The following is a 139,810-nucleotide window of genomic DNA, read 5'->3' on the forward strand; positions in this document are numbered from 1 at the left end:
TTGAGTCATGCTAAGGCTTGGACTGTGCTGGGGGCAGGAATGGGGAGGGTTTTCTGCCTACGAAAGACAGACTTTATTTCTCTCAGGTCCCAGTCCAAGATCAGCATTCAGGTTGGCGTGTGGCTCTGCTCCTCAGTCAGCGACCTGAGTTCCTAGGTGGCGCTGCCATTCCTTACAGCCTTGTCCTCTGCTTGATGAGGTGGCGTTGCCAGAGGTCCCAGAGTTCCAGAGGCTGGGAAGCCCCAGATCAGGGTGCTGGGAGAGCCGGCGTCTGGGGAGGGCCCCTTCGTGGCTTGTCCATGGCTGTCTTCCCGTTGTGTCCTCACTTGGCAGAGAGTAGCTTGGGAGGTTTTCAAGCAGTTCAGAGTTAATAACATCTTTTCTTTCATTTCTACAGCCTGGTGCAAGGCACACAGGGTGGGGGGCAAGGAATGAGAGAGGGGAGTGGATGGAGGGAGTGAGGGAGGAAAAGAGAGAGAGACAGCCGTCTCTGTTGGGAAACACTTGGGTAAAAGTTTGGGGTGGGCGGCTGTGACTCCCACCTCATTCTGGGCCTTCCGGGGGGGCGGGGGGGGGCGCAGTTCTGTACAACAGAGGGAGAGGAGCTCGGACCCTGGAAGGAGGGCAGTGGGAGCGGGCCTTGTGGGGGCCAGCCCTGCCCACAGGTGGCCTTCCTACCCGCCTGCACTTCCCAGGAAGGTCAGGCTCCTGAATAACAGGTGTTGTAGATAGCGAGCCTACCCGGGCAGGGGTCCAGCCTAGGTGGAGAGAGCCAGCCCGGAGCAGGGGCCCTGGGTGGCTGGAGAACTGGTGGAAATCTGGGGAGAGGCTTGGACGAATGAGGGCCAGAGAATCTGACCAGCCAAGAGCCGACTGGAGCCACGTCTTGAGGGATGAGAGGCCCCGTGGACATCTGGCCACATCTGCTTGGCCTCCACTCGGTGCCTCTTCCTGGAGGACTGGAGGCCAGTGTGTGGCATCTGTGACAGCCCCCTGTCCCCACCTATCTATCAGGGAGAGTCCTCTGTAAGAATCGTTCACGGGAGAGAGCCCAACGGGATTCAGAAAGCCTGGTTTCCTTTTTCAGACTGTGCTGGCTGCCCAATTTCTGTCAGATCCCTGCTCTGCCCTTCTGTGCCCGGCTCCATGCCTGGCAGACTGACCAGGGCATCACCCAAGGTTTTTGCCCTCTGGCTTTTGACTTGGTCCGGCCAGTGGGAGGCACTGGTGGGAAGGACGAGAGAGAGGTCGGGGTATTTGTTTCTCCAGCTCCTCCTCCACTTTGGGCCCCGCTTCTGACAGCGACTCCATCCTCCTGTCGGGCCCGCTTCTCACCATCATTTCCTCCCCTTCCCCGCTCAGCCCTGGGTGGTAACAGCTTCTTGTTGCTGCCGGACTCTGGCTGCCTTGCTCTGTCTTGGTGCCCTTGACCCTGCCCACACTTCTGTGCCTTCATCGACTTCTCTTTACCCTTTCACACACACCTTCTGTGTCTTGCTAGGGTCATCAGATAAAACACAGGATGCCCAGTTAAATTTGAGTTTCAGGTAAACAACAAATGCCCCTTTAGTATAAGTATGTCCCAAATATTGCAGGGGACATACTTACACTAAACAACTACTTGCTGTTTATCTCAAATTCAAATTTAGCTGGGCATCCTGTGTTTTTCCTTCTAAGTCTGGCAGTCCCACTTGCAGTGCCCTGACGTGTCCCTCAGGTCATGGAGCACTTCCAGCCACCTGACTGGAGGAACAGGTGGGTGTGACAACCCGACGCGGCAGCAGCGATGGAGCTGGAGCGAGGGGCAGCTGCCTTCTGCTGTGGCAGCGGGAGGCTTCCCTGGGGACAGGAGCCATAGCCTAAAGATGAGGAGATGAGGGGATTGACCCAGAGGTTTCCCCAGATGCCTGACATCAGCCCATAAAATGCCCCCAGGACCATGGGCAGAGACATTCTTTGTCCCTGCTCCCATAAGCAGGTCCTGACCATTAACTGTGATGTGCCGAATTCTCAGCATCAATTGTGAGGTCACAGCAGAGCCCTGAGGGGGTTGGCTACCAGGACAAGGACATTTGGAGAAAGGGTTGTTAGAAGGATCTGGAGCCCTTCTGTGGACTGTAAACTGGGTTTGGAGTCAGATTGAATTCACCTTCTGTCACCTCCTAGTTGTGTGACTCTGGGCCTCAGTTTGCTCATCCATACAATGGGGACAGTGGTTCCTATAGGGCAGTCTGCTGTGAGGTTAATTAATGATGCACTCATGGCACTCAGACAAGAAGGAACAGGGTCAGGACTGAACTGAGGTCTGCCCACCTGCAAGGCCCGGTCTCTTGTCCTTTGAACTAGTAAGGATTGGCTGCTGTAACAAACCTCAAAGCATACAATGGCTCAAGGACAATAGTATTGTTTCTCTCTAGAGAATCTACACACAGCTGGTATTCTTTTTGGGCAGCCAGTACCCTAGCCCTGACAGGCTTCCTGGTACCAGGTGTCGTGCGTCACCCAGCACAGCCTGTGCCTCCAATCCTGGGTCCTGAGGCTGCCAGTCCCTCTGACCTGGGAGCAGGGTGTCTGGGTCTTTTCTGAGGACAGTCTGTCTGACTCAGTGCCTCTGGCCAGAGGATGGGCCTGGCCTTACCCAGGATGGGTGCCATTTACCCATGTGCTCATGCGGACTCTCACAGCCCTTGGCTAATTGCCATCTCTGCCCTGAGCTAACAGCTGTGCCAGTCTGCCTCTATTTTTTATATGTGGGATGCCACCACAGCATGGCTTGATGAGTAATGTGTAGGTTTGCACCTGGGATCCAAATCTGTGAACGCCAGGCCACTGTGAACTTAACCACTATGCCGCCAGGCCGGCCCCAGACATAGCCAGTATTCTTAATCAAGAAATGGCCTTCCTTCCACTGGTCACTCAGGGACCCAGGCTGCTTCTATGGGTGGCTCCACCATCTTATAAATGTGCGACTTCCCAGGTCTCCATGTTCATCCGCGTTCAGTGGAAGAGGAAGGAACAGGGAAATTCCACAGGGAACTTTCTATCAGCTGGGCCTGGAAGTGGCAGACATCACTGATCACATATCATACTGGCTGGCACTCAGTCACCTGGCTACTTCCAACTTCAGACAGGCTCAGAAACGTCTTCTAGCTCTGTTCTCAGAAGCAGGGGAAGCCAGCAGCCTCATCTGCACTTCCTGCCCCAGGAGATGATGCCACTGACAACACTCAGGAGAGTTTTCGAGAGCGTCCCAGGAGAAGGGAGCACTTGGATGCCCTGAAGAAATAAGCCATGATTCTTGGTTTGGGCCCCCTGGAGAGGACCCTGAGGCCAGGACTGAAGCTCAAACTGTGTATTTGGGAGATGATCCCGCCACACATGGTAGAGGGGTAGGGAGGTGAGGCAGAAGAGAAGTTAGTTAATAAAGATGTGTTCTCAGGCCAGTTACCACGGTGGGGAGCTGAAGCTTAAACCTGCAGGGAACTCTGGGAGCCAGTGTGGAGCCGGGCCCTTGGATTTGTTCTATTAAAGGAGTGGGGGAGCTGGGGTATTTATACACCCCCATCAGTCAGTGGTGGAGGGCTGCCCCTGGGAGGGTGTTAATTCCCTGGCATTATGGCCTCCAGTGTGGCAAAGGGGGTTTGGGCAAGACATGCAGGTGGTGGCAGGTGGAAGCCTGGAGGTGTGCACGGAGTGGTCAGGGTGGGGGACCCGAGCAGGGCCTCATAGCGTCTGCTATACTCAGTGAATCCACAAGGGACACTCAATTCCCCTTGATTGGCTCCCTGAAGGGACAGGGCAGGGGTCAGCTCCCAATCTGCAGCTGTGTCGGTCACCTGTGCCCCTGCCCCGATGGCTCCCAGAAACAGAGTCACAGAGACTGGAGGCAGCTGCATGGCCAAGGGGTGAGCACTTGACTCGGAGTCCACTGATCTGAGTTGGAGCCCAGGTCTGCCACTCATTGTCTTGAGACCTTGGGCAGGTTGGCCATCTTCTCTTCCAACCTCAGTCCCTTCTCTGTTCACTTAACAACACTCACTGGGTACCCACTGAACACGTAGCCTTGCACGATGCTGGGCCCGAGGATACAGCTGAGGATGCAGTCACCGCCCAGCCCTCCAGGGCTCACAGACAGTTCTGGCTCTGCACTGTGGCTGCTTTGTGGGGAAAACAGGTCGGGTGGGGGTCTGAAAAGCAGAGAGGACTCCCAAGCCAGTCTTGGGAGGTAAATTCAGTTCCTTTGCAGCAGTATTTACTGAGCATCTGACCAGCCCATGTGCCTGGAGCAGGGGTCCCTACACTGGAGGTGCCCACAGGTTCCTCTCTGTAAAATGGATGCGCTCACTGCTCCCTGATGAGAATGTGGTGAGGGGAGATGAGATTGGACTGCCCACGTGTACTGCAGGGCCCCGGACAAAACGAAAATGGAAAGCCCTGTTCAAAAGTTATGAAGAGCAACCTCAGAGCACGAGAACAAGTGTTTCCAAGCACAGACGCCATGTGCCTGCGCCTCCAGAAGATCCTGCTGCAGAAAAGACTTTGTAAACTGAGAAATGTGGGGTCCCCACGCCAGAGGTGGCGATTAGCCGAGGGCCGCGGGAGTCTGCATGAGCACATGGGTAAATGGCACCCATCCTGGGTAAGGCCAGGCCCATCCTCTGGCCAGAGACACTGAGTCACACAGACTGTCCTCAGAAAAGGTCCAAACACCCTATGCCCAGGTCAGAGGGACCGGCAGCCTTCAGGACCCAGGATTGGAGGCACAGACTGTACCAGAACTGCAGGATGTGCTGGGTGATGCACAATGACACCTGGTACCAGGAAGCCTGTCAGGGCCAGGGTACTGGCTGCCAGGTCCCATGCGTCCCTCACCCAGGGCAAATGCTGCTCAGAGCGTGGTGACCCCAGCAGGCTCAGCTGAGATCCCGGGGGGCCCTCCCAGGAAGCCCTCAGGATTTCACCTGGATGCAAACACTCCCCTGGCATTGGGATACCTGGAAGTGGGACAGACCAAATGATGGCCTTGCAAAGCACATTGGCCTTGCTCCTCACATCCAACCGGGGCCCTGGAGCCCTCACAATCTAGCCCCAAATTCTCAGCCTGACTCATAAGGTCTCTCCTGGCCCAGCCCAGATGTTCTGGAGGTCAGTCTGGGAGGGTTCTCTTCCCGGGGTCTCCTGAGGCTGCAACCAAGGCCTGGGCTCTCATCTGGAGCCCCTGGGGAAGCATCTGCCTCCAGACTTGCTCAGCTTGTTGGTGGAGTTCAGGTCCTTGCAGCCTCAGGACTGAGGCCCCGGTGTTCTTGCTGTTGGCCAGGGACTGATCTCAGCTCCCAGGGGCCTCTCAGGTCCTTGCCCCACGACCCTGCCATCTCAGCCGGTGAGAACCGCCCTTGCCTTGAATCCGTCTCACACTGCGAGGCTCTCAGACTTGTTCTTCCGCTACCAGCCGGAGAAGACGCTCTGCCCTTTCCGGGCCTGTGTGATCAGATCAGACCCGCTGGGCGATCTCCATCTCATGGTCCACTGATCCGTAACCTTCAGTACAGCTGCAAAATCCCCTTTGCCGTGAGAGGTAACATACCATGTGTGTGGTTGCTGCTCATATCCACAGTCCTGGGGCCCATGGGCAGGTTAGGATCGGGTCCCTCTCCTGACCCCTTCTCCTTGGCTCTCAGGACACCACACTCTCCCGGTTTCCCTCCTTCCTCATTGCCCCTCCTACTTGGTCTCCTCTGCTGCATTTGCCCACCACTGCCAGCATTTTTAAGAACATCAGGGACTCCCCGAAAAAATCATAATAAAAAAGGGCTGGATCCAGGTCAGCCAGGGACCTGGCAGAAGCCATCCCAGCTGGGGACTCTCAGGGCCCCGCTTCGGCAGCTTGTGTCCCAGGGGCTGGGGCCTCGCCCTCCAAACTCAGTGTGTAGAGTGACGGCCCAGGGTCAGGTAACCGCCCAGGAGATTTCAGAAAGTGCTGAGTTGCCCTCTTGTCTGCCGTGAGGGGGCCCGGCTGACATCTGGGGGTGAAGGGGACGGTGACCCAGATAGAACCGGCCTATTTTCCAGCTTGGCTGGAGAGTGTTCAAGAGGAAGCCTGGCCTTAACTAGAAATGTCTGTGGACCTGAAAACGGCACAAATGCTGGATCTGGGAGCGGACTCGCACCAGGCAGGGTAATAGTAATAACTGCAGTTTTGGTTTTTTTTTTTAACACTATGTGCCAGGTGCTAACTTTGTGCATCAGCTAAGAGAATCGCCACAACTTCTTACGAGGTTGCTAACCCCATTTCACAGAGGAGGAAACTGAGGCTCAGACAGATTAAGGGACTCGCCCAAGGCCAGGGAGCTCACGACTAGAGAGGAGCCACAGAGGGACGTCATATCTGCCTTTAGTGTCCCTGCCGTGCTGAAATACGGCTTATCCGTCTATGCTCCAGCATTAATACGGTGGTTATAACAGCAAGAGACTCTGCGGGGAAGCAGTTGAACTACGGCTAAAGGAGGGACACTAGGCGAGGCTATTTGGACTCGACGTGAGGAAGAGCAGATGTTCTAGGGTCAGAGCGGTCCACAGGTGCACACGGCTGCCTTGGGAGGGAATGAGCTGCCTGTCACTGATTATATGCAAGTGAAGAGGCCGTTCTCACTTTCTGAGGCCCTGGTAATCACAGACCCTGTACCGAGCACCTTACCTAGGTCATCTTTAGGTACTCACAGCTCTGTCACATAGGCACTGTTGTACCCAATTTACAGGTAAGGAAACTGAGACTCAGAGAGATTAAGTGACTCATGATGGTGAGCCAGCGATCAGTGGGGAGCGGTGACTAACGCCCAAAGCTGTGTGTCTGGACTCTGAGACTTTAGCAGGGACAATTGGGTCCCAGTCCCTGCCCTCATGGAGATCACATTCCAGGTGGGAGGAAGACGATCCAGAACAGTGAGTCCTAAGAGTGAGGGCCCGAACGGGGGCTTTGTCCCCGGGCAGCAGGTGGGCGAACCCCTACCCAAGTAGCACAGGTTTTAGGCAGGGAAATGGGGAGACTGGGTTCGCACTCTAAGGGGAGCTCTCTCTCTCCGGCGGCTGGGTGGAGATGGCCTGCGGGGGATGGAGAGGCAGGATGGCCAGCAGGGAAGACTGTAGCGTTGCTCCCTGCTGGAGAGATGGGGCTTGGACCAGGGTGGGCTAGCGGGTGGATTCGAGAGGTTTGGAGCCAGAACCAGTGGGCCTTGCTGAGACGCCCCCTGTTACTGAAGCTCAGAGCTGGGAGGTGACATGACCAGTGCCACAGGGCTGGGACATGGAGGACGTGCGATTTGAGCCTAAGTCTGCCAGGCCTCTAACCCCGTTCTGTTCCCTCCACCTCAATGCTTCCCCACGTTGCCGTGAAGTTTCTTCCTGGGGATCGAGAGGGAACAGTTAATGGCGGCCCCTTAGCCCCAGCTCCCTGTGGTCAGAGCAGCCCCGTCCCACCTCTTCTCAGAGGGCAGTTCCTCCAAGATACTGCGCGGTGGGAGTTAGGGGGAGCGGAGACATCGCCATCATAGACACTGGAAGGCCCAGCCTCCATGGGGTGGACCCTGGAGCCATGGCCAATGCCTCTGTCCTCCTTCCTGGGAGGACTCTGCCCCAGAGATGCCCTCAGAGGGTTCCAGGACCAGCTTGGGTGTTCCCCCAGCTCTGGGCCCCAGTTCTCCGGTGCAGGGCGAGTGAAAGTAAGAATGGGGTGGCTGGTATGGGGGCCTCAGGGGAGCAGCGGCCACAGCACAGCCTCCTGGGCCCCGGGCTGCTCTGGATTCTGCCTCCTCTGCTCCCGGGGCAGGAAGGAGGGGAGAGCAATAGATCTCTGAGGTTCTAGCCCAGTGGGGGAGGGGGTAAGCAGTGCCAGGTCTCAGCACAATTCCAGCAGAATCAACAGGCCTTGCTTGTCTTCCTTGCACCCACTCAGCCCCCACCCCACCTCCGGGCTTCACACAGTCCCCACCCTCCCCGGAAGCCACCTTTGCCAGCCAACCCAGCTCCAGGGCTCTTCTGCTTCAGCCCCTCCCTCTGTCAAAACTTGCTCTCAGAAAAGGGTCCATTGCGATCTTCTGGAAGAAGACAGAAGGGAGGAGCAGGAAATAAAAGTAAGGCTGATGAATACCTACTGTGTGTCCGGCACCGTGCTGCCTGCTCTTCTCAAAAATTTCTCAAAAAGTTACAATCATGTGCAAGTTTCCTGCATCCTCTGCCGCTAGGATAAGGCCCACGAAATTCTTCCTTACCCTTCTAGACTTTCTTCTATGCACGCACAGACAGGGGTTAGTTTTTAAAATGAGGTGATGCTACGTGTTCTACATGGATTATCTCATTTCATCCTAGGTGCTATTATCTCTACTTTGCATTTCAGGAAACCGAGGCTCAGAGAGGTTATGTACTTTTCCTAAGGGCACACAGCTGGTAGCTCAGCCTGGCTCCCCAGCTTCACCCTGCATCCTGAGCATCACCTATGGCTGGGGAAGGCTGGCCTTGTCCCTGGTGGGGGCATTTGGGGCTGCAGGGCAGGCAGGGTTGGAATTCTGGGCAGGAGGCCTTATCTGGCTCTCCTTTCTGCTGTGCATGGACTTTAGCCCGGGGTCAAATTCCAGCCCCATGAGCCCTTGTTAAGGCTTTTAAAAAGGGACACTCTATTGCCATTTAATTGTGGCTCTGCCCTTGAAGCAGGCTCCCAGCTCCCAAGGTTCCCAGCTGTCGGTAACAGCCTTGCCTTGGAGTTCTGGCTCCCAAAGCCCAAGGGAGAGAGGCCGCCGGCGGGAAGGTTTGAGACCCGGGCCCCTCACCAGCCGTGTGACCTAGGCAGTCCCCGCCTCTCTCGGCCCTGGTCTTCTCTCTTCTGAGGTCCCTTTCAGCCCCACTGGAAGCCCACGATTCTTCCCCTAATCAGGGAAGGGGGGCCTGCAGCTTGCTGGGGGAGGGTGGGGTGGGGGAGGGGGAGGAGAAGAACCAGAGCGTGAAGAGGGCTCTGAGGCAGGTTGATGGGTTTGGAAGGTGGCCGGGTGGTTAAATGACATGGTGCGGAGTCCCTGGATGGGCGTTCACGGCCCAGCTCAGGCCTATGCCGTTGCGTGGGGTCCGTGCTCTGGAGAGCCCATATTTTATGAGCCCACGAATTACGTCACCAGCCCTGCTGCCGATCATTAGCCGTGTGCCCAGGCAAGTCACTCTACCTCCTAGACCCTCAGGTTTCTCATCTGCAAAGTGGGGCGATGCCTCCACCAGATTGGAGGGTTGTTTTGAGAATTAAACAAGAGACCTCAGGCCAAGAGCCAGGCAGTGGGAAGTCCGGGGTGTCTGGTGGTGTCTGGCGGTCCCTGGTAACTATGGTAACTAGGGCGGTGGCTCTTCAGGGCCTGACGGGGGAACTATCTCCAGAGCAGCCGGGGTCTCCCCCAGCTCTGTCCCAGGGCTCTCTGGGCACTTCACAGGACACTTCAGGCCAAAAATAAAATCCTGACTGGGAAGCAAATCATCCCACCAACCCAGAGCCCCCCTGCCTGTGGCTACATTGGGCCGAGTGGTTTGGGGTCCTAAGCTACTGGGAGATTAGTTACAGAGCCCCAAAGGACTGGTGACCCGCAAGTGAGTCCTCTTGCCCGGAGGCGCCCGCGTGGATAGAACGAGACTGGGTTCAGAATAGCAGAGCAGAAGCGTTATTCACCCATCAGTGGATGGAGGAGGCCGGGGTCAGCTCTAAAGCACCTTCTCCCAGAAGGGCAGGTGAGCCAGGCTCTTACGGGATGTGCAGGGGGAGGGGTCTCCACGTCGTCGCTGGGGCAGGAGCACTTGGGGCATGCGCTGACCTTCCTTTCCTGCACATGGCACCTTTGGCACACGTTTCGTTTTGCGCAGGGCACCCCATCGCCATCTTGGACCTTTCTGGTTGGGACCGGTTCTGCCGTTGGCCACCTGGCATTGTTCTACCTTGGTTCCTACAAGCAAGCACAACTTAAAAACAAAAATTAGATGTGGGAAATGTTTTAGGGACTTCCCGGGTGACAACTAGGTTCTGAGGTTTTTGACCCTGGGAAGAGAAGAGGGTCTGGTGAGGCTGCTGCAGCATCTGCTTTCAGCCAGGGGAGGGTGAGCCGTCTGTCCTTCACGAATGAAGTCCCAGAGGTGCCCGGAGGTGCTAACCGAGTGTCGCCAAGAGCAGCCGCCCTGTTCTGTGTTACGTATTGCAAGACCCCCGTCGACCCTGCTTCCAAGTTCTGGCAACTCAACCTCCTGGACGTTTCTGGAGTCCCGACTTCCTGGATTAATCTCTCAGCTCAGTAATATCCCAACAGAGAGATATTTTTTTTAGCCCCCCCCAGTACATAGTTGTATATTCTAGTTGTGGGTCCTTCTAGCTCTGCTGTGTGGGACGCGGCCTCAGCATGTCCTGATGCACGGTGCTAGATCTGCTCCCAGGATCGGAACTGGCGAAACCCTGGGCCACTGAAGCTGCACACGCAAACTTAACCACTTGGCCACTTAACAGTGAGATCCTGGGCAAGTTACTAAACCTCTCCGGGCCTCAGTTTCCCCCTCTGTGAAATAACAGCTTTGACCAGGTGGGTGTGTCATATTAAATTAATCCCTGCGTGGAAAGTGCCTAGAACTGTGCTGACAAATGTCAGACACTACAGCTGCTGGCCTCCCTGCAGCACCTCCACTGTGAGCCCCAGCGCGCCCTCCAAAACGCCAGTGTGACCATGCCACTCCTTCAGCCGAAACTCTTCAGCCGCTGCTTGCCCTCAGAATAAAGCCCAGACTCTGGCCTGCCTTACCTGAGCCACCGTAAGGTGAGCCCCTGCTCAGCATCCATTTCCCCTTCTCCAGCCAAGGCCCCGGATTTGCTCTGGGACACCACCAGGCCCCACGGCAGTTCCTATGATGTGACTGTCAGTCAAGCCAAGGGGCGGGGACATGACCCAGGCTCAGCCAATTGGACATGCTCTCTAAGGACCTTGCTTCTTGAGGATGGAGAGGCGGATGAGAAGGGGTTGGGCAGGGTTTGTTTTGGGGGTATCCCCCTGAGTCCCTGCTTCCTGGATCTCCTGGGCTGCCCGGGGCCCCTGTCCTCTCTGAGCATGGGTCTTCAGTTTTTCTTCTGATTCTGTCCCTCCCTCGTAGCCTTCCGCGATGCCCTCTTTGCCCAGAGTGGCCTGGTCAGTTTCTGTTGCGGGCAACCAGAGAGCCCGGCCCATGCACTCCGGCTCCTGCTGACAGCTGCTCCAGCCGCACCCGAACCGCTCCCTCTCCCACCTTCACCTTCTGCTTCCAAGGATCTGCCTACAGTTCTCACAGCCCGTGCAGGCTCTTTTGTGTCTCTGAGCTTTTGTCCCCACTGTTCCTTCTGCCAGGAGTGCTTTTCCCACCTTCCTTCTCTCTCACTCTTATCCTCAAGAATCACCTCAGACATTGTTAACTAGGGGGACTTCCTGCAATGCTCCTGCCCACCCCCACCCCAGGCTGGCTCTGACCCTCTGGGTAACCCTAGACCCTGGGCTTCTCTCCCCCTGCACCAGCCCTCCCTGCACACGTGTCCTCCCTCCCTCACCTGGACCCAAGGTCAGGGCCAGGCCCACTACTCACTTTCATGTCTCAGCTGCTACTCTGGAACCATGGAGGGTCAAGCAGAGACAGCTCCCTTGGGACCTGCTCACGCACTCCCGGGCCGGCACAGACTGAATCCATTGCCCACTGATGAGGGGTGGTGAGGGGGTTGCTGAGGAGTGGGAGATGGGGGAGTTGTCCCAGAGTCACAGTGAGCCCACCCCCTCGCCTGCCCTTGCCTGAGCCTTTGATCCAGCCCCTGCCCCTGCCCCAGCCTTTGATCTGGACCCTGTCCCAGCCTCCTTCATAGCCCCTGCCCCAGCCACGGACCCAAGCTTTGCTTCTGCCCCTGGAGAGGCCCTGGCCCAGCCCCTCCCTCATCCCTGGCCTTGGTCCCTATTGCAGCCCCTGCCCCAGGCTCCTCCCTCTACCTTTGTCCCTACTTCGGCCCCTCCTTACCCCCAGCACGCTTCTGAGTGAACCCTATCCCAAGGCTGTGATGCCCAGGCTGCCCTCTGAGGAGGCCCTGGCTCTGACTGAATGGGGGCCTTCACTGGGGAAGGCCTGGCCAGCTAGTCGGGCAGTGCATAGGGCAAGAGTGTCAGCGGTGGGCACAGGCCCCCAGCTCCAAGAGCAGGTAACAGGGCCAAGCCATAAGGCAGGAGCAGGTCCCAGATTTAGGTCCTGGGGGGTCCTTCAGCTTGGCGCCTCCCCTGCCCTGGGCCAGCTGTGGTCCCGAGCCATGGGAAGGTTGCTGAGTGCCCCAGCTGGGAAAGTGCCCGAGCTGCAGCCCCCCAAAATCAGTTGGAAGGAGGTAAAAGGGGGAGTCCCAGGACAGGCCAGTGGGATTTGGGCAGCCCACAAAGTGGGGGCATCAAGAACGACCTCCACTTCGACTACAGATGACCAGCCTTGAAAGAAAGGACACAAATAGCCCAAGTCTCCCCTGGGGTCACCAACACCTCTACCCCCATCTCCTTGGGAACTGAACAAAGGAGGCGGGGGTGAGGAGGGCCACAGGACCACGGATAATCTGGCCCTCCACCCACAGGTGGCTCCTGCAATGGAAACATCATGAGGACAGAAGCCAGCATTGTGATGTCACAGCCTGGCTGTGGTTTTGTACTCCTGGAGCTGTGAGTGAGTCAGCTGGGCCTCTACCTCCTCCCCAGGCTCATGGACCCATGTCCGATGCTCGGGTCTGCAAAGGCTGACCATGTAACCCCTCACCTTCTCGCCCTGCTCCTCCCACTTGCTGGGGCTGGTCCAGAAGATGGCCAATGAATGGTGTGCTTAGGGAGACTTTCTTCTCTTGGCCATAACTGGGAACCAGACTTAGGCGAGTGGCCTGGGAACTCTTTGCAAGGCTGTGTTAAAACTGCCTGTTAACTAGGGCACCTTCCCAGCTTGACCACAAGCTTATTCGAAGTGTCTGTCTCAGTCTCCACTCTAGCTCCATAAGCTCTGTATACACTCAGAGCACGTGATGTCGTTAAATGCATAAAAGGGTGGAGGGTTGGGTGGTAGAGAGAGATGACAAAGGTGCCCCCTCCCCATGCCGGCTGCTTTCTGAACCAGCCCCCAGCTCTGACCCTAGGACTCCTTTCTGAGTGCTGTTGGAAGCCAGCACCTGTTGGAAGTCCCAGGTGTCTTGATGCCCTTGGGACTTGGCAGTGATGGGGCCCTCCCAGCTATGGGGTGGCGAGGGCTATAGTGCAGCTACAAAACATCACATTTGTTCCCTCCAGAGCTGGGGGCACAGCTCAAAGGCCCAAGACTTTGGATTTAATGAGCCCCAAGTCCACATCCAGTCCTACTTTATGTCCTTGAGCTGGTCAGAGGCCCCCTCTGAGCCTCTGTTTCCTTTTCCACAAAGTGGGAATGTAATCCGGCTTCTGAGGACTGTCGGGGGCATCAGAAGAGACAGCTGCAGCCCTGATTGTGGCGGTTACCACCCATCTTCCTGCCTAGCCTACGTGGCTGGTGTCATGGACACAGACCAGGGGGCTGGCTTGAGCAATACTGGAGACAAGGACGGGGACCTCCAGGTGCTGTTACAGGACTCTGTCAGCTCCAGGCCAAGTACCAGATGTCCCAGGCCCCACCGTGCCCTCTGCCCCAGCCCAGGGCCACGCGCAGTGGGCTAAGTGGCTGGGACTCAGCAAAAATGCCAGAGGAGGCCAGACCAGGGAGTGGACCAGAAGTAGAGTGATGCCTGGAAGTAGTTGGGAGGGGCAGCTGTGGTGAGGGGGCTGGGGGCTGGGCCCCTACCCTTTGACCTCAGCCCTTGGGCCCGTCCTGGCCCTCTGCAGGCTTAGTCTCCCATTACGAAGGCGGGACTGTAGGTGGCCGTCCCTCTGCACCTGTCAGCTCGGCCCCTCTAAAATCAGCCTGCGAGGTGGCCACCCTGGCTCTGAGTGGAGACCCTGGGTCCTCGCCCTCCAGCAGCCCTTCAATTTCCAGCTGCCCACAGAAGCCTGAATTAGATGCAAAAGGATGTGTCTGTGAGCACGTTTATGGAGAAAAGTTCCAATTCCTGTTAGATTCTGTAAGGGTTTCCAACCCCAATAAGGTTTAGCACAGCCACGGTTCAAAGGGCCCTGCGTGGTATTTGTGGAGAAAGACAATTTTTCTTGTATTTTTCAGGACAGTATGGATGAGAAAATGGGGCCCGAGAGGCAGAGTGGCTTGCCCTAGGTCACTCAGTGGTCACTTGGAGATACCCAGCAGCTGGCCAGGGCAGACCCACTCTGCCCCCTGCGTCTGACCACAGGCCTTGACTGGGCCCGGAGCAGGTGCCCTCCTGGACACTCGGCCTGCTGAGGGGTTCCCGCATGGGTCACGCACGGCTGGGCAGCATTACGCGGCCGCATCCCCTCTGGGGACTGCTGGGGCCCTGACCTCAGACTGAGTGCTCAGTATGTGCTGGGCGCCCCAGGTGTGGTCCAGCCAGCCTGTAAGGGAGGGTCTCTCATTACCCCTATTACAGATGGGCTGCCCAGGCACAGAGAGGTGAAGCACCTGGCCAGGTCCCCAGCTAGCAAGGGCTCACGCCACCCCCTACCTGCTCAGCCTCCAGGAGAGGCTCCGCAGCCCCCGTGCCAGAAAGACCATGCTCCACTCTGCCCCATGTCCCTTCCTCGCAGCCTGACCACTGGCATCTCTTTAACCTGTTTTTGGCTCAGTTTGCTCAGCAGTAGAATGGGGGCGGAGAGACTGAAGTCAGTGGCCCACTGATGGGGGGAGTGGCCGGCCTGGCGCAGGTCTGAGCCCAAGATCCACAGAGAGTGGCCTCACAAGGGGTCCAGACCTGGGAACCTCCAGACCAGTGCTCATGGCCAGCTCTTGCCACCCCTGGAATGTCTCTACAGGCAGAGGAAGCTGCAGAGAGAGGTGGAGAAGCACAAGCTTTTTGAAGACTACCGTTTATGGTCCTTGAGAAAATCCCCAAGGGTATGTAAGTAGCTTCCTCAGAAAGCTCTCTGTAGCCACCTCCCAGCCATGGGCCCAGGGCATGGCCTGCGACCTCTCTGAGCCTCCAGCTTGAATGCAGAATGGGGATGCACGCAGGCCACCACCGAGGTTGAGAGGGGCACAGGTGCCAGCCAGCCTGCCTGGGGAGCCAGCGCTCACCGTGGGGCCTGTGACACGTTCTCAAGGTCTTTGTGTCCTCATCAGCACAATGGGAACCACACCAGTTGCATGGCTCAAATGAACTCATCCTTTGTGAGCAGGGAGCGCAGGGCCTGGTGTCCAGCTGGCACCTGGTAAATGTCAGCTGATACCATGATTATTTTGTCTTTGGCGTTGGTTTTTGTTTTGCTATTTTTTCCAGTTTTATTGAGATATGATTGACATACAGCACTGTGTAAGTTTAAGGTGTACAGCACGATGACTTGACTTTCATATATTGTGAAATGATATAATGTTTAGTTAACATCCGTCATCACATATAGATACAGAAAAAAAGAAAGAAGTTTTTTTCCTTGTGATGAGAACTCTTAGGATCTACTCTCTTAACAACTTTCGAATATACCACACGGCAGTGTTAGCTGTAATCCTAGTGTTGCACGTTACATCCCCAATACTTTATCTTATAACCGGAAATTTGTACCTTTTGGCCGCCTTCCTCGAGTTCCCCCTCTCCCAGCCGCTCACATCTGGAAACCACAAATCTGATCCCTTTTTCTGTGAGTTTGATTGTTTGTTTTTTAGATTCCGCGTAAAAGTGAGTCACACAGTGTTTGTCTTTCTCCATCTGACATTTCACTTAGCATAATGCCCTCAAGGTCACCCATGTTGTCTCAAATGGCAGGGCTTCCTTCCTTTTTTATAACAGAATAATATTCCATTGTACGTATATACACCCCAACTTCTTTATCCATTCATCCATCATGGACGCTTAGGTTGTTTCCACGTCTTGGTGTTTTGCTATTATTACCTGAAATTACACCGATATCTGAAATGGGTCTTCATGTTTTGTTTTATCATGATTTGTACCAGAGTTCACTGTTACAAGTACTGGAAGGAAACCCCTTAGGAAAGGGAGGGGAGACAGACATATGCATTTTTATTATCATCGTCACTATTATTATCTCAACATCATCAATAAAAAAATAACTATTACCATTTACTGAGTATTTACTCTGTGCTAAGCTCTTTAGTAAATCCCTTTTACCCCTCCGTATGAACTTCTAAGAAATATTTTACCCAGGCTCAGAGAGGTTAAGAAAGTTGCCCAAGGTCGCCCAGCCAGGAAGTAGTGGGGCTGGGTCTCAGACTCTGGTCTGACTGCATTGCCTCTGCTCTAAGTGCTTTGGAGCTGTGGGAGCCCCAAAAACTCTGCCCTGGAGGTCAGGGAAGGCTTCACGGAAGAGGTGGTCTCTCATGGGGCTCAAATGAGTTCAGCAGAGGGGAATGGCATTGCAGGCAGAGGGAACAGGCTGGAGCATAGGCCCTGCGTGGTGGGGTTGGGGACGGTGCACTCGAGCACCAGAACCTGGCAGGGGGCTGCTGGGAGATGTGGCTGGAAGGTCGAGCAGCACCAAGGAACCTTGAGCACCGAGCCAAGGAGGGGTGCAGGGCTCCAGGCCCAGCATGGGGCTCAAAGCAGACCCAGTGCCCAGTGCTGCTTGTGGCAGCTTCCTGGCTGGGGGCCTTCCTAGGTCAGGGACTCAACCCTGTTCACCCATCCAGACTGAGCAACCTGCAGGTCTGGGACCCTGTCCCTCAGGACAGCAGAAATTGCTGTCGCCTTCTTGCAGGCTCTGCCTATCAGCCGTTTCACCTCACTGGACCGTCTCAATCCAGAGTCCGTGTCCTCAGGCAATAGGCAGCCTGTGACATGTTGAGGCTTCTCCTGAGGAGGCTGGAGGTGGGTCCTGGGGCCGGACCCTGCGGGACCAGTACTGCTGTCTGGGAGCAAGCCCTGCACGGATGGTCTGGCTCCTCTCAGCTTTGGGGCTCCTGCCAGAATTCTGGGGAAGGGTACAAGTCCCACCCACCTCATTAGCATCACCCACTGCAGGGGGCAGGGCAGGGCCGGTCTGTCTGTGCCCACCCTCTGCCATGGCTCTGTCTCTGTAGGCTACAATGAAGAGGAGGAGCCGGAGGAGGCCCTGGTGGAGGCCCTGGTGGAGCACTGCAGGCTGCTCTTCACACTCAGCCGGGACATCCAGGAGCATCTGGAGGCCTTCTCCAGGATGAACCAGGCTGTCCACCAGAGCCTGGAGTCTCTAGAGGAGGGCCACAGGGCTCTTATTCCAGTAACAGCTGCCTGAAGCCTGACTCCTTCCCCTCGGCCCAGAGAATCGGGGGCATAGGGGCCCCCTCACCTCATCACCCCCAGGGAGGGCTGGAGCAGTGATGGGCTCCTGAGAGAATCTGGGTGGGCTGTCACTCCAGAGCCTCATGCTGTATCCCTTTCTGTCCCTTCTGCCGGCTGACTCAGGGTTTCTCCTGAGGGAGGTGCAGCTTATGCTTTAAAGGTGTTCGTGCGTGGTAGGAGAGCCGTGAGCTCTGGATTCAGACAGACTGGGTTCAAATTCCAGCTCAGCATCTGCGTAGCTGCATGACCCTGGGTGAGTTTGTACCCTCTCTGAGCCTCAGTTTCTTCATCTGTCAAATGGGTGCAACGCAACCTTGCTGGTAGGTTGTTGTGAGACACCGAATACAGACGGTCTCGAAGTACGTGTCCCCAAGGAGTCATCTCTCTCTTTCCTTTATGGTTAGTCTCATAATAAATAGAACTTTCGCCAGCAGGAGTGGGCATCCCGTGCAGAAGAAACTGCCCCGCACAGGCATGGCATGATGAATTTGCAGGTTGCAGCCGGGGCCTGGGGACACAGAGGGGAAGGGGACGGAGAAGAAGGCTGACCGGTGGGCTGATTCTTGCAACGGACCTTTGTGTGGCGTTTGCGGCCAGTCTCTGCCCCCCAGTGGCAGCACTGAAAACCTACACATTTTGTACCTTTTTTTCCCTTGGGGAACAGGGACCCTTTATGGTTGGGGAACCGCGAGCAGTGTTTCACATGCTTCATCTCATGTAAATCTCACCCCAGCACTTCAATGTAGGTGTTTTTATTCCGGGGACTGAAACCAGGGAGGTGAGTGACGGGAGCATGTAAGCACAAGGTTGGATCCCATCTTTATTTAAAATTTTAATACTTTGTTCATCATGGATTTTTTTGTATTAACTTTGATTTTTAAAACACATTGCATTAAAATATTTTCTTAATTACTGAGTTTTTGACACCCCCTTAAATTTTGCACCTTAGTTCAGTCCTGACATTCTTCTCATCTTCTGGTGAGGAAACTAAGGCTCAGAGAAGCAAGGACACTTGCGTATGTGCTGTGTCTCCAAACACAGCCCCAGATCCTGGCGGAGAGCGTGTCCAGTGCAGCCCTGTGCCCCACCCGCCTGGGCCATAGAAGGCCTTTTGTAGCCTCGCTCCCTGGCATCCTCCCAGCAGCACCCGAGGCCGGAAGGGCACAGACTTGTGGCTCTGGTTATGGCGAGGAAGACGGGGCTCGGGGAGCTGAGTCAGGATTCAAACCCCGGCAGCCTGGACACACCCTTTCCTGCATCTCCTGGTGCTTTGAATGGCCCTGACCACCTAGAACTTTCCCCTCCTCTCACCCCCATTACCGCTCAGACCACCCTGAGCAGTGAGCTCCTCAGGACCAGACCCAGAGCAGGTGCTGGGAGGGCTTGCTCACCAAGGTGACCTAGCCCCTGTCACCACAGAGCCTCCAGACCCGGCTGTGTCAGCTGCCGAAGAGGTGTCACCACAAGCAGGAGCAGCAGTGGCAGTTGGAACATGGTGTCACCTGCCAGGAAGACATGGGCAGCTATAATGTGAGTCCAGTCAGCTGGCTAGGGGGTATGGGTGGGGGCAGGGGCTGGGGGCTACTGTCTCCTCGATAATCATCAGCCACCAACACGCCCACACACACACAAACACACACCCCGCTTACCCACGTACCTCTCCTTGGGGATGGCTGGCTGTCAAGGAGTTTCTCTACGATGGGGCAGATGTTCCTTTACAGATGGGGAAACTGAGGCCACAGATAGTTGAGGACCGAGCTCTACCAAGAATCTGAGCTGGGAGCCCCGGGCCTAGTCCCATGGCCCAGCATGGGCACTCTTGAATATTGGTTTACTTTTTATCCCTGTCTATTTCACAGATGAGAAGAGTGATGCTCAGAAAGACAAGTCATGGCTGAAGTCCGTGACCCAGGACCAGGGTTTCTGGGCTTAATCGCTTGAGCTGTTCCTTACTAGCCTTGAGAATGTGGACTACTTACCCTTCGGACCCCTGGATCCTCACCGTACCCAGAGTCTGTGCCCTTCCGGCCTCAGGGGCTGCTGAGAGGACACCGGGAGCAAGGCCCGGGGCCCAGGGCTGTGCTGGGCACGCTCCACCTGGACAGGGTGCGGCCAGCAAATGTAGGACCTTCTCAGGCCCTGTGGGATCCCCGATTGGAAGACATGAGGGTTGTGGGGTCAGTAGGCTGCTGACCTCCAGCCGAGGGACTTAGAGGAGGAGCTGGACTGGCAGCATCTACAGAGCCCTTCTGGGCCTTTCTCTTTAAGGTGGGAAGTAAGGTTGCTGAAGGTGAACGTGGCCCCGGGGGCCCGAAATCCAGGACTCCGACTCTGCCGGAAGTGAGGAGTTCCTCCCTGCCCCTTCCCAGCCCCACCTCAGTGTGGACCACAGATGTCTCCAGCCAGGGGGACCCTCTGGGAAGTTAGTCTGTCCAGTGTCCCTCTTTGCCCAGAGGACGCTCAGGCCCTGAGGTGGGGAGGGACTCCCCCAAGCCCCTTTGGGAGCAGAGCACAGGGCAGGATGAGAAGGTGGCTCCTGGCTCCAGGATGCTTCTCTGGCCTGAGTGAGCTGGAGACGGGGTCAGTGGATGCTGGGAGAGGGCCTGAGCCTTCCCATCCTCCTCTGCCTCGCCCCCCTCCTCCTCCCCCACCTCCTCCCCTGCCTCCTCTTGCAGACCAGCAGCTCAGCTACGTGCAAGTAGCCATCGACAGCATGGCCCAGCAGTGCTGCTGCTCCGCCCATGGCGTTCCCGAGAGCATGGGCTTCTTCTCCAAGCTCGACCTGATTCAGATGAAGACGCCCCGCTGCCCAGCCTGGCCTCCAACCCAAGCCCGCCCTGGGTCTCAGCTTATGGTGCCTTCGTGGTTAGCGGCCCTCTTAGCCTCTCCCTCCATGGCTGCATGGGCTCCTGGTACAGTCGGTCTCAGGGTCTTTATTAGTCTCTCAGCAAACATAACGAGCACCCATTAGGGGCAGGGTCCGAGGGGGTTGTAAAGGCATTCTTGCCCTGCCTGCTCTTCATGTGTAGCCCCACCCTGGCACATCACACACACACTCACACACACAGTGTACACACTCATACAGACATTTACACGTGCTCTCTGCACACTTAGCAATACACACAAAACATACACGACACACTTGCAAACACACCAGGACGCACACAGGTGTGGTCACACATTTACACACACGTGCACGCTGGGAGGGGACATTTCAGTGACAGATGGAGCCTCTACACAGGGTCCTCAGTTTATACTTCAGACTCTCCGTCGGGTCCACTGAGCTTCCCCTTCTCACCGCCTGCACCAGGACCAACAGAGAACACGGGATCAGACAGGCTTCCACTGACAGCAGATCATGTCTTTTTTATTTTCAATAATAGCTTTATTGGGCTATAATTCACATACCATAACATTCACCCTTTTAAAGCAGACACTGCAGTGTTTGCATTACAGTCAGAATTGCACAACCATCATTAGTATTTAATTCCTGCACATTTTCATCACCCCCAAAAATACAATTTGTATCTGGCTTCTTTCACTTAGCCTGTCTCCCAGGTTCATCCATATGGTAGCAGGAATCAATACTTCATCCTTTTTATGACTGAATAATATTCCTTTGTATGGATAGACCACATTTTGTTCATCCATTCACCGGTGGATGGACATTTGGGTTGTTTCCATTTTTTGGCTATTATGAATGCTGCTTCAATTTATGCAGATGTTTTTGTGTGGACATATCTTTTCAGTCATCTTGGGCATGTACTTAGGAGTGGAATTTCTGAGTCATGTGATAACTCAATGTTTGACATTTTGAGCAAATGCCAAACTGTTTTCCAAAGTGGCTGCATAATTTTTCAATCCCGTGATCAACATATGAGGGTTCCAACTTCTCCCTATCTTTGTCAACACTTGATATTGTCTGTCTTTTGTAAGTTAGCCATCCCATGGGTGTGAAGTGTTGTCTCGCTGTGGTTTTGATTTGCATTTCCCTGATGATTAGTGATGCTGAGCGCCTTTTCATGTGCTTCCTCTTTGGAGAAATGTCTATTCAGTTCCTTTGCCCATATTTTAATTGCATTGCTTGTCTTTTTATTTTTGAGTTGTAAGCTTTCTTTATATATTCTGAATTCAAGTCTCCTATCAAATATGTGATTTGAAAATATTTTCTCCCATTCTGTGGGTTGTCTTCACTTTTTCAATGGTGTCCTTTGACATACAAAAGTTTTAATTTTGGTGAAATCCAATTTAGCTGTTTTTTCTTTGGTTACTTGTGCTTTAGGGGTCATATCTAAGATACCATTGCCTAATCCAAGGTCGTGAAGATTTGCACCAGACTTTCTTGTAAGAAGTTTATAGTTTTTGATTCATTTTTGCCGAATTTTTGTATATAGTATGAGACAGGGGTCCAATTTCACTCTTTTGCATAAGGATCTTCAGTTGTCCCAATATTTGTTGAAAAAACGTTCTTTCCCCATTGAATTGTCTCCTCACCCTTGTCAACTATCAATTGACTGTAAATGCGAAGGTTTCTTTCTGGACTCTCGGTTCTATTCCATCGATCTATATGTCTGTCCTTATGCCTGGACCACGCTGCCTTGATTACTGCAGCTTTGTAGCAAATTCTGAAATTGGGGACCGTGAGGGCTCTGACCTTGTCTTCTATTCTGAAGTTGTCTGACTCTCCTAACGGGCATGTCTTGTATCATTCATGGAAGTTCGGTGGCTGGGTGGGTTTCAGGCATGGTGTGACCCGAGGCTCAGTGGCACCATCAAGGACCTGCCCTTTCCACCCTCTCCTGTCTGCCATCCTCAATACTGGTTTCCTCCTAGGTTGTAATTTGCTTCCTCACTTGAGGCAGGTCCAGGGGAGATGGTCAAACACAGGATTCGGGGTCCCTCTGGAGTACTAGAGGTGGGGCGAATCCCTTCTCCAGTGTTGTCCAGTAGCAACAGTCAACAGTGAGCAAGCCTGGGTCTTAGTTGAGTGAATTCTCACATGAATTTCACAGGCTGTATCAGGGCTGCTCCGTGGCACAGCTCCGGGGTCACCGGCCATGTGAAAGGCCACATAATTGACATTCCCCGGGGCATATCCTTTGCGTTGTGATATGAATGATGTAACTTTGAATAAGGGCACATTTGTCTAAATAGTTACAGTGTATTAATTTCATCTTCTTCCCAAGAGAAAGGAAAAAATTACACAGTGACGTCAGGGCGTCCCAAGGGTCTCCCACAACAATCACTCACTCAAGACTCACTGAGTCACCTGTGTGTGCTCAGCCTTGTGCTAGGTAAAGAGTCGGAGGTGGGAGGAGGTCACCTGGTCCTTAAGAAATGAATGCCTCTCAGAGAGGGAGGCTTGGGGCAGTCAGGGTGGGCTTCCTGGAGGAAGCAGTGAGAGGAGGCAGGCACCCACATTCAAGAAGTCACACAAGGACCTGAACTCTGAGTCATCCAGCTCTGCCACTGCTGGGCTGTGTAGCTTCAGGCAAGTCACTTAACCTCTCTGAGCCTCAGTTTGATCGGTTTGATCATTGGCATTGATACCATGTCCTTCACAGGGCTCTTGTAAGAGGAGATGTAAGTCACCTTTGATTGTGCTTCGGTCCCTGGGAAGTGGTGTCCAGGGCCCAAAGCCCTGTCGGGTGAGAGAGCTTTCTTTTTCTCCCAGGACTTTATGTTGGACAAAATGGAGACTGTGAGATCTGTCTCACTGCTCGTGGAACCCAGAGTGTGCTGGTCAGGGGACAGCCGTGAAGACCAGGGACTCAGAAGATACTCCAGACCCTTCAGGAAATGTCCAAGGAGCCCAGATTCGATCCCCAGGACCCCCTTTCCCAGCACCCAGACCTCAGAGTGCTCCAGCCTGTGCTGACCCCACTGCGGCCACGCCGGCAACACGACCACCTCCTTACCTGCTTGGCCTCGTTTTCTTACCACCACCCCTAAGTGGGTGGGAGCAGGCCCGGGGGAGTGAGAGGGCCAGCTGGGGTGGGGAGCTGCTGTTCCCCATGTCGGAACATGTCAGGGGATTGGCAGGCATCACGGGGGCGCTGCCTTGGACCGTGGGTGAGAGAGACAGAGGTTCGCGAGGTGGAGGCAGCAGCCGGGTGGGAAGTCCAGGTTGGAGACTTGTGCCCAGGAGCTGGGGCTGCATTTCTGCTGTCGCTGATGGGTTCATCTGAGACCGGGGAGCACTGGATAGATGCCTGGCTGCTGGGAATGTCCGAGTCACAGACAAAGAGCTACCCAGAGCCACAGCATGCGTGAGAGCTAGCCTGGCCCACAGCAGACTGGGGTCACAGCAGACCGGGGGGCACTGGATTTGGAGGGGGCATCTCATCTCCTCACGGTGCCCAGAAGCTCAATGCCAGCTCAGTGCCTTCTGCCCACCCCAAGCGTCCCCGGAGTTACCGGGAATGAATGCTACTGTCAGGGAGAACTCGGCAAGGCAAAGCCCCTCTCTGGGCTGGTTTCCCCCCTGTAAAGTTGGGTGAGAGGGTGTCTAAGGGAGTCCCGTCTCAGTTGGACATTCTTAGGTTCAGGTTGGAAAACCTCAGTCTGCGTGGAAGGCACTGGCTTGGTTTTATTGTGCCACTCGGGTAAAATCATCCTAGCAACCCCTGAAAAGAATTCCCCTCTGGGGGTTACTGACGTTAATTGATTTAGGGAAAAGTTGAAAGTCAAGAGCAACTGAGGAGCTGCGAATAGTGGTGAGCCAGCAAGTTAACTTTCAAAACGATGCTGCTATTCAGTCAACGAACACCACGGGTCTGCTGTATTCTAGATGCTGTTGGGAGATGGCGGCGAGAGGCTCAGAGGGAGGGAGGGTGGGGTGCTGAGCGGGACTTGGCCACTGAATTAATTAGGGAAGCTAAATATAATGAAGAAGGCTGAGTGTGGCCAGGTCTTAAGAGCAGTGTGAGCAAAGGAGAGCTGTGGAGGGAGCGCTGTTTCGAGTTTCTGATCTCACGGGCCTTTGGAGCAAAGAGGGCATCTTGGAGAAGGCTCGAGTCAGATTTCAGAAGGGAGAGGTTGGAGGAGGCCGAAGAAAGGGAAGGAAATACAAGGGTGGGGACTTCCAGTTTGGCTGGAGCATGAAGAACCTGGTGGGCAGTCTGAGAAGTGGGGCTGGGGAGCCATGGGCGGGGGTCCCAAAGGCCAGCCAGAGGCCACACACAGGGGTGTCTTAGACCATTCAGGCTGCTGTGACAAAACTACGATAGACCGGGGGGCTTAAACAGCACACGTTTATTTCTCCCAGGTCTGGAGGCTGGAAGTCCAAGATCCTGGCACCGGCACATTCTGCGTCTGGTGTGGGCTCACTTCCTGGTTCATAGATGGCTATCTTCACAGGGTAGAAGGGGCGGGAGCTCTCCCTGGTCTCTTTCATAAGGACACTAATCCCATTCGTCAGGATCCACCCTCCTGACCTAATCACCTCCCAGAGGCCCACCTCCTAACACCAGCACATCAGGGGATAGGTTTCAACACAGGAATTTTGGGGGGACACAGGCCTTCCATGGCAGACAGCCTCTCACATTCACACATCTCAGTTCTCTTTCTCTCCCCGCAACATCCGCTTTGCAGAGAGATCTAAAGCATCCTGTCATTCTCCCCGTAATGCGGGCAGCCGTTAGGCCGATGGTCCTTAGATCTGAACACTCTTCAAAAGGTTTGTTACAGCACAGAGTGTGGGCCCAACCCCAGAGCAGTGGATCCATCAGGTCTGGGGTGGAGAGACCTTAGAATCTGCATCTCTAACAAGTTCCCAGGAGACGCTGATGCTACTGGTCCATGGACCACAGTTCGAGAACCTCTGCTTTCGAGTAATGTCAGATCCTCAGTGCCTAAGCTGGCTCTGCTCCACCTGGAGCACCAGCTCCCCCTGCCTGGAGTCCAGTTTCCTGTCTGCATGATGGAGCAGGCATGATGGGGACCTGGCATCCTAGGAGGGCCACCGCAACCCCGTCTAATCTCCTGGGAGGGACTGGATGTAACACCCTCCTATGGACCCAGGGCACAATTCTCTGGCTTTGTGGCTTTGCCTGCTGGGGCTCAGTGGAGAGCTGCTGTCCTCTGTGTCCTGCCATCTGCCTGCTGTGCACCTGTTGTGCATCTGCAGGTCTAGTTCAGAAGTTTCGTCACACTCCTTTGGGAGGAGGATGATAGAGCAGATGCCTGGTGTAGCAGTGGCCTGGCCATCAGTCTAAGTTTACAGCTGGCATCCGAGTCTTTTAGGAGCTCCCAGCCTGCCCCGGGCAGGGCTTGGGTCATGAAATTGACTGAGAGGCACTGTGTAAATGAGTGCTGCCAGGCTGCTGGCATCACTACAACATTGGGGTTTATCCCTCCTGGGTTTTTTTTGGGTTTTTTTTTGCCAAACAGAAAGCTCTCTTAGCCCTGAGCCTGCACTTTTAAAGCACTTTCCTCCTGGGTTCCATATGAGCTGGAGAAACGTCTTTGAGTGCATTTGGAGAAAAAAGCAGTGGTTCAAGTACCCTATGGAATGTCATTTCATCTGACCACCCGCCCAGACCCTGAGACCCCAAGACACCCGGCAGCCCAGGGCCAGGACATTTTCTGAAACCGAGAGCTCATTACCTTCCAACGAATTCCAGCCCTAAGCAACTTCAAGTGTGAGAAAATTCTTCGTATAGATCATCCTAGAAGAACTGGGTTACTAGCGAACGGCTGATGCTGAGAAAATTGGCTATTTGGTGGGAAAATCAAATGATGTCCTTTTTTCACACCATACGCCGCAGTATATTCTAATTCCTTTGAGTGGTGATTTTCCAGCTTTATTGTTCATGAAGACCACCTGCGACACTTGCTAAACAGGGAGCTAGCTAGGGCTTGTTCTCAGAGGTTCCGATTTGGGGTGGGGGGGGTCCCCAAATCTGGGTTTTTAACGAGCTCCCGGGCAGTTCTGATGCAGATGGCTCTCCAATCACAGGCTGAGAAAAACGGGTATCCAAATGACAAAAAGAAAAAACTCTGGTCCACCTTTCCCTGCTCGTCAATTCAGAAGGACTTCGGAAGAATGAAAGCAACGGAAGTGACACTGAAAATAATTTGATCACATAAAAGTTAAAAATACATCTAGCTTAGGACACGTCAAAATATTTGAGTACAATAAACTGGAGGAAAATGTTGAGAAATTTGAAAACAGATCAATGTTTTTGACATTTAAGGAATGCTTACAAAGTAAAAAATAATTGATACGAATTGTTCATATTCAGAAAATCACAAAATAAATAAAAATGGCCTATAAACATGAGAAATATTTCAACTCACTAAAATAAAAATAAACCATATAATTTCTGACCATCAAAAAATTTTAAGCTGGGCCAGCCTGGTGGCGCAGCGGTTAAGTTCCCACGTTCCGCTTTTCGGCGGCCCGGGGTTCGCTGGTTCGGATCACCAGTGTGGACATGGCACCACCTGGCAAAAGCCATGCTGTGGTAGGCGTCCCACATATAAAGTAGAGGAGGATGGGCATGGATGTGAGCTCAGGGCCAATCTTCCTCAGCAAAAAGAGGAGGATTGGCAGTAGTTAGCTCAGGGCTAATCTTCCTCAAAAAAAAAAAAAACACTTAAGCTAATACACTAATGGTTGTAAGCCAGGCTCTCCAACACTGCCATACTGTCTGCATGAACTCTCTGGAAAGCAATTTGATAAGAGGTCTCAAGAGACTTAAAAAACGTTTATGTCCTTCGGCTCAGTAATTCTAGGCCAATAAAGTTAAGTTAATAAAATCAGAGCTATTTGGCTTAAAGTGACAGGATGCCCAATTCAACTTGGCTGAAGCCAAAAAGAGAATGCATTGGCTCATACGGCTAAAAGACCAAGGATTCTAGCTTCAGGCACACCTTACTCAACGTCAACAGTCTCCCTCTGTCTCTGGGCTCCACTCTCCTACCATTGGCTTTATCCTCAGGCTCAGCGTAAAAAAGATGGCAGCCAACAACCTCGGCCCAGCATCCTCTAAAGTTAAAGTTGGAGGAAAAGAAAGAACATCTCTTGCCAGTAAGTCCTGGGAAAGTGCCAGCATTCACTCTGATTGGATCACCTTGGGTCACGTGCCTCTCTTTAAACAAATCCCTGATTGGCCAGGCCCAGGTCACGTGTTCATCCCAAACTCATCTCTGTGATCCCATACTCTGATTGGCCAGATCTGGGTCAAATCTTTGTTTGAGTTTCCATGAGGTGGAATATTTTTCGTGGCTAGAGGCCATTCCCCTGGACTCAGCCACATGAATTAAAGAAGGGGACAGGTGGTTCCCCCAAAGGGAAATGAGGCTACTGTCATCACAGGGAGGTGGGACCTGGCACTGGGCAAGCAAAGGCCAGAAATGCCCGTTACAGATGCCAACCAAGCGTCTGTACAAAGATGTTCACCACAGTGTTATTTATAGTAGCCAAATTGGAAACAATGCAAATATCTCAGAGGAAGACGTCACTAAAGGATGCCAAAACTTTATGCTTTTATAATTCTGCAGCTATTACATTACATGGTTTCAAAAATATCTAATGTAAGGAAAAATATCTATAGGGTGTAAAGTGAAAAAAGCAGGGATTAAAAAAAAACAGAATACAAACCCAATTTAGTAGAAATTATTGCTATAAAAGAAGGAAATCGACTAAAGCGGAGCTCCTGACTGAGAGGACCCTGACCCTGGGGAGGAGTGGGACGTATTAGATCCACCTCGTTGGGCAGATTGAATTACTGATCCCAAGTCTCCAGGGCCCTGTGGTGGTGTCTACACTCACACTCTTGTCAGAGGCTCATGGTGGGCAGAGTATTCATATCTACCCCTTGACCTTGGGTTGACCACGTGACTTGCTTTAGCCAATAGGATGTTAGTGGATTATGACACGAGCAAAGGCTTAAAACATGATCATGCAGGGGTGCTCACCACCCCTGAGCTTTGTGGTGAAGAGAACATGTCTTGGGGGCCCCCTGGTTCCAGGGGGATGAGAGCCATGTGGAGCGGACATTGACCCAACCTTCCGTTTGAATCCACTGAAGTCATTCAGTGAAGTGTGAGGTTGTTTGTTACACAGCATTATAGCAATAGCTGTCTGATACACTTACACATGTCAAATTCCATGCTCTCTCCAACCCAAGAAGCACCCCATGTGGGGACCAGGCCACCTGACGGGCATGAACTGTGTCCCTGAGAAATGCTGGGATGTAGAAAAGGGGTTAAGAACTCTGTTCTGCCCTGTTAACAGTAGTTAGCTTTGGATTTTGGGATTCTAACGTTTAATTTTCTTCTTTATACTTTTGTATATTTTCCAAAGTTTCTGCAATGAGCATGGTCAACTTTCATAACCAGAAAAAAAACCTTTTCTCAAAAATTGGGAAATTAATTGGAAACCAACTCTTCTTGGCATCTCACTAATCCTAACCTTTGGTGTCCCCAAGATCAAGGCTAATTGTCAAGTCCTTCACCCACCGGACTGTCTTCAAGGCTCTGAAGATGGGGTTCTTGGCCCCCGGCATATTGTCTTTTCTCCGTTTTGGCAACTGTGTTTTATTGAATGTGGCTCCACTCTCTGAATGTGTCCACCCTGGTCTCCAGCCTTAAAATGTAACATCCCAATCTGAGTTCCATTCTCCGAGTAAGAAAGCTGGCCAGACGGGGATGCCAGGAAACGTCTGGAGGAGGCTGCCTTGCCGGGGCCCCAGCCGTCAAGGGGCTGGGCACTCCAGCCTTCACTCACAGCCCCTCACCCTGGGGGGCCTGCCCTGCCCAGCCCCGCTCTTGGCTCAGGAAAGGCAGGGCTACTTCGAGGCTTGTGCTCCGAGGCTGTAAATGCCAGGCAACTCATGGGAACATCTCGAACATCTTCAAACCCAGCCGCCTGGCCCTGGCATGTCTCTGTTGCTCTTCCTAGAGGTTTCCACAAGACACTGCACTGTTGCTGACCTTTTGGTGCCAAAGCTCACTGTCTCTGGCTGCCAGCTGCTTGGGTTCCCCGTGCGAGTCAGTACCATGTGAGACATTGCACTCAGGGTCCAGAGAGAGGGGGCCCTGGGCCCTCAACTGCTCTCCAGCTCCGTGGAAGAGGCGATAGGGCCGGGGCTGTGTTTCCCTCATCTGTAACACTCCGTGCCTTGCTGGGGTCTGGCGCAGAGCAGGTGTACAGTGTTAGATGTGAGTGAATCAAGAGAGGCCCCTGATGGCTCTCCCCATGGTGAGAATCTCCCGATGTGCACCAGAAGGCTGCTTAGAGGCCACTGCGTCTCACTGCGTCATCCCTGCAACCCATGAGCCGGAAAGCCTCGGTTTCCCAGCTCCATTTGACAGAGGGGGAAGCTGCAGCTGAGTGTGGTTATGTGGCTTGTCCAAGGTCATACAGCTGCTCAGTGGTTGAGCTGGGACATTAACTCAAGTCCGTCAGGTTCCAAGTGGGACAACTGTCACTGTAACCAGAAACAGTTTGGTATTAAAAAGAACTGTAAGAACAAGAACTAGCATGCACAGCTCGTCATCACTCACGCAGCCTTCATACCAACCCTGCGAGAGGGAGTATCCCCATTTTACAGATGAGAAAGAGAGGCTTAGAGAGGTTGAAGAGGCCCAAGCTTGCACAGCCCGGGGGACAGGCCCCACGTCTGCCTCCTTTCAGAGCTGGCGCTGTGGGCAGAAGGGAGCACGGGCGTGATTCATGAACTAGAGGCGGGAGCCGATGACTGGCGTTCAAATGTGGGTATCAGTTTCCAGGGGGCATCCAGGGAGAGTGCACCACAGTAGACCCCTGCTACTCGGAGTGTGGTCCAGGGACCTGCATCGTGGGCGTCACCTGGGAGCTTGTGAGAAAGGCAGAATCTGCACTTTAACAAGACCCCTCGCAAGTTGGCACAGGAAAGCGCTGGTCTAATTTGCTCCGAGGTAAGCCGGGCATCACCCTCAGGCGATGGTGTGACTTCTGAGGACAGCAAGGGCTCTCATCGTCCAGGGATTCTGCTGTGAGGGGCTGTGACCTGGGAGGGGCCATGTCTCCAGCCCATCAGCCTCTGAGCCGCCATGGAGAGCTGCGCCTGGGCCCGCATGTGCCTCCATGGAGGTTCCTTGTGCCCTGGCTGTCCTTTCCTTGCGGCTTGCTTCCCCAGCCACTTCCAGCCTCACCTCCTCACCTCCCCAGCTGCCCCTGCCCCAGGCAGAGTAGAGCCCACCTCGGGGCTCCAGCCCCACTTACAAGGCTCTCGGGAGCTCCTGCCTCCTGATAGGCACCACTCAGCTGTTTACATTTTTATCTCCCCCGCCGGAAGGAGAAGTTCTCAAGGAGAGAGGCTGTGCCTTCACCACCTATCCTAGCACCCAGTGTGGAGCCCAGCACAGAATAGGTCCTCAGTAATTATGTACTGGATGAACACATCCTTATATCCTCAGAGTAAATGAAGAATGAATGAATGAACGAAAGTCTTAGGCAAAGGAGTGGATGTCTAAGTGAAAATTTTCAGGAACATCTAGGAGCCCAAAGTGAGGGATATTTGGGGGACGGAGGGACCTTGGCTACCACTTGGTCCTCGGGGTCATCCATGTCCCATGCACAGGTGCCGATGGATGCCTGGGGCCATGCCACCTCCCAGGATGAGCTGTCTCCCCAGCAGTGACCCAGAGTGAGTCATCCTAAAGCAGACAAGGGTTTATGAGTTCTCCAGGGGAATGATTCGGGGAAGAGCGCCCTCTCTCCTCATCTCCACAACATCATAAATCTCAGGATGCTGTAGCCTGTCCCCCTGGGCTGGTCCAAGGAGCGAGGGAGGAGGGGCCCTCCCTCAGGACAGCCGGCGCCCCACCCCAGCCAGGGACGGTGGCTATCGCTCAGGAGCCAGCAGAGCCCTGGTCTGGGGTGAGTGAAGCCACACAGGCCCCTGGGGCCCTGGCGAGCCTCTCAGTCCTCGCTGGTCTCTAACATGTGAAGTTGGTGGGTGGATGGGAAGGGAATAGAAAAACAGGCCAGGCGCCCTGCACGCCCGTGTGTATGTAAAATTTCTGTCTGTTACTATTTATTCACAAGTGGCTGGATAGATTATCGGCCGCTCTGGAGGACAGATTTGGGAAGATCTGACTGAAAACCACATCTCACGATGTTTATAAAATGGGCTGATGGGAGTCGCGGACTCTCAAATTTTCTTTTCTTCCTTTCATACAGGATAGTGTAGCGCGTGATTTTAAATGGGTTCAAAAAGTTGATCTAAGACCTTTATACAATTCGAATTTTCCTGTGAAGTCCTGCATTGGATATGGTGGGGGGAGTGGGGACCACCCGTGGTTATTTATTCCTGCCATGATTGATTTTCATTTTTCTATTTCCTGTGATGTTGTGTAAGAAAGTGTGCTAGGCAAGATGCTGCCCACCTAGAAAGTGAACAAATTTTAGTGCTCCTTCAGCAAGTGGTAAAAGGTGTGAATTGTGAGTCGGAAAGCCAGTCTGTGAGGATCAACTGCTCGAAGTCCTCCTGGGACAGGCAGGGTCTTTCAAGGGCAACCAAGACTGATACCCCAGCTCAGAGAGGTGCAGTAACTCTCTCAAGGTCACACAGCAAACAGGTGGCAAAGTCCAAGTCTGGCTGACCTCCAAGTGAGGGCAGTTTTCCTAATCAGAGCTTCTGGAACTTTCCTCCAATACCTCTAACGGCAGAGGAGAATGAACTTGGACTTTCAGGGGCCTGGCCTGAAAGGGCTCAGGCCTGAGGGGAACTGAATGTCTTTGCACGTTTGTGTTTCATCTGAAAATTTTATATAAGCAAATTAGCATTCTAGTTCATAATACTTTGTTCTTGTACCAAAAAAATCATGTTTTCTCCCTGTAAAAATCTTTGGGGAAAACAGGATCCGGGAAGCCGCTGTGTTTATGCTGCCCTTCGAGTTCTGCCTGGCAGCTCGGGGCCCCCGAGGCCCAGACGGAGGAGCCGGCACCTACCCCATGGCCCCTCCATTATCTGTGCACACGGGCTAGAGTCTCGAGGAGCTTTCACCAACCTCTCCAGGGCCAGGCTTCTCCGAGCTTTGCTCTCTGGGGGCCCAGAGAGTTTCCGGGGATCACAGCAGCGTCCTGAGCTTCTCCATTTCCGTGTCCTCGGAGATGAGATCCGGAGATTCACTCAGGCCCTGAGTTCTGCTCTGTCCACCGGAGGCCGCGCTGGCCCAGTGCCGGCTCAGCCATCCATCCGGCTGGACAGGCAGGAACCTCGGGGTCCTCCTGGACCCTCCCTCTCCCGCCGCCCCACATCCAGCCCACCGCTAGGTCCTGTGCACGTCACCTTCTGTCTTGGATACAGTCCATGCCACCCGTGTCTGCGCCCCAGCTGCGTCCCTGGCCCCATCCTCTCTGGCCGGCATGACCACAGCAGCCTCCTTCAGGTGTTCTGCTTCCAACTTGCCCTCTCAGACCCGCTCTCCTCGGGGCAGCCACAGTGATCTCAGAAAAAGCACATCTGATGGCATCCACCCTCCCTCCTGCCCCTTCCGAGGCTCCCTATTGCCCTTTAGCGAAGCCTCTTCCCTAGCCTTCGAGGCCTGCCTGACCTGGCCCTGGTGCCCCTCCAGCCTGATCTGAACCCCTCTCCCTTCTTTCCTGCACTCCAGCCAGGCTCGCCCATCCCAGCTCCCAAAACTCACCAGCTCCTCTCCCAGCATCTTCACCAATGCCATCCTTTCTACCTCTAAAGCTTTGTCCCTCAGTCCTACACCTACTCATTCATTCAGTGCATTTTCCTTGAGCACCTACTGTGTGCCAGGCACTGTGCCAGGTACCAGTGTACTGGGGTGACCCAGACCCTGCCCTCTCTGAGCTCACCCAAGGCAGATACACAGAAATGGTCATGAGCTGTGATAAATCCTGAGACCAGAAATCAAAATGCTGAGAAAGAGACTAACAGGGTGGGGACAAGAGGGACAAATGGAACCTCTCCAACTTGTCCTTCAGACCTCAGCTCAAAGTTCACCTCCTCTGGGAAGCCTTCCCCCCAGACAAGGCCAGGGCCCTCGGTTCCCTGCTCCCACGGCACCCTGTTCTCTTCCTTCCAGCACTTGCCATAGTTTGCAGTTAGACATTAATTTGTGTGACTAAAGCAGTGGGGAGGAACAGTGCTGTGGAACAGCCACTCTGCTCCTAGTGGGAGCTTGAGGCAGTGACCCTCAGAGCTGGGTTCACCCAGACAATTACCCAGAGATGAGTATCATTAACCCACTTTACAGAGGAGCAGACTGAGGCTGAGAGGAGAGCCACCAGTCACCTATGCTGTGTGACAAATCACCCAAACCACAGCAGCTTAAAACAATGAGCGTTTATCATCTCCCTATTATTCCCGTGGGTCATGAATCTGGGCCTGGCTTCGCTGGCACGTCTGGCTCGGGGTCTCTCCACAAGGCTTCAATCCAGCTGTCAGCCAGGGCTGTGGCTTCACCTGAAGGCTTGATGGGAGGAGACTCAGCTTCCGAGCTCACTCGCAGGGCCGTGAGCAGATGGAGTTCCTCCCAGGCTGTTAGGCTGAGGGCCTTGGTTCCTCACTGGCTGTTGGCTGAGGGTCTCCCCCAGCTCCTTGACCTACGGAGCTCTCCACAGGGCAGCTCATAATGTGGCGAGTGAGAGAGAGCAGAGAGCAAAGCAAGACAGAAGCCTCGGTCTTTGGGTAAAGTGATCTCAGAAATGACATCCTGTCACTTTTGTACTTTGTCACAAATTTGCCACTAGGTCCAGCCCACACTCAAGGGAAGGGGGTTCCACAAGGACACAAGAAGCCATCAGGCCATCAGAGGCTGCCTATCACAGAGGTCATGTGATGTGGCCCCAGGTCTTCTAGCCGGGACGCCCTCCAGCCTCCTCCAGCCCATGGGCTCTCCGCCCCTCCCAGGGAGGTAAGGCCGGGGCTGGAACAGACAGCCCCCCAACCGCCACTGGCCTCGGCCTTCTGTAAACCACGCCCAGTGCCTTCTCCTCCGTGGAAGCCGGAGCCAGTTCCCTGCCCAGCCTGGGAGGCTGCCTGTAGCACAGCACTTGCTCTCTGAGCTGAAGAAATGTTAGCTTTCAGAATCCAGGCCCGGGGGAGCCCACAGATGGGCACTTGGCTGGAAAATTGGCCCATCTATTACCCTCCTGGGGCTGTGGGTCATGTTTCTGCTGAAAAGTGGTAGAACTGAGCCTCGTAAAATGATTTCTCTTCCAGAGTTTCTGGTCTCACATTTGAAAAGCCAGAGCGGCCTGTCATGCGACTGGCTCTCCGGGGCCCTCTCTGAGGGTCCAAGAAACACCACATTCCTTTTGGCTTTCCCCCACTAAAACGAACTCTCACTGTGTGTCCCCTCTCCCTGGCTGGTGGAAAATTAAATCTCAACCATTTGAGGGTTCCCTTGCCATCCTGCCCACATCCTGTTGGGATTGTGTGGTCCCGGGTGATCGATCCAGCACAGAGAAACTGGGGTTCCTTCCCACCAGCACAGGGACTGAGCGAGGACAGCAGTTTTTGCCAGGCTTGGGCACAGATGTGCAGTCAGCGCCCGTCACACAGTGCACATGCAGGAAATCCTTGTTGAATGTTGCACAGACTGTCTGTTGTCCTGTTGCTACACTCCTCGCCCAAAAATATATGGAGCCTTGAAGGGAGGGACAAAAGGGGTCTTGGCCAGCCAGGCCAGGGTCCTGATTCCCTTGGACAGGACAGGCCCTTCCTCTCATGTCCAAAAGGTGACGTTTGAGTGAGGAGGAATGCTAGGAGTGCCACCTGCTCTGGGACACTTGCTTCCACCCGTTCCCCATTCCAGAAAGTTCTCCCTATTCAGCCAGATTCACCTCCCCGTTCTGCAACCTCCCAAGTTCCATTGTTCTTTCTGGAAAGATCTTTTCTCAAAAATAAAAGCCTCTTTCTGGACTTTGCCCCTAGGGTGGGAGCCAGTGCAGCATTGACTCAAGGGCAGGCCCACAGCTCTGCTCCCTGGGGGTGGGGGGTGGGGGAGGTGCTGGGGGGGAGGTACCGGAGCTCTCACTCTGACTTCTTCTGATCTTCCCTAGCAGTGAAACAACACATGAATTTGTATTTCAACAAGTTTTCCAGCTCAAGGCTGCAGGCTCTGATGCGAGGGGGTGGGGCCAGCCAGGAGGACGGTGTTGACATCCTGCACGGAGGTGCATGGGACAGCCCATGTAAAGAGAGGCAGGAAAAGGGGCGCCATTAAAACTGCTCCTGCCCGCATGGGCATGGCTGCCTGAGATCCTTCCGTCGGAGCTTCTGTTATTGATCTAGGGAGAGGGCAGACGACCCCCTTTCAGGCACGCACACGCAAACCTCCTTGGGGTTCCTCCCTGCCACGTGCAAATCCCTGTCCCCTTTAGGTTCAGTCAGTTGCAGGGAGGAATGGACAACACTCGGGCCCCAGTGACCACCATGCAAAGCACAAGTGTACCGGGCACTTGCAGGATACCAATACAGTGTCAGGTGCCTTTCATCATCATCTCATTTCGTCTTGCAGACCACCCTTTGAAGTGAGTATGAATACCCCCACTTTACAGACGAGGAACCGGAGGCTCAGAGAGGGATGGCTTGCTCAAGGAGCGATGCCGTGGGAATCCTGGCGTGACTATACTCGATGCCATTGGCCACATTTGTAATTACCATGCCCTGCCACCTCCTCCAAATGACAGTCTCAAGGGATCAGCACCATAGAAGGATGAACATAGCATAATGGAAATTCAGAGGCATTCACGACCAGCCCAGCAATCTGGGAAGACTTCACGGAAGGGGAGCCAGAATATGAAGGATGGGTGGGATGTGACAGGTAGAGCCTATGAAACGGGCATTCCAGGGGGAGCAAAGGCTTACAGTGGGAAAGCATGAGAAGGTTCTGGCACTTGAAGCCACCCTCTTAGGCTCCTGTATTGAGTACATGGGGAAGTGAGGGAGGGGGAGGGCAAGAAAGGTGGGCCAGGGCCACATTGTAGAGAGTGGGGTAGGAGTGGTCTGGGTCTGACCAGCCTGAGAAAGGCCAGACCATGAGTCACATGGGCCACCGAGCTGGGGGTGTCCAGCACCCAGGTGCCCAGGTCCTCTGCTGGAGACAAGCCACTCTTCTCCGAACCTGTGAGGCCACAGCAGCCGTGCCCCGGCCCCTCCACTTGGACACCTGGACACCAGGTGGAAGCAGTGCAGGAAGAGGGGAGCCTGTTCATTCTGGACAGAACGTGTGTACCTCCAGCCGGGGTAGGGGTGGCCCCTCAAGGGACTGTTTCCATTTTCAACTGGACCCAGCCTGAATACCAGCTGGACTTTCTGTGAACTTTCCTCTCGTCTAACCAGCATCTGGAGAGCTCGAGAAGAAGCCTGATTAGTTACAGACTACAGAGATTATACTAGATTCTGGGTAAGATTGTGTTTTTCTTTAAAGCCTTCACTACTAAAAATATTTTTAAACTGTCTTTTTTTTAACGTCCAGATTGTCCAACCTTCTCATTGAGTGAGGAATCAGAGACCCAGAGAGGGCCTGGAAATCACCTGAGGCCACACAGCAGTGAGTGGCAGAGTCTAGAGCCAGCCTGGGGCCCAGGGCTCCCTGCGAACTCCAGTCCAGTGCTCCTTCGACATGCCAGTGCTGGCTCAGGTTGGAGCTGCCGTGGCCTGGGGAGGGAAGAAGAGGGGGCCCGGGCTCAGGGGTTATTACAGCCCAGCACGACAGCTGCTAGGAACCTCAGTTTGCTCAGGGTCCTCCTCCTCAAGGCCCCAGATGCTTCGGATGTGGGCTCGCCAGGACTAAGCCTGAGACCGGCAGGCCCTTCCCTCCTCTGCTCGGCAAAGACTCCTCGCCACACCCCATGGAGCGCCCCTGGCTGCGTCGTTCCTCCACTGAGTAAAGCCTCCCATGGCCGGGAATGAGCACTGGATGGGGAGTCAGAGGTCCAGGGACCCTGACCTGCTGGGCTACTTCCTAGCTGAGAAGCCCTGGGCTGCTCCTGTCTGTTCTCTGGCTTCCGCGCCTGTGAAAAAATAAAGAGCAGAAACCCCCCAGAAAGTAAACAGGGCCGTGGGGCTACATGGCCAAGCAATCACGCACATGGTTCCTCAGCAGAGTGAATTCAGAACCAGCTCTGACCCCACCGTGTGCTGTGTGAATTTGGGCAAGTAGCTTAATTTGCCTGTGCCTCAGTTTCTTCATCTGAAAAACAGGGATAATAGGACCTATCCCCATAAACTAGTTGGTAAAATTAGAATTAGGTAAGAAAATTAGGTCAGGTAACATAGGCTGAGAGTTTAGGACAGTGCGCGATAGGTATACAGTAAGTGCTCAGTAAAAATGAGTAATTATTGTTATTACCTCGACTGACCCCACACTCCCCACCTAGAAAAGGATACGCAGTTGGAAGACACAGATGTTGGGCTTCCCAAGAGCCTAGCCTGGCGCTTGGGGCGGGGGAGTGTGAGTCGGGTGGAGAATTGCTTAAAATTGTTAAACGGGCGTGTGCAATGTATGGCAGCCGCTTCCCCACGAACCCTCCCCCACCCGAAGCCCCTTCTCCAGGAGTCAAGGGCTGGTGAATGAATCTTCGAATGATACATGTTCCTCTTTTTGATGCCAGTAATAATGAGCTTGTATGCAGGCTGAGTCACCAGACCTGGTTCACCCTCTGTGCCTCATATATAGGCGTACAATTCCAGAGGCACGGTATCAACGATCCTGGAAATTCATTCATTCAACAAACATTAATTGGGTAGCTGGCAACCTACTGATTCATGAGTCGGATGGGGGTGAAACATTATTTAGAAGCTATACCAGGGCAGGCGGGTAACAATGTTATTGGACACGTGTATCCCTAAGTGCCTGTCCTCTGATCTTGAGCAAGCTACTTATGTGACCTTGTTTAGGAATTAATGAGGGCCAGCTAATCTTTCAGAAGACCTCAATTTGCAGTTTTGGTCAAAAGCCCTTCAGCCTTTACAAATGAAGACCTGTCTTTCTGGGTTGGGCTAACTCCTTTGCTAGTTAAAGGCTTTCTGTGACTTTAAAGGGGGGCGGTACCCTGTCAAATGGACCCTAAAGCATAGGCTGACGGCACGTGAAGTCCCACCCACTTTCTGTGACGTCCTGCGCCCCGGCTTCTGATTGTCCGCTTCAGACGTCAATCGCGGGGCGTGTGTCTTGCTGGGACACAGTGGAGGTCTAGCCTCTGGTTTGCGGAGCGGTCGGGTGTATTCTGCGCTCGCCCCCACGCCCTCGAGGCCCCCGCCGCCCAACTCAACGGCGGCGCCAGCCCGTGGCTCCCGTGGCGCCCTCCCGCACCGGATCGCTCCTCGCTGGGGCGGGACCTGGCCCGACGGTCACTATGGTCAGTGGTCGTGGGGGGAGGAGGAAGGGGGAGAGGGAAGGGGCAGGCGGTGGGCGGGGTCGCCGCCGGGGCGCATGTGCGCTCGCAGGACGGGGGTCCGGCGCGAGGCTCAGCCCCCAGCGAGGGACCCGCGGCGTTCGCACCCCCGCGAGCGCCAAGTCCAGACGGACTGGGGGGGCCTCGGTCTTTCCTCGGAAGGCCCTGCAGGGCCCGGGACGCGCGCCGCCGTCCCCCGAGGACGCCCAGCGCAGAGGACCCAGCCCGGCCCCCCGCCCCCGGCGCGCTCGTCCCAGGTGTCCCCGAGGGTGCCGCCCCGACGGCGCGAGGTAGGCTCGCCGGGAGCGGGGACAGGGAGGCTCCGGGGCTTAGGGTCGCCCCCTCTTTGTTAGTAGCCTCCCAGTCGGCAGCTCACGGCCCCACCTACCCGACGGCTCAGCCGTCAGAGAGACCCAGCCCCCAGTCCCACGAGTGGACCTGGGGGCGCCCGGGTGGCTGGCCATTCTCTCCGTCCCTCGCGTCCACAGAAGGCGTTTGGAGTTAGGTGCCGCTTGGAGAGGCTGTCTCAAGTTGGGAGGCACATGAATGAGGGGTCCAGGCAAAGCAAAGGCTACAACAAGCCCCGATTCGGAGTCCTGTCTGAGCAGAAAGGGCCCCAGAGACCCCCTGAGCCAGGCCAAACCCTGGGCTTGGGCAGGTGGGGAAACTGAGGCCCAGGCAGAGAAGTGACTGGCACTGATTGTGGTGGACTTGTGACTTGAACCCAAGCCTCTGGACTCCTAGTCCAGTGCTCTTTGTGGTCATCAGTCCACCTTCTGGGTTGGGTGTGGGGGGCGTGGGTCAGGCAGTCTGCAGGGAACTGTGCAGTGGTGACCCCCTGAAACCCTGCCCCCCTGAGTCCCCTGCCCTATAGGGTGTAAGGGCTGGTGTCCTGGCTGTGGTCGCACGGCCCCAAGTTCATATCTCCCCCTCACCCCATGGAAAGGCAGGAGGCTTCGGCTGGTCCCTCCCCTCCCAGCACTGTTCTGCACGTCTGCACAGTGGGCTGCTGTGAGGACCACTGGAGGTGATGCGTGTGGAGTGCTGGGCCCAGGTCATCAGCCACAGCTTTTCCTGTGATGAGAGCCCTGCAAATGGATGTGCACAGGTGCCTGGTTCTTCGCCTTTGGCCTCCTCCCTCCATGTCTGGGCAGGGAAATGGGTCACCACGGCAGGGTGCTGCTGGCCTGCGGCGTGGGTCAAAGCTTGGTCATGGCCTGGCCTGTTTTGAGGGCGGCGTGGGCAGCCCGTCATCTGGCTGGACTGTCCTGGACAAACCAGCCTGCTGCTGGGGCGGGGCTGCGGGCCTCCGGGGCATCTGGAAGCTCCAGCTTCCTGCCACGTCCTGGTGCCCGAGGGTTTACCTGGCTCTGCTGCTCCTGGAAGGCGGCCCAGGTGTTCCTGCATCGCCCACTAGGAGTGGCAGGAGCTGGGCTAATAATGGGTGTAGCCACCCTGAGCCGGTGGCTGGCATGCCTCCCGCCACTGCTGGGTAGCTAAGAGCAGGGCAGGGGCGCTGGGGTCTGGGACCTGAACTTCTGGCCTCTGTGCTGCCCAGTGAGGCCTCTGACTCCACCTTCCCGTCTGCCCTGGACTCTACAAGACTGGAAGTTAGAGGGCAGGTGGGGGTCAAAGTGCCAAGCCCTCATCCCGCCACAGGGGGCTTGGGTGCCTTGGAGGGGGATGGGGTGGTTAACCCGCTAAACAGGATGTCTGCCCGGGAATCATGGGGAGGCTGGGGCTGTGTGAGAGAGACAAGGAGCCTGCCCTCTCTTGGGAGCTCACTGCCTGTGGTCAAGACAGAGCTGGACACAAGCAATTCCTGAGCTGCTGCTCATGGCCTAAGAGGTCTGACCAAGGGCTTTGGGGTCACAGCAGAGAGCGGGTGCACTCTGAGGGTGTGCACAGTGTCAGGAAGGCTTCACAAGGGGGCCTTTTAAATGGGGTGTTGAAGGATATATAGGAGTGTTCAGGAAGGATCTGGGGAAGGGTACATTCCAGGCAGGGTGGGACAGCATGCTTAAAGCCCTGGAAACGTGGTTAAGAAGGGGATATTCTGGGAAAGGAGAGCATCTGTGTGGGTGCAGGGAGCTCAGGGGAGGGAGGAGGTGAGTCTAGAAAAGCAGGTGAGGTCAGAATGTGCTGTGAAGTGCTTCACGTGCTGTGCTGTGGGGTTCAGGTTTTATTCTGCCAGTGGGGGAACCATAACACATTTTTGACAAGTAAGACATGGTTGGCTTGGATGATCTCTCTGGTGATGCAGCTGGCACAGGGTGATGGGGCAATGCAGGGTGACGGGGCAGACACAGGGCTGCCGGTGGTGGTCTGGAGTCTGAGCTGGCTCATCCATTTGTCCACTCATCCACTCAGGATGCATTTTTGGAGCATTGCTGTGTGCCAGGCACTGGGGAGCTGGTCGTGACAGGCAGGCAAAGTCCCTGTCCTCATGCAGTTGACATTCTAGCGGAGGGAGACAGAAAGAATTCGAGTCAAGGAGTGAACCTACCTGTCAGAGAATGCACTGGAGAAAGAAAACAAGTCAAGGCAGTGGGGGGAGGGGGGAAGGGGCAGCTTTTGACAGTGTGGTCAGGGAAGGCTTCTCTGAGGAGGTGGCATCACCTGAGTCATGTGAAGAGGCAGAGGAGCATTCCAGGCAGCAGGAATAGCATGTGCAAAGGCCCTGAGGTAGAAAGGGTGTGTTTTGTTGGAGGAACACAGAGAGGGTCGTTGTGGCAGGAGCTCAGGGAGAGTGAGGTGAGCAAGGCTGGATGCCTAGGACCTGGGAGGCTGTCATCAAAAGGTGTAGTCTTTTCTTAAGTGAGGGAAGCCGCTGGAGGGAACTGAGGGAGGGGGTGTCCTGGTCTGGTTTACATGGTACCAGCCTGCGCTGGCTGCTGAGAACGACGGTGGGGATGGGGGGCAGGAGTGGAAGGTAGGAGGTGAATTGGGCAGACACCGTTGCAGCCTCCCCGGGGGCAGATGTGGTGGCTCAGGCCTGGACCCAGGAGCAGAGCTGATGGGGAGGAGGGGAGTGGAAGAGGACTCCAGGGTCTTTGGCGTGAGCTCTGGCTGGATAAAGGGGCATTTTGCAGAGCTTGGGACCCCTGCAAGGGGAGGCAGGTGGAGCACAAGAGCAGCTGGGGCGTAATTCGGGGATGCTGGTCAGACATCCCGGTGGCTGCTGGCTGTTTGCGGCCGAAGCACCAGGGAGAGGTCAGGGCCGGAGACAGATCTCAGGTCCATTAGGAGGACATCATGTGAGTCCAGGCGTCAGATGGGGGGCCGGCGTCTGCGTTCACGGTCTCCGCCAGGCCAGCCAACAACTGTGACCCAAGCGGGCTGGGGGCCCAGATGCAGGGTCGTCCCTGTTTCCTGAGTGAACAGCAGAGAGGGGGCCTGTGGGTGACAGGCTGAGTGATGGCCCCAAAGATGTCCACGTCCTCCTCCCCAGAACCTGTGACTAGGGGACCTCCCTGGGCAGCAGGGACTTCGCAGCTGTGACGAAGTTTGGGATCGTGAGAAGGGAGATTCCCCGGGTGGGCCCACTGATGTGATCGCGAGGGTCCTTGTAAGGGGGAGACGGGAGGGTCAGAGGAGGAGGAGACGTGGCAATGGCAGGAAGGGATCATGAGCCGAGGAAGGCAGGTGGCTTCTAGAAACCGAAAAAGATACAGAGAGGGGTTCTCCCCCGGAGCCTCGAGAAACGCACCATAATGAACCTGTGTTGTTTTAAGCCACTGAGTTTGTTACAGGAACAATAGGGAACGATTCAGGGCACTGGGTCTCCCCTAAGTCTTTAGCCTCCAAACGTTTTCCATCACTCATCAATAGAAGTTTCTGGTCCTTCTCTATGTTCATATATTATACATCAGCCCTAATGCAGACATTGAAGAGGGCGTTTCCTTCCAGCCCCTGCCACAGCCCACTATGGGGACCTCAGCCCCAGGCAGGCAAGGCACGGGCTGGAGCCCCGGGGACCTCTGGAGGTGACGAGGACCTTCTGAGGGGTAGGTTGCCCGGGGTCCGAGCCCTGCCCTGCTGGTGGGTGAGCCTGGGGGCTCTGGCCTCTCCTGCGGAGGAGTCAGGCCACAAGGTGAGTCGTTGGTTCTGCGGGGCCGGGCCTGAGGCGGACTCAGCCGGGTCAGCCCTGCTGGTGGAGCAGCCTCAGAGGGAGGTCAGGCCGGCCGAGGGCAGGATTGCCCGCTGGGGCCCAGGGTGGGCCCATGAGAGGCCGGTAGGCACCTCAAAGCCCAGGTGAGTGGATGTGCACGGATGTACCTAATAGTATGTTGATGTGGGCTTTGCAGGTAGAGGCCTGAGCTGTTGAGGAGTCATCAGGAAGGGACAGTAGGGCACATGCGAGGGCCAGGTGGATTCGCTTCAGGGAGAGTGAGAGGATGCAGAATACCTTTGATGTGCTGGGTGACCCAGGGTCCAAGTCCCCACCTGAGATTGCCTCACCGTGTGACCTCGGGCCAATGGCTTGACCTCTCTGTGCCTGTTTCCATTTGTAAAGCAGTCATATTGCGAGGCTTAAATGAGATAATCCGCAGCCCCTGGCCCACAGTAAATGCCCAGCAAAGACAGCTTCATTCTTTCAACGGGCGATCACTGAGCGCCTGCTGGGCGCCCGCTGCTGTTCCAGGCACTTGGGGTACACCTGTGCACAGAAGTGACAAGGGGCCCTGTCCTTGTGGAGCGTCATTCTTCTATTATTTCCCCTCTCATGAAAGCCCAGAGAGGCTGGATTCAGATGTGAGCTGTCTCTGTTCAGGAGGGGGCCCCCAGGAGCTCACGGAGAGGCAGGGATCTTGCTTGGGGTACCCTGGCGTGAGATGGGGCAGGCTATGAGGGCCTGCGGGACTGAGCCACCAGAACCCACTCCTTCCGGCTTGGCCCCTTGCCATCCTGCAGCCCCTTGTCACCCCCACCCCACTGTCTCCTGGGGGTGCCTGGAGATCCTTGCACGCTGCTGGCACGGGGGGGGGGTCCCCATGGGCGGGGGGCACAGCAGCTGTTGGGTGGGAGCTCCTGCCTTGCCCTGGCGTGGGACCTCTCCCGGCTCTGCTTGGGGACCTCGCTCAGGGCTGCGAACCAGGGTGGCTGGACCTGTCGATTGGGACCCAGTGGAGGGCTGGGCCGACCTGGCTTTCAGCTGGTCCAGGCTCCCAGCGAAGCCTCAGACCTGCTCTGCACCCCAAGCTGGCGTGAGTGCCTCCGGCCAGTTCCAGGGCTGCTGAGGAAGAGCAGTGATGGAAGAAATGTCCTTTTCTCACTTGGAAATACGTTCCTGACCTGACCTGCTGACGCTGTTTGCAAGCAGAGGCGCTACCTGCCTTCTTAATTAATTAGTATCTATTTGCAAACTGGCGATTAGAGGCTAAAGTCCTGTCAGGTGGCCTGATTGGGGCTAACAGGACATTGTCAGATGTGGCCTGTCTGTCCTTTCCCCATAACATCCTGGAAATTTTCAGCCATAATTTAAACAACAAACTGCCAGTTAGTTGGTTTGTTGCCATGGTCAAACCCAGAGCATCGTTCCTGATTTATGGGCCAGTAAACTGAGGCTGAGCCCAGGTTCTCCCTGGAGCTGGGGACTCTGTTTTTTCCCAGGGCTGTGGCCGGGGCCCTGCTGGAAGGGAGGCGCTCGGGGACCACCTGGGCAGCCCAGGGTTATTCTGGAGGCGGGCAGGCAGGGACGTGACGGCGCCAAAGGAGAAACCCACCTGCCTCCCAGGCGCCCCGTAAACACCCCTGGGACCACGAGGGGGCGCTGGAGCCAACCCAAGGCTCCATCACCTGGCGCTGGAGCAAGCCCACCAGGAGCCATTTGTCAGGAGGGGTAGATCTTAAACAGAATTGAGGAAAGTGAAGAAAAAAAGTCTCAATATCTATAGAATGACGTGTGCACATTTAAAACACATGCCACTATAAAACAACTCTGTAGTTTTAGAAAGACAGTTTTCCACTTACGTGCGGTCCCAGGATGGACAGATTCGTAGAGACTGAAAGTGGAAGCGAGGTTGCCCCGGGCGGGGGGAGGGGAAGTGGGGAGTTAGTGTCTGCTGGGTAGAGTTCTGGTTGGGGATGATGAAAAAGTTCTGGGATGGGTGGTGGTGATGGTTGCACAACGATGCGAATGCACTTTGTACCACAAACTGTACACTTCGAACCGTTAAGATGGTATATTTTGATATGTGTATTTTACCACAATTAAAAAAGAAGATGCACGTTGAAAGCCATCCCGTGGGGACTTCCTCTAGGAGGGGTGGGGGGCCGTGGGGGGTGCAGTGCTGGCCCTGGGTCCCGTGAACCACCCTCAGCAGCTCAGGCCCCTGAACTGCTACTGAATATTTGAATATTTATACTGAAGTTTATATTCCTGGGGCACGTGGAGAACCGAGACAGGCTGGCAGGCGGCACATCTCCCTTCCTGATCCGCCTTGAGAATTCTTCCTGTGACCGTCGGTGGTCTTTCTACACTAAAGAACTTTTCTCTACACATTTAGGATGAATTCCTTAGCCTCCTTTCCGCTCCCCCATTGCCATCCTCTCAGAAACTGGCTGATTAAATGTAACTGACTTTCTGCCCTTCTCTTGGCGCCCCCGCCGCCCCATTTTGTTGGTCGGGGCCATCCAAGCCGAAGCAGCAGTAAACACAGTTGTACCACTTTTCAGTCCGTGGCTGAAGAAGCCCCGAGCTGTCGTTTTAAGTCGGCTGTCTGTGAAAACAAGACTTCTGTTAGTGAGGGAGGTGACGGGACTTCAGGAGGCGATGAGACCGTGCGTGGACGCGTGGAAAGATGTTGCAGAGCGGGCACGCCTGCTGTTTTAAATGGTTACCTGTTCGTCATCTTGCCTCCCCCTCAAGGCAGAGAGGGGGTCTTTAATTCTGAAGCGGGTGGGGTCCCGCGGATATTTGCTTTATTAGCACACAGTATGAGTGCAAAATTAACCGTACACCAGCCCTTGTACCTTATTGACATTATTCTGCCAATAATGTCAACCTTCCATGATTTAGAATAGATCAGAATTTGAAGTTAAAAATGCAAATGAAAATGGAAGACTTTGAGGCTCCAAGTCAGGCCCGCTCACTCCTCGAAGTGCAAAGGAGTCAGGTGTGTGAAGCCGGCCCTCTCCTTGGCATGGTTAGAAGGCCTGAGGGCAATGGAACAGACAGTGACTTGCCCTCTGGATGTCACTGATGTCTTCCAACACCATGTCCGGACATGTCCTAGAAACGTCTCTCAGACTGGGGGACGCCACTGTGGGCACTGAGGACCCGAGCCAGGTGGGAGCCGTGCTGTCTGCTGGCTGGGGGAGCCGCAGGGCTGGGAGGTTGGGACCCGGCCTGCTGGTGAGAAGGCCTGAGACTGCCCTGCACACAGCGTTCCTCTGAGGTCCAGCAGCCTTGGGCTCTCGAGAGCTCCTGGCCTCTGGGCCCTGTCTGCCTAGAAGCTTGGCTTGGTAGAATTTCCGGAGGCTTCAGAGTCAGACAGACTAGCATGAAGTCACTTCCTGGCACAAGGGACCTGAGCTTGTCAGTAGAATGAGTATAATTGTTAGTGAAGATTAAGTGAGATAATGGGGCTATGTATGCCTCTGTCCGGAGCTTGGCACGTGGTAGGTGGGCATTAATGACACCTGTTGTTATTTCATACATCTTGGGCTTAGGGTAGCAGCAGATCATCAACTATCTTCATTGTTTTGGCTTTCAACCTCATAGTCACAGGATGGCTGCAGTGATGTAGACATTGCATCTGCATTAAAGGTAGGAAGGGGGGAGAAGGAATAGGACATGCTGTCTCTGTTACTTTTATCCAAAACCAAAAACCTTCTCAGGAGCCCCCAGCGGACTTTTCACGGATCTGGTTGTCCAGTGCCGGTCAGGTGGCTGCCGTAGCTGCAAGGGAGGCTGGAAAAATCATGGACGAAGAGGTTCGGATTGTCGTGACTTAACCCAGGCATTTTACATCGTGTTGCCCAGAGTACAGTAGGGACTCCTTAAGTGGGGAAGACCTGGGTGGTGGCTGAGGGGAAAGCAGCCCACAGCATCTGCCCCAGAATGGTTGTTTGATTCCTCCTGATGGTTTCCCACTGTTCTGCCAGCTGCTGCTGTGGTGTCAGAGCAGAAGTGAGGAAGGAACCTGAGGCTGACTTAATTTTGCAAAGGAAGAAGGGTGGGTACAGGATGAAAGCTTCCAGAAGCAGAACCTGGCATCCCTTCCCCCACCCCCAAGCATTTGCATGCTCTGTTCCCTCTTTTGGAAAGACTTTTCCTTCTATTCTTCTTTGGAACAACAAATTCATCCTTCTCCACTCCTGGGCTTTCCTCTGGGAAGTTGCCCTGAGCCCCCAAATCCAGGAAGGGCATGTTTGTGGCCACCAGACGGGGAGAAAAGGAGTAAAGTGTGAGTTCAAGAGAGAGCCCATGCCTGATTCAGATGGGGTAGGGCAACCAGGGAAGCTTCATGGAGGAGGTGGTTTTTATTCACTCACTTAACAAACATCTCATCTCCTGCTTTGTTGCAGGCCCTGTGATGGGCCCAGGGGAATCAGACAGGTGAACGGAAGGTCTCAAATGGTTATACGAGCTGTCCTGCACCAAGGGAGGCCTGTGTGGCTTTGGAGACTGATGGGTGGGAGCCTCCAGACCCCCCAGAAATGCCCCTTCCCAGTCACAGCATGTCTCCTCTGTCCTGGATGTGGGAATCGGGGCCAGAGAAGCTCGTTGTCAGACAGAAGTTTGGAGCCTGTGCGACGTGGAGTCACTTTCGCCTCATTGGATGACCCCGTGGCCCAGCACTCTGCTTCCGGTGCTGAGCTTTGGACAAATCTAATCATGAAAAATCCAGACACGTTTCTCTGATTGGAAGGAGGCTTGTAACATCAAAGGCTGCTCTGTGAGCACCATGGCACTGGGTCGAGGTCATCATCTTGCCAGTGCAGAGGCTGAGAGGCCACCTGGGAGAGGCCCTGTGGTCAGGGGCATAAAGTGACAGTGGCGAGCTCTGGGGACAACTCTGCCCAATTGATGGCAGGAAACTCGTGGAAAACTAGATTTCCACGTATGAAAACCCCAGTTACCATCGCACACAATCTGTCTCCTTGGGTTGTGTGCAGCTCCCAGGGCCACTTCTTTTCACTGTAAACTACACGGGGCTTTAACACCAATTTCTCTTACGTTATTTTTGTGCTGAAATCAGAGCTGGTTGGAGGCAGGGGTGCATCTCCCGCTTGTCTGAGCCCTGAGTCTGGGCAGGAAGAGCACAGGGCAGAGACAAGGTGGCGGGGAGCTGGCTGTTAGAGCAGAGGTGGGCCCTGGGCCTTCCTCCGCCACCGCCTCCTCCCTGCCAGGTGAACCCCGTTCAGCGCTCCAAGGCCCTGACTCGCGGTTGGGGGGCGGCCCCTCTCTCTGGGCCGGGCTGACCTCCACTCTGGGCTGAGCTGCAGTGTGAACTTCCACCGGTAGGTGGCGCACAGAGGTGTCACCCTCCTCCACCTGCTCCGTGATCTCTGCCCAGGAAGCCTCCCCCTGGCACCCCCCGACCGCTGTAGGGGACCTCCCTCCATGTTCCACACAGTGTGGCCTCTTCTGTGACCCCGTGTCGTTACTGTTTCCCCCCAGACTGTGAGCCTTGCTGGGGGGCAGTTGCCTCTGTATTTCCAGCAAGTACCACAGTGTGTGGCATGGGCTGGATGTTCAGGAATCGTTGGATCGTAAAAGAAGGAATGGTGAGTGAGTCAGGAAGGACGGAAGGAGACAAGGGGACACACTGTGCTCCAGCAGAGGTTCACTCAGGTAGAGAGATGTTCTGTAAAACGAAGCTCTTCGGAAGTTACAAGCTGACACCGCTACATGACGGGCCGGCCCTGCCTGCCTGCATGGGGGGCCTGGCGCCCAGGACGCTGGTGACCTCCTCACACGTGCCTCTCGGGGAGGAAACAGTCCCTGTGTCCCGTAACGAGCAGTTCAGAGGCTTTCTACTTGGTGAAACCCCTCGGTTGCTTTTGAAATTGTCACAGCGTTGCTTTCTCTTGCAGAGTGAAACATCGTTCAACCTAATATCAGAAAAATGTGACATTCTCTCAATTCTCCGGGATCATCCTGAGAACAGGATTTACCAGAGGAAAATCCAGGTGAGGCCGGGCCGGGGGGAGAGGATCCTCGATTAGACGGGCTGGAGCTGGGAGCAGAGAAGGAGGAGCCACTTGGAAAACAAAGAAAGGCTTAGAGCTTGGAGCAGGTTCCTGGGCAAGTGGAAGAGCTCCCTGGATGTTTTGGTGTTGGGCATTTACCTTAGCAAGAAATCCTTTAGTTGCAAAAAGAAAATGGCTATTTTTTTTAATGCTAGGCACTATCTAGAGGGTTTATTTACTCACCGAGACCGCATTGCAGCATTGTGAGGTCGGTACTTTTTTACCCACATTTTGCATCTGAGGAAACCAAGGCCCAGCGATGAAATGGCAGGCCCACAGCCCTGCAGCGCGGGCGGGGACCGGCCGGGAGTTGCAGTGTGCAGCCGGATCTCCTAGACGCATCTGTAACGGCTCTGCTGGGGCATCGCTCTGAGGGAAAGCGACAGGGTGCAGGGGACAGAGGGTGGGCAGCAGCCGGGCACTCCCCATCTCCCGGGCAGCACCCTCTGCCCCTCTCCACACCGTGGCGGGTCTGTCTGTCTCCCCAAGCTGCAGTGAGCACTTCCCAGGTGGGAGCCAGGGCTGGGCAGCACTGGACTCTCGTGTCCCCAGAGCCCTCCTGGGACGAGAACAGGGTTTCTGAGGAGTACGTCCCTTCCTGCCAGCCCGCCTCAGCTGGGCCCCCTCAGCTGTGATCCTTCTCACTGCTGTGGTGGGAGCAGGGCCTCCTGACCCCTTGAAAACCACGCTCTGCTGTCAGAACCCTGGCTGTAACCCCATGAGGCAACAGAGGGGACTCCAGGCCATTTGGGAGGGAAATCGACAGCAGGGAGCCAAGCTGAGGGGCCCGTGAGGGGAGGGCTGCGCCTCTTGAGGAAGATCTGAAGGACTGGCCAGCCTGCCTAGTGATGCGAGAGGAGGCCCTTCTTGCGACTCTGCAGCCTCCTGGCCGTCTACCCAGTACCCCCTGTCACTGCCACACCACCCAGCCATGCACACAGCTTGTCCTCTCAGCACTGTGCCTCCAGGGAGCCTGCCTGGACTTCTGCTCCACGGCACCCAGCTTCCCCGTCCCCCCGTCACCTAATTGTCCATCTTCCCCCTAGACTGTAGGCTGCCTGAGGGCAGGGCCATGGCCCCATTACCACTGATGCCTGACACCCAGGTCACACTCAGCGTAGTTTTATATTCATGGGATGAATGAGAGTCGGGAGCCTGTGAAGGGGCTGCAGTCTGAGAGGAGGGAGCAGGTGTTCCCTGGGGGAGGTGGGCCGGCCCTGACAGGACACAGCGCACGGAGTAGGCGTTGCTGTCACAGACATCCGCGTTTCCTTCTCTCCCCACAGGAACTCAGCAAAAGGTTCGTGGCCATCCGCAAGACCAAGGGGGATGGCAACTGCTTCTACCGGGCCCTGGGCTATTCCTACCTGGAGTCTCTGCTGGGGAAGAGCAGAGAGATCCTGAAGTGAGTGGGGTCAAGGGGACGCGGGGTGCTCCCTGCCTCTGAGGCTGTGTTCTCTGTGTTCCGGGGGCCCTGACTCTCCCTGAGGGTCTTTCCTTGGCACAGCCTCCTTAACCTGGGGTGCGTGGGGGAGCTGCGTGGCAGCATTGTTGCTGTGGGGGGATGCCCGGCTGCCCGCTGTGGTGGAGTTGGGGGCAGCCAAGGGGCTGGGGGTGGAACGGGTGCCCTTGCAGGTGTTGCAGGCCCCTGGTCTGAGTTAGCCTGGGCAGGCCCCACTGGGTGCATTGGTGAAGACCCCCTCCAAAAAAATCAGACAAAGATGCTCTGCCCCAGCGTTCTCAGCTATTTCAGCCCACCTTGGTCTCCAGCGTGAGGAGCCAGGGGTCTGCAGGTCAGGCCTGGGTCTCAAGGTCGGTGCTGGAGAAGGTCTCGTCCAGCAGTAGCAGTCCTCCGTCGGACCTTCATGTTTTGGCTTCGTTCAGGGCTTCTCACACCTCACCAGTTGTACAAACCACCCGGGGTCTTGTGAAGATGGATTCTGACTCAGTAGGGCTAGGCGGGGCCTGAGATTCTGCCTTTCGCACAAGCTCCCAGGACATGCCCCACTGTGCTGGGCCTCAGACCACACTTGGAGTAGCAAGGAGCTAAGAGACCTGCTTCTTAACCTTGGGGGTCTCACAGCCCAGAGAGGATTTGATGAAGGCCACGGGCTTCCTCATCAGAGACACCCCCCGACACACACTCCAAGAATGGTGCAGAGTGGCCATGGGTCACGGAGCACTTGGGGTTGATCCGTGGACCCTGGTGCCAGAAACCCTTTTCTGAGGTGGATTTCTCAACAGCAGCACTGCTGACACTCTGGGCTGCATCACTCTCGCTGGGGCGCTGTCCTGTGCACTGTAGGTGTTTAGCAGCATCCCTGGCCTCCACCCGCTAGATGCCCGTAGCAGCCCCCTCCCCAAGTCATGACAATCAAAAATGTCTCCAGACATTGCTAAGTGTCTCTTTAAACGAAGTCAGCCTTGATTGAGAACCGCTGGACTCAGGCCGTCATCTGCTCAAAGTTAGACTCCCTCAAAGAGGGTGGGAATGAAGCCTGTTCCTTATTGTGAACGAGCCGTTCGTGTCATTTCTTGAATGACAAACTGGCAGAGCCCCTTTTGACAGACAGTCAGCATCTCAAGTCGCTCTCCTCCCCCTCCTCCCTCAGCCCTGTGGGGGTGGAGGCAGTACGGTGTGGGGGGCTTCCCCACCCCCTGGCCCCAGAGTTGTGCTGCACAGAGGCCCTGGGCTTTGAGGTCAGACCTCACTCTCTTGCTTACTTGCTGTGTGACCTTAGGGAAGTGACCGGACCTCTCTGAGCCTGTTTCCACATCTGTGGAAGGTGGATAATTTCACATAGCCGAGAGGGTTGTTGTAAGGACTCAGCAAGGTGATGCTGGCAAAGCGTGGGCCCTGTGTCTCTGTACCAGCCCTGCATGCTCTGTCATCCTTCATCCCTACCCTCCGTCCCTCCCTGCGGTCATCACCCAACCCGGTGCCACACACAGGCCCCATTGTAGGCCCTGGGGATGCAGCAGTGAAGGAGAGAGACGAGACTCCTGCCTGGGGAGCCTGCATCCCGGTGGGAGAAGGTGGACAGTAATATGAACAGCACTTGATGTGTTGTGGGAGAAAACCAGGCTGGCCAGGGGTCGGGGGTGGCAGTTTTAAGTAGGGGTTGGAGAGGTAAGGGGGCAGGTCACGTAGGGCCTCATGGGCCTTTTTAAGGACCTCGAATTTCAGCCTGAATGAGATGGAGCCACAGAGGGTCTGAGTGGAGCGAGGGGCTTGACCTGCTGGCTGCTGCGTGCAGGACAGCCCAGGAGGGAGCAGCGGGGCCGCGCTGTGGGAGAGGCCCAGAGGAGAGATGGCCATGGTGGCGTGAGCAGGTAGAGGGCAGGCTCGTAGTCCAGACACGTGTGGAGGTGGCGTTGACGGGATTGCGCACACTCAGGGGCGGTGCGCGGGCAGGAGCGTGAGTGGAGAGAGGCGTCAGGGACGACGGCCAGGTGTCGGCCTGAGAGGTGTCGGCGTGGAGAAGCCGCTGCCGCAGAGGGAGGTGGGGCAGCCACAGGAGCTCCACTTTGGCCGTGCTAAGTCCGAACTGTCTGTGAGCCGTCCGAGCGGGGGCCCAGTGGGTGCGGGATGGACGAGGCGGAGTAAACTGGGCCTCAGTAACGTCAGATGACTTGCCCAAGGTCCCACTGAAGCTTGTGTGCAGCCGAGAGCCTGCGCTCCACGTCCCGGGCTGTCCACCTTCCCCTCCTCGCCTCATGGGGGTGCGAGTCCCACTCAGACTGGGCCTGTGGGCCACTCTTCCGTGTCCCCAGTGCCTGGCACAGTGGGGTGAGCGCTGGAGAGGAGTGAGGTTCAGGGCGGGTGGCTGGGGAGGAGGGGTCGGGGCAGGAGAGCCGGGGACAGAGCTGTGCACATCGCAGCCTGGCAGGGACAACGTGAGCAGAGGGGACTCTCACAGCATGCCCGTGGAGGCGCGCTACCATCACACATGCACAGAAGGGAGCCTGTGGCCCAAAGCCGGAAAGCAAATTAACAGCGGGGCTGTGACTCCCAGCGCAGTGCTCGTCCCCACACGTGCCCCAGCCAGATCAGACTTAGATGTGGCCAGGCCGAGGGCAGATTGCCTTTCAGCAAAAAACACCCCACCCTCTGGTTTAGGAGATGTTTCCACTCCATACACCCCTGCCCACCCCGTCTCCCACAGCAAGGGCCCTAAGCCGCAGGCCTCTCTTGTGCCTTAGTTAGTCCCTTGTGAGAACCCCGTCCTGTGTCCTTGCGGTCTGCTCTCCCTTTCCAGGGGAGGGGCTGCAGTTCTGCCTGTGCCAGCTGGTCCCCCAGAGCCTGTCCACTTGTGTGGGATGTGTCCCCCTGTCCGTGGACCACAGTCACTTGGTCTGTGTCTCGTCTCTGCTGCTATATTGTATCCTGCGGCCAGGGGCTGGGTGGGGCTCCTCGCCATCCCCCCAAGAGTACCAGGACAGGCCCGAGAACGGGGCCGTGCCATTAGGGGGCCTGCGGTGGGAGCAGAGAGGGACGATCCGGCACTGACCAAGCAAGGGCTGTCCGACCAGGTCTTCAAGGGCGGCCAGCGCCAGCCAAGGTTTGACGGCCGTGGGGCGGGCAGGCCTGGTTTGCGGTGTTAGCGATTCCTGTGGTATAAATACTCCCATCGTGACTGACTTCACGCTGCCACCCTGGGGTCACTGAGCAGGGGGTTGGGAGGAGACACGCAACACACACGTACAGTCCAAGTCGTGTTTCCACCATCCACACGCGCTAGACACAGATAACCTCCCAGCGTGGATCATGTAAAGCAGGTAATGAGGAGGTTTAAATATTAATTTTGTTTGTTTCTTAGTAGAATTTATTTAGTTGTAGAGTCACATAACTTGTTTTTTAAATAATGGCTGTGTTTAACACCTGGCTGGCAAAGTCCTTGAGAATTTGACCGTGGGCTCTCGTGAGCGGTACACACTGGCACCAGCACGCCGCTGAGCAGAGGCTCCCCGGCTGCGGGACTGCAGGTGCCAATGCATGGAGTGGCTGTGGGGTGGGAGGGGCTGTGTGACTGGACCGGGGATAAGCTTGGAGCTCAGCCGGGGCCCTCCCTGGACGTCTGTGCCGAGGAGCTGGTCACTCCAAGGTCCCTGTGGAGAAGGGCCCAGAAACCAGGGAAGGCCAGGCATGGCCCAGGCCAGAGATGGTGATGATACGGCAGGAACCATGGGGACAGGAAGGAGGGTCAGAGTCAAGAGACCTTTGAAAGGCAGGATCCACGTGTCTGGGAGTGGGTGGTGATTACCCCAATTTCCGCATCTGTGAGATGGGTGTAACGCCTGCCTGCCAGAACTGCATACAGTGGGGAGGACAGAACAAGTCATGTGTGGTCCAGGTGGCGGTGCTTTGTAAGGTAGGAAAGTCCGGCACCTGTTAGTGACATCCATCTTCTGAGGTGTGGGTGAGAGCGGGGTGACAGTTGGCGGTCGCTGTGGCACCCCCATGTTTCCCCGTGAGCATCAGTGTCCTCCCTTTAGGTTCAAAGAGCGCGTGCTGCAGACCCCAAATGACCTCCTGGCTGCTGGCTTTGAGGAGCACAAGTTCCGAAACTTCTTCAATGCTGTGAGTTGGCCTGGGCACGATGGCTGAGGGACCAGGTCCTTCCACGCTGGCAGGGCAGACAGGAGGGAGCACTGGCTGGAGCCCCTCACAGCCTCTGGCTCTCATGCCCCTCGTGCTCCTCCCAGTTGCTTCCTGCTTGTGGGGACATGAGGGGGCAGGGAGCGCAGGGCCCTGCCCTCCCTCTGGGAGGAGGCGCCTCGTCTGGGGCAGTAGCTCTCAGGCTGGAAACTTCCACCAGCTTCCTTCACCCCATTCCCTCTGCACCCCACTCCCCTGGCTCCCATTAGCGAAGGGGGTGAGGTTGGAGGACTCTCAGTTCTGAATCTGTAAATAAGAATCCCACCCACGACAGTGATGGAGGGAGAGCCCAACTGCTGTTTCCTAGACAGGCCTCCAGGCTGAGGTGCTCATTGCAGAGTACTTCTGACTCTGTTCCTTAGCTTTGGTGGGATGTCAGACTGATGGATTTTGGTATCTTAATTTGAGGATTTCAAAGTGAAAATGCGCGTGGGGGGAGCCCCGTGGAGGGAGGGGCGGGGCCTGCCCCGGCTGAGCCCACCCGGCGGGGTCCAGTTTTACAGTGTGGTAGAGCTGGTGGAGAAGGACGGCTCGGTGTCCAGCCTGCTGAAGGTGTTCAACGACCAGAGCGCCTCGGACCGGATCGTGCAGTTCTTGCGCCTGCTCACCTCAGCCTTCATCAGGAACCGTGCAGACTTCTTCCGACACTTCATCGACGAGGAGATGGACATCAAAGACTTCTGCACTCATGTAGGTCCTCAGGGTCTTAGGTTTTGGTGACCCGGCTCCCAGTCCGGGGCTCTGCTCTTGTCCCTCTCTCCTTAGGAGACTTTAGCACCAACATCCCTAGCCAGGGGACTTGGGTGTCACCTCTGCACTTGCATTTCAAAGAGCACTAGATTAGCAAGCCAGAAACAGATCCTACTTGAGCTGCCTGAACTGTGTGGCTTTGGGCAAGTCACTTTCCCTCTCTGGGCCTCAGATTTCCCATCTGAGAAATAAGGGCTTTGGACTGGCCTGTTTACAGAATTGTGACTAGCAGCCCGGGAGTGACATCTGCCCTGAGATGTGTTTTGTTTATGATGTATGGTATTTACCTGAAAGAGCTGCCAACTTTTACATATTGGGCAATTTTCATATGAATTTCTGGATTTCTCTGGAAGAATCAGAAGATCCAGCTCCCCAGGCCTTATACGTGCAGGGCAACAATCAGCAGCAGCTAAGTGGCGGCTGCCCTAGTTGTGTGGGACACACTTGCCTGCCTGCCACCCTCTCTGTCTCTTCAGCATCCGACTCCCTCCCTCCCCCTCCCTTGCCTGGCCCTCTGTAAGCACTGAAGCTTCACGTCCCTCGTGACGGAGTCCCTTTCTGTTCGGAGAGTCTTAGATTGTGTGCGTTAGGAAGCCCAAGTCCTGCCCCGCTTCCAGACTCCTCCAAGTAGTGTCCTCTTCTTCCATACGACTAGAGGATCTGAATCAAAAAGATCTCGATTCAAGCCTGGTGGTCCTCGCGATTTCCAGCTGCTCCCTCCTCACCACACCTCCCTCCCTCCTGTGTTGTGGGTTGTTGTGAGGATTATTTCCCAGCGCAGAGACTGTGACTCGGGACCCTGAAAGCCGGGGTTGGCCTTCTCACTTGTCCTCTGCCAGGCCTCCTTCCTAAACTGGGTTTGGGTTTTCACTTTGGCCTTTGCAGGAGGTGGAGCCCATGGCCATGGAGTGTGACCACATCCAGATCACGGCCCTGTCTCAGGCCCTGAACATCGCGCTGCAGGTGGAGTACGTGGACGAGATGGACACGGCCCTGAACCACCACGTGTTCCCTGAGGCTGCCATCCCTTCCGTTTACCTGCTCTATAAAACATCCCACTACAACATCCTTTATGCAGCCGATAAACGTTGATTAATTTTAGGCCATGCAGTGGAACCTGTCACCTAACGGGACTGCATTGTGAATGGAACATTCCGGCTTTTCAATTTTTTAAGCGATTTAGACTGTAGTTGAAAAAATGTACAGCCTTTTGGGCAAAGTCACCGGGAATGAGGCCTACCCATTACGGACTGTGGTATCTTCGTGATATTTTAGTATTTATTTTCCTGGAGGATCAAATGCTTTCTGACTCGGGGCCAGGAAGCCAGGAGCCCTGGTGCTGCTCCCAGTTCTGTGACTTTAGGTCACCTCTCCTGTCTGGCCCTGTTGCTTCATCCGGAGGAGGTTCCTGCCAGTGTTGACACTCTATTGTGTAAAGATGAGGTCCTCTGGTTTCTTTTCACCAGGGCGGTGCCTCTCTCTAGGGGAGGAGAGGCTCAAGGTCAGCTGTCTTAAGTGATGTACCAGTTCTGTAAAAAAGGACCAAGTCCTGGGGCCGGCCCGGTGGCGCAGCGGTTAAGTGCATATGTTCTGCTTCGGCGGCCCAGGGTTCACGGGTTGGGATCCTGGGTGCAGACGCAGCACCGCTTGGCAAACCATGCTGTGGTAGGCGTCCCACATATGAAGTAGAGGAAGATGGGCATGGATGTTAGCTCAGGGCCAGCCTTCCTCAGCAAAAAGAGGAGGATTGGCAGTAGTTAGCTCAGGGCTAATCTTTCTCAAAAAAAAAAGACCAAGTCCAGTCAGCTGGTGGATTGGACATGGGTGCGTGCTGCCTGAAGCCCTGGACAGCTGAGACCTACTGGAATGAGGGCTTCAGTGTGGTTCCCAACATTCATGATGGGAGTGTTTTCTTATCCCTAACTTGAGTAAAAAGAGACTCTTATGCCAAAGTCTAGAAAGGGGCCTTCAGCCTTCGGCGTGAAGCTCAAGTTGTTGGGCCCCTCTACCTCTCTCAGGGCCAGGCCTGTCTCCTTTTGGAGGGCAGGCCTTCAGGGTTCTGCTGCCAGCCCCACCTGAACAGAGGCTCGAGTAGGACTAGAGTCTGGGACCAGGAAGCTGTCTCACCATCCCCAGCGTATCCTGAAAGTAGAATCTAGATACCAGCCAGGTGGAGACAGGGCACATGCAGCCAGACTCCAGCTGAGCAAAGCAGACAGGTTTTGCCTGGCTGTTTTTGGCTTCTTTCCCCTTCTGCTCGGTTTATGGGCTGGCGAGAGGTTAGGTGGGAAAGAACAGAGACAAACCGAGGAAATTGGCAGTGGGGAGAGCTCCCTCGTGGAAATGCCTGGGAGCAAGAGCCCTGGCTGGCAGCTTCCTCGTGCGTCCAGCTGGATGTGCCCCTTAATAACCTCTTCACTCTCAGGACCTCAGAGCCCTGGTTGGGCCAGAGTGCTGCTAGCGAGCTCTCTTCCTCTGCGGGAGGAAAAGGAGAAGGCAGCGGCGAGGAATTGCCCTTTGGGGTACTTCCTTAATTGAAGGCCTTCTTCTCATCACAGGTCCCATTCTGCAGGGACTTCTTAGCATCTGCTGGTGCTGCAATGCGAGTCTGGCGACAGCCAGACTGGCCTGGGGAGGCCGGGGTGCAGACTGCTCCGAGTCCTGGCACACAAACGTCAGATTTCCGTCATTCTCTGCCTTTGTGAAGACAGACATCAGGGTGCTTTAGTTCCAGGCAGGAACCTGGGTTCCCACACTGCCCTCAGCTGGCACTTGGACCCAAGGGCTCAAGCTAAGTGATTATGTCACTTTTCCAGAGGAATGTAAACCTGACCCTGATCTCTGAATTGGTGCAGTGTCCCTGCTCAGGGTAGGAGTGCTAGGGTGGTGACAAATACACTGGAAGTGTGGGGGGAGCGTGTTACATGATTTGTGACTGTCACATCCTCTATTTCCAAACTGAAAGGCATGAACACACGGCGCCGGGCTAAGCCCTTGGGTGCAATGAGGGCTTGTGAGATAGGTCCTGGGCCTCTGGCCCCGCTCTCTAGCACAGCATAAGCAGCACTGGCCGCCACCTGTCTGCATCTGTGGCTTGTGTGGCGTTTACAAAAGCAGCGCTTTCTCTCTGGCAGACTGGCTGGAGAAACCCCTCTCAAAAGTGCCTATGCTGTGCTTCCAGGCCTGAGAGCCTGCTGGGCTCCCAGGGGACCCTTTCCGAGGAGAGGTCCCCTCAGTTTAGCATCAGGATGCCCCACAGAGGCAGGCCAAGTTCCTGTCATGGTCTCACCCTCTGCTTTCCCTTTTCACAAAACCATTGGCCAAATTCTGGTCTCCAAGGAAAAGCACTATGAGAAGAAGGAGTGGCAGGATCAGTGAAACGTGAAGGAATGTGTTAACATCCCGCCGTGTGTGGAAGACACCTGGCTCATCCATTGCAGCTGGTCTTCCTGGAGTCACACCGCCTGGATGATTCTCCGCCCCGCACCCCACGAAGCCATCTTTTTCCAGACCAGAAGCTAGAGGGAAAATTGCTTTGAGAGTTTGTCTTTGTAACTGCACATTTGTTACTTTCTTTCCCAAAGAAACTTGATAAATCAATGGGAATATTTAGCAACAAAAAGAGCAAACTGTCCTTACTTTTGACTAAGCTCTATTTTAAGCACAAAGGGGCTCTGGAGCCAAACTGGGTTCGAATCTCAACTTTGTCACTTAGTAGCTATGTTACCTTGACCAAATCACTTTCTCTCTCTGAGCCCCAATTGCCGTTTAGTGAAATGGAGACAATACCCAGCCATCGTGGGATTATGGGTTAAAGTGGAACGAGACTGTGTGTGTGAAAACAACTGCGAGACCTGACACACAGTGAGTGCTCAGAAATGGGATGCTCCCCACACCCTGCCCAGTGGGGAGCTGCAGAACACTGCAAGATGGGGAACATGCCACCTTGGCAGTGGCGCTGTGGCTTCCCAAACAGAAGTTTGGGAACCATTGGACAAGTCTAAGAACCAAACACATTCCCACACTGAGCAGAAATGGGCGTGGGGTCTATGGCTCAGCGAGTGGTTGCCCAGGGGCCCCAGGTCCTGTGGGAGGTGGGCCAGGCCCTACAGCTTCCCTGGACAGTTGGTGAAAACATTTTCCTAGCATTAAAATTGCTTCCATAGCAACTTCTGTCCTGGCTTCTTAGTATTTGGTATCTTGCATGCACTGAAGATCAACACTACTGTCACATGGGGCTTATGTGTGTGAGTGGGTGGCTTAGTGGGGGAAGTGGGGGGCTCCTTGTTTAGTAGAAGATCCAGACACTCAGGAAGTGCTGCCCTTGGGCTGGAGGTGCCAAAAGAACCAGGCCTCACCAGAGCTTTACCTCATCAGGTCAGAGAGCAGAAGCGCCTGCGAGGCTGGCCTTGTCTTTTAAAACCTACCCTCATAACACATCACCCCACCAAGAAAAGAGGGCAAGGGCAGGGTGTCAGCCGACATCAGGGTTGCCTGTTTGGCTTGTGACATGAGACCTCATGCCTCTTGCGGCTGCTAAGGGATCTTGAGCCTGCTTAAACCTCCACTGCATCATTTGGAAAATGGAGAGTCCCCCTGCCATCCTCTGACAGCTGTCACTCAGGAGCTGACCTCACAGACTAGGGCTGTTTTCTTTTGCATTCTCCTTTCCAGGTCATCAGTGACACTGGGGTGACCTTCCTTGGCAACACTGCTGTCTTTAAGACCAAAGCAGTTTTCTGAACTTACCCTGAGCCCACAAGGAAATACCCAGGATTCTAATGCCAGCTCTGCGACTTGGCTTTGTGTGATCCTCAACAAGTCTTAACCTCTCAGTGTCACTTTCTCAACTATAAAAAAGGGTACTAAGACATGTCTCAGGGCCTTCATGGAAATGAAATAATAAAAGTGTCTAACAGTGCCTGGGACTTGGTCAACACTCAGTGATACCTGAATCTGGGTTTAGGCCAACTATCCTATTGCAGTTACCCAGAGGGGCTGAGGGAATACTGCTGCCATCCCACCTACCTTGCCAACCGTGAGGCCAAAGGAACACCTGTTTAAAAGCCTAGACTTAGCTGTGCAGAAATCTGTGCTTCTCCCATGATTGTGACAATTGTGGCTACTGACCCAGACCAACCCAGAGAAAGCTGGGGTGGCACCAGGTCATTGGTTCCCTCAGCACATACTTATACCATGCCCTGACTTAAGCCCAAGGGCTGCAAGGGCTAATAAAGCAGCCTCTGCTCACAGACTCAGCAAAGATGACACAGTGTGGCAAGTGCTGTGAAGAGGGTAGGTACCGGTACTATGAGAGCCCACCGGAGGAACACTTGGCCCTCCTGGGGGTTCAAAGACCCAGAGAAAGAAAATGTAGCAGTGCTCAAGGACAGGAAAAGGCAATCGGGCCCAGGGAAAAGCTTGTGGAAAGGCTGAGGACGAGAGAAGGGGCATGTGGGACTGTGAGCAGCAAGCAGTTCTGTCACACGGAGAGGAGAGGAGAGCCGAGGCAGGGGAAATTGGCTAGGGCCAGATCCCAAGTGCCTCCCACGCCAGACTCAGCATGCTGTCACTGGCTTCTTCACAAGCAGTTCTGTGATGTTAAGAAAGCTTGTGTTCTCTTGGAACTCGGGATGGCAACCCCTTCCCTGCCCACTTCGCAGGGCGGCTCAAACAAGACGAGCTGTGAACAAGTGGTAAAGAGCTAAGGAGCTGTCAGGTTCTGCTGTGTGGAAAAGGAGAACACAAGCTAAGATGCAGGCAGAGACGATTTTATAGTAATCTGCAAAACTCTCAGGCCTCATGCTCCATCCACACTCTCCAGTGGGGGGAGAGACGCCTCATGTGTATCCTGCAGCCAGAGAATCAGGACAGTATCCCGCACGTTCTGGCTAAAAACTCAGAATGACAGGCTGGTTCTGATTATTACTTTTAATTCAGGAAATAAAGCTGAACACAAAGGAAGCCCGTAAACACTGAAATACAGAAATAAATAAGCTGCTGCACAGAATTCTTACTCCAAAACAACACAAATCTGCACGAGGTCTCTCCCACCATAAGAGAGGGAGATTTTGATAACCGGAGTTGAGAGTGGAATGAAACGAAAGGTGGGAAGGTTTTCCATATAACCAGAGAACAGAGACAACGTCACCAACAGACTCTGACCTGGGGGTAACTAATCTGCAGTTGTACTTGGCTGCAGCTGCTCCTGCTGCGGCTCTTTCGGTTTCTTCTTCTTCCTCCTCTTCTGTTTGGAGAGGCAGCTCAAAGCGGACTCGGCATTTCTTGGAGCAGACGTGAGCACGGGCAGCTTGCCAGACTGAGTCGGATACCTGGTTTTCAGGTCCTCTTTAAACAATGGCTGGGAGAGTAAATGGCGCAGCTCCTTCTTCAGGACCTTCATCTGCTTTTGTCTCCGACGCTCTTCTTGCTGGTCAGCTTTTCCTCCTTCAAACACAATACAAAACACATCATATTTACTAAGGTTTGTAGAAGCATTGTTTCCCTTGATGGCTAATACTTGTGAGGAAGAATATTCTGGAACTCTCTGGGGAGGCAGGGCTCAAAAATTCTCTGCAGAAGTCAGCGTTAGCTAACTTCTGACAGTTTAGGAGGGACACTCGGGGCTACTCCGTCCTGTACTCCTCACAGAAACCCTCTAAGACAGGAATGATCTTCATGTTAGTCGAGGAAACTCAGGTCACCTGCTGAAGGTCACAGAGCTGGCTGTCAAACTGAGATTAGGACCCAAGTCTCCTGACCTGATGATCAGTTTTCTTCTTACGACCCACCACTTGTTGCCTGGGGTTTGGTGAGTTGATAGCTACAAACCTCTCAGGAGACAGTGAACGCCGTCTACACGGCCCAGCTCTCCTGCACCTGCGGAGGTGGGCACAGCCACAGGGCTCGATGCCAGCCTGTCTCAGGAAGGGAAGCCGGGGCCTTATGCACCTCCAGCCCAAGGCTCAAGCCTGAGCTACCAGGAGGCCCAGCTGAGAGTCATCAATTCCACTGGTTTGGTTCCCGGCTTCCATGCTAGGCAGACACCAGTAAGTTTAGCTCAAATTTGTTGGCTTTGGCACTGAGATGCCAACACCTCAGCTGAGCTGCCTACTCGTAGGGTCCAAAGAGCCTAACTCTGCTGTCATCAGTTCTACATAGGGTTCTACCACTTCTTAGACTCAGGAGCCTTCCTAGAGCAGCGACCACACAGACTCATCCCTGAATCCTTAGCCTCTGGCCCAGGTTCAGAGCAGGAGCTCAGAAAACGCCTGGTGATAGAGTAACTGCGCAAATCACTTCTCCTCTGTGAGCCTCGAGTTCCCAGATGTAAAAGGATAGTAATTCCTGTTCTACTTTTGTCATGAGACTTGGGAGAAGATCAGATGAGATGATGACCAAAGTGCTTTGTCAGCTTGGAAGACAGGTTAATGGTAAAAGTAATGACAATAAATAATAAGTTGAAATGTACCAAATACAGTGCCAGGCACTGTTATAAGCACTTTACAGTCAACTCAAGCCATCTTCTCAACAACCTCATGAGGTAGGTACTTTATGATCTGCATTTTGTAAGTGAGGACAGCCTAGGTACAACAGAAAGGTTAAGGAACTTGACCTGTTCACAGAGCCAGTTGAGGGAATGGGCGAGCACTCAAACACGGGCAGTCTGGCGGCAGCACCTGCCCCTGACATCACTGTACTACACTGCCTCTCCACATGAGGGAGGAAGCTGAGGGCGCCAAATGAGAGAGGGAATAAAGGCTAAGGACTTTAGGCTCATCTAGGACCAGGGCCTGTCACAAAGAAGGAAAAGGCATCTTACCAATTTTGACGGCACTCATGGTAGCGGGGAAGTTCCAACAAGACAAAAGTTGCAGGGAAAAACAAAGAAAAGCTCAATGGACCCTTCCTCAAATCCCATCCAGCCCTTATACATCTCACCCTTATACATCTCTTCTTCCAGCTCAATCTCGAGGGCAGCTGCTGCCTGCTCAATCCAAGAGTTGTGCAGACAAGCCTGGAAGTTCCGATACTCGGCTTTCTCAATCTGTCGAGCTAAATGGATCCGCTCCTGGGGGAAAGGAACAGAAAGTGTTCATCTGACAGAGGGTGTTCAGGCCTCTGGGAAGTAAAGTCTCATTTAAGTTGTATTTAGAAAAGCTTTTGAGATCAGTGTTCAGTAAGATGCAGCTCAGCTCCCATCAAAATGCATCTGTCCTGGTTCCTGATAAAAGCAGAGAGGGCAATCATCACACATGAGTGTGTACACATGCGATCACAAGAGCAGCCTCTCCAAATAACAACTCTGAACCCCTCACCCCCTCATCCCTTGGAAGCCCAGCTCGGCTGGACTGCCAATCTACAGGTGTCCAAAGGGAATGCTTTTCCCGAGATACCAGAGAGGCTTCCATAGCTGAGCTGAGATCATGAAACACCCCAACAGTGCTGAATTAGAGCCCAGTTCCCAATCACAAGGACAACAAACTCAGAGAGCTGTCTTTCCTCTATTCCACGTCAGATCTTGTGATGTGGGGGAAAGACACCATGGGAAACAAGGGTGGCTCCTAACCCTTCCTACTAACAGGAATTCTCTGTAACCTCCACCTTTCCATCCTCATTTCCCACCACATTTCCCCACATGGCTAACATTCCTTTTGAGCCATAAGTGCCAACAGTCCTTGAACTGTTCCATGTTTTTCCTCCCTCAGTTCCTGGAATTCCACCTCCTTTTCATCTCTCCAGATCTCTGAATGCAGGAGGCACAGAGGAAACCTCATCTCCTACCTATATAACCATTGCCCACCAGTCCTACAGTGCTCCATTTGTACCTCACCTTCAGCATGGGCTTGGCCTGCCTTATGAGCTGGTGGATCTCTACGGAGAAGAACCCATCCTGCTTTGGTACCTGACACACTGTGGCCCATACTAAGCAGCACCCACTCAGTGAATGCCTACTGAATTAAAATAAAACCCCAAAGGTAGGAGTTACTAGCATCTGCTGCAGAGATGTGACAAAACCTTAGTATTTGCCTCAGCAAGACACATTGAGCTCACTTCCCTACAACCATCCAATGTCCGGACAGCTGCGCTCACTGCCCCTGTCCAGTGGAGGGGGTGGTGGTGGATGCTTCAGGGGTGAACAGTGAAGAAAGCATTCAGGAAGAAAATTCCTCACACTTTTGGCAGTCACCTTTTCTCCCTTCTGCCAGGTACAGTACCACCATTCCTTTTTTTTTTTTTAACAAATTGCCCTGTTTAGCTGTTGACAGAACCGTAACGTAGTTTCCAAGGGTTATAATGCCAGAGACTCACAGCAAGGTGAGGGAGCAGCACGATCCCTCCCTCATCAACACTGGGCTTTTAACTTATCTTTTTACCTTGACTGCATCCATGTACTTTGTCTGCACAGGGAACAGTGGGATGTCCTCATCTTTCTTGAGGGTTTTGTAAATCTTCTTAAAGTTGATCACGTCCTCAGGCCCAATAAGCATCAGGCTGAGGCCTTCATTGGTGGCACGAGCAGTTCGACCACTTCGGTGGACATAAATCTCTGAGGTGCGAGGGACCTGCCAAAGAAGAAGTGGGAGGTCAACACATGGGAATCACCAAACACTGCTCTTCCCCTCAGGGCAAGCAATCCAATACTGGATCCTCCTTCATCCTAGCCAGGCAGCTAGGAACCTCTCTAGCACTGTGGACAGATCCAGCCCTTCTCCCCTCATCCCATATTTAAAGTATCCCCAGGTTTAGCCTGTCCACCGTGCAGGCTCTGCCCTCCCACGCCCTCTACCCTGCTTCAGGCCCTCATGACCACTGACCTGGACAGGGGCAGTCATTTCTTATTTGGTCTCTAGTCCTTCCCACTCCATCTGACCCAGCCCAAAGCTTCCAGTGTCATCTTTCTGAGTCAAAACTCTGACCATAATATCCCCTCTAACTAAAGAAACTCCACTGGCTTTTCATTAACTCTGCAGGGATGATTGATGATGGTAATCATAACCAGCATTTATTGAGTGATTACAACGTGTTAGGCAATTCTAAGCACTCTGCCTGTCTTATCCCATGGATTCCTGACAACAATAACATCAAACAGATGCTTACATGATTATCCATATTACAGACAAGGAAACTGAAACACACATGTTAAGCAATTCTCCCTAGGTTTTCCAACTAAGTGGTGAAGCCAGAATTTGAACTGAAGCAGTACAGCTCAAAGACCATGCTAACCCCTGGACTAAACTGCCTCTACTCCAATACAGACTGGAAATATTATCCGCAGATGGTATGGCAGGGGTGCTGACAATCCCAACCTTCCCCACTCCTGTGGCACACACCACTAATCAAGAGTCTTCTCCACTGAGTCCAGATACCACTCCATGTCTTCCTGTGCAGTGCTCTAAGCACCACAACCACCTGTTCATAACGGTGCTAGAAATCAGATCTATTTGCCATTCTTGACTTTCTCTCCCAACATACCCCCTCTTCTCACTCTCAGCCAACTGCCCACTTCCACATGTTCTTTCCTCCTTCCTTGCCTACCTCTAAATGCCCAAATCCTCTCCATCCTTAAATGCCAAACACCTTTGGAAAGCACTTTCCAACCTCCCAAACGAGAAGTTACCTCTCTCCCCCATTATATCTTGCAACTTTCTAAATCTTCTGCCTTAAACTATGGCTGTGGTCATCTCATCTCTACTGGATGTGATACTTCTTTGGGGCTTGGACTGTATTTTGTTCATCTGGATATTTCCCACAAAGACTGACCCAGCCTCGTCCCCCAAAAGAGGAAGAATAAAGATTTGCTAAACTGAATTGGCACCCCAAAAGATTTTTAAAAGCATGGAAGGATTAAAAAGGAGGAACAATAATGCCAGAATAGCTACCATTTATTGATTTTATTTTATTTTTTAAGATTAGCACCTGGGCTAATACCTGTTGCCAATCTTTTTCTTCTTCTTCTCCCCAAATCCCCACAGAACACAGGTGTATATTCTAGTTGTAGGTCCTTCTGGCTCTGCTACGTGGGACGCTGCCCCAGCATGGCCTGATGAGTGGTGCCATGTCCACGCCCAGGATCCGAACCAGTGAAAGCCTGGGCCACCAAACTGGAGAGCACAAACTTAACCACTCAGCCATGAGGCCAGCCCCACTACCCTTTATTGAGTACTCACACTGAGCTAGGTACTTCATCAGCACTAGCTCATTTAATTCTCCTGATAACCCTATGGGGTAGGTAGCATTATTACTCCCAGTTTATAATCAATGACACCAAAACTAGAGATAGTAAGCAACATGCCCAAAGCTAACCAATTATGAAGCACTGACAGGCATTCAAACCCTAGAAATGTAGCTCTGGAACCTACACTCCTAACCACCATTCTAAGCTATTTACTAGGTGCACGCACTAATATTAATGTCAGTATCAACAGCAGCTAACGTTTACTAAGTGCTTAGGATGTGCCATGTGGCTTTCTAAGCTCTTCACACATAACTTATTTTGCTTTAATAAGAACTTCAGAAGTAGAGACTGTAGTAACTGCCAGTTAACAAATGAGAAAACTGGGATACAAAGAGACTAAATAACTTGCTCAAGGTTATCCAGCTGGGATTTAAGCCCAGGCAGGTCTTAACTACCACACTCTTCTATTTGTCTTCACCAGGGTAACCACTTTACATGCTAAACTTATACTCACTTCATGGAAGAAACTAAGACTCTAACCTGCCAATATCAGGTAGTTTGCCCAAGTCAAAGAGAGAGGGGCTATCTGGCATCAGACAATGCCAAGAAGTTTTCAAAATAAATCTCACCACAGTGTTCCAAAAGTGGCAGAAGCTGGTTGGTCACTAGATGCCAGTGGTACACTCTGTTGCATGAGGCCTTGGGACCAACAATTCCTCCTTCCTCCCTCCCCCAACCTTTGCTGTAAAAATTCCCCATTCAATGCTAGGAGATGCCTACACATTCCCTGATGCCCCTACCTGGTAATGGATGACATGCTGGACTTTAGGTATATCCAGGCCCCGAGCTGCCACATCTGTTGCCAGGAGAACACAACTGGTGGAGAGAGAAAGCTCATTAACAATAACTAGTAGCTATCATTAATAAACTCTTACAACCTACTCAGTACTCTAACACACTACAATTCTTACAAATACTCTACAAAATAATACTATTATGTCCCTTTCACAGATGAAAAAACTGAGGCTCAGAGAGATTAACTTCCCAAGGTACACAGACAACTATTCAGTTGTGAAGCTAGGATCCAAACTGGTCTCAATGACCACAATCAATAAGCCTCACTCTGCAATAATAAATGACCAGCTCAAGTGAATTAAATGAGGCCATACACATTCTAGGTCAGTGATCTGCTCTACAGCCTCCCACTTACTTCCCTCCAATCACACAGACATTCTTGCTCTCCTTGCTCTTCCTCAAACATGCTGAATATGCCCTTGCCTCCAAGCCTTTGCACTTGCCTCCTCTTAGGCCTTAAAAGGTCTTCCTCAGATACATTTCCTTACTTTCTTCCACTCTCTGCTCACATCTCACCTTCTCAGACAAGCCTCCCTGACCACACACTCACAGTCTGCACAACTCCCTGCACAACTTTACTTCTCAGCACTTAGGACCGCAGGACAAACTTCCCAATTTATTATCTCCCTCCACTGGAATGTCAGCTCCATGAGAACAAGGACTTTGCATTATTCACTGTTCTATTACCAGCCCCTAGAACAGTGCCTGGCTCACGGTAAGCACTTGATAACATGTTGGGTGATGTTTCTTCATGTACGTGTAGTTCAAGGAAGGTCAAAAGCACTGGAGCTATGTCTTAAAAACTGAAGATTCTGGGCCTCCAGGGTCCCCACTCCCTGTTTCTCTGAGGTAGGGCTTGGGATTGGGAATATGATGCAAACTAAAGTTCATAAAACATTAAACCATTGCTCTGAGTCAAGGTCAGCAAACTTTCTCGGTAAAGGGCCAGATAGTAAATTGTTTTTGGCTTTGGGGGTGATCGTCTCTGTTGAAACTACTCAACTCTGCCATTACAATGCAAAAGCAGCCACAGACTACAGACCAACAGGCCTAGGTGTGTTCCAATAAAACTTTACTTATAAAAACAGACAGTGAGCTGGATTTAGTTAGTGAGTGGGCACAGTTTGCCAACCCCTGATTCAGTAAACCACTAACTCTACCTACTAACATTCAAAGAGAAGTAAACCAGATATTTGTTACAGAAACTAATCACCCTGTAATCTGACAAAACACTGTGAGCAAAAGCCAATTTAGAGTTGGCCTCAACTTTCCAGATCTTCATCTTGACAATCTGCACCCTGCTGCCTGAGCATCAGTCTGGCCCCAAAGCAGGACAATGACAGCATGGCAGGGCACAGCATGAACTCTAGGATCTGACAGGCTTGTCTGAGGCCCAGCTCTGCCACTTCTAGGCTCAGAAACCTTGGGCAAGCTGAATAACATTTCTAAACCTCACTTTTTTCACCTATAAAATGACAATAATGATAATAAAGACAAGTGGTATTAAAGCTAACGTTTACCAAGTACATACTAAGTGCCAGCGATTGTTCTAAACACTTTACACAAATTCATTTAATCCTTGTAACAACCCTCTGAAGTAGCTTCTATTATTATACTAATTATGAGAAAACTGAAAGAGTAATGTGACCAGCCAGAAGTGGCACAGCTAGGATTTGATCTTAGGCAGTCTGTGCTCTTAACCATGAAGCTATTTTCCTTCTTCTCAAGGATGTTAGAAGTGAACGAATGTGATAATGTAGCTAAAATGCTAGCACAGCCCTTAATCTATTGTGTTCAATAACAGTTGGTATTACTGTCACCATTACTCACTATTAAGAAGTTTCTGTTGGGCTTTACCAGCAACCAAATGCACCAGATGATGGTGAGTCTGCATCATGCTGTGCAAAAAAGGGCTATTGTCTACTGATAAGGCCCTCATCACAGAAGGTAGCTTCCTACCATCTCTCCATCACGCTGGTAACCTTGACCCAATGGCTAGATGTTGGCCTCTGGGGACAGGCCTGACTTACTCTTCTAGACGGGCAAACTGCTCCAGGTTTCTGAGCCTCTGCTTCTGGTGCATGCAGGCATGGAGGGTCAGTGGCATGATATCCAGGACTTTGAGGAGCCCAGAGAGGCGTTTGATGCAGGAGATACTATTGGCAAACACTAAGGTGCGGCCTGGATACTGCATCAGGAAGTAGTACAGATATAAGTCTTTCTCATCAGTCTCACAGTGAATCTTGGTCTCTGTCAGCGTCTCCACCGTGGCCTCATTTCTTGTGAGGTCAATGACCTTTGGCTTGCCCCTCAGGCCAATCTTCTGCATGAGGAGGTCAAGTTTGGCAGTTTTGTCGATTTTCTTAGTGTGCTTCTTGTGAAGGATTCGAGCAGGAGCTTGATGTACCAGGGTGAGTGTGGCAGAAAAAACAAGCGTCTGTCTCTTTGGGTTGTATTGGGAGTCACTGAGCATCTCTAGCAGTTGTGAGAGCTCAGCAAAGTGGCCTTTCTCAACCATCCGGTCAGCCTCGTCAACCACCAGGCACCTGCAGATCCAGACAGACCCACATATCTTGGTTAGCAGTGTAAGAGGAGTCATTTACAGCACACTCTACCACCACCCCCACCCTCCGCACACACACATACTGGCCCCCTCATATCCTGGTTAGTGGCAGGTAAGAGGTATCATTTACAGCACACTCGACCATCACCTCCACCTTCAACACACACACACACACACACACACACACACACACACACACACACACACACACACACACACACACACACACACACACACCCCCATCCTGGTTTTAGTAGCAGGTAAGAGGAGCCATTTACAGCATACCATACCACCACCGCCACCCTCAACACAGACACACACACACCCAGGGCCTCAACTAATCTCCCTCATGCATGCTTGGTTTTCTAGAGGCCAAGTTCTGGCTGGTATCACACCATGGCACCTTGTGTCAGGGAGAAGGCACTGTACACACTCCCATGTCACCTCAGGCCCACCTCAGAACAGAGAGTGAGGGGAAAGGGGAGGTACTATTTGTCACCTGAGCTGCCGAAGGTTACTCAAATGAGGGTGCTTTTCTTTAACTAGCTCCCACAGGCGGCCTGGAGTGGCAACCACAATCTCAGGCTGGCGGTTCAGCATCCTCTGCTGTTTCTGCGTGGACATTCCACCAACCAAAATAGCAGTTTTAATTCCTATGGTACACAAAACATAAAGGACACTGTCATTCAGTCTGGCTGTTTATTTTCTTTCACTACTGACATAGGCACCCCCAGATTAGCAGATGCAATCAGTCACTGGCACAGCTCCCATCTCGGGGGGGAGCTGAAAGAGCTGGCCTAGCCTGACTGCTGGTGCTACTCCTAAAGGGCTTACCAAATTTTCTATGATCTGGGCCTTGCCTACTCCCCCAAACTCAATCTTTCTACTCTTTCCCCTTCAATCACAACAGAAGGGCTGGATTTGAACCCAGGCATGCTTACATCCAAAGTTCTGGAAAAACTGAGCAGTGGTGCACCACAATACTAAAAATGACGTTACCTGCAGCTAGGAGAACACCTCTCCTAGGAAGCCCTTCCCATTCCCTTCAATTAGAATTAGTCTAAATCTCCTCTAAGGCCTAGTATTCTGTTCTCCTCTCTCGTGGAGGACTTCCCAAGGTATCCAGTGTGGAAGGGACACACAGGATCCTGAAGGCAAAGAGCTTTGAAAAGTTCTCGCATTTACTAGGAGCCTGGTAAGTAACTGCTGCTTTTATTGTAAAATGAAAATTCCCACTGTGCAGCCCTTACCGAAAGGAACTCCCTGAGAGAATTAAGTTCTAATGCTCTAAGGCAGAGGTCAGCAAACTTTTTCTTAAAGGGACAATAGTAAACATTTTTGGCCTTGTAGGCTAAACGGTCTCTGTTACAACTACTAACTCTACTCCACCCTGCCTGGGTAGCACAAAAGCAACCATAGACAACATGTAAACAAGTGAGTGTGGCCATTTATTTACAAAAACAGGTAGTTTGAGGACCCCTACACTAAGCATCCATTGTAACCAATAAATTAACTAATTTCCTATCCATCTAGAATGGCATTAGCTATGTGTCATTGGGAGAACTGAGAAAGCATCGCTCAAACAATTTTCTGTAGGGCTTAATTCTCTGGCAGATTTCCGTAGAAGGCAGGAGCCACGGTTCATTCACCTTTGCCACTCCAGTATCCAGGATGCTCTCAGGAAATATTTATTAAATGGAAGCGAAACCTCACCAGTAAACTTGGCCACAGCATCAATGTGTTGTTTGACCTGGACAGCTAGCTCTCGAGTGGGAGTCAGAACCAGTCCAAGCAGAGGATGCTTTGGATGTGCTTTACAGGTGGCAATTTTGCTACTCAATTCTTGTTTTAACTTTGCAGTCTGCTCTTCATCAAGCTCTTCCTCTTCGTCTTCATCCTCTTCAGGGAGGGGTTTCTCTCTGATCAGGGAAGAAGGTCCTTCACCAGCATCATCATCACAGAGGGTCAACATCGGGTCTGGGATGGTAGCTCTAGTTTTGGATCTAGCCTTCGCTCCAGCCTCACTGGGCAGTGTTTCATCTTCAGTTTCAATCTCATCAGGCAAAACTCCAGACTCAGTTCCACCTTTGTTTAGTGATCCAGTCTCGGCTCCAGCCTCGGTTCTGGTCTCGCCAGGAGCTGCTCCTGTGTTACTTAGAGCTGGGGTAGGCTGCTTCTTCACCTGCCACTGGAGCACTGCGTGAATCATTGGTATGGCAAAAGCAAGAGTTTTCCCACTGCCTTAGAAGTAGAACAAAACAAACAAACAAAACAGTGTCAATCAGCAGATGTACACACTTTTTACACAGAATAAAGGACCCTGAAATAGTCAAGTGTCACCCTGCCCAACCCAAAGCTTGTCCACTCTGCAGAGGTTCCCCTACAGCACTGCAACCACAGGGCACCTATAATTAGGAGTCTGAAGAAAAGTCTGGCAGACTGGCATTGAGGCCTGAGGTCACCAATAATGAACCACAGACAAATGTCCAAGCAATGAAAACCCTAAGAGATGGGCAAGTTTTTTGTGTATTTTGTTGTTGTTGTGAAGGAACACCACCACAAAGGGAGGTGGGGAATGGAAATCTATAAATACCTTCCCAAGACCTTTCTTTGGTGGGGAAGGAGAGTAAAAAAAATAATTTTCTTAGTTTTTGAGAAAATTTTAAAATACCACACTTTTGTCTATGCTTGAACACTTTCAAACTGGTCGTTGAATGTTTTTGGAGGCAAAATTCATGTCATCTAGGTGGTCAAAACAAACAAAACAAAAAACCTCAAGCTGCAAACTGAAAGTGGTTCTACAGATATAATGCCCCAAGCAGAAGCATATAAATGATCTCTGGAGGAAGAAACCTTTATCATAGGCCTCAAAGAATTCTCACAAATAATTTTCAAAGGAAAATGAGCAGCTAGCTCTTAGGAAAAAAATAACCCACAGGGAAATAAAGTACTAGAAGAAAAAAAGAGCGAAAAGAGACCCATGAGACCTCAGATAAGAAAAACAGCACTTTTCATCAGAAACCATGAAAGCCAGAAGACAGTGTAACATCTTTATTTGAAGACAAAAAAAATAATAAACCTGACGATCTAGAACTCTACACTCAGCAAAAATCTCTTTCAAAACAAATGCGAAATATTTTTTTTAGGCATACAAAAGCTGAAATAATTTATCAACAGATCTGGACTACAAGAAACAATAAAGGAAGTCTTTCATGTAGAAGAAAAAAATGATATTGGATGAAAATCTGGATCTACACAAAAGAATGAAGAACACCAGAAATGGTAACATGAATAAATATAAAAGATGTCTTCTTCTTATTTAAATTTCTTTAAAAAAATAATTGATCATTTAATGCAAAAATAACAATAATTTGTTTTGGGATTTCTAACAAATATTAAGTATAAAACAAAAAACACAAAGGAAGAGGACAAATGGAAATAGACTCTTGTAAGGTTCTTGTACTACAGCAGTCCTCCTTTATCCACGGGGGATACGTTCCAAGACCACCAGAGGATGCCTGAAATGGCAGATACTATCGAACCCTGTATATACTGTGTTTTTTCCCATACATACACACCTATGATAAAGTTTAATTCGGAAATTAGGCACAGTCAGAGACTAATGCCACTTTGGGGCCATTACTAAGTAAAATTAGGGTTACTTGAACACAAAGCACTGTGATATCATGATAATGGATCTGATAACCGATAAGGCTACTAAGTGACTAAGGGCAGGTAGCATATACAGTATAGATATGCTGGATATGCAAGACAAAGGGATGATTCACATCAAGGCAGGACAGAGTGGGATGGCTCAAGATTTTATCATGCTACTTACAATGGCACACAACTTAAAACTTTCGAATTGTTTTTTCCTGGAATTTTCCATTTAATATTTTTGAACCAAGGTTGACTGTGGGTAACTGAAACCACGGAAAATGAAAGCACAGATAAAGGGGGACCACTGTATATGTAAAGTAGTATATTATTACTTGAAGGTAGACTAAGATACATTAAAAGATACATAACGTGAACCCGAAAGCAACCACCAAAAGGACTTAATGAAGAGTTATAGCTACTAAGACAATAAAGGAGATAAAATGGTATCACAAAAAAATATTCAATCCAAAAGAAGGTAGAAGAGGAAAAAGAGAACAAGGAATAGCTGGGAGAAATAAGAAAACAAAGAGTAAAATAACTGATTAAAACCCAACCATTACCAATAATCACATTAAAGGTAAATGACTTCAACACCACAAACGAAAGACAGAGACTGTCAGATTAAACGGCAAGACCCAATTATATGCTCCCTACAAGAAAACAGGTCAAAAGTACAAGTATGGAAAAAGACACATCATCCTAATATTAATCAAAATTCAGCAGGAAAATCTACATTAATAGCAGACAAAGGAAATTTTAGAACAAAGAATACTTTAGGGATAAAGAAAGCAACTTCATAATGAAAGGAGTGAATTCACTTAAAGGATATAACAGTCCTAAACATTTATGCATCTAATAATACAGCTCCAAAATACATAAAACAAAAACTAATTGAACTGCAAGTAGAAAACTATCACTCAAAAATAAAATAACACACATTTCTAATATATTAAAGCAATTGATTTTGTAGTTAAAAACCATCCTACAAAGAAAAGTGCAAGCACAGATGAATTCTACCAAACATTTAAGGAAGAAAGAAAATACCAAATCTATACAAACTCTTTCAGAAAATTAAAGAAAATACTTCAAAAGTCATTCTGAGGCCTGCATAACTGATTCCAAACCAAAGACAATACGAGAAAACTACAAACCAATATCCCATGAACAGAAATTCAAAAATTTAATCAACAAAATTTTAGCAAATCAAATCCAACAATATATATGCAATAATACATTGTGACTAAGTTCAACTTATCCCAGAAATATAAGTTTAGTTTAGTATTTGAAAATTAAGTAATGTAAATCACTGTTATCAACAGACTAAAAATGAAAAAACAAATGTCTCAGTATATGCAGAAAAGTGTTGGGGAAAACCCAAAAACCATTTCTGATGACAACTTTCATCAAATTAGAAATAGAAAAGAATTTTCTCAACCTGATAAAGGGCATTTATGAAAAATCTACAACTAGCATCATACTTAAGGATGAAAGATTGAATTTACCCCCCAAAGATCAGGAACAAAGCAATGATGCCCACAATATCAGTTCAATTCAAAATTGTACTGGAGGTTTTAGCCAGTGCAATAAGACAAAAATAAACAAAAGGCATCAAGACTAGATGACATCATCATCTTTATGGAAAATCCTACATGATCTTCAAGAAACTACTTGTTGGTAACAAGTTGCAAGATACAAAATCGATATACAAATCCATCATATTTTATTTATTAGCAACATTCAGAAATAGAAAAATTTAAATTACTATTTACAATAGCATCAAAAAATATGAAATACTTAAGGATAAATCTAAGAATACATGTGCATACACTGAAAACTACAAAACACTGCTAAGAAAAATTAAAGACCTAAAAAAATATAGAAAGATATACCACATTCGTGGATTAGAAAATTCTATGTTGTCAGAGGTCATTTGTCCTCAGTTTGCTATATAATCAATGTAATCCCAAACCAAATACCAGCTGGCTTTTTTTGTAGAAATTGACAAGCTGACTTTAAAATTCATAAACGCGAAGGGCCTAGAATAGCCAAACTAACTTCTAAAAAGAAGAAAGTGGGGGACTTACGCTACCTGATTTCAAGACTTATTCTAAAGCTACTGTATCCAAGAGAGTTAACTATTAGTGCAAAGATAGGCAAGTAGATCAATGGAAAGACTCCAGAAAGAGATACACAGACCCTCACCTATATGCTCACTGAGTCTCAGAAAACATGCAAAGGCAATTCAGTGGAGAAAGGACAGTTTTTCAGCAAATGGTGTTAGAATAATTAGACATCCATATGCAAAAACAAAAAACAGAAAAACTTTGACCCACACTTCTCAACATAAACAAAAGTTAACCCAATAAGTATCACGGACTGAAACATAAAACCTAAAACTACTAACACTTCTAGGAAAAAACCTAGGAGAAAATTTTTGTGATTTTGGGTTAGGCAAAAGGTTCTTAGATAAGCACATCTGTAAAACAAAAAGTGATAATTTGAACTTCATCAAAAAAAGAACTTCTGCTCTTTAAAAAGACTGTAAAGAGAATGAAAAGACAAGCTACAGACTGGGAGAAAAAGACTGCAAATTGCATAGCTGATAAAGGATGTGTATCTAGAATATATAATTAACTCAATAATAGGAAAACCACCACCCAGTTAAAAAATGGGCAAAAGAATTGAACAGACATCACCAAAGATAACGTGGATGACAAACAGGCACTTGAAAAGATGCTCAACTAGTCACTAGGGAAATGCCAACTAAAGTCACAAGGAATTTTAAGTCTAAATGTTAAAAGTCTAAAATAAAATTAGAGACTGATGATACTAAATATTGGCAAAGACATGGACCAATTCCAACTCTCATAACCTGGTGGGTATGTAAAACGGTATAATCACTTTGGAAAGCTCCTAAAAAGTTACAATTACTTTAAGACCTAACCACTGAACACCTAGGTATTTATTTACCCAACAGAACTTAAAGCACATATCCATGCAATGACTGATCCACCAATATTTATGATAGTTTTATTTGTAAGAGACAAAAACCAGAGCGAACAGAAATATCCATCAATAGATGGATAAACAAATTGTGCCATATCCATACACTGGAATACTACTCATCAATAAAAGGAATGAACTATTGGTACTTGCAATAACATGGTTGAATTTCAAAGTACACTGAGTCAAAGAGCAGACATCCCCCCCAAAAGTACATATTGTATGATTCCATTATATAAAATCCTGGAAAATGCAAACTAATCTATAGTCGTAGAAAGCCTATCAAAGGTTGCCTGGGGATGAACAAGGAGGGAGGCCCAGGAAAGGAGGGATTTCAAATAGGCCCAAAGCACCTTTGGGTGTGATGGATATATTCACTGTCTGCATGGGCAGCACTTTGTCCACAGCCCCAAAAGCCTTTCTGAATCTTGGACCTGCAGACTGACAGCATTCCAGGGGGACAGCCGATAGCAGCTGTGGTATGAAGGCAACTGTCAGGCTCTAGCCACACTGGCTCTCACAGCCTTGCCTCTGCCTTCCAGAAACCGACTTCCAGGCCTCTGCATACACCAAAGCAGCGCAGCAGAATAACAACAGCACAGCGGCCTCGTCTAGAATCCAGCCTCTACTAACTACCGCTGTGCAGTTTTAGGGACACTGGCTATCCTCTGCGAGGACAGTTTGCTCATCAGTAGGACGGGAAGAGTAATGCACTTAACACAGTGCACAGTGCGATTTCAACGCTAAGTAAAGGTTCTAAGTTATTATCATTATCTCCATTCCCCTTTCCTGAGTTTCTTCGCCCTTCCATCCACGTGACTCTCATACAGGACCTCACTCCAAGTTTTCCGACCACCCTTCCAGAAACCCAAGGCACAAAGTGTCTAGATGGTCTAGTCCAATGCAATAAAATGTAACAGCCACTAGCCACGTATGGCTGCTGAGCACTTAAAATGTGGTTACCGTAAACGGAGATGTGCTGCAAGTTCAACACACACATCAGAGTTTGAAAACTTAGTATAAAAAGAATGTAAAATATCTCATTAATAACTTTGCATTAATCACCTATTACAATATTTTTATATAATTAGTTAAGTACATTGTTAAATTAATTTTCACCTGTTTCTTTTTACCTCTTTTTAAATGGCTCCTAGGAAATTTAAAATTACCTATGTGGCTCACATCACATATGTATTTCTCTCTCTGTGTCTCTGTATCTGCTGCTGCTCTGGCTGGACTCACAGTTCCAAGCAGGCCAAGCTCCTCCCCCCGGCAGCAGTTTGGCCCACCTGGGTGAGTCAACCTGTCACTGCTTCAGTCTTAGAAGGCCCAGGGAACGAGGGAACTTGAAACAATGCCTAGTCCCAACAGTCACCTCATGCCCAAATCTGCCTACAAAATCCACCCAATGGTGACCTACCACGCACTCAAATCGTTCCAATGACAATAAGCTCACCAACTCCCAGAGCGGCCCTTTTACCTCCGCGCAGCTGTTGGGAATTAGACACCTCTTCCTTACACTGACGAAGACCCACCTCTCCAGAGGGCTGATCTCCGCCCTACCTCAGCCCTCTGAGCCATTCAGAAAAGGCTCAAGAATAGGAAACAACCCTGTGCAGATGACTTACAATGCACTGAATTGTGAACTTCAGTTTACTGCAGCATTTTCAGGTAACCCACATAGCAAAAGCAGGGACTGCTGTTATCCCCATTTTATAAGGGAGATGACAGGGCTTGGAGATGAAGTGACCTGCCTAGGGTACCAACCAGGAAGTGACACATTCCAACCGAGAGCTGGCTAGCTTCAACACGGCACTCAACATTGCTTCTATAGTTATGTTCCCAGCACTGCCCCCTTTCCCAGACACCCGGCCTGTGAGCAGCCACAGGCTCGTCCAGAAGCAATCTAGCCCTGGCCAGATAAGGAGCCCTTACCTGTCTCAGCAGCCCCAAGGATGTCCAGTTTGTCACGGATGGCAGGTGCCAAGGTCAGGGCCTGGATTGGGGTGGGTGCAGAGAAGCCCAGAAAACTGAGTGCTCGGAGAACCGGCTTGGGTACAAACAGGTCCTTCCAAGCTGATACGTCTGCCTTCTGGTCACGCATTTCAGGCATCCACGTCTTCGCTTTTTTGGGCCCCTTTGGAGTCGTACCTTGGGAAGCCTCCATTTTTTTTTTTCCTTTCTTTTTCTTCTTTTTCGGAATAGTCTGGGCCGGGCTTTCTGATGCCATCTCCCCTACCTCTGGATCAGGACAACCTGTGCCGTCTCCCTGGGCCTCTGGCTCGGCATCTTTGACTTCACACTCTTCCTGGGTACTGGTTCCTTCCGTTTCCACATCTTTACCCTTCTTCAACTTCATCTTTTTCTTTGAGCAGCTAGCCTCTGCTTCCTCCTCTCCTTCGGAAAGAGCTTGTGCCTTTCTCTTCCTGGGCTCCTTTGAGAAGAGGCTGGAGGAATTCTTGGCGGCAGAAACCAACCGGTAATCTGTCAGTTCCTCAAAGCACACCAAATCATCCATCTGCCCGTCTGCAAACATATTTGGGTCAATCTCCACCTGCTTCCATTTCCCCACAACTTTGATTCCCTTCGTCTGAAATTTGCCGTAGCTCTGCGACTTTGGCCTCGACTTCTTCTCCTTCAACTTCATGGCTGCTGAAACGAAAAGGAGAGAAACGTTCCGGGAGGTTGGCAAAAGGGAAGCGGGGGACTTTGAGGCCGCAAACCTCTTCCAGGCGGCCTACAGAGTGTCCGGCCCTGCAAAGAGGTGAGCTCCCCGCTGGAGACGGTCAAGGAGGGAAAGACAGACAGACAGACAGACACACGCACGGAGCAGGCAGCTGGCCCGGAACAGAGGGGACACAGAGATGGGGCCAGGGTAGAAGGCAGAGATCTGGCTTGGATTCCAGACCCCACACTCAACCTCTATGAGCCCCTGGCCAGTCCTGCTCACACCCCTCGGAACCTCAGGGTCCTCATCTTCCAGAAGGGGGAGGGCCTAATAACACCCAAGCCACACACGTCCCGTGCAAAGGACAGAACCATTTAACGCACGGAGGATAAGGCCCGCCACCCAAGCCATGTGGAGGGCAGGATGAGAATCTGGGGTTCGGGGGGGGGGGGGCGGGCCGAGTGGGCAGCTTTAATGCCCGTCCCACCATCCCGGCCTTTGCCGTCCGGCTTAAAGCCCAGCCAGCTTTTCCATGACGCTTTAAGTGACTTAAAAACCATTTGCACGGCCCTGGACCCACGTTCTCCCTTTTCAGCAAGGGCAAGAAAATAACAGATACCGGGGAAAATGCCAAAGCAAACCCCGGTTCCAATCCGGAGCCACCGCTCGCCAGCTCCGGGCCGGCGGCGCACGCACTGATCTCCGTGAGCCTCAGTTTCCCCGTCGGTAAAAGGGGCGACTCTGAGGCCGTCCGTCTCGTGGGTTCGTTACGCGGGTACAAAAAGGTGACGCATGTCCAAAACCGCTCATGGCGCCTCCTAAGGTGAGCACCTCAGTTGCAAGGAGGCTCGCTCACCGCCCCGCGGGCGCCACGACCACCAAGAGGCCGAGCTCAAGCCTGAGCGGGGGCGGTCGCGCACACCCGGCCGGGACGCGGGGTGCGATCTGACGAGCGAGTGGGGTCCCTCCTCGCGGCGCCCGCTCCCGGACCGCCGCTCGCGCCTCGCCTCAGGCCCGAAGGGGCGCACGAGGCGCGAAAGCCGAGGACGCCGGACGCGGACGCCCACACACCCGGCCCCGGCGCGGGGTCCGGCAGGCTGCCTGACTGCGACCCGAGAACTCGCGGGCTGGAGAGGCCCGCAACGGGAGCCCGGGAGCCCGCCCCTCTCCCCGCTAGCGCCGGCCCGAGCACCGCTCCAGCTCCGGCACTCACCGCGTGGGGCCGCCGGCCAACCGCCTCAGACACGGCCGCGGCACCTTAGCTGCAGCGCAGCCCGCAGTTCCGGGGCGGGGCTTGCATTCACGCATGCGTGCGCGCTGCGGCAGGAAGTCCCGCCCCCGCCCTAGACGCCGCGACCTGATTCGCTGCCGCGCGGGATTGCAGACCTTGGCAGTGCGCGTGCGGGAGCGCGGAGACGTGGCAAGCGGGTCTTGGTCGGGCGGGGCCCCTTCCGGGGTTAGGAAGCAGTCCGGGTCTACTCCATCCGCAAGGACTCTGCGGCCGCTCACGCGCCGGAGCGTAAGTTTTCTTGGTTCTACTTTTAGTGCAGTGGCTATGCACTTATTGGGTACCTACTATGTGCCTGGAGCCCTGCAAACATTTTAGCATTTATGCTAAATGCTGTATTGGAGGTGCTATTTTCCCCAGTGTTTTCGTGCCTCGTCTGTTGTTCACTGATGGTTGGGGTAGGTTGGCCTGACTCCAAAGGCCATGCTTTAATCACCAGGCTAAACTGGCTCCTTTGTCATATGCAGAGAAATCAGCTTCACGATAGATAATCACCTTTTCCATGTGGGTATCACCGGACCATCTGGGAAACCTTTCCCATACACTGTCTATGTGTCTGGTGACCTTGGGAAGTCCTAAAGGACAATGGGAGAATTCACCAAGCTGAGGTCAGGCAAGCCTCTCCACCCCCTGTGGAGCCACCATGGGACAGAGCTTAATTCATTACTTGGGGGAACTTGCCAGTGTGTCCCCAAGAGTGTGGGTGGCATAGAGCCTGTGCCTAAGTGGTGGCTCAAAAAATCTGATGATGTGGGGCCTGCCGGTGGCACAGTGGTTAAGTTCGCAGGTTCCGCTTCTCAGAGGCTGGGGTTTGACAGTTCAGATCCCAGGTGCAGACATGGCACAGGCTTCCATGCTGTGGCAGGTGTCCCAGTATAAAGTTGAGGAAGATGGGCATGGATGTTAGTTCAGGGCCAGTCTTCCTCAGCAAAAAGAGGAGGATTGGCGGCAGAGGTTAGCTCAGGGCTAATCTTCCTCAAAAAAAAAAATCTGATTATGAGAGACTGGAGCTGTCTCTGATGGCAGAGTGAGGAGGAAGGCTGCATGTCCCTCCGTGGCAGGACAAAGGTTCCTGTCCCCTGTTGTTGCCGAACCTGAAGTGAGTTCGCTCACCCGTTGCACAGCAAGCCAGTCTCTGACACCGGGTGTGGTGGAAGAAAGTAGGAATTTTATTTTTGCACAGCGCTGAGCAAGGAGAGAGGGCAGCTAACGCTGAAATCCCAAACTCCCCGAAAAGCTAAAAGGAAGGGTTTTTATTTGGGGTTTTAGGTAGGGGAGGGGGAGCATATGGCCTTGCTGGTCGGAGCTTTCCCACCAGCCTGTCTTTGGCCTTGAGACACTTGCAGACAAGAGGGAGCTCATGACCTTCCTGGTCAGCAGCTTTCCCACCAGCCCATATCTCTTTGTGGGAGGAGATAGTCCGGGTGCTTGTCCTTGACAGTGTCTGTCTCCATGGAGGATAGTGGATTCTGGAGCCAGGAAGCCAGAGAGTAAGCAGGGAATGAGTGTTTTAGTTTTAACCCCATATATGCTGGGTTTAATGTGGGGAAACTGATATCAGAGTTGATATCTCTGTGGGCTAGTTACACGCCTTGGAGGGTTGGGGGGTTGTCTTGACAGAACCTCTCCTACCAGGGCTGTTTGGTGAGAAAAGGGACCTCACCAGAGAGAGACTAGAAGTTGGATCCCTGACGTAAGACTTGGGGACCATCTTGAGGGGTCAAAATGGTGCACGGTGAAGATTCTCTGGAGACCTCTGAAAAACTGACAAAAGCATCCGTATTAGTTAGGGTTGTCCAGAGAAATAGAACCAACAGGATATGTATACATAGAGTGAGAGATTTATTTTGAGGAGCTGGCTCACAGTGATCATGGAAGCTTGGCGAATCCAAAATCAGATGAGGTAGGCCAGCAGGCTGGAGACTCGGAATAGTCCCAAGGCAGTCAGCTGCCAGAACCCCTTCTTGCCCAAAGGAGGTCAGTCTTTGTTGTATTCAGGCCTTCACCTGGTTGAATGGGGCCCACACGCACTGTGGAGTGTAATCTGCTTTACTCAAAAGTCCACAAATTTAAATGTTAATCTCCTCCCCAAAAAAACACCTTCACAGAAACATCTAAAATAACGTTTGAGCAAATATCTGGGCACAGTGGCCCAGCCAAGTTAATGCATAAAATTAACCATCACAACATCCTAGGAGAGAAAAGGGTAGCTTTGGTTTGGACGTCTTCCGTGACAGGAGAGAGCCAGCTTTGTCCGACAGGCAAGAGAGATCTGCAAACAGCACCAGCTAAGTTAAAATAGCTTTTTGCCCTTTATCTCTCACAGCTCCACCCAGTTGACCCTCAAGGCACCAAAAGCACAGAGAAGTGGAGAATGCTTGGTGTGGGAAAACCCACACATCTGGTGTCAGAATTGGTGTGAGTAGCAGTGGTACCAGAAAACTCTGTTTTCTGACTCAGATGGTAAAAGTAACCTATACCCGAGGCATCATAATTCATCTAGCACCTTGCCTAGGCTTCTTAAGAATCTCCAAAGACCATGCATTAGAAAATGAAAAACAGGGGACCGGCCCGGTGGCGCAGCGGTTAAGTTTGCACGTTCTGCTTCTCGGCGGCCCGGGGTTCGCTGGTTCGGATCCCAGGTGCGGATGGACATGGCACCGCTTGGCATGCCGTGCTATGGTAGGCGTCCCACATAGAAAGTAGAGGAAGATGGGCACGGATGTTAGCTCAGGGCCAGGCTTCCTCAGCAAAAAAGAGGAGGACTGGCAGTAGTTAGCTCAGGGCTAATCTTCCCAAAAAAAAAAAAAGAAAACAAAACAAAAAACATACGTACATATAAACACAAAATGAGGTCTTCCTTTACCACTTTTTGGTAAATTGCCTCTTTTACCTGACAATACCTAATGACCAATGCCCCATGTCAATAAATATGTCTATAACCAGGGTCAGATCTAGGTTTTAGGGCCCTGAAGCATACATAATTGGGGAGGGAGAACTCTTTAAGAAAAAAATAGAGGATTACAATTCAATGTCAGTAGCCCTACAATGCCATCCAAAACCAGGGAAAGTATGACAGACGGAAGTCAGGTTGGAAAGGGACAGTAGTCTTAACCATTACTCTTAAAATATTCTTGTTTTGCAAATAATAACGATAATAGCAATGTGAGCACATGGCCAGCATCACTCCCAGGGTCTTGGAAGTAGTCAGGGGGAGCCAGCCTTCATTCCTTCATGGTAGACCTGCTTTCGCCTCTGTCATCAGTGGCTACATAGGATGGTATTAATGGGAGGTATAAAATTTTGTGTGCTCTGTTTCCTGTTGTTTCAAACTTGCTGTTGTTAGTAACACTTTGATAATCATTCATGTGCTGATATTTTCGTCTGCATGTCTGATTCCTTACAATGAATTCCAAGAAGCAAAATTTCTGAGTCAAATGGAATGAAATCCTTTACTACATGTTTCCGTGTCACTGACCAGAAAGTACATGTCAGAACATAACCCCCTCCAGTAGGGTGTGAGGAGTCACCCTTCCTCGTCCCGTGCAGACAATGGGTGTTTTTCGTTATTCACTTCCTGGAGCAGATACTGGTGATGTACTCCCTCAGCTCTGTTTCATCCTCTGCCGTGAACCCTCCATGATAGAAAGCTAATGACTGCATCCTCCAGACTCCCTCATAGCACCAGGTCTGCGAATGACCTGCATGTCATTGCCAAGAGACTGCCCTGTCCCAGAACCACCGACAGGGGACAGGGCTGTGCTTCTGCTTTTGCTGCCAAGAACAGTAGTGGGGATTTGGTTTTCGGCTGCAGCAGTAAACCATCCCAGGATCCACTTCTTACCTTATCAAGATGCATCATTTTACCAGCATAGGCGACATCCGAGGCACTTTGGTCTCAGAGCCAACAGGTGGGACAGTGGCTTCCTGATACCCTAGTTTCTTGATCATAGCAGCGGTCACTGCCTTGTTGGCGGCCCAGTTCTTCAGTGTTATTCTGAGGAGGGTGTTGTTGGAGGAGGAAGACATTTCCTCTACTCGCTGTAGGTCCTTCTGGCTGGGCTACAAATTAAATGGACATTGAGACAGAATCACAGGAGAAAATCAAACAAAGTTTTAGAACATGTATACATGAGAGAGACCCAGGAAAACTGAGGAACTCACCAAAATGGCAGAGGCTCTCATCTTAAATACCATCTTCAGCTGCAGACAAAGGAGGATGTTGGGGGTGGGGAGAGTCAGTTATGGGAGATTACCAGAAAAGCACAGTAAACAAGAGTAAGGTTACTATGCAGACTTAAGTCCTTGCCTTCCGCACTGATAAGAGTTTCTAGAGATAAGTCATCCCTCCTTCTTCCTGGTGCAGAGAGGGAGACACCTTTACAGATGGAGATTTCCCTTACAAATGTAAATGTCTCTTACAAAGGGTAACTTCTACTTTTCAGAGTTTCTCTCATGTCTGCAGTTTTTAAAAGTAACCAGCCCAAAATAATCCAAAGAGACATATCTTGGGGTGACCAATTCCAATCCCCCACAGTGTCATTCCTGGAACCTCAGCCTAGAACTTCCTCCTTCAACTCTGGAACAGTTTTGTACGCACATAATTCCATGTTAAAATCCATTCTGCTTAAGTAGCTGGAGTGATTTCTGTTACCTGGGGCCAAATCCTAACTGATAGATGCATCTCACACACACACGTGCACACACACACAATATCTTCTTTAAAACATTGTTTTACTAATGACGAGATTTTCACGTATTGAGGTATGTGAGGTAATTATTCATTCAAAACTGATTTGGCTTGAACTAAAAAGCCTGACTTATGACCTATCAAACGTACATTGTACATCTGCGTATCCATTAAAGAGTGCATTCTCCTAAGAATGCATACTTCCCCTCCAATCAGTGACAGCCGATTGGTAACGCCTGGATTAGTCCCTTTCCTGATGTCATGGTCATGTTTGTTACTGAACCAGGTTTATTTTTGCCCACCACCCAGAAAGGCAAACACCAAGACAGCGAGATGGCAGCGGAGAGAGTTTACTTACAGGCAGCCACACGAGGAAGCGAGAGCAATCAGCCTCAAATTTGCTTCCCCGAAAACAAGGACTCAGGGATATTTATGGGATGGGGCAAGGTGGTTGGAAATGTGGAGAGAGGTGATTGGAGGTGAGGTAATTGGTGATCTGTGCAAGTGTAGTCAGACTTCATGCCTCTTCATAGGACCCACGTTCACCAAATGGCGACGTTTGTATGATCTGAGGGTCGAGTTTTTAGCCTCTTGAGGTCTAAAGGTCGCCTATCAGATGTCTCTGTGGGCCCAGTTGATGAGTTGGTGGTCTCAGCTGGCCTGAAGTGGACAGGGAGTTTTAATTCCTGAAAAACAGCTCACACACCCATTACCATGGGGACCCAGGCTCCAGAGAGTTGTTATTTATAGGAGCTGTGAGGGACTGGAATTAACTACCCCAAGATATGTCTCTTTGGCATGAGGATTATTTGAGGCCAGTTACTTTTATTTTATTTATTTATTTATTTATTTATTTTTGAGGAAGATTAGCCCTGAGCTAACATCTGCTGCCAATCCTCCTCTTTTTGCTGAGGAAGGCTGGCCCTGAGCTAACATCCATGCACATCTTCCTTACTTTATATGTGGGACGGCTGCCACAGCATGGCTTGATAAGCAGAGCCATGTCCGCAACTGGGATCCAAACCGGCAAACCCCGGGCTGCCAAGAAGTGGAACGTGTGAACTTAACTGCTGTGCCCCCAGGCTGGCCCCTGAGCCAGTTACTTTTAAAACCTCCAGACAGGAAACAAACTCTGAAAAGTAGAATTTACTTACCCTTTGTTAAGAGATGTTTACATTGTAAAGGAAACCACCATCTGTAAAGGTGTCTCTCTCTCTGTACCAGGAAGAAGGGGGATGACCTTATCTCTAGAAACTCTTATCAATGCAGAAGGCAAGGACAAATCTGCATAATGATCTGTCTCTTGTTTACTGTACTTTTCTGGTAATCTCCCATAACTGACCCCCCCACCCCTAACATCCTCCTTTGCCTTTAGCTGAAGATGATATTTAGGGTGGTGGCTTCAGCCATTTTGGCATGTTGCTCAGTTTGCCTGAGCCTCTCCCATTATACATGTTATAAAGCTTTGTTTAATTTTCTCCTGTTATTCTGTCTGCTGTGAATTTAATTCATTTTCTGGCCAGAAGGACCCAGAGCGAGTAGAAGAAATGTCTTCCTCCCCTACAGAGCCTAGTAGGAGTCAGAAAGCATATTGCCTAAACAGCATAGTTAACAATGGGTGGGTTAAACAGCTAAAAGCTATAATCAGTCATTGCAAAAAGGAAAAAAAAAACTTTCGTTCCTAGCTACTTAATCATCAGTTGCTAACTCTCTACCGGTTTCATGTTGACCTGCTAATTTGTAACTGAATACCTCCGTGAAATTTTGATGAAAATGTATCCTGGGTGTGTTTAATGTATGTTCTTTGTTCTAGAAAGATATAAGACTGTACTGAAAACCATGCTTCTCTGGAATGCTTTCCAATGCCTTTCCGGGTTATAATCCTCACTCTGGCTCAAGTAAACTCACCTTATTTCCCTTACCTGTAGGATGGCTATGGCCTATCCTATAGTGTGGCCTGGCGAGCGGTGCCATGTCAACGCCCACGATTCGAACCAGCGAAACCCTGGCCTGCTGAAGCAGAGCACACGAACTTGACCACTCAGCCACGGGGCCGGCCCCAGGAGTTCCTTTTTAAAGACAATTCTTTTCAAAAATTGATTCATAAGAACTCTCTTTACATTTGGGATACCAATGGTCAAATATTTGGGGGTTTTTTTCCCCTTAATAGGTCACTTGTCCTCACCTTGTTCATGGTGCTTTTAATCACACGTCGTCTGATGGTACCGTTCTTTTCTGTCTCACAGACTGTCTTTCCAGCTGTCTTCTAGTGACAGGAAATTTCTCTTCTAGTGACACAATTTCTCTGTTTCTCTGGATGGAGGATGCTTTCGATGCTGACAAGAGATTTTCACATATTGAGGTATATGGGGTAACTATTCAAGTTCAAAGCTGACTTGGCTTGAATTAGAAAGCCTGACTTAGGGCCTGTCAAACACATTGTACATCTGCTTATCCATTAAAGTAAGGAATCTCTCTCCAGATAAAGAAGGCATCCTTGCCCTCCCTCCTACACCCTGTTGGTAACGCCTGGGTTAGTCCCTTTCCTGACATCATGGTCATGTTGACCTGCTAATTTGCAACTGAATACCTCTTTGAAAATGTGTCCTGGGTGTGTTTAATGTATCTTCTTTGTTCTAAAAAGATGTAAGACTACTGAAACCCATGCTTCTCTGGAACACCTTCTAAGGCCTTCCTGGGTTATAATCCTGACTCTAGCTCATAATAAACTCATCCTAGTTTTGATTTATAGGTTGGTTATGGATTATTTGCGTCGACAATGCCTTGCACTCTTCCACGAGGGAGAGTCGATACCAACTGATAGAGAAGAGGAGGTCCCACAACCTAGCTCTGGAAACCTCTCCCCGACTTGTCCCAGGCATGGTGCTCAGGCAGGATCCTAGACAAACTGGAGCAGTTGTGGCTGAACTGTTTGGGTTGTTGTTCCAAAGCTAAATGAGGCTGGGGGCTGCGGGGCGGGCAGGGCCCTGGTCTGGCTGCCTCATCTCATCTGGCACCAGGGGCAAAACCTCATTGCCTTCAACGTTCAAGGATATCCCAAGCATTGGCCTCTCTTGCCCCTAATTCTGCCACTTTGTTCATTTCCTGCCCTTCCCTTCTTCCCCAGCTTCACACTGCGATTCTCACTTTCCTCTTTCTTCTCCTTATTCTTTCTTTCATTCAAAACGTATTTACTGGGGCCAGCCCCGTGGCCCAGTGGTTAAGTTTGTGCACTCTGTTTCGGCGGCCTGGGGTTCACCAGTCGGCATCCTGGGTGCAGACCTGTACAGCACTCATCAAGCCGTGCTGTGGTGGCATCCCATATAGAAGGACTAGAATGACCTACAACTAGGATATACAGCTATATACTGGGGCTTTGGGGAGAAAAAAAAGAGGAAGATTAGCAACAGATGTTAGCTCAGGGCCACTCTTCCTCACCAAAAAAAACTCCCAAAAACATATTTACTGAGCTCCTGAATACTGACCCAAGAGAAAAACACAGGCAAATCTATACTTTCATGAGACTTATTCCACTACGGGTGTGGGACAGAACCAAGTAAATGTCACAATAGGTGTATTTTCTGACTGCCTGTGTGTCATCAAGCTAAGGCGCATCAACGTTAATGAACTTGCCCAAGGTCACAACTAGTAAGGATTCCAACCCAGGCCACTGGTCAGAGATCATGCTGTTAACCAGCAACCCATGTGTCCTCCCTGGTTATTATAGATACGGGATTAGGGCTCTATGCCTTTTGTTGGAGAATTTTAAATATTTTGTATTGTAAATTTGTACATCTTGGGGGGGCCAGGAGGGGTAATCTCATGAAAAATGAAGTTCATAAGATATGCAGTCCAAGTGTAATGAAAAGGAGGACTATGCGTTTCTTACATATCCAAGAAGGGGATTTTGAGAGGGAAAGTAATGCTCCTGACTCTGGAACATGTTGGAATTGGGCTATCCTGAAGAAGACCAGCCCACACTCATTCCATCCTTGTGTCAGCAGGGCAAAGGTGAGGTCTAACTGGCACCAAGCCCCGGATGAGAGGCTTGTGGGGTTGAACTTCACCCAGGCTGGAACTGTTTAGCTGGCTGGAGTCCTTAGCAGCCTCACTCCACACAGGACTTCAGACACTGCTGTGCATCCTCAGGCAGTTACCTCCCAAGGTAGGTGGGGCCTGGGAAGTGGGGAAGGGGTGGGGGCAGGCACCCCTCTTTGCCTCCATCCAAGCTGTTGTGGGCCGAGGTGAGTATGTGCCAGGAGGGGGCTTGGGCCAGCCTTTCCTCTGAGTCTTTGAGAGAAACCAGTGTGTCCCAACCCAGGTCACTCTCAAGCCCTAAGACTTAGGCTGGGTGGGGGGGCGAGGGCAGGGGACAGAGATGGGACATTAGAGTTGAACAGAACCCTGAAGATCAGGGAGCCAAGCAAAGTCACTAACTTTAAAAGCCACGGTCAGTGCAGATTTGGGGGGCATGCTGGAAGTGGCCCACAGACTGCCATAGGATGGAGGGCAGGGCTCAGGGCAACAGAGAGGTGCTCTGTCCCCACCCCAGTCCATCACAAACCAGGCAGGGCACTTTCGGTTTTCATACTCTGTTTCTGGGAAAGACAGTGGTGGCCGCAGGCTCTGCACGTGGTGTCCCCACACTGCCACCGAGATGTCAGCTAAAGCCATAGAAAACAGGGAAGGAGTTGCTGCTGACCCCCTTCTGCAGGAGTTTCAGTTGGATGGTGAGTGCCCTTGGGGACGCCCTGGAGGGTGAGGGGGCCCAGGGCTTGGAATGTGTGGCCTGGGGCAGACAGGCTCTGGGTTCTGGCCTGGAGCTGCCCCTGAGGTGCACGGTGTCTGAGCAAGTCTCTTCCCTCCTGGGCCTCAGCCTCCCCCTCTGTGAAGTGAGGGACCTGCGAGCTCTCGGTTGGTGGCCAGGTCTCCCTTTCTCTGTCTTCTCCTTGGGTTCACCTCCAAGCGTTCCCGTCACCTCTCAGTGCAGCTGCCGCTGAGGTCCTCTCCCCGCATCAAAATTCTTGGGAGCTTCAGGAAATGGCAGGGGGGGAGCGTCGTGTGGGGCCTCTGGGCCTCATGCTCTCCTCAGGGGCCTGGGGCCTGCAGTCCCACAGCTGCCCACCCCATTGTGGCCTCCACCTCTCCTTTTCCAGAGGAGGAGAAACCTTCCCAGTCATCCAACGTGGTTGAGGCCTCAGCGGGTTCTCCTGGGGGGCCACCGCAGGGGCCGGATGGATCTGACTCGGACTCTGACTCTGACTCTGACCCTACAGACCCACCCAAGGATAAAGGCAGGAAATTCTCCACTGCAGGTAACTGGGCCCTGGGCACCAATCCACCAGACCTTACCCCACCCCTACTGCTCAGCTCAACCTTCTAAGTTGTCAGTATTAAGGCACACGTCCCTGATGGAATCTCTACTACACCCACACTGTCAGAAAAAGGACACAGTGTACATGGGAGATGAAGTAAATGATGCTCCAGAATCAGAGGAACTGTGCTTCAGGTCTTGGCTCTGCTGCTGACTTGCTGAGTGACCCAGAGCCAGTCACATGCCCTCTCTGGGCCTTATTGATTTGTTTCTAAGTGCAGAGGTGGGATTAGGTCACTCTCAGGGGTCTCCCAGAGCCAGGTCATGTACAGTGAGGTGGCAGAGAGACCCTTCATACTGGCCTTAGGTTCTTCACAAGCGTCTGCTGCTCAGGACCCTGGTCAGCCAGCAGGCATAAGCTCAGGCTCAGATATTTCCCAAAGGCCACTGCTAGTGCGCTGACCTGTTAGCCCCATGGCACACAGGGCATGAGTAAGTTTCATTTCCCCAGTTATCCTCCTCCCTTGATGCCTTATGGCCTGGTCATTAATGTCCTTCTCCCAGGAGACACCCTTGCAGAGCAGTCTCACTCCTAAGGTGTGGCCCGCCAGGGGCAGGGCAGCAAAAAGTGCACTCTGTTTTTTTTAATCATGCAAGATACATGTCACATAAAATTTACCAATTTAATCATTTTTAAGTGTACAGTTCAATAGTGTTAAGTATATTGGCATTGTCATGCAACCCATCTCCAGAACTCTTTTCATTTCGCAAAACTGAAAGACTCTGTTCATGTTACACATTGACTCCTCATTCCTTCCTCCTCCCAGCTCCTGGCAACCATTCAACTTCCTGTTTCTATGAATTTGACTACTCTAGGAACCTCATGTAAGGGGAATCATGCAGTATTTATCTTTTTATGACTGGCTGATTTCATTTAGCGTAATGTCTTCAAGTAAAGTTGCAGGGTACAAAATAAACTGACAAAAGTCAGTTGCTTTTCTATACTCTAATAACAAACTTACAGAAAGAGAACTCAAGAATACAATTCCATTTACAATCACAACTAAAAGAATAAAGTACCTAGGAATAAATTTAACCAAGGAGGTGAAGGACTTATACAATGAAAACTGTGAGACATCACTGAAAGAAATTGATAATGACACGAAGAGATGGAAAGAGATTCCGTGCTCAGGGACTGGAAGAATAAACACAGTTAAAATGTCCATACTACCCAAAGCCATCTACAGATTCAATGCAATCCCAATCAGAATCCCAATGACATTCTTCACAGAAATAGAACAAAGAATCCTAAAATTCATATGGGGCAACCTAAGACCCCGAATTGCTAAGGCAATCCTGAGAAAAAAGAACAAAGCTGGAGGTATCACAACCCCTGACTTCAAAATGTACTACAAAGCCATAGTGATCAAAACAGCATGGTACTGGTACAAAACAGGCACACAGATCAATGGAACAGAACCTGGCCTTCAGGAAATCATTCGTTCTCATTTTTTTTCCAGGTATGAGGGCCATCTTGAGGATTTCTCATGGGGGTGGGTCTTGTGGCTATGAACTTACTTAGCTTTTGTTTATCTGGGAAAGGTTTTATTTCTCCATCATATCTGAAGGATATTTTCACTGAACAGAGTATTCTTGGATGAAAGTTTTTGTCCTTCAAAGATTTGAATATGTCATTTCAATCTCTTGTAGCCTCTAAGGTTTCTGCAGAGAAATCCGCTGAAAGCCTGATAGGGGTTCCTTTGTAGGTTATTTTCTTCTGCCTTGCTGCCTTTAGTATTTTTTCTTTGTCATTCAGTTTTGCCAATTTCACTACTATATGCCTTGCAGTAGGTCTTTTTACATTGACATATTTAGGAGATCTTGCATCCTCTTCCAAAAGGATTTCCATCTCTTTCCCCAGGTTTAGGATGTTCTCTGCTATTATTTCTTTGAACAAGCTTTCTGCTCCATTCTCCTTCTCTTCTCCCTCTGAAATACCTATAATTCTTATGTTGCATTTCCTAATTGAGTAGGATATTTCTCGGAGACTTTCTTTTTAGTCTTAGTTCCCTCTCCTCCTCTATCTGGAGCATTTCAACATGTCTATCCTTGGTTATGCTGATTGGCTCCTCTATGATGTCTGCTAGACCGTTCAGGGAATCCATATTTTGTTTTCTGTCTTCTGTTGTGTCTTTCACCTCCAATGTGTCTGATTGATTCTTCTTTATAGTTTCAATCTCTTTTGTGAAGTAGCTCCTGAACTTGTTGAGTTGTTTCTCTACATTCTCTTTTAAGTCATTGAGTTTTTTGATGATAGCTATTTTGAATTCTCTGTCATTTAGATTATATATTTCTGTGTCCTCAGGACTGATTTCTGGGTACTTCTCATTTTCTCTCTGGTCTGGAGATTTAATATAATTTTTGATACTGCTAAAGGGTGTGGCTCTATTTTTGCACATCGTGGTATTATTTGGTCTCAGTTACCACCTATTGCCACTGGCTAGGGGGTCAAGAGCCACATATTCTGAGCTCTCTGCTTCCACTGAACTCCAGGCACTGGAGCCAGCGCTGGGTGGGTGGGGGAGGGCCACTTTCTCCTGTGTGCTCTCAGGGTTTGCTTGCTCTGCCCTCCCTGTCTGCTCTCCTGGGGTGTTGGCTTGTTGAGGTCACCCCCATGTTAGCTTTCACCTCGGTAGGGGCTTTCCCCTAGGCTGTGAGGGACCTTGGGGATCTTTGATCTTCCCACAAACAGTCTTCCCCTCCCCCTTTCCTTCCCTCTCAGAGGCTGCGTGGTCCCAGATTGCAGTCTTATGGGGAGGGAGCGAAGTTTTCTCCTACCCAATTCCACCTCCTCCAAGGCAGGGCTCCAGCCTCTCTGACCTCCATTGTATGGCTGCGTGGGTCTCTCAGACCTCTTTTGTGTTGTGTTTGGATGTCCTCTGTTGGACTATGAATGTCTTTTTCATTGTATGGTGGAGGGGAGAGATTACTGGGAAGGCTCACTCCACCATGATGCTGTTTTTGTATTTTTGAGAAAAAGATACTGAGTGTATTTGCATTAAGAGCAGCATGGAGCTTTGTGAAGGCAGGGGCCTTTCCCCATCTGGAGCATCACAGAGCCGGGACATCCTCCATCCACCTCTGCATTCTCAGTAACTCAGACTTCCCTGGAAAAGCAGAAGGAGGCCAGGCAGAGGCCATTCTCTCCTGTGGTTCCAAGTCCATAGAGCCCTCCCCCACCATAGGCAGCATCCAGGAATGCAGGAGAGGCCAGTGCGAGGCACTCACAGATGTTCCTTTTGTCTCCAGCCAAGGTTGCTGCTGGAGCTGTGATCGGAGGAGGTGAGTCTCTTGAGGAAGGAGCTGAGGCCCCCATCTGCCTCTGGCCCTGGGTCTCTGGGAGCAACTGGGCTTGACCAAGCCCAGAATTCCCTCAAGCCCCAAGATGTGGGTGGGGAGGGGTGGAGTAGGGAGGGGATAGCAGTGGGATACTCAGGGTGACAAGAACCTTGGAGCACAGGAACCAAAGCAAAGCCATAAACAGCATCCCAGATCTACCCTCAGCTTCTCCCAAGTGCAAACCATGCGATCCTGGGCGAGCCAGTGATCTGTCTGAGCCCACGATTCCTCCCCTAGAAAGCAGGGCCAGTGAGGTCATCCAGAGCTCTGTAGGGAATGTGTAAGCTGAGCTGTGTCTGGTTCCTCAGAACTTATTACAAACCCAGGCACCTCGTGCAGCGAACGCAGAGGGTTCCACCTGTGCCCTAGGCCAGCGTCCTCCAATATGGTGGCCAGAATTAAAGAAAATAAAAATGTTTATGTCACACTAGCCACATCTCAAGTGCTCAATAGCACATGTGGCTACCATATTGGATGGTGCAGATACAGAACATTTCCATCATTGTGGAAAGTTCTATGACTAAACTGCTCTGTAGATATAAAGGAGCCCTGGGGAGACCCCCACACAGTGCTACAGGGCCCTCAGGGGCAGAGGGCAGAAGCCCCCACCCCATCACCTCTTCAGAAGAGCAGCTCTGATGTATCTTCTGTTGACCTTGTGCTTGGGGGGAGAGAGAGTAATTTCCTAGCCAAAAGGAGAAGTTTGAAGACCACTGCATGTTTCGATCTAATTTACGTTACACAAGGGGAACTGAGGCCCAGGAAGGGTGGGTGAGCAAAGGAGGCCCAGGCTCACAGCAAAAAAGAGGCACAAACAGAACTGGGATCCAGGTTCTCCTGTGAGCCCGTCCCCTCGCTTGTTTCCACATCTACAGCCTTCCTTTGCCTCAGGCCCCCATTCCTGCCCCATGACTCTCACAAGAGCAAAGCAGACTCCCCACTTCATCCCCCAGGAAGATGTCAGGGAGATCTGGGGAGTCCCTCTCATGGAGCCGACCCCAAAGCTCCTCTTCCCTGCAGTTGTGGCCGTGGCAGCTGTGCCCGTGGTGCTAGGTGCCATGGGCTTCACGGGGGCAGGAATCGTCGCCTCCTCCATAGCAGCCAAGATGATGTCCGCGGCCGCCATCGCCAACGGGGGTGGCGTTGCAGCCGGCAGCCTGGTGGCCACTCTGCAGTCCGTGGGTGAGTGTCCCCGGCAGGAAGAGGAGGGAGAGGAGGCCAGAGCCAGGAGAGGATTCAGCCCAGAGGCTAAGCCTGAGGGAGGGCCTGGCCCCTCCCTCCAGTTCCAGGGTCCTCAACATCCCTGGTCCTCGGTTTCTCCCTAACTGTCTTCTTTCTGGCTCCTTCTGAGTGAGGTTTGGGGTGGGAGTGGAGGCATGAGGGGTTCTGAAGGGAGAAGAAGGGAAGGAGCCCAGAGCTCTGGATCCAGCCCTACCCAAATCTGACAGCTGGGTGGCCTAGGCAGGACCCCTCCCCTCTCTGAGCCTCCTAGCTTCCTGTGTAAAGTGAGGGACCCTGTAGCTCTTGGGGTCTGTGTCTGACTCTCCTCTGTCTCTCACTTCCTGTGAATTCATCTCTCTCTTCTATTTCTCAGCCCCCAGTATCCTTTGCCCAAAGCAGAGCCCTGGGGGTGTCAGGACCTAGAGGAAGGATCCAGGTAGGATCTCTGGGCCTCCTGAGGGGCCCAGGCCGCTGACCACTGAAGGTTCCCTGTGCCCACCCTCTGTCTCTTCCTCAGGGGCTGCTGGACTCTCCATGTCATCCAACGTCCTCCTGGCCTCCGCTGGGTCAACTATTGGGGGCCTTGCTGCAAAGTTCATAAAAGTCCCGTTTCACCAGGGGAGCCAGGCAGACGAGGACCAGCCAGAAGAAAATGTGCCCAAGTCGGACCCCAAGAACCAAAAGCCCCACTCAGATTAGAGAAGCCTGAGAAATAAAGATCGTGGCAGATGCACCTCCCTGTCTTTGCTCCTTGCAGCCCTGGTTGGGGGGATGTGAATGGGAGGTTTCTGGTTCTCCCCATTCCCCCAGCCTGCCTTGTAGGGGGGCAGAGGGAGGAGGCAGGCTGACCAAGCACAGATCAGTTGGCAGGAGGCTTTGGTTGGTCGAGGCTTACAAGGGATGGGTTATGTAAGCCAGGGCCATTCTTGGGCCTTCCAGGGGCGTCAGTTTACCCCTCATTCAACAATGGAGTTGAGAGTGGTTCCTGTTGGGAGGCTGGGGTGTGGGTACCAGATGCATATTAAGCCACTGGGCACAGAGCCCTCTGCCCTCCCTTGTGAATGGGCACTTGACATGCAGAGATGAACAAGACACCGGCCTTTGCCTGCCTGCCTCAAAGTCCTGTGGGGAGGCCAACAAGGAAACACCCGGCCAGGACAGTATGCCCGGTGTTCAATGGGGCTCTGGGCCCTTCACGGGGAGGAGACCGAGTCAGGAACCATCACTATGCCATGTCTGGTGACAAGCACTCTGGGTGTCCCCTCAGTCCATTCGCTTCCAGAGAGGGCTCACTTCCTGCCAGAGAGGTCTGATTCTCTGGAGTTTTTTTTTTAAGGATGAGATACAAAACAGAAAGAAATAGAAGTTCTACGATTTCTGCTTACACTTCAGTAGATAGTCTTGAGGGGGCCTCCAGGGAGCACATGCTGCATTTTGTAGCCCACTCGTCAACACATCGAGAAGGAAGCCTGCCGAGGATGTCGAAAGTGGAGAGAGCATCACTCCTACCTGACACCAAGAAAAAGCCAGACGACCTACAAAATCATAACTTCTCTTGAGCTGAAGTGCAGGGTCGCCAGATGGCCCGAACTCTCAGGAGAGCCAGGTGCCTCCAAGGACAGCACTGAGCCACCTGGGGCAGAGCATGGAGGAAGGTGGGGCCGCAGCACATGCAGGCGAGAAGTCAGCTACAAGTCTTAACTGAGAGCTCAAGGGCGAGTATGGGCCAGCGTGAACGAGCATAGAACCCTGGGGAGCTACAGATGCAAGGATGCTTCAAGCCAACCTGCAGCTTCTTCTGCAAGGACCTGCTGGGTGCTCCCAAGAAAGATTGGAGGCAGGCAGAAACCCAGAGAAAACCTCCTTCATTGAGCAGGACTGGAGGAGGGGAGTGGCAGCTCGCCACCTTCGTTCTCCCCTTATGGGGCTGGGGGAAGTTCAGGAAAATCCGTAGACGCCAGAACACGGGAAAAAATCTCTCTTGATGGGACAAAAAAAGAGAAAAAACCTCTGCCACTCAGGTTGGGGTGCTCAACCTTCCTGGGCCCAGACAATTAGAACCTGCCCACCACTGGAGTGGGGCAACTTTAAGAAAACCCCACCCCCAGGCCCAGGCCCCCAGGGCCTGCTCAGACTGAGCTAGAAGGGACCACAGAGAACCCCATTGCCCCCGCCGCCAGGCCAGCAAGTAACAAGCAACAAATGTCTACACTGTGGGTGGAGCAGGGGTGCAGAGGGACTCTCTCCAAGATGCACACACCAAATGGACGTCTGAATCCTGGGTGAGCAGATGCTGAGAAAGAGCAGCGTCCATGAGAAGCACAAGGAAATGCTGATGAGAAGCTGGTTGTAGGGGCATTAGCTGGTGTGCCCCTTTAAAGGTCATGTGTCCTTGAGGCTCCTTGTCTGGTCTACATGCCAGCACTCACGATGATAACAGTCCTGGGCTTGGCCAACCCAGCTGCTTTCCTGTGGGAGAGTTAGCCCCAAGACCCTCATGGTCTGAGGGAACACGGAGGCCCTCAGCTGGGGGTGGTGGGGGTACTGGTCCTTGGAATGCAGGTCGCATACGGACAGTCCCCCTTGGTAAGCACGCAGCCTTTCTTCCACTGCCTACTTAAGCTGGCTTCTCTCAGGGGGCGGTAGCGGGGGCACGATGCTGTCCAGCCAGCTGCCACTGGACCATCCATGTAAGTAACTCCCAATAAACACACATGTCTCGTTCGCTGCCTCCCGGCCTTTTCTTTGGTCTCTCAGCAGCCTATCCCACACTGCTCACCTAGATGGGTGTGTGGCAGAACACTGGTGGAGCAGTGACAGCAGCCGGAGCAGCAAAAAAGCCCAGACCCAGCTCAACTCCTGACAAAACCGACCTCCCACTATAGGCCCATACAGGAGGCGTCTCTATTTCTGGGTATAAGTACTGCCACCTCTCTCTCCTGAGCTGGTGCAGCAGACACTGCAGGAGCCTTGCCTGTATCCCCGGCACTCACTCTCCCAGTACCTGCCGGGCACCCTGCTACCAGCACCTGTGACTGTCCCTCCTGGGCCCTGCCCCTGAGGCCTACAAGGCAGGCTGGAAGTGTCGAGGTGTTGGTGCCCCCAGAATAGCCCTCAGCCAGTGATGGATTTTAGTCGGGGGATACGCACCCCTCAGGGGGCCAACTCTGAGGCCCGGCCCACACTGTCTCCCAACAGGAGCGAGCCTCAGATGCCCACAGTGCAGCCTCACTCATTAACGGCCCTTTCTTGGCTGCCTGTCCTTCCCTGTCTCATCTCCCACTCCCCTGTTGGTGCTCCCTGGGGTCACCTTTCACTCAACTCCTCGTCTCGGGGTCTCAGCCCAGGGCAGCTTCCTGCCCTCTCCTCGGGCCCCCCTCAGCGTCCCACAGGGCTGAGCTCGCACAGCCAGCACTCTAGCAGATGGTTCCTGAAATCCGGATGTGTTCAGGCCTTGTCCATCCTCATCCCTCAGGATGAGGCTCAGACAGGAGGCCCCACAGTCTGTCTCATAGTGACCCACCTGCCAGGACCTAAGACAGGCCCAGGTGTGTCGGAATCCCAGCAGACAACACAGCTCAGCTTTGGGGCCGGACCCCGAGCCTGGCTACCCAGGACAAGGCCTCATGCCAAGGCCCGAGGGGGAAATCTCCCAAAACAGTGGACAGTCCCTAAGTCTTTGCAATTTGTCAGGGAAAGCCTGGCACAATTTCACTTTTGAAAAATTGTCCCTCTCACTTACCTTTTCCTCTAGGAAATCCCTGTTATCCAAGACACTCGAGAGTCTGGCTGGGCCTGGCCCGAAGATGCTGGAACCTGTTGAAGTACGCCAGCTTCCCACTCACCCCCTACCCTGAATCTCTTCATCAGTTTGCAATTGTCTGATTCAATACAAAAATAATTTTATCTCCCTGAAAACAGGCCAGGTGCTCGAGGAGGCAGCTGGGAGGGAGCTGGTGGGCAGGGAGCCAGTTTAAGGCTCCAGATCTCCTGGAAATAACCCAGAAAAGAACCATCCTCACCTGGGGGAAGGCGCCCATCACGGGTAGTAGTGGAATCAGGACGTTGGTCACTTCCCACGGGTTCTTTACCAACTTAGCAAGAGGGATGGCAGCTCAGCCCATCCTGGGATGCTGTGCGCGTCCATGTCATGATCCTGGGCCGTGTCTTGACCACAGGAGACCCACGTTTCACGTTACTGGTATGGATCCTCTGGTGCCAGCACTCTAGATCACGCTGTGGCTAGCTAGGGTGCCCCAGGGGTGTCTCAGAGTTGCTGTGGGGTCTCCGAGGACCGAGGACAGGGATCCTAGGAAACAGAAGCCCCTTCCTCCCTCCCCCAGGAGGTGCCATGGAAGTCACAACCCTCCGTCCACATCCCTCCTGAGCCCGCTACACTCCCCTCCCCACAGGACCCCTTTCTGCACCGCTGTTGTCCACAACCTCAGACCAGCCACTGTGTCCCCCGTGGGTCCTCTGGTCTCCTGGGAGGGGCAGGAGGGGGAAGCCGGTGGTGAAGCTGCACTTGTGTCAGAGGGTGAGTGTCCCAGGGCCGGGGTGAAAGGAGGGACAGGGCCAGAGACACGAGGGGCTACATCGCTCCCCTTCCAGTCTGAGCCTCCACAGATGTCCCATGACAGGCTCAGCCGCAGGAGTGGCTCTCGTCAACCCGGGGACCTGCTGTGATCGGGCTGAAGCTTCAGCGGGTGCCCCCTCCCCAGGCGTCAGCAGGCAGTGTTTCTTTCCTTGGGCTGGTAGGGGTCTTGAGAAGAAACTTCCTCTCTCCATTCTGGATGTTATAAGCTGGCTGCCAGCCTTCTGGGCGCCTCCTGACAGAGAAGACTGGGAGCTCAACAGATAACAGGAACTCTCATTGCTTCAGAGAGATTCATGGGAAAGACTGACACTTACTCTGGAATGCAGCTTTCTGATAAACTTTCAGATCATAGAACTGAACTGGGTAGGAAATTACAGAAAAAGGAAAAAGCATCAGAGTAAAGCAATAACTATAACAAAAAACTTAAAAATGACAATTGACAGAGAAACTTGTTTATTTCTGTGATATACAACACCTTAAAATAATAATTAGAATTATGCCTGATAACTAGGACAGATTAGAATTTTAGGACTGTTATATAATTTCAAACCATTTATATCAATAACATTATCAATATTATATCAATAACGTTATTGGTGTGGATCCTCTGGTGCATCCTGGATCCATTCTACCAAGAAGGGGTGGCCATACTCAACCAAAGGTTAGAGTTTGGTACTTTCCTTGTACCAGAGTCCAGACTAGGACTTTCCCGCGGTTCGGAGTGTGGTTAGGAGCCATAGGGAGGAATACCAATCCAGCCTTAGGAAAAGAAACCTGCCACGGGAGTCTTGGAGGTTGGCGACCGTCCTAATGACTTAAGTGGCCAACCCGTGCTCATGTAAAATTTATATATTAAAGATAGGATTAGGAAGGAATGGATTAATTCATTCTCCATCACCCTCAGGCTTAAGATACTGATTCTCTTCAAGCTGAATGCCACAATTTGCCCCACAGAGTAGCCCTGGGCAGCAAACATGGATTCATACAGCTGACTGAGAAGGTTCCCGATGGAGAAGTGATTTTAGATCCATCCTTGAAAAAGAGAAAGGCACAAGGAAGACTAGAACTTCAGCTCACAAGCTGGTGAAGCAAGTGGGCTCGGTGAGCCAAGGAATCAAAAAGAAAGATTTCTTGGACTCTCAAGTCTGGAAGTAGTGCTCCTTTATTCAGAGAATAGCGTGGGGACAGGGCCCATGGACAGGACTTGCTTAATAGGTCTTGGTCTTATACTATTGGATAGGGAAGCATTCCCAGCCAGACATTTTAAAACATACTCAGGCAAAGTTGATATAACCTCTTTATATAAAGAAAATCAGCTCAAGCTTTCCAAACTTTGTAATCTTATCAACACTTACACTTTTATATTTCACCAATTCAATTGTACCCTGAGTCAGTGTCTTAAGCCTACTCATTATTATTATTTTTTGTGTGTGTGTTTCCTTTTTAATTTGGCCTTTTCATTTGGTACCGTAGGTACCAAAAATTATGATGAGAGCTCTCACAATTCACCCACCCCCCAATTTAGAGGTTTTCCCAATTTAAATGATCCATCGTCTGGCCACATTGAGGAGTAGGATCTCAACAGCAACTCAACCAATAAGCTTAACCATGGACACAAAAGGCATCCCCAAAAGAGATCCAGAAAGTTCACTCCCAAAAATAATCTAAGAAAGTAAAGGCCTTCATTGCACAGCAAGCAACAAAGGTTGAGACGACAAAGGCCCCTATGAAAAGCAACTGGGACCCCTTATGACAAACTCCCCTGAGAGCTGAAACAGCCAGACAAAGAGTCCCGGAACCCCAGTCTACTTGACTGGCCTCTAAGATGCATGCCGGTACATGCATCCTCCGATGGCAGTGTAGGGGAGGAAGACATTTTCTCTACCTGCTCTGGGTTCTTCTGGCCAGAGAACAAATTAAATTCACATCACACAGAATAACAGAAGAAAATTAAACAAAGCTTTATAAGATGTATACATGGGAGAGGCTCAGGCAACCTGAGCAACTCACTAAAATGGCTGAAGCCACCACCCTAAATATCATCTTCAGCTAAAGACAAAGGAGGATTTTGGGGGTGGGGGAGTCAATCATGGGAGATTACCAGAAAGGTACAGTAAACAAGAGTCAGGTTATTATGCAGAATTGAGTCCTTGCCTTCTGCATTGATAAGTTTCTAGAGATAAGGTCATCCCTGCCTCCTTCCTGGTACAGAGAGGGAGACACCTTTACAAAAGGAGATTTCCTTTACAATGTAAACATCTCTTAACGAAGGGTAAGTAAATTCTGCTTTTCAGAATTTCTTTCCTGTCTGCAGGTTTTTTTTTTGACAGTTTTTAGTTGTGCCTTTATTCACCTTAGTTTGTTAAAATGTACTTGTTTTAAAGATCCTATAAATAGAGTGATCACCCACTAATGTGGGATGTAAGCTCCCCCTCTCAGCATGGTATTTTTGTTTTTTAAAAAGCAGAATTTCTTACAGGAATCTTATTGATCACACAGCAGTTACAAGAATGTCCGATATAATGGCATATACAATCTAAACAAGACAGGCTGATTAAGGATTTACATAATGTAAAAATATACATATTCAAAGTTAGCCATGTGGGCAGAGGCATGCAGCGGGAAGAGCAGCGGACGGGAGGTTGGGGGTTGAGGGCCCAGACGCAGTAATATTGCTTTTCCCTCCGTTCCCGAAGATAACTTCCACTAACAAATACATGTTCCACACATCTAAATACACAAGGGTAAATCGTGACCTGCGACACGTACAGTCTAAGTGGTCTGTGAGACTCCCACAGACACAGGAAATATGAACCCCATGCAGGCAGGAGGAAGCACTGGTCATGTGTTCTACTTGGACTTGGAAAATGTTTAACTCTTGCCGTTGACATCTGGAAGAGCGCGCGTCTCCTCTTGCTGTGTTTTCTTCACCATTGACATTCACTTGGTGGGGAATTCTGATGGTGGGTCAACCTAACAGTGATAACTGAAATACTCTTAAAAATGCTGTAACTTTAATAACATATTTTCATCACACACTTAACATAAAACATGGATCATCTACAGCTTTAAGCCACAGGATGGAGGAAGCGCATCTGAATGGTAATGCTTTTCCTTTCAGTATCCCATCGCTCCCAGCACTGTCCTCAAGAAGGAAACTGATCCAGCCGCTTGCTCATTTACCCAAGCAGGCTCTGCTATGAGCTCTTAAAGAACATCCAAAACAGAAGAAAGGTCGCTCTTTTTCTCTGGGCTTTTTGAGAAACTAAATCAAAATGATAAATTATTCAAGGTTCCTAGTGAGCAGCGGTGCTTTTCTGTGTGTAACTATCTAGGGAACAAATCAAAATACTCCCACTGCAAGCGCGTCGACGTGGGGGAGACTTATCAGGAATCAGGAACCTCAGACAGCAGTGCAGAGTTTTCTCAGACACCCCCATTTGCCATGCTTTTTGCCAATTATGGCAAATGCGTTTTGGGGGGCTATGCTCGACAACTTATGCTTGTAGATCCTCTTGGGAAGATTTCTCTAGTTGAGTAGAAACCCTTGCATAAAAAGTCTGCAGGTTCTGTGAACCTGGAGAGGAGACTCATGTCTCTGAATGCTCAAAGTGCAAATTCCTATTGGAGAAAGAGCATTAAAATAACTTGAAGGTCTGTTTTATTGGCAACTCAGAATGCAAAGTATTTTATTTTTAAACTTCTAAATTTGAAAACAAGACAGCCTAGGTTAAATAATAGTTTTCCAAAGCTGAATGTGCTCATTTGCAGCTCAGTTTTTCTGCTTTAAGTACAAAAAAACAACTTCCTAAAACTCCTAGGCAGGAACACTACTGTTTTGATGATCTGTGATTAGATGAACGGATCGATCTCAGTTGGTAATATCCCTTTGTTTTTCCTTGGTAAGGGTTTAAAAAATTCTAGAACAGACGCATTTTTCTAGTCTTACACTGACAATTTCATCCCAAATGCCTCCTGACAGGCATATACCGTATACAGGGATCCATCTTCATCCTTCTCACTTTCATACACTTCAGAAATCGGTGTGGACACGCTCACCATGCTGTGTCCATTCACTAACAGGAAGAAGGTTTGATTAGCGTTGAGCTGTAAGCGCCTTCTAATTATCTTGATGAGCTCACTCATGTTGACATGGTCAGGCACAAGGAACTTGGTTTTATCCAGGACAGGAAGCTGCTTCTCCCCCTTGTATCGTTCTATTATCACCGGGATTTTGGTAGGATGCTGCTCTCGGATAAGTCAGACATCTTCTACTCTTTGTTCGAAGGTGCGGCGCTGCTTGAAGGTCTTCTCCGACGGCATGGCGCGAGAGGCTGGGCGGGGGCGGTGAGGGGGGGGGGTCCCGGCTGTTCCCGGCGGCCGCGGCTCCGACTGTGGCGACAGCGACTTCCCTTGTCCTGTCTGCAGTTTTTAAAAGTAACCAGCCCAAAATAATCCTCATGCCAAAGAGACATATCTTGGGGTGGCCAATTCCAGTCCCCCACAATAACTAGATTTTTCCCTTGACTGGGCAAAAGAGGAGAAAGATGTCTGTGGTTTCAGTTTCCTGGAAAAACAAAACCTGTCTCATTTGCTGCCTCATTGTTTGGGACTTTGCTCCATTCTGGGCTGAGCTGCTCTCAACATCCAGAGGCAGACCTTCCAGGAAGACATCCAAACTCAGTGCTACATTCTCGGGAATTCAAGAGAGAGAGCAAATAGCTGCAAGATCAAAGTCTTGGAGTAGGCAAGAGGGGATGAAACCCGGAGGAGCTGGGCTTGTTCATCCAGAGCAAGGGAGGGAAGGCAGAGTATAGGGATACAGATGCTGGGGGCTGCTGGGTTTGATGCTGGGAAGAGAATTCTTTTCTGATTGTGTCTAACTTCTGGATGAAATAAGTGATCATCGGAGAGTGAGCTGGGACGAGATGGTGGTAGAAGCTTTAGGAGAAGTTGAATGTACTACTGAAATTCTGTAGACTTGCTGCATGAAGAGCGTGCCCACGTGCCGGCCATGTGTCACTCCATCCAGAAGGGACTGAAGCCTCAGCACCGTTGTGAACACCCCGAAGAATCAGAACGGACTCCCCCACCCAAAATGTTGTTGGGATGCTGAGGGTGTGATGCCACAGCGTACACATTCACAACGTGAATTACCAAAGTCTCTAGGGCTGAAAGTCGCTGATCGGGAGTGTGTGGAATCCTGAACAGGGCTGCAAATCACCACCAGAGTGTAGCTTAAACTAATGAAAATAACATGTCTATGTCACACTCCCTGGGCTGAATATTTAAATTTAAATTACAGAAATCCTCTCTCTTTAGTCTATTCTCAATGCAGCAGCCATAGCGAACCTATCCTGTCATTTCTCTGCGTCGGGCCCTGCAGTAGCTTTCCATCTCGCTCAGAGCACCAGATCGAGTCCTTGCAGTGGCTTCTGAGGCCTCACGGAGCTTGTCTCCCTGTTAACCTCTGACATCAGCTCCTGCCTCTCTCTCTCTTGCTCGCCTGCTGTAGCCACACTGACCTCCTGCCTGTTCCTCTCCCACCTGGGCTCTTTGCCATCTCTGTTCCTTCCACCTGGAACAACTTTGCTCCGTAATTCTGCCTGGCTCACTCCTCTACCTTCATCTACTTTAGCACTTCTTCAAATAATATCCTGTATACTTCGTTCTGGTTTCATCTCCCCCACTGGCTTGTAAACCCCATGAGGTCAGATATTTGAGTCTAGTATGGTCCCTGCTCTATCTTAGGGCCTGGATCAGTGTCCTGCGTGGTGGGCCTTCAATATAGACTTTTGTTTGCTTGTTTTTTGCTGAGGAAGATCCGCCCTGAGCTAATATCTGTGGCCAATCTCCCTCTATTTTTTATGTGAACCACTGCCACAGCACGGCCACTGATGGACGAGTGGTGTTAAGTCCATGCCCGGGAACCGAACCCAGGCCACCGAAGTGGAATGCACCAAATTTAACCACTAGGCCACCAGGGCTGGCCCAAGCACAGACTGTTGGAATAACTGAACATCTGGACATTGCAAGGATTAATATTATTCTGAAAATCACCTTCTTGTCTCCATTAGAAATTAATATCTATCCTTTTACTATATAACTGTGATCAGATTTCTTATGAACTTTATTATGCAGACAGCATACCCCATCCCTGATTTAAATGACAAACCATCTTACAGGAACTGACTGCGGCAGATGCAGTGACCAAATCCCATCTCTATAATCACTACATTGTTGTCCCCTAACTGGGAAAGGGAGGAGCAAAATGTCTGTAGTTTCATTTTCCTGTAAAACGAAACCTCCCTCATTCGCTGCCTGCTACTCGGGCCGTGCCTCAGCCTGGGCGGAGCTGGTGTGAACATCCCCAGTCAGATTGTGCAGGAAACATCCCAAGTCAAGACCACAACGTCGGTTCCACGTTTGCAGAAAATCCGCTTCTCTAGGTAAGACACAGAGGGGTGGCCAGGCGCTGCTCCTTCCTGCGGCCCCCAGCCTCAGGTGGGCGCTGGGCTCGACGAGAGCAGGGGAGGCCCCGGTGGATCCACCTGCAGAATGTTGTTTTGTTTCTCATCAGGGCGGCTGCCATCAGAGAGGGTGGGTCTCAGAGGGAAGGGATTCAGGCCCCCACCAGACCTTGGGCTCTGGGACTTTGGGGGCAACCAGCCTTGTCCATGCCCCAGTGGGGGTGAGACAGGCAGGGGGACGAGACAAGCCCTAGGAGAAACCAAATCAGAGCCACGCCAAGCCCGTGCTCTGAAGCTGCTGGGCCTCCGCCAGATCTTGCTTTGCCACTCGAAGCCTCGCGCCCCTGGGTGAATCACTTAGCCTGTCTGTGCCCATGTTTCCTCGTCTGTAAAATGGGGATAGTAATCTCATCTTTCTCATTGTGTTAGTGAGGAGATTGTGTAAGAACAGGACCCGGAGCAACCTGCCCACTACGTGCCTTAAAAAACACAATTGGTTCTGAATTCCGAATTTTGGTACCTTTTAAATTGCTCTCTGGAGATTTAATGGAGTTCCAGAAAAATCTCAGAAGTTGGCACTGGCATTTTCCGGAAGAAGGAAGTAGCCCAACTGGGGAAATAAAACCCATCCCCCGCTACCCTCTCCTTACATAAGAACTTTCATAACCCCAACATCCACACCCCAGCCGCTTTCCAGGCCTGCTCCCCCAACAGCTCAGAGCAGTCTCTCTATGCCCCCTGGAGCCCTTTGAGATTTTCGAGGTGGTGGGCACCACCCCAGTTCTGGTGGCCCAGCTCCCCATCAAAGCTCCACCCTTTTGCAGATTTGGCTCCAGTGGGCGCCTGAGACTTCCTCTGCCATGGAGTTAGGCCAGGCAGGCATCTTAGTCTCTTCCCTGGCCTCCAAGATAATGTCAGCAGCAAGCCTGGCCAAAGTGAGCGGGGCGGCCTCCGGCAGTGTCCTGGCTGGACTTCCATCACTGGGTGAGAGTTGCTGGAAGGGGCTGGTGGGGGCTGAGGAGGTGGCTGGGAAGGCACAGGGTCCAACCCAGGGACCTGTGGGAGGGAGAGGGTGGTACCACCTGCAGCTGATCCCCTTGGCTCTGACCTGCCGCTAGGGGTCTGCCCTGGCTTTCTCTCTCAGGGCATCTGGGCCCCTCCCTTTGGGCCCAGGTCTCCACTGCCTAGACTGAGGGGACCTCTCTGCCTGGGGCCCCCTCTCTGGCTTCCATTTCCCCTGATTCACCACCAGAATTCACCTCTCAGAGCTTTTTCCCTCCGCGGCCAACAAGCCTTCCTGCCAGTGGGTCCTGTTGGCTCTCAGATCCAGAGCACTGATTTCAAAGAAATTCCTTACTTCAGGCCGTTTTCTTCATTAGCTCAAGGGAGCCCCATCTCCAGTTCTACTAATTTTTTCTCTCCGTTTATCTTCCCTTTTGCCCTCGATTTCTCCCTCCCTCAAAGTCAACCTTTCTAATATGTTTAGTGCGTATCTGTTTTTCATATATATTTTTGCAAAATTGGTGTTTTTTGGTCTGCATGTGTTTTAATTTGCATACGGAATAGTAGGTTGCGTATCTCACCTACTGCTTTCTTCACAAGAAACACTGAATCCCTCAGTGTTGCCAGGTGAGCATCGGATCCTGGCTTTCAATGGCTGCAAGTGCTCCCATGAGTATCCACCACCATTGACCTTGCTCTCCACTGGGGGGACTCCAGGGCCCCCACCTCTGCCAGTACAGACAGCATAGCATGGAAGGGGGGACAGGGCCTCTGACCACTATCCGACCTCTGATCTTTGACCCCCTTGCACTCAGCATCTGTTCTTCCTCAGGGCTCACCCTGTCATCCAAGGCTGCCCTGGGCCCAGCCGTGTCTACCCTGGGGTCCTGGCTGGGGACACTGAATGGCTTCAACCTACTGGGTGCGCCTGCCGCGGCCCTGACCGTTTCCCCACTCGCAGGTAACTGACACACACACCCCGCCCGGGCCCCCCACCAACAGTGCACAGAAATGCGATGAGCAAGCTAGGGCCTGGGCCACGGCTGGCAGTCCTCCCTGTGTGTCAGGAGTGGAGGACCCCTCGGCTGACGAGAAGCAACTGAAAAACTGAAAATAATGAGAACAGCTGGGTTGGATCCAACGCGGTGATGCCCTCGTCCCTCTGCTAGCACTGGACATTCCTCAGTTCCTTTAATTCTCCAAAAGCCCAGAGGGAGAGAACCTTGTCTTTCACTCACAGATGAGGGACCGTGGTCCCAGGGCCCTGGGCAGGGAGGAGGGAGGGGCTGCTGCCCCTAGTGGAGCCTGGGAGCACCAGTAGATGGAAAAGCAGAGGCCGGTCTGGGAGGAGGCATCAGGGTAGGACAGGTTCTCAACAGCCCAGGAGGGCCCGGCCCCTCCCCATGATGACCCCGGGGGAGCTCAGCAGGCAGGCGGGCAGACACCCAGCACCCGACTCAGTGGGCTGCTGCGTGTCGGGGCCCTGGGATGCCAACCTGCCAGCCAGTCAGCAGACAGAGCACACGGAACAAAGTGCATCTGATGACTGAGTTTTCTGGAGCAAGGACCTCAAATCCCACCTCCAGAGGACTCCCGGCTAAGGCACACGAAGCCACTCGGGACGGGGCATGTGCCTCTGGACTCAGACTCCCCAGCAATCCTCGCCAAGCTCAGGGCAGGGGTCCACCTTCTCAGGAAATCCCAGTGCTCTGAGTGAAGCAGGGAGGGTCAGGCGGGGGTCGTTCCTTCCTGTGTCTCCCAACCCGGGGCAGCCCCTCCCGAGTGGCGGGCCATGGGTTCAGAAGTGGAGGGGACGCCGGAGTGGGTCCACTCACAGAATGTTCTTCTGCTTTCCAGCCAAGGCTACTGCAGCTGTGGTTGGAGGAGGTGAGTCTCTGCAGGGAAGCGGCTCAAGTCCCCTTCTGTCCCCAGACCCTGGGACTAGAGCAGCAACCAGCCTTGTGCAGCCCAGGTTTACCCAAGGCCTCCCCTGGAAGGTAGGGGTGCAGGAGGAAGGATGGAGATGAGCAGGAAGCAAGGACTGAAAACAAGAAACAGGAGCTTGAAGCCAGGAGTGTCATGGAAACTGCTGGGGAGGCAGCCCCAGCTGGGCCCAGCCTCCTTGCAGAGCATTCTCTGTGTGACCTTGGGCGGGTCTTGGAGCTCCTGTTTCCTCCCATGATTGACAGGCCAGTACTGCCCAATCAGGGATGTCATGAGCTTATATAGGACGAGACATGCACCAGTTTGAACACAGGAAGAGCATTAAGGAGAAGCCATTGGCTCAGCGCCCTGGGTCTAGTGACCTCTGCTGGCTCTGTGGTGACGCCATGGAGCCCTACGCTGGGACTCCAGCTCATGCCAGGCCCCTGGGTAAGATTTGCCTGAATTAAAGATCTCCTCAGTAAGGACCGGATGCTTCCAACCACTCCCTAATTCTGGCATCTTCTGGGGTGGAAACTGTGGCCCAGAGAACGAGTGGCTTTCCCAAGGAAGTTCCTGCTAGATCAGAGCCTGGCTCAGAGCCCCGGCCCGAGTGACCCCACAAGTCCTTCCCCTCACTTTCCCAGCTAGTGGTGCCGCCCTCGACTCAGGATGCTGGCCACGTCTGTCTCTCCCCCAAGCTCAGAGTTCACCCGCTTCTCTGGACCTCCTGAAATCCCCGAGCTTGAGGAGAGTTTGGGGGATGCGGGGTCCATTCCCCCAGCCCTCCCCTCAACCCAGCTCCTCTCCCCCCATAGCCCTGACCGTGGGGGCTGTCCCCGTGGTGCTTGGCGCCATGGGCTTCACTGGGGCAGGAATCACCGCCTCGTCCTTAGCGGCCAAGATGATGTCCGCGGCCGCCATTGCCAACGGGGGTGGAGTTGCGGCCGGCAGCCTGGTGGCCACTCTACAGTCCGTGGGTGAGTGTCCCCGACAGGGTTTGCTGTGCGGGCGAGGGGAAGGACAGAGCCTCAGAGGATGCAGCCCAGATCTTAGCCCTGGTGATCCCGGTCTCTCCGCCTTTGTCCCCCTCCATGTCTGCTCTCTGGGTTTCTCTGAGGGAGGTGGAGGAGCGAGGGATAGAGCTCCAGCCTGGGGTGTGCTGGGTTCAGGCTGACTCTGCCACAGCAGAGTGGCTGTGTTCCTGGGACATCTCCATCCCCCCGGGTCCAGCCTCCAGCCCTAAAGACTGACGGAGCTTCCAGCCCTCGGTTTCACCACCAGGGTTCATGCCACTGGGTAGCTGCCTGCAGCAGCTCTCCCAAAGCAGACATCCTGGGGGTTGGGGAAACAGGAGGCTGCTGGCTGGGCGGTCTGGACCTCAGGCCCCATGAGGGGCCCTGGAGTCGATGACCTCATGGTTCTGGGCACAGAGCTGTCCCAGCCTCCCCCTCCCACTCTGCTCACCTCTGCTTCTCCTCTAGGAGCGGCTGGACTCTCCCTGTCCTCCAAAGTCATCCTGGGCTCCACTGGGTCTGCCCTTGTGTCCCTCATGGCGCCCCTGTAATAGCTCCTGCCACTCAGCCCCGCAGAGGAGAGGACTGGGTGGGGCCAGCCCTTGCCAGGCAGCGAGAGACCAGTCCCGGGTGACGGTGTGCCAAACGTTGCACCCCCAGAAGCAAATAAGGAATAAAATGAGTTGTGGCCACCCTTCCCGGATCCCCTCTTCTTGCTCACCAGAAGTCGGGGTGGGGGAGGGCTCACTTCTCTTTCCCTGCCGGGGGGTCACAGAACAACATGTTGTTGGGGTGCGGTGAGCTGGACAGAGCCTAAACGCAAAGATGGGAAGCTGCCCCTGCCCTGCTTTGACTCCGCATGTGACCCTGGCCCGGTCACTTCCTCTCTGGGCCTGCATCGGCCCCTCTCTGAGCAGGGAGTTGATCTAAATGGCCCCAGGTGGCTCCTAGGCTCAGTTCCTGTGTGGAGTTGGGGGTCGGGGATAGAGGGCATCCTGTTTGGACCACTCACCTCAAAGCCGAGCCTCACTGGCCCACTGACCCCACCTGCCGCCTCTACGTGTCCAGTGGCTACTTTCCAAGTGGCTTGGCTTGGGCTCAGACAGCACAGGCCCTGGGATGTGACTGCCCCGTCAGAGTCAATGTCCACGGCCCCGGCCCTGGGCTTTTTCCCCAAACAGCCAGAAGGAACAGCTTTCAGAGGCTCTGAGCTTTCTGCTTCAGCACCTGGTCCCTAAATGTCCTTCTCCCACAACGAGGTTTGTAGAAACTTCTCCTCACTGGGCTGGGTTCATCCGAGAGCCTCGGAAAGCCTGCTTCCACGTGGATTCACTCCGCCTTCCTCACACTCTGTGCAGCTGCTGCGGGTCAGGCCCCGGCCAGGTGGGAGGGACCAGGGGGATGCAACTTGGCCTTTTCCGGGAAGTGCTCCCGTTCTGCTGGGCGGATGGACCAACAGGCAGATGGCCATCCATACGGCCCTCTGACAAGTGCCACATGGGAGGCCAGCCCAGGGCTCTGTGGGGGCCCAGATGAAGGCTGTAACAGCGGTCTTAGTCCGTTCAGGCTGCTGTGACAAAAATACCACAGACAGGGCGGCTCATGCACAGCCGAAATGTATTTCTCACAGTTTTGGAGGCTGGGAGTCTGAGAGAAGGCTCTGGCAGGTGAGGCGTCCGGAGAGACTCTTCTTCCTAGATCTTCCCTGTGTCCTCACGTGACAGGAGAACAAGGAAGCTGTCTGGGGTCTCCTATAGGAGGGCACTAATCCCATTCTCTAGGGCTCCGTCCTCATGATCTAAGCACCGCCCAAGGCCCAGCTGCTAAGGCCGTCACCATGGCAGTTGGGACTTCAACCTGCGACTCTTGTGGGGATACAAACATTCAGACCATAGCAGGCGTGTTGGGGAGAAGGGGAGTTTGCACTTCATCCTGAGGGTTTGGAGAGACACTGAAGGGATTTCAGCATGGCAGTGACCCCTCACGGACCCCACACTCCTGCACACCCCATCCTAGGAGCTGTCAGTAGCCTGACGGGATCCCGGTTCCCCTGAGAAACAAACCTATGAGTCTTGTGCTCTCGGGCATTTTAAGAAAGCCCAGCAGCTCATCCATGTCCTCAGCGGCTCCTCCAAGGAGCCGAGTTGCTACCCAGCCATAGGAACAAGCCCCTTAGGGTTTAACTAATTCAGTGCTTGATTCTTTTCTTTCCCCATTTGTCTGATGCCTTGAAGAATCTGGTAAAAACCTGTGAATCTCCTCCCCCAACATGCACACATTCCCCAGATCACGCCTCCAACTGCTGGTTCATTAGAGCTTCTGACCACCTTCCTCGGGGGCAAAGGGAAAGCCTCTGCTTCAGGTGCCGGTCTGGGCACCCTCTTCCCCTGAGAAGACCTGTATATGGAAGGTGGACAGGCCGGCTTCCCTCCCTGCCAAGGCCCAGCACACAGCCCTGCAAGGCCACCCCAGAGCACCCACTGGTCAGACAGTGTGTCCCGACCTCCTGCTTGTCCCATCATGAAGGTGAGGCCCCCACACACCAGAGCAGCTGTTTCTACTCTGACGTTGAGTCTTTAGCCCCCACCTCTGGGCTCCATGGCTCGGACCCTCAGGTTTGGCCTCTGCGCAGGCAGAACTGTAAGCAGGGCGCCCAGTGGGCCTCACCCTGTATATGCCCCGCCTTTGGGTGTGCGTGGCTCCTGTGGACGTGATGAGCTATGACTCCTGTACTTACGTTCAGTCATTCGACAAACAGAGATCCTGCAGGTGGGTCTAATCAAATCACACAAGCCTTTCACAGGCAGAGTGTTCTCTGCTCATCGCTGAAGAGGAAGTCAGAGATTTGGAGCAAGAGGGATTTGAAGGTTCTTACCGCGGGCTGCACGTGAGAGGTGTTCAGGCTGGAACCTTTGTTTTGGCCTTGTGAGTCCCGAAGCAGAGAACTCGGTCATGACAATAAGTGGGTGTTATTTTAAGGCTCTAAGTTTGTGGTAATCGGTGACAGGACAGAAACTACTGCTGCCTTGATACCCTGGCTCCCCCTACCTGGCTGACAGCTGGCTTGCTCAGGAGCCTGATGAACTCACTCTGGCAGCCGGGGGAATACTGAAACTTCTGGCTCCCACAGGCACAGGGGACCCAGGTCCTCCCCTTGTGGATTCCAGGGGTCCCCCCACCCTGCCCTCAGGAGCCCCCGGTCAGCGGAAGCCAGGCGCATTCCCTGCTAACACATTCTGGCACACGATGGCCCAGGGCCTTAAAGCCTAGAGCACAGGAGGCAGAGCGAATTCTCCTGGTGGGGATCTGGGATGGCGTCCTGTCGAGGTGGGGGTCCTCATCACCAGGACAGGGAACGCTGTTAGAAGCCTGATGTCTACTCTTTCCTTCTGGCTCACAGAAGAGAGCCCTGATGGTCAGTCAGTGGCACGATCACCAGCAAAGGACTGCATTCCCAGTCCCTCTTGTGGGTGGGTGTGCTTGGGGACGGGGTTCTGGCCAGAGATAGGAAAGCGGAAACGAAGTATGCCCCTCTCTGGGCTGGCAGTCAGGGGAGTGGGTGGGCCCGCCTTTGCCTCTGGGCCCCTTCCCACAGGCTCTGCTGCAGGCAGGGGAGTGGCCATCTCCTACCCCACAGATGGGAGCAGCCCCTTAAGAAAGGCAGAACAACAAGCCTGCAGGAGCCTGGGCCTCCCAGAGCAGAGCCACCAGCCAGGCTTAGACTTTTACACAACTGAGTTACAGAAAGAAACTGCTTGTTTAAACCAAGAGGGTCTCTTTCACAGCCAGCAGACATATGTTTTTATGATCACTGTGGGGAATCTTCCCATGCAAGCAACAGGGATGGCTGCTTTCATCTCTTCCTTCCCCAAATGCCCCTAAAATAACAGTAAGGGGCTAAAGAAAGGCTTAAACCCACATGGACAAAAGGAAGGAGATAGAAGAGGACAGCAGCCCAACTTCAGGAGCCAGAAATCTCATGGACATGTGGTTCCACTCAGCAGTTCCAAGAAAGCTGAACCTTACGCTGTCAGTAGAGAAGGGGAGAAAGAGGCAACTTTGCCCTGAAGGGCCCCAAGGGCTGAGCATCTGGGGGTTGGCATTATGGTGGACTGGCAGCCAGAGGGTTTAGGAAGTCTGTTTAGGAAGCAGGCACATCCCCAGGTACCCCGTCCAGCAGACCACTGGGCGTTTATTTTTGGCGAGATCGGGTCTCTGGGACAGGGGCCCAGGCACAGCTGAGAGCAGGAACTTCCTACTAACAATGAGAGTTCCCGTTATGTGTTGAGCCCCCAGTCTTCTCCGTCAGGAGGCGCCCAGAAGGCTGGCAGCCAGCTTATAACATCCAGAATGGAGAGAGGAAGTTTCTTCTCAAGACCCCTACCAGCCCAAGGAAAGAAACACTGCCTGCTGACGCCTGGGGAGGGGGTACCCGCTGAAGCTTCAGCCCGATCACAGCAGGTCCCCGGGTTGACGAGAGCCACTCCTGCAGCTGAGCCTGTCATGGGACATCTGTGGAGGCTCAGACTGGAAGGGGAGCGATGTAGCCCCTCGTGTCTCTGGCCCTGTCCCTCCTTTCACCCCGGCCCTGGGACACTCACCCTCTGACACAAGTGCAGCTTCACCACCGGCTTCCCCCTCCTGCCCCTCCCAGGAGACCAGAGGACCCACGGGGGACACAGTGGCTGGTCTGAGGTTGTGGACAACAGCGGTGCAGAAAGGGGTCCTGTGGGGAGGGGAGTGTAGCGGGCTCGGGAGGGGTGTGGACGGAGGGTTGTGACTTCCATGGCACCTCCTGGGGGAGGGAGGAAGGGGCTTCTGTTTCCTAGGATCCCTGCCCTCGGTCCTCGGAGACCCCACAGCAACTCTGAGACACCCCTGGGGCACCCTAGCTAGCCACAGAGTGATCTAGAGTGCTGGCACCAGAGGATCCACACCAATAACGTGAAACGTGGGTCTCCTGTGGTCAAGACATGGCCCAGGATCATGACATGGACGCGCACAGCATCCCAGGATGGGCTGAGCTGCCATCCCTCTTGCTAAGTTGGTAAAGAACCCGTGGGAAGTGACCAACGTCCTGACTCTGCTACTACCCGTGATGGGCGCCTTCCCCCAGGTGAGGATGGTCCTTTTCTGGGTTATTTCCAGGAGATCTGGAGCCTTAAACTGGCTCCCTGCCCACCAGCTCCCTCCCAGCTGCTTCCTCGAGCACCTGGCCTGTTTTCGGGGAGATAAAATTATTTTTGTATTGAATCAGACAATTGCAAACTGATGAAGAGATTCAGGGTGGGGGTGGGTGGGGAGCTGGAGTACTTCAACAGGTTCCAGCATCTTCGGGCCAGGCCCAGCCAGACTCAGTTGAGTGTCTTTGAGAACCGGGATTTCCGGGATTTTCTAGAGGAAAAGCTAAGTGAGAGGGAACATTTTTCTTCTTCTTTTATTTTTTTGAGGAAGATCAGCCAGAGCTAACCGCTGCCAATCCTCCTCTTTTTGCTGAGGAAGATTGGCCCTGAGCGAACATCTGTGCCCATCTTCTACTCTCTATGTGGGACGCCTATCACAGCATGCCTTGCTAAGCGGTGCCATGTCCGCACCCGGGATTCCAACCGGTGAACCCCGGGCCACCAAAGCAGAACGTGTGCACTTGACCGCTACGCCACTGGGCCGGCCCCAAGAGGGAATGTTTTTCAAAGTGAAATTGTGCCAGGCTTTCCCTGACAAATTGCAAAGACTTAGGGACCGTCCACTATTTTGGGAGATTTCCCCCACGGCCCGTGGCATGCAGCCTTGTCCTGGGTAGCCGGGCTCGGGGTCCGGCCTCAAAGCTGAGCTGTATTGTCTGCTGGGATTCTGACACACCTGGGCCTGCCTGGGGTCCTGGCAGGTGGGTCACTATGAGACAGACTGTGGGGCCTCCTGTCTGAGCCTCATCCTGAGGGATGAGGATGGACAAGGCCTGAACACAGTCGGATTTCAGGAACCATCTGCTAGAGTGCTGGCCGTGTCAGGCTCAGCCCTCTGGGCCCCTGAGTGGGGCCTGAGGAGAGGGCGGGAAGCTGCCCTGGGCTGAGACCCTGAGACAAGGAGTTGAGTGAAAGGTGACCCCAGGGAGCACCAACAGGGGAGTGGGAGATGAGACAGGGAAGGACAGGCAGCCAAGAAAGGGCCGTTAATGAGTGAGGCTGCACTGTGGGCATCTGAGGCTCGCTCCTGTTGGGAGACAGTGTGGGCCGGGCCTCAGAGTTGGCCCCCTGAGGGGTGCGTATCCCCCGACTAAAATCCATCACTGGCTGAGGGCTTTTCTGGGGGCACCAACACCTCGACACTTCCAGCCTGCCTAGTAGGCCTCAGGGGCGGGGCCCAGAAGGGACAGTCACAGGGGGCCCAGCAGGTACTGGGAGAGTGAGGGCCGGGGATATGGGCAAGGCTCCTGCAGTGTCTGCTGCACCAGCTCAGGAGAGACAGAGGTGGTGTACTTATACCCAGAAATAGAGACGCCTCCTGTATGGGCCTATAGAGGGAGGTCGGTCTTATCAGGATTTGAATGAGGGGTAAACTGAGGCCCCCAGACGGCTGAGAATGGCCCTGGCTTATACAGCCCATCCCTTATAAGACTAGACCCACCAAAGCCTTCTGCCAACTGAGCTGTGCTTGGTCAGCCTTCCCCCTCCCTCTGCGCCCCCCCAGAAGGCAGGCTGTGGGAATGGGGAGAACGGGAAACCTCCCATTCACATCCCTCCAACAAGGGCTGCAAGGAGCAAAGACAGAGAAGTGCATCTGCCATGATCTTTATTTCTCAGGCTTCTCTGACCTGAGTGGGGCTTCTGGAGGTTTGACTTGGGACACATTTTCTCCTGGCTGGTCCCCTTCAGCCTTGGGGGCACCTGGGGCAGAGGGAGGGGGTACCTTTTTTGAACCTCCCAGCAAGGCCCCAAAAGTTGACCCAGCAGAGGCCAGGAGGATGTTGGATGACGTGGAGAGTCCAGCTGCCCCTGAGGAAGAGACAGAGGGTGGGCACAGGGAGCGTGCAGTGGTCAGAGGCCTGGGCCCCTCAGGAGGCCCAGAGATCCTACCTGGATCCTTCCTCTAGGTACTGACACCCCCGGGGGCTCCACTTTGGGCAGAGGATGCTGGGGACTGAGAGGGAGAAGAGAGGGGTGAATTCATGGGAAGTGAGAGACATGGGAAGAGGAGAGTCAGCCACAGACCCCAAGAGCTACGGGGTCCCTCACTTTACACAGGAAGCTAGGAGGCTCAGAGAGGGGAGGGGTCCTGCCTAGGCCACCTAGCTGTCAGATTTGGGAAGGAGCTCTGGGCTCCTTCCATTCTTCTCCCTTCAGAACCCCTCACCCCTCTCCTCCCACCTCAAACCTCACTCAGAACGAGCCAGAAAGAGGACAGTTAGGGAGAGACCAAGCAGGGATGTTGAGGACCCTGGAACTGGAGGGAGAGGCCAGGTCCTCCCTCAGGCTTAGCCTCTGGGCTAATCCCCTCCTGGCTCTGGCCTCCTCTCCCTCCTCCTCCTGCCGGGGACACTCACCCACGGACTGTAGAACGGCCACCAGGCTGCCTGGAGCAACGCCACCCCCGTTGGCGATGGCGGCTGCGGACATCATCTTGGCTGCTATGGAGGAGGCAGCAATTCCTGCCCCCGTGAAGCCCATGGCGCCCAGCACCACGGGCACAGCCCCCACGGCCAGGGCTGTAGGGGGAGAGGACCTGGTTCAGAGCATGGGCTCAGGAGAACAGACCCCTTAGAAATTCCTTGACTTTTTCTGGGGACTGTCTCCTCTGAGCATAAGGGAGACAGCAACTTGGAGAAGGGTCCCAAGGTGAAGAAAAGGGTTGGGGGTGTGAAGCCAGTTGGGGGCAAAGAAGTCATAGGAGGCCCAGGCATAGCCCTGGTTGGGTCTCTAACTTGCTGTGTGACACTGAAGAAGTCACTAACGCTCACTGGGCCTCAGGTGTGTGTGTATATTTGTGGGATTAAATAAACCATTGCTGTTTTTAGCAACGAACCCCCTTTCAAATGAAATCTTCTGTATGTGCTCACTATACAAAAGGACTAGAGGAGCACGGCGTGGGGGATGGAGATGACCTCTTCCGCAGGAGTATTGTGAGTATCGCTCTGTAGCCCCTAAGATTCATCCAGGCAGCTCTGGGAGTGGAGTGGCTGATGGTGGGCCAGCCCTCATAACCCCTGCAGCGCTGGGTCTCTAAGTTCTCTATCCATCCCAGGACCTGGGGCCCAGCAAAGGTGTGGGGACTGAGGGCATCCAGGTAACTCACCTCCTCCGATTGCAGCAGCAGCCGCCCGTTCTTGGGAGACAAAAAGGTTGAGAGACAGTCAGCTAGTTAGATGGTTGAGGGAGTGAGGGAAGGAAGCGACTCCTCTGGCCCTTCGTGGATTGGGGTCCGGGAGGCCTGCCCCCTGCCCAGGCCGCCAGCCCCGCGGGAGAGCCAGACTCACTTATCATGGCGAGGCCCTCCTCGTCCAGCGCAGCTCAAGAAATGACTAAGCTCCGTTGGGCGTTAATTTCCAGTGAACCAATCGGGACATGGCCGGCCCCTCGCAGCTCCTCAGCCCTATCAAAACGCAGGAACACGCCTTCTACCCGCGCCCACTCCACCCCACAACCGTCTGTCTGCCTGTCCGCTCCCCTCCCCATCCCGCGCTCGCCCATCTTTGCTCGCCCACGCGAAGCCCCCCTCAACTCGTCCGTCTTTGCTCGCCCGCCCCAACAGTCGCCCATCTTTGCTCGCCCGCGTCCACCCCACCCCACCCCGCCCCGCCCCGCGCTCGCCCATCCTTGCTGGCCGCCCCCCCACCTCCCATCTTTGCTCGCCCGCGCCCCCCCCCCGCCACCGCACTCACCTATCATTGCTCCCCCGCGTCCACCCCACCCCCACCCCGCGCTCACCCATCATTGCTCGCCCGCGTCCACCCCGACCCCCGCACTGGCCCACCTGTGCTCGCCCGCGTCCACCCCACCCCCGCCCCGCGCTCGCCCATCATTGCTCGCCGGCGTCCACCCCGACCCCCCCACTGGCCCACCTGTGCTCGCCCGCGTCCACCCCGCCCACCGCTCGCCCACTCTCCCGCTGGCTCTCCTGCTCACTGCTGGTTTCCCTCGGTGGGTTTCTCACTTGCTCGATGGCTCTGCCGGAGAGAAAAGAGCCCCGAAGCACCCGAAAACTGAAGCAAGAGGGCCACGGTTCCAAGTTGTAACATTTTCCCCTCCTGACAGGAGTTGTTCGCTGCACAAAAAAAGTAAGGAGAAAAGCAATATTTCATTTCACTTCCAGAGGAAGATGCTGATACATTTTGGCGCATTTCCTTTCAGTCTGTTTTGCCAAAGCCGCCCATCTCTGTCGCTCTCAAAAGTAACACCCGCCCTCCCCGCCAAATTCCAATCACACCGTGCACACTACTGTGCGAATTACTCACTTTATTTAATCGGTCATCGAAATTTTCCCAGGCTGTTTAGTATTCTTCAACAGGACGTTTTTAAAGTCAAGGTCACTGAGATATAATTTACACAAAGTAAACTTCGTTCTTCTAGAGCACACATCTACGAGTTTGGGCAAACTGTTACAGTCGCGGGACCACCAGCTCACATACAGAACATTGTCGTCACCCGTGCCGCCACCCGCTCCTTCGCAGCCAGCCCTCCCTGGACCCCAGACCCTGGCCACCACTGATCTGTTTTTCGTCCTCACACAGTTGTCTTTTCCCGAACTTCAACATGATTTTTACTTGTCATCAAATATTTTGTCCTGTGAAGTTGCCATAGTTCAGTGGATCAGCCCTCCTTTTTAAGGGCTTAAATTCTTTCTAATTTTTGCTCTTACCAGTGATCCTGGCATGAAATGCTTACGGCATGGAGCACAAGTATTTTCTGATCATATATTCCTAGAGGGGGAGTTGCTGTGTCTGAAACTCTGCGTTTCTTATGGTACTTGGTACTTATTGTTAGGATGCTCTCCAAAAATATTGTATCAGTTTCCACTCCCCCCAGAAGTATGTGGGAGGAGTTACCTTTTTCCTACTCCTCACCAACAGTTAGCTTTGTCATTTAAAAAAAACCTTTGCTGACGACAGGTGAAAAATGATGACATTTTAATTTACATCTCTTCTTACCACTAACAAGGCCAAACTATTTTTAAGTTTATGAAGCTTATGCAGTTCTCACTTTCTGACTTATTTTCTCCTATTTTTGGATCTTTTTTCCTTTAAAGTGTTATTTTTTTCTTACAGATATGTAGGAATTTTTATAAGTTATTGTATATAACTATCTTAATCCAGTCTCACAGATGTTGTGAAGTTTTGTTTCCAGTTCATCACTGTCTTTTTTGGGGTAGGAGGGGGTCAACGCAGAAAAGTTTTTAAAATTTATGCAAATTTGCCAATATTTTACTTTAGTATTTTTGTCTTTGTGTGCCTAAAAAGCCTGTTCTCACTAGCTCTCAGATACATCATCACCTGTATTTTCTTTAAAGTCTTCTGGGATTTGCCTTTTCTTTTGGTGAGGAAGATTGGCCCTGAACTAACATCTATTCCAGTCTTCCTCTTTTTTGTATATGGGATGCTGCCACAGCGTGGCTTGATGAGCAGTATGTAGGTCTATGCCCAGGATCCAAACCCGGAACCCTGGGCTGCCGAAGCAGAGCTTGGGAACTTAACCACTAGGCCACCGGGCTGCCCTGAGTTTGACTTTTCAAAATAAACTTTTTGATCCATCTGGAATTTAGTTTGGTACATACAGGGTGCTTTACATATCTATATATGTCTTAGCCAGTTGTTCCAAAATCATTTATTAAATCATCTTTCATTTCTTCTTGGATTTGAAATTACATCCTTATATTTAAAATTCATATAATAGTATATATATCTGTTTTGGAATTTTGTATTCTGTCCCACCGAGCTCTCTCTCCTGGCAACAATACCATACTGTTTTGTTTTGTTTTTTTAAAGATTGGCACCTGAGCTAACAACTGTTGCCAATCTTTTTTTTTTCTGGTTTTTCTCCCCAAATCCCCCAGTATATAGTTGTATATTTTAGTTGTGGGTCTTTCTAGATGTGGCATGTGGGACGCCACCTCAGCATGGCCTGTTGAGCAGTCCCATGTCCATGAAACCCTGGGCCGCCGAAGCAGAGCACCTGACTAACCACTCAGCCACGGGGCCAGCCCCCTCCTTTTTTTCCCCATACTATTTTAATGTTTATAAATTTAATATTTGATTTAAAGTCTTACTGTGCTCATTTTGATTTAGGTTTAAAATAATCCTCTGACTCTTTCTACCTATGAATTCTTCAGATGAACTTTTAAAATATTTTTTCAATTTCCAAAAAAAAGTTCTTTGCTATTTTGATTGAAATTGAGCTATTTTTTTTTTTTTTTTTGAGGAAGACTAGCCCTGAGCTAACTACAGCCAATCCTCCTCTTTTCGCTGAGGAAGACTGGCACTGAGCTAACATCCATGTCCATCTTCCTCTACTTTATATGTGGGACGCCTACCATAGCATGGCTTTTGCAAAGCAGTGCCACGTCCGCACCCAGGACCCGAACTGGCGAACCCTGGGCCACTGAGAAGCTGACCGTGTGAACTTAACCACTGCACCACCGGGCCAGCCCTGAGGTAAATTTTTGAATAAATATTTACAGAGAAATATTTTTACAAAAACTGTTCTTTACATCCAGGAACATGATGTCTCTTATCCAAGTTTTCTTTTCTTTCTTCTTTCCTGGAAGATTGGCCTTGAGCTAACATCTCTTGCCAATCTTCCTCTTTTTTTTTTTTCCTTTCTCTTCCCAAAGCCCCAGTACATAGTTGTATATCGTAGTTATAGGTCATTCTAGTTTTTCTATGTGTGATACTGCCACAGTGTGGCTTGATGCGCAGGGCCATGTCCGCACCCAGGACCTGAATCAGCGAACTCTGGGCTGCCAAAGCTGAGCATATGAACTTAACCACTCAGCCACAGGGCCGGGCCCCTCAAGTTTTCTTTTATATCCCTTGGTAAAGTTTTGTAATTGTCTTTATCTAAGGACTATATATTTTAAAATAAACTTTATTTTTTAAGAAAGTTTTAGATTTAAAGAAAAAATTGCGAAAAGAGTTCAAATATACCGCACACCCAGTTTCCCCTATTATTAACATCTTATATCGGTAGGGTACATTTGTTACAATTAATGAACCAATGTTGGTACATTATTATTAGTTAGAGTCCATACTTCATTCAGATTTCCTTGGTTTTGACATAATGTTCCTCTGTTCCAGGATGCCATCCAGGACACCACATGACATTTAGTCGTCCTGTCGTCTTAGGCTCCTCTTGGCTGTGACAGTTTCTCAGACTTTCCTTGTTTTTGGTGACCTTGACAGTGTTGAGGAGTACTGGTCAGGTATTTTGGAGAATGGTCCTTCACTGAGATTTGTCTGAATTTTTTCCTCATGATTAGATTAGAGATACCGGTGTGGGGGAGGAAGACCACAGCGGTAAATTGCCATTCTCGTCACATGATGTCAAAGGTACACACTATCAAGATGACTTGGCACTGTTGATGGTGACCTTGATCACCTGGCTGAGGTCGTGCATGTTAGGTTGCTCCCCTGCCAAGTTACTTCCTCCCATTCCTTTCCACACTCTCCTCGTGGGGAGGAATTCACTGCAGTCCACATTTAAAGAGTAGGGAATTACGTTCCACCTCTTGGAGGATAGAGTATCTTTATAAATTATTTGGGATTCTTCTGCATGGGAGGTTTGTCTCTTCTCACCTATTTATTAATTTAATCATCATTTATATCAATATGGACTCACTGATACTTATTTTATACTTTGGTGCATAATCCAAATGCCACTTTAATTATTTTGTTGCTCAAAGTTTTCCAGCTTTAGCCAATGGGAGTCTTTTAGTTGGTTCTTGTGTGTCTTGACATACCTCCATCATTGTGTGTGTGTGTGTTTAGCATTTCATTACTGTCTGGCGCTATAAGATGGTCCAGGCTCATTTTGTGTATTTCTTTTCTAGTCCTACAATGGGAGTCCTGGTTTCTTTTACTGGAGCATACTTAATTGTTCAATTCCAGGATACAGCCGAGTAGTATCAGAACTGTTAATCCAAGGCTACATATTTTTTGTGAAGTTTAAAAAATTCTTTATAGGGGCTGGCCTGGTGGCGCAGCGGTTAAGTGCACACATTCTGCTTTGGTGGCCTAGGGTTTGCCGGTTTGGATCCCGGGTGCAGACATGGCACTGCTTGGCAAGCCATGCTGTGGTAGGCATCCCACGCATAAAGTAGAGGAAGATGGGCACGGATGTTAGCTCAGGGCCAGTCTTCCTCAGTGAAAAAAAAAAATTCTTTATAATGATTTCTACTATCCTGAAATGGAATTCATAGATAACATCATCTAGTTACACACAATGTACTGCCCAAACTGTGATGCAAAAGAGAAATAAAAAGAAGTTATTTATAATAAAGAAGTGTATATTTCAATAAGTATATGCTCAAGCACAATTATGCCAAAAGATATAATGAATCAGTTGCTTGTGCCCATTTAAGTTGAGATTTAAGATAAGAGAATATGCAACTGAAAATTATCACTTTTTTATATTTGATAATTTGAAACAAGGGCTTAAGAAATATGTCTGTATATTCCTATCCACCTATCAATATCTAATCACCACGACTGGGACAGCTGCACATACTGACTGAGTGAAGTCCCATGAGGGACATTGCTATCGGAGACACAATTTTCTAAAATGGTCAATAACTCTTGGTAAAGTTCAGGACAAATCAAAGTGCACTCTCTCCCTGATTTGCAAGATAATTGTAATTCCTGGCAAATTCAATCTATAATAAAACTATGCAAAAAATACATATAAAACATAGTGAAGTTCTAGGCTCAGGTAGTTATGAGTTTTGCTTACATGAAGGGACTTTTGAAATTTGTGTGGATAACTTTCAGTTCTGTTCTGTGTGTTTCAGGATGTCGGGCGTCCCTGACTCCTTTGTACTGAATACTGGAAAATTTCTCCATGTCTGTGACTACTAAAAAGCTGTTCTCCAATTTCCAAAATGTCCCCTAGGGGGCAGTACCATCCTTGTTAAAAACTACCATCTTAGAGGGTAACAAAACCTAGGAACATTTATAATTATTTCAAGATGAAATAAGTACAACCAATGATATTCATATTTTGGCATTCATTTTAAGAATAATTTGTGCACATTTAATATTTAACTTGTGCATAAGAATTTGGTATATGTGACAGATTAGAGTTCTGATTCCAATTTTAATGGGGTACTTCAGTAAGAGATTCAATCTTGTGATTACGAAGATGAAAAATAGTCTATTTTAAAATCAATTTTGTAAACAATATCATCTAAGAAAACTTAAAATTCAAAATTGTATAAGTTTATTTTGTTAGATTTATGATTCAACAATGTTTTTGAGAAGGCTTTGCTTGTTAGAGACAAATACAGTGTTTTAAAAAAAATGGATTATAAATATATACAAACTTAAAAAGAAAATAGGTTATGTTAATAAATATGCAACCTAAAATATTTAGGAGAATTTGATTAAGTTGTAAAGATCCTCTTAGATTTATAAATAGAATATGGAGGTTTTAATTAAACCTAGTAACTTAAGGATATTAGCTTTTAATTTGTTATTTCAATAAATTCAATATTAATTTTAAGACCCGAGCAACAAATAGCCTTTACTGTTTATGAAAGCTGCTTTCAAGGATAACCTAAAACCCAAAGGTATAGCAGCCACCTTCATAGTCCCTCTGGTGTAGTGCCAACTGGGTCTTTTCTGATTTCCTAGAATTTGCAAGTAAAGACCATAAGCTTAAACTAAACACAAGAAAGCATTTAACCATAGGGAAAAGATTATTAATTTGAATACGTTAAAATTAAGATGCTCTGTTCAACAAAGGGCACCATGAGAAGGAAAACTCGAGTCACTTGGTGGGAGAAAATATTTGCTATACCTATCGCTAATGAATGGCCAATATCCAGAATGTATCAATTACTCCTACAAATCAATAAAAAGGCAAACAATCTCATAGAAAAAATCTGCAAGAGACTTAAGTCACGAAACGAGGCTATTCTAATAATCAATACCTACGTGAAAAGATGCAAAATCCCACTGTGAACCCAGGAAATAGAAATTAAAACCACAATATGAGGAGTTCTACTTCTGGCTTAGATGTGGAAGGATGTGAAAGGCCGTTATCATCACTGAAAAACAAGAGATCAATGGATAAATGAAAAATATATATATTTTCTTTAAAGCAGGTGTTGACAAATATTCTGTAATGGGTCAGAGAGTAAATATTTTAGGTCACACAGGATCTCTATTCTTCTCCTCCTTCCCTTCTTTTTTCTTAACAATCCTTTAAAAAGGTAAAAGCGACTCATCTTATGATCTGTACCAAAACGGGTTATGAGCTGGATTTAGACTGTGGGCTATAGTTGGCCAACCCCCACTTTAAAGTCATCAAAAAGCCATGGACAAAGAAATCTAAAATAACTGAACTCCCAAGAGATAAGAAGCCCTTCCTGGATACAATGTCTGACATCCAATTAAAAGAAATGATGAAACGTACAAAGAAGCAGGAGAGTGTAACTGTAGTCAAGAAAAAAATCAGTTAATAGACACAGTTCCTCAGTTGACCCATATGTTGGAATTATCAGATATATACTTTTAAATAAGTATAACAAATTAATGAATCTAGAAGAAAATGTAAACATAGTGATTGAAGAGATTGGGAATTTCAGGAGAGAGCTGGGTGCTGTGAAAAAGAACTAAATGGAAATCATGAAACCGAACAATACAGTATATGAAAGTATAAATTCCCAGGATAGGATTGACGGCATACTTGACACAACAGAATTGAATCCAAAGAAAGATCAATAAAAATAATCTAACTGAAGCACAGAAAGGAAAAAGATGAACAGAGCTTCAATAACCTGTGGAATAGTATCAAGTAGCCAAACATCTATGTAACTAGTGAGGAGAGAAATAATCGGGGAGAAATAATATTTGAAAAAATGCTGCCTAAAAATTTTACAGATTTGATGAAAACAGTAACTCATTGAACCCAGAAAACTCAGTGAACCCCTAAATCACCTAGGCACATCATAGTCAAACTTCTGACAATCAAATGTTAAAATTTAAAAAAAGTTAAAAGCAGTGGAGGTAAAAAGAAAAAAGAAACATTTATAGAAGGAAAAATAATAACATTAATAGCAATTTTTAAAAAATCAAAAATAATGGTGACCAGAATGACAACTTTAAAGTATTAAAAGAAAAAAAATCTTATCAATCTAAAATTCTATGTCCAGTGAAAATCTCCTACAAAAATGAAAGAGAAATAAATATATTTTAAGATAAGCCAAAGCTTAGAGAATTTGTTGCCAGCAGATGTACATGTTAAGAAATTCTCAGGGCCAGCCCAGTGGTGCAGTGGTTAAGTTCGCATGTTCTGCTTCAGCGGCCCATGGTTTTCCACTTCAGATTCCGGGTGTGGACTTACGCACCGCTTGTCAAGCCATGCTGTAGCAGGCATGCCACGTATAAAATAGAAGAAGATGGGCACAGATGTTAGCTCAGGGCCAGTCTTCCTCAGCAAAAAGAGAAGGATTGGCAGCAGATGTTAGCTCAGGGCTAATCTTCCTTAAAAAAAAAAAAAGGGTAAATATGTGGGTTACTATAAAAGGTCTTTTGAATTGTCTTTTTAAGCACATATGAATGTAAACTTAAAAATAATTATTAAAAATAGTGACAATGTATTATGGGATTTGTAAGGTATATAGAAGTAAAATATATGACAGGAGCACAAAGCATAGAGGAGGGAGAATTGGAATTTAATATTGGAAGTTTCTTACATTGTTGGTGAGGTAGGATACTATTAGTCAAAAACAGAAAGTGATAAGTTAAAGATTCATGTTTCAATTTCTAGAAAAAAACACTAGGAACAACAGAAGCAGTCTTTGGTAAAGAGTTGATTGATGCACGAAATGGCATGCTAAATGATGCTTAGTTCACCCAAAATAAGGCAGAAAATGGTCAATGGAGGAAAAAAGAATATATGGGACAAATAAAAAACTAAACCAACATGGTAGTCTTAAACCTAACCATACTGATAATTATTTAAATATCAAAGAACTAAATACTTTATGTAAGAAGCAGATGTTGTCAGAATTTATAAAAAGTATATAGAACATTCACCAAGATGGACCATCTACTGGGCCATTAAACAAGTCTCAGTAAACTTCAGAAGACTGAAAACATACAGAGTACATTATCTGACCACAGAAGTATTAACTTAGTAATCAATAGCAATGAGATATCTAGAAATTCCTTAAATATATGGGAATTGAGCAACACACTTCTGAATAATCCATGGGACAAATTCAAAAATCACAAGTGAAATTAGAAAATATTTTGAATTGAATGAAGATAAAACACTAAAATACGTGGGATGCGACTAAATCAGTACATAAAAATATTTTTTGTACAACTTTAAATGTTTACATTAGACGAAAAGAAAGACTTAAAATAAATTGTGTAAGTTTCCAAATTAAGAAGAGCAAATTCAATCTACAGTAAGGGGGAGGAAAGAAATAAAGATAGCAGAAATCAATGAAATAGAAAACAGACAACAGAAAAGAATAAAAGAGTAGTTATCACGACACTAAAAGGATAATAAGGAAATGTTATAAGCGACTTGTATGCCTATAAATTTGACAATATAAATAAAATGGACTCATTCCTTGGAAAATTAACAAACTGACCCAAGAAGAAATAGAAAACCTGAAAAACACTATGTATTAAACAAATTTAATTCATAACTAAAATTATTCCCACAAAGAAAATTCCAAGCCCAAATAAATTCACCGATGAAGTCTATAAGATGTTTGAGGAAGAAATACTACTAATCTTAAACTCTTTTTTGGAAGATTGCCACTGAGCTAATATCTGTGCCAATCTTCCTCTGCTTTGTATGTGGGATGCCGCCACAGCATGGCTTGGTGAGTGGTGTGTAGGTCCACTCCAGGAACTGGAACCTGCGAACTCTGGGACACCGAAGCAGAGCATGGGAAATTAACCATTATGCCACCAGGCTGGCCCCAATTAAACAAACTCAGAAAATGGAAGAGAGAATATTTCTGACTCACTTCATGAGATAATACAATCCTGATACCGAAATCTGACAAAAACATTTCAAAAAAGAAAACTCCAGACCAATATTCCTTAAAAACGTTGATGCAAATATCCTGAACAAAATATTAGTAAATTAAATCTATCAATGTATAAAAGAGACTATATCATGACTTAGTGAGGTTCACCTTGGCAATATAAGGTTTGTTTAACATTTGAAAATTAAAGTAATTTAGCATGTAAGCACAATAAAGAAGAAAAATCATATGCTTATCTCAATAGATGCTTCGATTAAAAATTCTAAGCAATTTAGGAATAAAAGGGATTGTCCACATCTTACAAAATTTTTCTATGAAAAAAATCAACAAGAAACATCATGCTTAGTGCTGATATATTGAGTGCATTCCCTTTTAGCTTAGGAGGCGGCAAGGATGTCCACTTTCATCATTTCTGTTGCACAACATTATTGTTTATGTAGAAAGTTCTAAGGAATCCACAAAAAACTACTAGACAAGTGAACATAACAGTATTGCAAAAATCAATTGTATTTGTAAATACTAGCAGCAAAAGTTAAAATGACACTTCAACAGCGTCAGAGTCTTCAAATGACATAATAGCATCAAAACTGTAAAACACTTAGGAATATATTATCAAAATATGTGTAAGACACATACGTTGAAACTACAAAACATTGCTGAGTGATATTCAAGGGAAGCTTAAAAAATTGAACTGAAGTTTAAGTTGTCACTATTCCACAAATTGACCTATGGATTCAATGCAATCCAATCAACATCCCAGCTGGCCGTTTTTTTTCTTTTGTGAATTTGACAAGATGATTCTAAAATGCATATGGGGGCCAGCCTGGTGGTGCAGCGGTTAAGTGTGCAGCTCTGCTTCGGCAGCCCGGGGTTCGCCGGTTCGGGTCCCAGGTGCAGACATGGCACTACTTGGCAAGCCATGCTGTGATAGGCGTCCCACAGATAAAGTAGAGGAAGATGGGCACAGATGTTAGCTCAGGGCCAGTCTTCCTCAGCAAAAAGAGGAGGATTGGTGGCAGATATTAGCTCAGGGCTAATCTCTCTCTCAAAAATAAATAAATAAATAATAAATTTTAAAAAACAGGAAGAAAAAACAGGTAACATTAAAAAAAAATTTAAAAATGCATATGGAAATGCAAAGGATCTACAATAACCTTTTCTTTTCCTTTTTTGTAAACAAACAAAGTTGAAAGATTAACACTAGTTGATTTCAAGGTTTAGACTAAAGTTACGTAACTAAGACAGTGTGGTGTTGGTGTAAGGATAGGCAAAGAGATCAATGGAATATATTCCATAAATAAACCCAAACATATATGGTTAACTGACTTTCAACAAAGGTATCATGATAAATTCCATAGGGACAGATAGATTTTCCAAAAATTGGTGCTGGAATTACTGGATATCCACGCAGGAGGTGAAATAATGGTCCCAAAGATATTAAACTCCTAATTCCTGGAACGTGTAAATGTTACCTTTTATGCAGAAAGGGTCTTTGCAGATGTAATTCAGTTATGGGTCTGAGATGGAGAGATGTCCTGGAGTATTTGAGTGGACCTCAAATGCAGCCACAAGTATCCTTACAAGAGGGAGGCAGAGGAAGATCTGACACATGGATGAGAAGAAGGCAACGTGACGATGAAGGCAGAGATTGTAATGATGTGGCTACAAGCCAGGGACTCCTGGCAGCCACCAGAAGCTGCAGAGGCAAGAAACAGATTCTCCTTAAAGTCTTTGGAGGCAGCACAGCCCTGTTCACAGCTGGATTTTGGCCAAGTGATACTGATTTCAGATTTCTGGTCTCCAGAACTTTGAGCGAAACATTTCTGTTGTTTTAAACCACCAAGTTTATGGTAATTTGTTACAGCAAGCCACAGGAAACGAATACGCTCCATAAGGGAAAAAAACGAACCTCAACCTCTACCTCATACCATACACAAAGTATAAATTACAGACTTAAGCATAAAATGAAAATAAAAGCTGGGGCAGGCCCAGTGGCACAGCGGTTAAGTGCGCACGTTCCGCTTCTCAGCAGCCCGGGGTTCACCGGTTCCGGATTCCCGGGTGCGGACATGGCACTGCTTGGCAAGCCATGCTGTGGTGGGCGTCCCACATATAATGTAGAGGAAGATGGGCACGGATGTTGGCTCAGGGCCAGTCTTCCTCAGCAAAAAGAGAAGAATTGGCAGCAGATGTTAGTTCAGGGCTAATCTCAAAAAAAATAAGTAAATAAATAAAATAAAAGCTAAAACTCTGAAACTTTTAGAAGAAATCATAGAATATCTTTGTGACCTTGAGACAGGCAAAGATTTCTTGGATAGAACATAAAAAGCTCAACTTTAAAAGAAAATGAGAAATTGCTCATCAAAATATAAGACCTTCTGCTCCTCAAGGGACATCATTAAGAAAATAAAAAGGCGAGCCACAGACTGGAAAAATGCTCATAATGCATAGATTTGATAAAGGACGTGTATCCAGAATATATAAAGAATATGTGTAACACAATATTAAAAAGACAAACAACCCAATCTAAAAAGGTTTGAACAAACACTTCACGGTGAAAGATATATGAATAGCCAGTAAGCACACAAAAATATTCTCAACATCTTTAGTCATGTGGGAAATGCACAGTAAAGCCACAGTAGAATTCCACTTCATGCCTGATGCGGGGTCGGTGAGCCGAGGAGTCAAAAGAAAGATTTCTTAGACTCTTAAGATCTGGCAGTAGTGCTCTTTTATTTAGCGAATAGTATAGAATGGCATAGGGACAGGACCCATGGGCAGTCAGAGCTTCTGCTGCCGCTGCTTCTGCTGCCCCCGCTGGCATGGGGACAGGACACGGGCAGTCAGAGTTCCTGCTGCTGCCCCGAGTTGAGGGTTAGGGCTAAATTTAAGGCATGGGTATGTGAGTCATCTCTTTACAAGACAAAGGAAAAAAAGTTAAAATGGTACCAGTGCCTGTAGGGTCCGGCCATTGGGCGGTCCCACAACTTTTAGATAAGAATCAAACCGGATTGAGTAAATGGCAGAAGTCACCGCTCAAATATTATCTTCAGCTAAAGACAAAGGAGGATTTTGGGGTGGGGGGTCAGTTACATGAGGTTGCCAGACAGTAAACAACTTAAGTTCTTGCCTTCCCCATTAAGAGTTTCCAGAGATAAGGCCATCCCCCCTTCCTCCTGGCGCAGAGAGGGAGGCATGGAGATTTCCTTCACAAATGCAACTGTCTCTGATCAAAGGGCAAACAAATTCCACTCCTCCGAGCCTGCTTCTTATCTGTAGTTTTAAAAGTAACCAGCCTAAAAATCCTCGTCATAAACCGTTTTAAAATTAAGCAGCCTAAAAATCAATGCCCACCGGAACTCTCCCCTAGTAGCCCATTCTGTGCTGTGATTCCGGGTAGGGTGGTCTATCAGTTTCCTGGGGCGGCCATAACAATGGCCACAAACTGAATGGCTTTAAAAATAAATTCATTCTCTCACAGTCCTGGAGGCCAAAACTCTGAAATCAACGTGTTGGCAGGGCTGCACTTCCTCTGAAGGCTCCAGGGGAGGATTTTCCTTCCTCTTCTGGTGGCTCCACATGTCTCTTGGCTTGTGGCTTCCTCGCTCCCGTCTCTGCCTCCTTCTTCACATGGTCTTCTCCTCTGTGTCTGTGTCTTCTCTTATGTCTCTTACAAGGACACTTGTGATCAGATTTAGGACGCACCTGGTTAATCTAGGAGGATCTCCTCTTGAGATCCTTAGTTTAATTACATTTGCAGAGAACTTTTTGGCAAATAAAGGTTACATTCACAGATCCTAGGGGTTAGGGCATGGACATATCTTTTGGGGGCCACCATTCAATCCACTACAGTGGGCAAGTACCCTACACCCCAAGGTCCCCTAGGTGCAACCTTGGGGTATCATGGTTCATTTTATGTGTCAACTTGACGGTGCTAAGGGAGGCCCAGGTAGCTAGCTGTGTCTCTGAAGGTGTCTCAGGAAGAGATTAGCACTGAACTGATAGACTGAGCAGAGAGGATCCCTTCACCAATGTGGTGAGCAGCATCCAATCCGCTGAGCGCTTGAATAGAACGAAAAGGTGGAGGAAGGACAAATTCCATCTCCCTGCCTGCACTGAGACATCCATCTTCTCCCACCCCTGGATGTCGGTGCTCCTGGTTCTCAGGCCTTTGGAGTCAGGCTGAATTATACCATCAGCTCTCCTGGGTCTCCAGCTTGCAGATGGCAATCCTGGGACTTCTCAGACTCCGTAATCACGTGAGCCAATTCCTATAATAAATCTCCTCATATATATTTATATATACACCCTACTGTTTCTGTTTCTCTGGAGAGCCCTGACTAATACACTCTGTCTGCCTATTTGACTCCTTTCTGCTCTCTCAAGTTCCTGCCTCCTAAAACCTGGCACCTGCCTTGTCCTTGCCCGCCCCCACTGTGCAGGAAATGGACTTGATTCTGGCTCTTCCTTGCCTGCCTTGGCCCGAGGCTAACTCTGACGAGCCTGACCTGCCTTCCAAAGCTGTGCCCAACAGGCTATAACTTCAGGTCCCTGATCTTTTCTCACCTTGAAGGCAGATCTGGTCCTTGCTGACCCCTCCCTGGCTGTTCCTACCTCTGAAGCTCCTTTCCTGCATCTCTGTGAACTCCACTTATGCTGGGCTTGGTCTTACCTTGGTTCTCAGGGCTACATGTAGCCGGTATCACCAAGCTATGTGACACCAAGGTCCGTTATCACCATGTGTGCCTGCAGTTGAGAACAGGCAACAGGTCATGTCAGTCTTTAGCTGGAATGAGCTAACAGTATAAGGAACTCCCCCCTTCTCTGTCTTTCCTGCTCTTTTCTCCTGCCCATTTCTTTCCCTCCCATTTTACTTTTTCAATTCTATCACAGATTGTATCGGTTCCCTACAGCCACAATAATGCTTCATTAAAAACTATCCCCAAACACATTGGCTTAAGCAACAGTTTTTTTCTTCTGGCTCTGCAGGCAAGCTAGGGCAGTTCTGTTGATCTGGGCAGGGCGTGGTTGGGTGGCTCTGCCACAAGCTGTGGCAGCTACAGCAACTTTCGCTTTCAGTGATGGTCTGTGGGTCAGTTGGGGTGGCTCTGCTCCATGTGTGTTCCTTCTGGAGTCCAGTCTGATGGGCAGTAGCCCACCTTGGGGAAGCTCTTTTGTGGTGGTGGCAGAAACATATGAGGTTTCTTAAGGTCTTGGCTGGCAACTGGCATGCTGTCACTTTGACTCCATTCAGTTGGCCAAAGCAAGTCCATGGTCAAGCTCCAAATCAAGGAGTGTGGAATTACTCTGCCCAAAATGAGGCCATGGCAAGGGTGTAGACACAGAGAGAGGTGAAGCATTGGGGCCAGTAACTCAATCTCTCATTCCTGGTCAGTGCTCAACTTGTACTGTTTGTCCCCCAGGTTAACTTGAATATTCTCTCGATTTTGAATATGTGCCCAGAAGCATTTAAAACTACTGTCTGCAAGGGCTTTTTTGACTTAATTTTTTCAAGCGATCATTTGCGGTTGCAGAAAGCACAGAGGGCCAAGCTGCTTGTAGTTCTTGAAAAAAATAGAAGAGCTTTTTCCGGGAGAAAAACATCCAAAAACCTCTACCAGCCATGAGTCGCGGCTTTCAGGATCAGGGGGCCTGGGGCTCCATCTCCGTGGACTTGCAACATCGATTAGCAGAGCCATTAGAATGCAGCTGCCAGGGCTGAGGCCAAGGACAGGCCCCTGGGCCAGAGCACAGCTTTCAATTCATCTGCAAGACTGCAGGGAAAAGACTAATAAGGAGTGTGTGCCAAGAGCTGTCCACACGTTATCTCATTTAATGCTTACCACAGCCCTGCAAAGTTGGTATTTTTAAACCCACGAAATGGAGCACTTACATCTGTGCAATTATAATACCTCTCCCTGGGTAATTACTTGAATGGAATTTTGTCGAGTGTGACGCAGTCCATTTCCCAGCATTGCTGGAAAATTTTGAAACACAGGTCAAGTACCCTCACCTTCAAGTTATATCGAGAAGCTTGCTTAATAGAAAATCCAGTGTAATAAGAATGTCACTCATTAAATGTGCAGGCAGAGTCTCTGAGACAGCCTGCAGGACCTCCTCAGCTGCCCCCTTTGCAACTGGAGGATGGAGCTGCTCTGTGGTTCTCCCATTCACTTGCCAACCTCAGTCTTGGGTCCCCAGGTACCGTACATGGATACATGGGATGCTCTGTGGTCTGGGAATAGTCCGAAACCCCTCCAGCCCTCCTGGAGGAACGGGGAACCCTCATAGCCCCGAGCCCCGGACCTTTTCCTTCCATCTGCGTTGGTTGTCATCTTTGGATATCTGCAAACCAAGCAGGAGCTGTCCACTCTTCAGCTGCCTTTGGTCAGCAGCTGACTTGAGAGTCCGTGTCAGGAGGGTTTGGTGACTGGGCAAGAGACGGGGTGGAGGTGACACAGGGCAGGCAGAAGGAAGCCCTGGTCTATTTCCTGCTCTCCTCCATCATTTTATCTTCTCCATTTCCCATCTGGCTACAGAGTCCTTCCCTGACCCCTTACTTCCCTTTCACCCCTCCAGGAAAGGGTCCCTGCCGCTCTGCCCTCTGCCTGATTGCTTCATCTCACATTCTCGTACAGCAGCAGTGTGACACTGTTTTCTAGTTGAGGAAACAAGGCCCCAGCAGCGCTCCGAAGGCCACAAGGCAGTCAGTGGCAGAGACTAATTTGAACTAAGAGCTCCAGCCTCCAAACTGCACATTCTCCTCCCCTCTGCCCCCATAGCACACTTATGTATGCATATCACAATGCTTCTCAAACAAATCGCTGGGCATCTTGTTCTGGAGAGGGGCCTAGGATTCTGCATTTCTAACAAGCTCCCAGATGATGCTGATGCTGCTGGTCCATGGACCAGACTTTGAGTAGCCACAGTATATAGTGTTTTATGAAGAACTTCTACACGTATTATTGCTGTTGATCCTTGTCACAACCCAGTGAGGTTGGCAGGGCAGGAGCTAGTGCATTTATATTTTACAGCTGAGGAGGCCGAAGTCCAGAGAGTTAGCATGACATGTTTGCAGCCTCCTGGGTAGCAAGCAGGAAACGTATCAAGGAAATGGAACCAGGCTCCTGATCAGGAACCCGATGCCTGATTCACCATGCTGCTCAACTGCTAAGTTGTAGCTGCATGAAGCTGTGGACTGCAGCCTGCCAGGTACAGCTCTGCAGGTGCTGCAAACCATCCTGTGTGTTGAACATCACCCACATCTCTCCTCGAGAGCAGCCTTGAAATTGTGGTGACTGTCCTATTATTCCGAGGTCCCATTGTTCCTGGCCTAGTGAGGTGCCCCAGTAAAGTGAAAGGCTTCGGAAAAGGTGTGTGCGGCCGTAGGGGGAGAGCACACACACATCTCAGAGGGCAGAGCTCCCCGTTTCCCTGCGGGATCAAGTTTGTTTTGTGGGCTGTCCTTGGTAGTGGAAATGGGCCATATGAATTATACATTGAAATAATAGAGGCTGCTGCAATCTGCCGGAAGGTCTGCCATGGCCGAGATGAGCGATTTCTTTGCTCAGGAACCGTGGGCTGTACCGAGGGCACAGAGAGAATTCAAGAAGAAGGGGAGGTTGAGGGCAGGAGGTCAGCTTCTGGATGTCCTGTCAGCAGGGACACATGCTTTTCTCTGTGGTCAAAGCTTGCTGGCCTTGGGCAAAGGACCAACATACTCAGAGCTGCAGATCTTGGGCAGGAAAAGAAAAATGAAAAGGTCCAATCAGTGAGAGACAGTTTCAGCTCCAATGAATCTCAGAATGTTGGGTAGGAGGGGTGGAGGTGAGAGAGTCTGAGAGCCCAGTCCATCCTCTGGGCAGCTGGGGAAACACAGGCTCCTAGAGAGGGACACCTGCCCGAGGCTGCCCAGCTTATTGCAGGCAGCATTGGGGCCAGGATACTGGCTTCTGAACTGTAGTCTCAGCTTTTTCCACCCACTTCATCCCTTTGCTTTGACATGGGCCAGCTCTTGTCCAAGTTTTCTTAAGCAGGACAAGGGACTAGGGGTTTAAAACAGCAGACTGTACAGCCGCGGAGAGCAGGACTCATTCTGCACATGGAAAAAGGCAGAACCTCTGGCATCGGGAAAGACCCACATTTCAACAGGTGACCGTCACCCCTTTTGGTCCCTGTGCAGAGCTCCTTTCTTGGGCTGCTATTCACCTGGCTTTTCCATATGCCTTGCATTAGAGTGCGTTGTTCATTTGTCTGCCCCTCAGTAAAGGTTCATCCATCGAATGAGTGGATGAGCTGTGTGTGCAAGTCATTCTTCCTTCAGGTCCTCATTTTCTTCTCCAACAAACCTGATTCGACATCTCCCATCTGCCAGCCGGGTCCTGTGCCCGGCACCAGCCACCCAGAGATCAATGCCGTGGTCTCTGCCTTCAGTGACCATTGCTACAATGCTCTTCTGTAAATGACATAGATATTACTATAGCTACCCTTTCTAGCACAGCACTTCTCAAAGCGCCCATCTGCTTCTACGAAAGGAGCTTCACCATAACGGAAATCAACACACTGTTAACTTCAGTGAGAAAGTCTTACTACGCAAAAGAAAATTCAGCTACAGCCTAAAGTGCGCGCTTAGCAAAGTAGTTGATGTATCTTCTAACACGAGGTCCTGTCTCATCATGGACCCTACCATAATTGTGGGCTGCTGGACCACAATTGAGTAGCACCGTTCTACAGCACTTTCTGTGCATCAGGCACACAACTAAACATTCTCTCTGTATAGTGTATCTATATATACACACAGACATATACACATATACATACACGTGTGTATTAATTTTATTCTTTAAATTATGCAGTAAAATTGACTTTTTCCCCTTTTTGTGTACGGTACTATGAATTTAAACACATTTATAGGTTTGTGTAACCCCCACCATAATCAAGATATAGGACAGATCCATCACCCCAAAAAACCCCTCCTGCTGTCCCTTTATGGTTGCCTTCATCCCCCGTGCTGAACCTGACGATCATGGGAAGGCAGACGTAAGCGGGAAGGCCACTCAGAGCCTGCAGATGAAGGCAATGTCCTAGGGAGAGAAGGAGTGTGGGCCCTGAGGCTATGCAGAGCAGAGCTGAGTGAGGATAAATTCCTATCATCGTGCCCCTTTCCTTAAGGGCAGGACCTGGAAATTCTGCTCACGTCTAACCACAGAGGATCAGGGAAGTGAGGCCTTTGTTCTAGGCAGCCATTGTCTTGAGCCTTTCCTACAAAACGGGAGAGATGATAGTCTCTGCCACAAAAATGAGGTTTAAGAAATGTCTCATTTCTTTGTTTTTTTTAAACAAATCAAATCTGGCTTGGAGATGCCATTATCAAGGTCTGGAATGGGCTGACTCTCGGTCGTACTATGGGGCTCCCTCTGGTGCACCCCTGCCCCCCTGTCCAGAGTCACAGGAGAGGGACCCCTGGTGTTGTGCCTTGTTCCTTCTGCTGCTCAGTGCAGCTGACAAGGGCAGCTCCTTCATTTTCTGAGGGGCACTGCGGCTCTGAGGAGGGGCCGAAGCTAGCCCTTCCTAAGGACCCCTGCTGTGAAGGCCAGGGCCTTCATGGGGCAGCCTCCTCCTCATCTCCTCATCCAGGGCCCATTGCCTTAGGGCGCTACATGGCATTCTCTAGGAATGCACCACGTTCCAGGGGTCCCTGACATATTCTCAGGGAGCTTCAAGGTTAAATATTTAAAATTAGTATGAATTCTCAAATTCCGACTAATAATGATCTTAAAAATACATATACATTTAAAATGGTCTTTAAAAAAGTGCATCCAGAAGAACCTCAGGGAACCCGACCGACCTATGACATTTGGCCAAACAAAACGTGATTATGTACAACGTTTAGAAAGCAGGTGTCTCAGGCAGGGTCCTGGCAAGAAATAAATGACAGAGTCAATTTGGGTAATTTCAGGAGAATTTAGTAAAGAGACTGTGCAGTATTTCAGGGCTGGTAACATGAGGGGGTGGGGGGAGCCACTGTTGGAACATGGAGAGGGGGAAAGCTGTGTGGAGGGGCCTCCTGTGGCCTTAGCCCTCAGCAGCCCACAGGGAAGGCCCTGGGAGAAAACAGTCCCCTGACAACACTCTCCTCTCTCCTCCCGTCCCTCGTCAGGGTTCCTCATCAGCGGAGCCCAACAGGAAGCTGGAGGTAAGGAGCCTGGTCCTGCAGTCCCTTGGAGTCAGCCTCTGTGGACAGAGACTGGGTCTGGAGAGGAAAACTGACGAATGGACAGATGGACAGGCAGATGGCATCCAGCACAGTCCGTGATGGAGGACAAGGATGACAAAAATAAAGGCCAACACTTCCACAGTGCTCATTCTGACCAGGAATTATTCTAAGGCTTTTCCCAGCTTAACTCCATGACTCCTCACAGGGCTATGGGCAGAGGACACGTAAAGCCAGGTGAGGATTCACAGGCACTCCAAGCAAGCATTTTTTTTTTTTTTTGAGGAAGATTAGCCCTGAGCTAACATCTGCTGCCAATCCTCCTCTTTTTGCTGAGGAAGACTAGCCCTGAGCTAACATCCATGCCCATCTTACTCTACTTTATACGTGCGTGGGATGCCTACCACAGCATGGCTTTTGCCAAGCAGTGCCATGTCCACACTCGGGATCTGAACCAGCCAACCCCGGGCCGCCGAGAAGCAGAACGCGCAACCTTTAACCGCTGCGTCACTGGGTGGCCCCTCCAAGCAAGTTTTGATTGAAAGGAAGAGGGAGGCGGTGGATTTGAGCTGGGCCCTGCGGGGGAGAGGGAGTGGCTTAAAGAGGACATGTTTACGTGAAACACCCAGACCAAGGCACAAAGGAGAACAAAACAACATTCTTGGATCAAAATGCACAGTTTCTCTCTTGAGCCAACAATGGTGAGTGGCAGTTTGTGTGTGGCGGGCAGGAGGGGAGGAGACGGGTGGGAGGAGTTTGCATGTTCAGACAGGGCTGGGATCAGGAGGAAGTCACTGTCCTCCTGCCCCCTCGGCAGCCAGCCAGCTCTCTTTAATCACGTCCTTTGAGAAGGTCAGGCCAAAAGAAAGAAGCCTTGCAGATCATTAATGCCAATGGTGGTCATCATTACTAAGCTCCCTGTATGCCAGGTGCATTTATGCCCATTAGCTCTAATAATCACTACAATCCTGCAAAGTATACATTATCGTCCTTTTTAAAAAATTTTTATGGATGAGGAATCAGAGAAGTTAAGTAACTTGCCCCAGTTCACACAGCTAATAGTTGACAAAGCTGAGGCTCAAACAAAATCCAGTGAGCTTCCTGTCATATATGTTGCCTTCCACCGCTGAAACAGAGACACAAAACACGTGGA

General features: G+C 51.0%; 5 protein-coding genes, 2 long non-coding RNA genes and 2 pseudogenes across 15 annotated transcripts; 5 read left to right on the top strand and 4 right to left on the bottom strand.

The window, feature by feature from the left end:
• Positions 1–8,983: 8,983 nt before the first annotated feature.
• CCDC197 (coiled-coil domain containing 197) lies at positions 8,984–23,282 on the top strand. The gene is given in 8 exon segments (XM_070514544.1): positions 8,984–13,635; positions 13,638–13,659; positions 14,949–15,030; positions 16,842–16,902; positions 17,164–17,342; positions 18,824–18,959; positions 20,080–20,191; positions 23,075–23,282. Coding segments are annotated over 8 exon segments (1,182 nt in total). The 5' UTR covers positions 8,984–13,253.
• Positions 23,283–38,526: 15,244 nt separating this feature from the next.
• OTUB2 (OTU deubiquitinase, ubiquitin aldehyde binding 2) lies at positions 38,527–59,552 on the top strand. 2 transcript variants are annotated; one of them, XM_014832142.3, is made up of 6 exons: positions 38,527–38,738; positions 48,819–48,914; positions 50,261–50,379; positions 54,471–54,555; positions 55,129–55,323; positions 56,269–59,552. In XM_014832142.3, exons 1-6 carry the CDS (start codon positions 38,736–38,738, stop codon positions 56,473–56,475), a joined length of 705 nt encoding a protein of 234 aa, XP_014687628.1. In that variant the 5' UTR covers positions 38,527–38,735; the 3' UTR covers positions 56,476–59,552. The 2 variants fall into 2 exon arrangements, with proteins under 2 accessions (XP_014687628.1, XP_070370331.1); XM_070514230.1 differs by lacking the exon at positions 38,527–38,738 and adding an exon at positions 38,798–39,064.
• A 1,747-nt stretch (positions 59,553–61,299) lies between these two features.
• Positions 61,300–80,651, bottom strand: DDX24 (DEAD-box helicase 24). Of its 4 annotated transcripts, none has more exons than XM_014832060.3 (9): positions 80,525–80,651; positions 78,579–79,292; positions 71,694–72,221; positions 70,480–70,633; positions 69,448–69,963; positions 67,363–67,438; positions 64,761–64,949; positions 63,325–63,454; positions 61,300–61,830 (listed from the first exon to the last, which is right to left on the bottom strand). In XM_014832060.3, the coding sequence occupies exons 2-9, from the start codon at positions 79,288–79,290 to the stop codon at positions 61,559–61,561; spliced, it is 2,577 nt and encodes an 858-aa protein (XP_014687546.3). In that variant the 5' UTR covers positions 79,291–79,292; positions 80,525–80,651; the 3' UTR covers positions 61,300–61,558. The 4 variants fall into 4 exon arrangements, with proteins under 4 accessions (XP_014687546.3, XP_014687545.3, XP_014687547.3 ...); XM_014832059.3 differs by having other exon boundaries at positions 78,579–79,295; positions 80,525–80,646; XM_014832061.3 differs by having other exon boundaries at positions 78,579–79,295; positions 79,931–80,571.
• Positions 80,652–80,730: 79 nt separating this feature from the next.
• LOC106825355 (interferon alpha-inducible protein 27-like protein 2) lies at positions 80,731–95,956 on the top strand (annotated as a pseudogene).
• LOC139045723 (uncharacterized) lies at positions 81,933–82,597 on the bottom strand. The gene is made up of 3 exons (XR_011504750.1): positions 82,464–82,597; positions 82,263–82,363; positions 81,933–82,068 (listed from the first exon to the last, which is right to left on the bottom strand). It is a non-coding gene; the product is annotated as an uncharacterized lncRNA (long non-coding RNA).
• A 6,179-nt stretch (positions 95,957–102,135) lies between the features above and the next one.
• LOC106825358 (microtubule-associated proteins 1A/1B light chain 3B pseudogene) lies at positions 102,136–104,264 on the bottom strand (annotated as a pseudogene).
• A 1,781-nt stretch (positions 104,265–106,045) lies between these two features.
• On the top strand, positions 106,046–110,928 carry LOC106825356 (interferon alpha-inducible protein 27, mitochondrial-like). 2 transcript variants are annotated; one of them, XM_014832066.3, is made up of 6 exons: positions 106,046–106,269; positions 107,115–107,274; positions 108,125–108,253; positions 109,150–109,179; positions 110,034–110,195; positions 110,700–110,928. In XM_014832066.3, exons 2-6 carry the CDS (start codon positions 107,151–107,153, stop codon positions 110,780–110,782), a joined length of 528 nt encoding a protein of 175 aa, XP_014687552.1. In that variant the 5' UTR covers positions 106,046–106,269; positions 107,115–107,150; the 3' UTR covers positions 110,783–110,928. The 2 variants fall into 2 exon arrangements, with proteins under 2 accessions (XP_014687552.1, XP_070370336.1); XM_070514235.1 differs by having other exon boundaries at positions 106,130–106,269; positions 109,863–110,195.
• Positions 110,929–117,003: 6,075 nt separating this feature from the next.
• On the bottom strand, positions 117,004–119,611 carry LOC106825359 (interferon alpha-inducible protein 27-like protein 2). 4 transcript variants are annotated; one of them, XM_014832068.3, is made up of 5 exons: positions 119,287–119,611; positions 118,702–118,817; positions 118,521–118,550; positions 117,772–117,933; positions 117,004–117,223 (listed from the first exon to the last, which is right to left on the bottom strand). In XM_014832068.3, exons 2-5 carry the CDS (start codon positions 118,706–118,708, stop codon positions 117,021–117,023), a joined length of 402 nt encoding a protein of 133 aa, XP_014687554.1. In that variant the 5' UTR covers positions 118,709–118,817; positions 119,287–119,611; the 3' UTR covers positions 117,004–117,020. The 4 variants fall into 4 exon arrangements, with proteins under 4 accessions (XP_014687554.1, XP_070370338.1, XP_070370337.1 ...); XM_070514237.1 differs by having other exon boundaries at positions 119,379–119,602; XM_070514236.1 differs by having other exon boundaries at positions 119,351–119,573.
• LOC123287226 (uncharacterized) lies at positions 118,281–124,353 on the top strand. The gene is made up of 3 exons (XR_011504751.1): positions 118,281–118,347; positions 121,757–121,872; positions 124,224–124,353. It is a non-coding gene; the product is annotated as an uncharacterized lncRNA (long non-coding RNA).
• Positions 124,354–139,810: the final 15,457 nt, after the last annotated feature.

The sequence above is a fragment of the Equus asinus genome, chromosome 7 (assembly GCF_041296235.1).
Source record: "Equus asinus isolate D_3611 breed Donkey chromosome 7, EquAss-T2T_v2, whole genome shotgun sequence".
In the NCBI taxonomy this organism is placed as follows: domain Eukaryota; kingdom Metazoa; phylum Chordata; class Mammalia; order Perissodactyla; family Equidae; genus Equus; species Equus asinus.

Excerpts from the sequence above, each read along its gene's own strand:
- OTUB2 (XM_070514230.1), top strand. The coding sequence starts at position 38,813 with ATGTGCGCTCGCAGGACGGGGGTCCGGCGCGAGGCTCAGCCCCCAGCG. Across the intron at positions 48,915-50,260 it reads TTTACCAGAGGAAAATCCAG|GAACTCAGCAAAAGGTTCGT; the intron begins GTGAGGCCGGGC and ends CTCTCCCCACAG. Across the intron at positions 50,380-54,470 it reads AAGAGCAGAGAGATCCTGAA|GTTCAAAGAGCGCGTGCTGC; the intron begins GTGAGTGGGGTC and ends TCCTCCCTTTAG.
- DDX24 (XM_014832060.3), bottom strand. The coding sequence starts at position 79,290 with ATGAAGTTGAAGGAGAAGAAGTCGAGGCCAAAGTCGCAGAGCTACGGC. Across the intron at positions 64,950-67,362 it reads AGCATGTCATCCATTACCAG|GTCCCTCGCACCTCAGAGAT; the intron begins GTAGGGGCATCA and ends CTTCTTTGGCAG. Across the intron at positions 61,831-63,324 it reads GGAAGAAGAGATGTATAAGG|GAGGAAAAGCTGACCAGCAA; the intron begins GTGAGATGTATA and ends TTGTGTTTGAAG.
- LOC106825356 (XM_070514235.1), top strand. The coding sequence starts at position 107,151 with ATGGAGTTAGGCCAGGCAGGCATCTTAGTCTCTTCCCTGGCCTCCAAG. Across the intron at positions 107,275-108,124 it reads GGCTGGACTTCCATCACTGG|GGCTCACCCTGTCATCCAAG; the intron begins GTGAGAGTTGCT and ends GTTCTTCCTCAG. Across the intron at positions 110,196-110,699 it reads GGCCACTCTACAGTCCGTGG|GAGCGGCTGGACTCTCCCTG; the intron begins GTGAGTGTCCCC and ends CTTCTCCTCTAG.
- LOC106825359 (XM_014832068.3), bottom strand. Across the intron at positions 117,934-118,520 it reads TGCTGCTGCAATCGGAGGAG|CCCTGGCCGTGGGGGCTGTG; the intron begins GTGAGTTACCTG and ends CTCCCCCTACAG. Across the intron at positions 117,224-117,771 it reads GGCCGTTCTACAGTCCGTGG|GGGCAGCTGGACTCTCCACG; the intron begins GTGAGTGTCCCC and ends TCTCTTCCTCAG.